Below are 144,179 nucleotides of genomic sequence, written 5' to 3' on the forward strand. Positions count from 1 at the left end.
AAATCCAGATAGATACTTTTTGAAAAACTGGGCCCTTGTGATCCATAGTGTGGCTAACACCTAACTGTCGATGTACTCCTGACTTCAGACTCTGGAATGGCTCTTTGATGATGTTGGCACAACGCGTTGATAATGAAGGGGGCGGTGCTTTTACTGTTTGGCTATCTTCTGTGTCTTTCTCATTCAAACACACCCACACACACAGTCAAACACAGCCCCCGTGTGTTGTTACCTTACATACACAGTTGGATTTTCAACTCCAAACAACGAGAGGTATCAACCCCCGAGGGGAAAAAAAACATTTGAGAGAAGCAATCAAACCCATCGCACAATTTCTGAGTCAATATTGCATTAACAAACAGCGTCCTTTCCACACCAATGTGGTCACAGATCTCCCTGCGCTGTGTGTCACGTGGGTCAAGCTTAAAAAACATATACACACACCATCATCATAATTTCAGGAAAACATGCAGCATGTGATATCTTGTGAAATGCCTGTCACTTCTGCATACTGCAGGTCTCCAAGGCACCAAAGATGAAAAACAAACAAAAACTTTTACAAAACAGAAATGATTGGTACATGAGATTACAATTTCATAGAGTTATGGCTAGGGTTAACCCATTACAGTCTAAACCCTGTCTAAGCCGGGGGAGAAGGGGGTTCTACTAAGCTATGGAATTGTTTAAGAAGGATAATTTTGCTAATTGATTTGGAAGGATAGTTTTTCTATTTGATTTAGAATTTTTAAAACAAGATATAAGAGATATAAGAAAGATCAAGAAACATTTCAAAAACAAAAATCCATGTATTTAACCCCTTATTTTTGGAACTGAACAGTAGCCATACACAGTGCATTCGGAAAGTACCCACTGACTTTTTCCACATTTTGTTACGTTACAGACTTTAAAAAATAGATATTAAATTGTTTTTTCCCCCTTCTCAGTCTGCACACAATACCCCATAATGACAAAGCAAAACCAGGTTTTCAGAAATGTTTGATAATTTATTAAAAATAAAGAACAGAAATATCACATTCACGTAAGTATTCAGACCCTTTACTCAGTACTTTGTTGAAGCCCCTTTGGCAGCGATTACAGCATCGAATGTTCTTTGGTATAACGCTACAAGCTTGGCACACCTGTATTTGGGGAGTTTATCCCATTCTTCTCAGCAGATCCTCTCAAACTCTGTCAGGTTGGATGGGGAGCATTGCAGCACAGCTATTTTCAGGTCTCTTCAGAGATGTTAGATCAGGTTCAAGTCCGGGCTCTGGCTGGGCCACTCAAGGACATTCAGAGACTTGTCCCGAAAACACTCCTGCGTTATCTTGGCTCTGTGCTTAGGGTCATTGTCCTGTTTGAAGGTCCTGAGGTCCTGAACACTCTGGAGCAGGTTTTCATCAAGGATCTCTCTGTACTTTGCTCCGTTCATCTTTGCCTCGATCCTGACTAGTCTCCAAGTCCCTGCCAGTGAAAAACATCCCCAGAGCATGATGCAGAAACCACCATGCTTCACCATAGGGATGGTGCCAGGTTTCCTCCAGACGTGATGCTTGGCATTCAGGCCAAAGAGTTCAATCTTGGTTTCATCAGACCAGAGAATCTTGTTTCTCATGGTCTGAGAGTCTTTAGGTACCTTTTGGCAAACTCCAAGCGGGCTGCCATGTGCCTTTTACAGAGTGGCTTCCGTCTGGCCACTCTACCATAAAGGCCTGATTGGTGGAGTGCTGCAGAGATGGTTGTCCTTCTGGAAGGTGTTTCCGTGTCCTCAGAGGAACTCTAGGACTCTGTCAGAGTGACCATCGGGTTCTTGGTCACCTCCCTGACCAAGGCCCTTCTCCCCAATTGCTCAGATTGGCCGGGCGGCCAGCTCTAGGAAGAGTCTTGGTGTTTCCAAACCTCTTCAATTTAAGAATGATGGAGACCACTGTGTTCTTTGGGACCTTCAATGTTGCAGAAATGTTACGTTACCCTTCCCCAGATCTGTGCCTCGACACAATCCTGTCCCGGAGCTCTAAGGACAATTCCTTCAAACTCATGGCTTTGTTTTTGCTCTGAAATGTGATTTATTTTTTTCTCATGTTTAAGCACCAATGCACACAAATGATACATAGAGTCAGAGTCCTTATTATGATCTTGCATACTTGAATGGACGACTTGGGACATAATGTTACAATGTACTTTGTTAGAACTGTTGCTGCAGTCAGTAGTCACATGGAATGCATTTCAATAAACAGGTGTGCCTTGCTAAAAGTAAATTATATGTAATTTATTTCCTTCTGAATGCGTTTGAGCCAATCAATGGTGTTGTGACAAGGTAGGGGTGGTATACAGAAGATAGCCCTATTTGGTAAAAGACCAAGTCCATATTATGGCAAGAACAGCTCAAATAAGCAAAGAGAAATGGCAGTCCATCATTACTTTAAGACATGAAGGTCAGTCAATACAGAACATTTCAAGAACTTTGAAAGTTCAAGTGCAATCGCAAAAACCATCAAGCGCTATGATGAAACTGGCTCTCATGATGACCGCCACAGGAAAGGAAGACCCAGAAGTTACCCCTGCTGCAGAGGATAAGTTCATTACAGTTATCAGCCTCAGATTGCAGCAAAAATAAATGCAGACACATCTCAACATCAACTGTTCAGAGGAGACTGAGTGAATCAGGCCTTTGTGGTCAAATGACTGCAAAGAAACCACTACTGAAGATCACCATTCAGAATAAGAGACTTGCTTGGGCCAAGAAACCCGAGCAATGGACATTAGACCGGTGGAAATCTGTCCTTTTGTCTGATGAGACCAAATTTTAGATTTTTGGTTCCAACCGTTATGTCTTTGTGAGACGACGAGTAGGTGAATCGATTATCTCCTCATGTGTGGTTCCCACAGTGAAGCATGGAGGAGGAGGTGTGATATGTGGGGGTGCTTTGCTGCTGACACTGTCATTGATTTATTTAGAATTCAAGGCACACTTAACCTGTCTGGCACCGGGGTTCCGCTAGCGGAACTCCTCCCACATTCCACTGAAAAGGCAGAGCGCGAAATTCAAAAAATATTTATGAGAAATATTTAACTTTCACACATTAACAAGTCCAATACAGCAAATGAAAGATAAACATCTTGTGAATCCAGTCAACATGTCCGATTTTTAAAATGTTTTACAGCGAAAACACCACATATATTTATGTTAGCTCACCACCAAATACAAAAAAGGACAGACATTTTTCACAGCACAGGTAGCATGCACAAAGCCAACCTAACTAACCAAGAACCAACCAAACTAACCAAGAAACAACTTCATCAGATGACAGTCTTATAACATGTTATACAATAAATCTATGTTTTGTTCGAAAAATGTGCATATTTGAGGTATAAATCAGTTTTACATTGCAGCTACCATCACAGCTACCGTCAGAAATAGCACCGAAGCAGCCAGAGTAATTACAGACACCAACGTCAAATACCTAAATACTCATCATAAAACATTTCTGAAAAATCGATGGTGTACAGCAAATTAACCTCTAGCAACTATAGGGGGAGCTGTTTCGCATTAGCATAATTTGCTCTCCAGATTAAACTGCCTAGTACTCAATTCTTGCTCGTACAATATGCATATTATTGTTATTATTGGATAGAAAACACTCTCTAGTTTCTATAGCCGTTTGAATTATGTCTCTGAGTGAAACAGAACTCATTCTACAGCACTTTTCCTCCCAGTGTGTGAGATTTCAGACATCTTGGCCTCTGGTTCCAGATCAGTTTTAAACTCCCTGTAAATCCTATGAGGATACAAACACTGCCCACGCCTTCCTCTAGATGTCAGTAAGTGGTGACAATTTGAATGGAGTCGATTGCGCAATCAGTGCCTGTATAAAATGGCAAAGACCGGATGTACCGTCCCTTTGCTCCCTGCGCATTACGCACGATGGACGTTGGACCTCCTGTCTTTCCAGGCTTTGGTTTAGCCACTTATATATCGCCGGTCATGTTTTTACTCGTTAGAGGTGTTAAAAACATCATAAGGTAGTTAATTTAAACCGTTTTATAGCAATTTATATCCGTTTAGTGCGATTTTGAGGCATTTTCTTTGTGGTGCACTTTGAAGCGATGGGCACGTTTCCAGTACCGGTCGAACGTTAGTGGGCATTTCGACGGACAGAGGACATCTTTCGACCAAAAGAAGATTAGACCCAAGAAAGGATACATTGCCCAAGATTCTGATGGAAGATCACCTCATAGTAAGAAATATTTAATATGATAAATCGTTGTTCTGTCGAAAAATTTTAAACGCATATTCCGCCATTTTGTTTGGTATAGCTTCGCTTGGCGAACCCTGTATTGCACAGTAAGGATAATTTTAGAAATGTAATTCAGCGATTGCATTAAGAACTAATTTGTCTTTCGATTCCTGTCAACCCTGTATTTTTTAGTCAAGTATATGATTAGCTATTGATTAAACTAGATCACTCTGAAAGATGGCGACCGACATTTTCAGGCTTGTTTTGCTACTATTTTCATTGTATAACCACGTTTTTTTATGGCTAAATATGCACATTTTCGAACAAACTCTATATGTATGTTGTAATATGATGTTACAGGAGTGTCATCGGAAGAATTCTGAGAAGGTTAGTGAAAAAATTAATATATTTTGGCGATGATAACGATATCGCTCTCTTTGGCTTGAATTCATGCTGGGGTAACGTTTGCATATGTGGTATGCTAATATAACGATTTATTGTGTTTTCGCTGTAAAACACTTAGAACATCTGAAATATTGTCTGAATTCACAAGATCTGTGTCTTTCCATTGCTGTGAGCTGTATATTTTTATGAAATGTTTTATGATGAGTAAATTGGTAAAACACGTTGCTCTCTGTAGTAATTCTAGTCGAGTTGTGATGGTGGGTGCAATTGTAAACTATGATTTATACCTGAAATATGCACATTTTTCTAACAAAACCTATCCTATACAATAAATATGTTATCAGACTGTCATCTGATGAGGTTTTTTCTTGGTTAGTGGCTATCTATCTTTATTTGGCCGAATTGGTGATAGCTAGTGGTGGAGAGAAAAAATGGTGGACAAAGAAAAATGGTGTATTTTGCTAACGTGGTTAGCTAATAGATTTACATATTGTGTCTTCCCTGTAAAACATTTTAAAAAACAGAAATGATGGGTTTATTCACAAGATCTGTATCTTTCATCTGGTGTCTTGGACTTGTGATTTAATGATATTTAGATGCTACTATTTAATTGTGACGCTATGCTAGCGATGCTAATCAGTGTGGGGGGGGGTGGGGGGTGATCCCGGATCCGGGGTTGAGGCTCGTTAGAGGTTAAAGACAAACATCTTGTGAATCCAGCCAAAATTTCTGATTTTTTAATTGTTTTACAGCGAAAACACAATATAGCATTATATTAGCTTACTACAATAGCCTACCACACTACCGCATTCATTCATCAATGCACGTTAGCTATAGCAATAGGCACGTTAGCGATAGCGAATAAACCAGCAAAAGATATTAATTTTCACTAACCTTCATAAACCTTCATCAGATGACAGTCCTATAACATCAGGTTATACATACACTTATGTTTTGTTCGAAAATGTGCATATTTAGAGCTGAAATCAGTGGTTATACATTGTGCTAACGTAGCATCTTTTTCCCAGAATGTGCGGATATTTTTATGACACTCAACTATTCTGACCAAATAACTATTCATAAACGTTACTAGAAAATACATGTTGTATAGGAAATGATAGATACACTAGTTCTTAATACAATCGCCGTGTTAGAATTCTAAAAATAACTTCATTACGACATCCAGCTTAGTTATAGCGAGAGAGTGCCCAAAATCTGGGCGCAAACGACTAGTACAACATGTTCGACAGATATATGAAATAGCATCATAAAATGGGTCCTACTTTTGATGATCTTCCATCAGAATGTTGTACAAGGGGTCCTTTGTCCAGAACAATCGTTGTTTGGTTTTAGAATGTCCTCTTCTCCAGTCAATTAGCACGGAAAGCTAGCAAAGTAGCGCGAAGCTCTCCTTCCTGAACAAAGGCACACAACGCAACACGCCTAACGTCCCGAATAAATTTCAATAATCTAATAAAACTATATTGAAAAAACATACTTTACGATGATATTGTCACATTTATCAAATAAAATCAAAGCCGGAGATATTAGTCGTCTATAACGACAGCTTTTAAGAAGGCAATACCAGGTCCCTTCTCGCGCGCTCCAGAAAACAGGAAACTGGTGACACGTCATGCCAACAGCTTTTATTCGACCCCAGATCAAGTTATACACTCCATTTCTTCTCTCACTGCCTGTCGTTTGCTGCAAAATGAGTTCTGTTTTACTCACAGATATAATTCAAACGGTTTTAGAAACTAGAGAGTGTTTTCTATCCAATAGTAATAATAATATGCATATTGTACGAGCAAGAATTGAGTACGAGGCCGTTTAAATTGGGCACGATTTTCCCCCAAAGTGAAAACAGCGCCCTCTGTCCTCAACAGGTTAACAATCATGTCCACCACAGCATTCTGCATCGATATGCCATCCCATCTGGTTTGTGCTTAGTGGGACTATCAACGACCCAAAACACACCTCCAGGCTGTGTAAGGGCTATTTGACCAAGAAAGCGAGTGATGGAGTGCTGCATCAGATGACCTGGCCTCCACAATCCCCCGACCTCAACCCAACTGAGATAGTTTGGGATGAGTTGGACTGCAGAGTGAAGGAAAATCAGCTAACACATGCTCAGCATATGTGGGAACTCCTTCAAGACTGTTGGAAAAGCATTCCTCATGAAGCTGGTTGAGAGAATGCCAAGTGTGCAAAGCAGGCAAAGGGTGGCTACTTTGTTTAATACTTCTTTGGTTACTACATGATTGCATGTGTTATTTCATAGTTTTGATGTCTTCACTACAATGTAGACAACAATACAAATACAGAAAAATTATTGAATGAGTAGGTGTGTCCAAACGTTTGACTGGTACTGTACCTGTTCATGAGAGTCTCATCTTTCCATAGAGGGGTCATACTAGTTTGTATTAATAATATAGTTTGTACTAATAATAGCCAAACCTTTCAGACGCTATAGACGATTTTGTGAGAAGAACGATTTTTGGGATGTCTCATGGTTTGATAAACACCGCTCTAACTCTGTCACCTTTCACCGAAGGTGCGGAAGTGCGGAAGTGCAACATCGGTGGATGCAGTGGATTGAGACGCACCCAATGAAAAACTAAACAGATATCTCTAGCTTAAACTGACAGGTTTTTATGGGGATTGTTTTTTAATGCAAACTAGATTTCAGCGGGGCTGCCGAAATCGACTCTACGGATACTTTGAGATTTTGGCGATGTTATATATTTCCCCAGAGTCAGATGAACTTGTGGATACCATGTTTATGTCTAGCATGCTGGCAGGTACCCATAAACTTCCAATCATAGCACTAACGCTAGTTACCATTGGCTCGCAAAACTACCTCTAATTTCCTTCATACTGGACACAGACTCTGGGGAAGTAGATAAAAGGCCTCATTGCTAAAATCCCGACGTATTCCTTTAAGATTGAACCGGGATGTGAACATGAAGCTACGGTTGGGATTAGGGTTGAGGTTAGGGTTAGGGTTGGGATTGTTAAATACAGTTGGAAAATGCTCTAACTTAAGCCAATAATATATCAAGTTGTACAAGGCTTATAGTTTTTCATTAAATCAATTGTTGTTGATATTGTCTTGCTAAGTAAATTTAAGTTAAGTGCTGTCTATCTAGGCTGCATTCACACAGGCAGCCCAATTGTGATCTTTTTTCCACTAATTGGTATTTTTCCCAATCACATCAGATCTTTTCACGTAAGATATTTTTCAGAGCTGATCTGATTGGTCTAAAGACCAATTAGTGAAAAAATATAATAATTGGGTTGCTTGTCTAAATGCATCCCTAGTAGCATATGTAATCATTATTGTTTGAACTGTTTAATTGCTCAGAACTTGTGACTGCTGATATATTGACCTTGTTTCAGGCCAATTTGTGTTGTAACCTTGCTAATTTGTGGGCGTGTTGTAGAAGGTGTTTTCTTAACCTCTGCCAGGCAATCAGCAATTATTAATGGGAGGCGTGTCCTTCACCTCTGCTAGGCAATAAGAGTTAGGACTTCAGTCTCCCCTGTTTTTACAGTGGCAGTGTCATTGCCGAAACAAAGACAGTTAAGCGATATTTGAGAAAGAGAGGAAAGCTCCACACTACTCTCTCACTTGAGTATCTCACCTAGTTATTTTCAGATTCACATTTTGCTCTTTTGTAGGTTTGTCAACTTTGTGTGCTCCCCACCCCTTTGCTGCAACCCTTCTAATGTAGTCTAGCCGGAGCACACAACCTGTGTGGAATTTCTCCAGCAGCGTTTGGAACTACCGATCATGTTTGCCTGACGGAGACATGGATTACCCCAGAGAACACTGATACTCAAGCTGATCTCTGGTCAGCTGAATATGTGTTCTCTCATAGTCTGAGAGAATCTGGTCACCGCGGTGGTGGCACAGGGCTACTCATTTATTTTTATTAGAGAGTGTATCTTTTCCCCCTCTCTCTCACCTGTCCATCTCATTTGAATTTCATGATGTAATCTATCGCCCACCAGGTGCCTCAATGAGCTTGACACCTTGATAAGCTCATTTCCTGACGATGCCTCACCACACATCATACTAGGCAACTTCAACCTCCCGACGCCTGCCTTCGGTCTTCCAGCTCCATGGCTGTGTGACTCACTGCGAGCTCACAGAACAGGGCTTTCGGTATCTGAGCGAAAATGGAGGAAAACAAAACTTCCGGAGGACCTTCCTCTGTATCTGCTGCTAAAGCCGCTTTCTATCACTCTAAATTTCAAGCTTCTGTCTCTAACCCTGGGAAATTATGTTCCACTTTCTCCTCCCTCCTTGATCCTCCTCCCTCTCTTCGGACGACTTTGTCAACCACTGAAAATAAGGTTGATGACATCCGTTCCTCATTCACTCAGCCTATTCTCTGTCCTGGCACCACAATGGTGGAACCAGCTTCTCCCTGAAGCTAGGACAGCAAAGTCCATCTTCCGAAAACATCTGAAACCCTACCTCTTCAAAGAGTATCTTAAATAATCTCGCACCCTCTACTCACCCTTTTGTGAAGTAACTATTTTCCCCCTAACTAGCTCTGTTGCTGAAAGCTGCTTTATTGAGGAAAAAATTACTTACTATTACTGTGATATGTGGTTGGCCCACCTATCTATTTTAAGATTAATGCACTAACTGTAAGTCGCTCTGGATAAGAGTTGGATAAAAATGTATACATTTACATTTGAGTCCACTAGTCCCACTCACGCAGAATTACCCTACGCTCTGACCTCTTTCTCTCCAGATGAAATCTTGCGACTAGTGATGTCCAGCTGCCTGTCAAACCTGCCCGTTCGACTCCATCCTCTCCTTACTTCTCCAGACAATCTCTGGAGACCTTCTCCCAATCCCCATCTCCCGCAACTCATCCCTGACCACTGGCTGAGTCCCCTCTGACTTCAAGATGGCCAGAGTCACTCCCCTCCTCAAGAGACCAACACTTGACCCCTCTGATGTCAAACTACAGACCGGTATCACTTCTTTCTATTCTTTCCTATACACTTGAGCGAGCTGTCTATGACCAAGTCTCTTGTTATCTTTGTCAGAATGATCTTCTTGACCCTAACCAGTCAGGCTTCAAGACGGCTCACTCTACTGAGACCACTCTCCTCTGTGTCGCCGATGCTCTTTGCTCTATCAAAGCTGACTCTCTTCACTGTTATCATCCTCCTAGATCTATCCTCTGCATTCGACAATGTGAATCATCAGATGCCCTTCTCAGGGATGGGCGACTCAGCCTCTCCATACCCTCTCTTTTTCTATACACAGTCACTCAGGTCCATCATATCCTCAAATGGCCTCTCCTATCATTGCTATGCAAATGACACTCAGCTACTTTTCTCCGTCCCCTCTGCATGTCTGGAAACGTCTCAGCTTGGATGTCTGCCCACCATCTCAAGCTCAACCTTGACAAGGTGGAGCTGCTCTTCCTTCCAGAATCCTACCTGCTCCAAGACCTCTCCATTAAGGTTGACAACTCCACAGTGTCCCCCTCCCAGAGTACAAAGAACCTTGGCGTGACCCTTGGCGTGACCCTCATGCTCTACAACCCTCAGATTCAACTCTAGACCTCGAAGCCAGTTCCACAGCTCTTTTTAATCACAAACTGATTTAGACCTGGGACACCAGGTGGGTGCAAATAAGTATGAGGTCCAACTGATAACCAGCAAGCTCCGGACCTCGTAGGGTAAGAGTTGAATACCCCTGCTCTACAACATCCGTAGAGTAAAACATTCCCTCACACTGAAAGTGGTACAGGTCCTAATGCAGGCACTTGTCATCTCCCGTCTTGACTACTGCAATTCTCTGGTTGGGCTTCCCACTTGTATCATCAAACCCCTGCAACTTATCCAGAACGCAGCAGCCCACCTGGTGTTCAACCCATGTTCTCCCATGTCACCCCGCTGATCTGCACATTCCACTGGCTTCGAATGTCTACGGCGCAGCAAGGGGAACTTCCCCTCCATACCTTCAGGCTATGCTCAATCCCTACACCCCAAACCGAGCACTCCGTTCTGCCACCTCTTGGCCATCCCACTCCTAGGGGGTCAGCTCCCGCTGAGCCCAGTCAAAGCTCTTCTCTGTCCTGGCACCCCAATGGTGGAATAATACAAATGAATGCTTGACAGGACCTATGGACATGTATACAGTCTATGATTGATGAGCTTCTGTGAGTGACCGCACCTATACAGTAGCTAGGGACAGGAAATTACCTAACAGCGTGGCTGGGTTGAAAAAAAACCATGATAGTTTAGGAAGTTTATTCAACCAGCATATTTAAAACATAGTATTTTGGTATAGGGGTCGAAATTGGTTCAGTTTAAGGCTACGGTTAAGGTTATAGTTGAGGTAAAGTTTGAACCTTGATGTGGACTTAGGGTTATGGTTACTGGCTGCTGTTAGGGTTAGGGCTAGTGATAAGGTTATTACAGACGTTTCATTTCTTCATATTATTTTCTTAGCTTCGCATTAAAGAAACACATCAATCCTCAATTAAAATTCCATCAATGTCAAATTCTCAAATAAGTATTTCCAACCCAAGGGACCACATCCTCCTGGGGAGAGAGAGCAGAAATATTTAGTAGAATTTTGTTAGGATCTCCTACTCTTCCTGGGTTTCCAAACAGGAAACAACAAATAATACATCATATACATAACACTACAAAATACAATAGTAGTGTTGATTGAATTAGATTAGGATGTTAGGTGACTTCTGATGAATTTCCCATCTTGACAATGGTCCATGACTGTGCCCTGCATAAGAATATACTCACTTCTCAACCAACACCTGACAGACAGGACATCAGACATCGGGAACATGACAGTCTTTCAGCCTTAATGAAAATGTATATTACTCACCCTTACATTTTGGGGGGGACTTTCATAAATCATATCTTGAAATTCATAACATACTAAAAGCCTCTGTAGCAAAAATAAGCCTAATTATTTCAGCAACAACCCACTCCGACATCATACATTGTAAGCACGCTAGTTACAGTGCCTTCTAAACACATGATTGACATGGGGGAAAAGAAGGTGGGCTATCGGCTGATTGATGATGATTGATGTAAATCTGCTAGGTCGCGAGCGCAATTTCTTTTACTGACTGTGATTTATCTTCTAATCTTCTAACTCATGATATGTGGGTGGCTGGCTAGTGTCTTTAGTGGATATTTTAGTATATGATGGTTAGCTAGAGTGTAGACTAGCTGTGTTGCTGCTGCCCTGACATACATGTGCAACTCCTGACTTAAGACGGGTTTGTGTTGGGTCGGAGGGTCATTGATGCAGCCACTCAAATCAAATCGTATTAGTCACATGCACCGAATACAACAGGTGTAGACCTTACAGTGAAATGCTTACTTACAAGCCCCAAACTGACAATGCAGTTTAAAAAAATACGGATAAGAATAAGAAATAATAACAAGTAATTAAAGAGCAGCAGTAAAATCACAATAGCGAGACTATATACAGGGGGGGGGGGTACCGGTACAGAGTCAATGTGCGGGGGCACTGGTTAGTTAATGTAATGTATACATGAAGGTAGAGTTATTAAAGTGACTATGCATAGATAATAACAGAGAGTAACAGCGGCGTAAAATAGGGGAGAGGAAAGGGGGGGGGGGCAATGCAAATAGTCTGGGTAGCCACTAGATTTGGTGTTCAGGAGTCTTATGGGTTAGAGGTAGAAGCTGTTTAGAAGCCTCTTGGACCTAAACTTGGCGCTACGGTACCGCTTGCCGTGTGGTAGCAGAGAGAAGTCTATGACTAGGGTGGCTGGAGTCTTTGACAATTTTTAGGGCCTTCCTCTGACACCGCCTGGTATAGAGTTCCTGGATGGTAGGAAGCTTGGCCCCTGTGATGTACTGGGTCGTTCGCACTACCTCTGTAGTACCTTGCGGTCGGAGGCTGATCAGTTGCCATTCCAGGCACTCCTCTCTGTCTGTATGATGGCGCCGACGGAGATGGCAGCATCGCGACTAGCTCCTAAGCAACTCTGCAGTATATTGTTTGTTTTATGTACTATATTTTAAGTTATTAGCTCAGGAATTGTTTTGTGTCATTACATACAGCCGGGAAGAACTATTGGATATTAGAGCGGCGGTACCTCACCAGAACTTCCAGCATTACGACCAGGATTGCGACTTCCCTGGAGATCCTTTCTTTGCGCTCCCCAGAGCAATTTAACCTATTCCAGAGGCTGACCCAAAACAACGCCAATGAAGAAGAGGTACTCGAGGCGGTCTTCTGGTCTGACTTAGGAAGTGTGCACACCTCCCACCGCTCCCAAGTATTTTACTCGCTAATGTCCAATCTCTGGATAATAAAATTGATGAGCTCAAGGCGAGAGTTGCTTTTCAGAGAGACACCAGGAATTGTAACATACTCTGCTTCACGGAAACATGGCTCTCTCAAGATATACTGTCTGACTCTGTAAAGCCAGTTGTGTTCTCAGTACATCGCGCCGACAGGAACAAATATCTCTCCGGAAGCAGAAAGGTGGAGGTATATGTTTTATGATTAACGATTTATGGTGCAACTGTGATAACATACAGGAACTCTAGTCCTTTTGTTCACCTGACCTAGAATAACAGAATCAAATGCCGACCATACTATCTCCCGGAATAATTTTCGTCAATAATAGCCACAGCGGTCTATATTCCGCCCAAGCGGATATCATGACGGCGCTCAAAGAACTTCACTGGACTTTATGCAAACTGGAAACCACATATCCATAAATGAGGCTGCATTTACTGTAGCTGGGGATTTTAACAAAGCAAATATGAAGAAATGCCCCGAAATTCTATCAACATATTGAATGCTGTACTCGCGCTGCTAAAACCCTCGACCATTGCTAAACCTACCCTAACCAGAAACCGTGTATAGATGTGAACGTTCGCACAAAACTGAAAGCGCGAACCACTGCATTTAACCAGGGCAAGAAGACTGGGAATATGAAAGAATACAGTGTAGTTATTCCCTCAGCAAAGCAATCAAGCAGGCTAAATGTCGGTATCGGGACAAAGTTGAGTCCCAGTTCAATGGCTCAGATACGAGACGTTTGTGGCGGGGTCCACAGACAATCACAGATTATAAAAGGAAAACCAGCCACGTCGCGGACACCAACGTCTTGCTTCAGGACAGGCTGAGGATAATACAGTGCCACTGACATGGCCCGCTATCAAGGACTGTGGGCTCTCCTTCTCCGTGGCCGATGTGAGTAAGACATTTAAGCATGTTAACCTTCACAAGGCTGCCGGCCCAGATGGTATCTCTAGCCGCGTCCTCAGAGCATGCGCAGACCCAGCTGGCTGGTGTGTTCACAGATATATTCAATCTCTCCCTATCCCAGTCTGTTGTCCCCACATGCTTCAAGATGGCCACCATTGTCCCTGTACCTAAGAAAGCAAAGGTAGTTGCAATAAATTATTATCGCCCCATTGCACTCACCTCTGTCATCATGAAGTGCTTTGGAGACTAGTCAAGGATCATATCACCTCCACCTTACCTGCCACCCTAGACCCACTTCAATTTGCTTACCCCCCCCAATAGATCCAAAGATGATGCAATAGCCATCACACTGCACACTGCCCTATCCCATCTGGACAAGAGGAACAACTATGTAAGAATGCTGTTTATTGACTATAGCTCAGCATTCAACACCATAGTACCCTCCAAGCTTATCATCAAGCCCGCCCTGTGCATTTGAGTCCTGGACTTCCTGACCGGTTGCCCCCAAGTGGTGAAGGTAGGAAACAACACCTCTTTGCTGATCCTCAACACTGGGGCCTCACAAGGGTGCTTGCTCAGCCCCCTCCTGTACTCCTTGTTCACCCATGACTGCATGGCCAAGCACGCCTCCAACTCAATCATCAAGTTTGCAGACGACACAACAGTAGTAGGCTTGATTACCAACAACGATGAGACAGCCAACAGGGAGAAGGTGAGGGCTCTGGGAGTGCGGTGCCAGGAAAATAGCAATTTACTCAACGTCAACAAAACTAAGGAGATGATCGTGGACTTCAGGAAACAGCAGAGGGAGCACCCCCCTATCCACATCGATGGGACCGCAGTGAAGAAGGTGGAAAGCTTCAAGTTCCTCGGCGTACACATCACTGACAAACTGAAATGGTCCACCCACACAGACAGTGTGGGGAAGAAGGCGCAACAGCGCCTCTTCAACCTCAGGAGGCTCAAGAAATGTGGCTTAACACCTTAAACCCTCACAAACTTTTACATTTGCACAATTGAGAGCATCCTGTCGGGCTGTACCACCGCCTGGTACGAGAACTGCACCACCCACAACCGCAAAGCTCTCCAGAGGGTGGTGCGGTCTGCCCAACACATTACCGGGGGTAAACCTCCTGCCCTCCTGGACACCTAAAGCACCCGATGACACAGGAAGGCCATAAAGATCACCAAGGACAACAACCACCCAAGCCACTGCCTGTTCACCCCACTATCATCCAGAAGGCGAGGTCAGCACAGGTGCATCAAAGCTGGGGCCGAGAGACTGAAAAACAGCTTCTATCTCAAGGCCATCAGATTGCAAAATAGCTATCACTAGCACATCAGAGGCGGCTACCTATAAACATAGATTAGGGATCACTGGCCCCTTTTAGAAATGGATCCCTAGCCACTTTAATAATGTTCCGTATCTAGCATTACCCATCTCATACGTATAAACTGTACTCCACACTATTCTACAGTATCTTAGTCACTTGTAATTGTGTTTACATATTGCATCACCCATTTCATATGTATATACTGTATTGTATTCTATACTACACCACTGACCGTTAAACAGCCATCTCCAGCACATCAGAGGCTGCTGCCTATAGACATAGATTAGGAATCACTGGCCACTTTAAGGAAATTAAACACGAGCCACTTTAATAAGGTCTCCGTATCTTGCATTACTCATCTCATATGTGTAAACTGTACTCCGTACTATTCTACGGTATCTTAGTCACTTTAATTGTCTGTAAATATTGCATCACCCATCTCATATGTATATACTGTACTCTATACTATGCCACTATCTTAGTCCAATGCCGTCCTGACATATATGTATATATACTTATTTTCTTAATCCATTCCTTACTTAGATTTCCGCGTATTTTGTGTATATGTTGTGAAATTGTAAGATATTACTTGTTAGATATTACTGCACTGTCGGAGCCAGAAGCACAAACATTTAGCTACACCAGCAATAACATCTGCTAAACATGTATGAGACCAATAAAATTTGATTTGATTTCTCTGCTGCATGTATCAATCAGCCAACCTGACCGGATACTGATGATGGTGATGATGATGATGTTGGGTTAATTAAATGTTATACTTCTGTGGCAGTACTGTTGATATTTAAACTAGGTACTGTAGCTAGCTACACACACTCTACCGATGACTGCATCTCTCAAGCCATGCATGTTTGGATACCGGGACTGGGAAACAGGCACAACCCGGTGCACGCGAGCTCCGTACAGGGCAGATCAACAGGTGCTATCAACGGAGGGGTGGGGGAGCAAACTTAATGACAAAATACTAATTTTTGGGGAAATTATACCACCACCTAAAAGGGCACTTTGGAGACTGGAAGAGCAAAGGTGCGTCAGGCTAAGTAACAGGTCCAGAACAAATTCAAGGAAACGTACAGTATTATACAGAGCAATGAGTGCATGGAACTCCCTTCCATCTTATATAGCACTAGTGAACAGCAAACCTGGCTTAAAAAGACAAATAAAGCAACACCTCACGGCACAACACCTCTCCCCATGTGACTTACTTGTTGTGTGTATGTACTGACATGTGTAACTGTTCACGTTTTCAGTGTAAAACTGAAAGCGCGAACCACTGCTTTTAATCATGGCAAGGCGACCGGAAACATAAACCGAATACAAACAGTGTAGCTACTCCCTCCGCAAGGCAATCAAACAAGCTAAGCGTCAGTATAGAGACAAAGTAGAGTCGCAATGCAACGGCTCAAACACGAGACGTATATGGCGGGGTCTACAGTCAATCACAGATTACAAAAAGAAAACCAGTCCCGTTGCAGACACCGACATCTTGCTCCCAGACAAATTAAACAACTTCTTTGCTCGCTTTGCGGACAATACAGTGCCACTGACATGGCCCGCTACCAAAACATGTGGGCTCCAGTATTGCCAACTCCTCAGTAAGGAAAGTAGCTATTGACTGTCCTAAAAGTTGCTAAATGACGCCATCACCTAATTTGCATAATTGGCCATGTACATGTAATTGTGATGGACGCTGTAGGAGAGAGGAATAACGTCGTGGGAGAGACAACAAGTGATTAAAAAACACTCTAAATATGTTTAGAACTACAAATGAGCAAGATGCAGAGAGTGGCACACACAGCGAATAAGAACCAGATATTTGAGGCCATACTTCTCCTTCAGCACTTTATGGACTCCATTGTTAATCCCCGTCGTAACAGAGGCATTGTCAGTCCCTATCCCCAGGAGAACACTTCTCGAGGAAAGCCACAACAGCACGGGCAATAGATTTGGCATCTCCTCCCTCAAACTCAACAATCCCCAGAAATGTTGATACAATTGTCTGCTTGGTGTCACTAAAGTACCTTATCACAACCACCAGGTACTTAGAAACACTTACATCCGTGGACTCATCGAGGAGGAGGCTGAAATGCTGGTCACCCACATCTGCGACCAACTTTTTCAGAAAGTATGGTGCTAGAACACCATTAATCATTTCTGTGCACTCTGTCCTGTGCATTTTGTAGTGGGTAGTAGCAGTGGAGTCTGAGAAAGCAGCTCTACATGCTTCTCCAATGTGATCACATGCCAGCATAGAACAGTGTTCAGCGATAGCTAATGCCATGTTGGCCTCAGCCTTTTTTGCAGAGTACATTTTTTTAACCATAAATGGCAGCTTGTTTTGGGTGGAACTGTTATAAGGCTTTGCCTGTTGAGTATGTTTTTGACTTGTCATGTGTTTTTTTACATCACTAAGTACCCACTCCGCTCGTGAACACGTCATCGGAGGAACCGGACCGTGGCTCGTTGCCGGAAGAACCGGACCGTGGGTCGTCACAGAGGAACCGGACCGTAGATCGTCGCCGGGGACTCCAGACTGGGAACCCCCCTGGAGGCTCTGGACTGAGAACCCCCCCTGGAAGCTCCGGACCGCGGACCGTCGCTGGAGTTAGGCGGAGAAATCAGCCTTACAATACAGGCAGTATGCCCGTGTATCAACTCCAATAAACGGCTTCAACCAGCCTTTGAATTCAGGGTTTGATTCCCACTCCTTTCTGTATTTTTGAGTGTACAGTTTAGCCTGAGACATGATGAGCTAGCCAGCTAGGTGTTTAGCTTATGTCACAGAGAGGCACACACACAGTGGACAAGGTGAAAAAGTGATTGAGGCTGTGTGAGTCAAATGCAGTGATTTATTTTAGACAAAGAACATTTTACATTTACATCCCGCCCTGAATGTAAGCCAGGGCGAGATCAGCCAGCGCATGCGTGATTCATTTTCAGTATGGACACGGAGGGGTGAACACAGAGAGTGTGCTGCGCGAGGACTGGGCCACCCGCCTGTGAGTGCTTTGGGACGAGGGTGTGGCCCACGGCAGCACCCGCTGCTCGTTGAGAAGAGTAAGAACGATACGTGCTTTCACGTCAGAGTCCCTAAAAGTCTCCAATAACACCAGAAAAAGTCACTAGATTTGTCGCTAATCGATTTTTTGAAAATGTGTCGCTAGAGGGGTCTGAATACCCGCTAATTATAGCGACAAAGTCGCTAAGTTGGCAACACTGGTGTTAACCCTCGCAAGGCTGCTGGCACAAACGGCAGCCCTAGCCGTGTCCTCAGAGCATGCACAGACCAGCTGGCTGGTGTGTTTACGGACATATTCAATCAATCACTATCCCAGTCTGCTGTTCACTACATGCTTCAAGAGGGCCACCATTGTTCCTGGTACGGCAACTGCTCCGCCCACAAGCGTAAGGCTCTCCAGAGGGTAGTGCGGTCTGCACAACGCATCACCGGGGGCAAACTACGTGCCCTCCAGGACACCTACATCATCCGATGTCACAGGAAGGCCAAAAAGATCATCAAGGACAACAACTACCCGAGCCACTGCCTGTTCACCCCGCTACCTTCCAGAAGGTGAGGTCAGTACAGGTGCATCAAAGCTGGGACCAAGAGACTGAAAAACAGCTTCTATCTCAAGGCCATCAGACTGTTAAACAGCCATCACTAACATTGAGTGGCTGCTGCCAACATACTGACTCAAATCTCTAGCTAATTGGATGTAATAAATGTATCACTAGTCACTTTAAACAATGCCACTTTATACACTGCTCAAAAAAATAAAGGGAACACTAAAATAACACATCCTAGATCTGAATGAATGAAATATTCTTATTAAATACTTTTTTCTTTACATAGTTGAATGTGCTGACAACAAAATCACACAAAAATTATCAATGGAAATCAAATTTATCAACCCATGGAGGTCTGGATTTGGAGTCACACTCAAAATTTAAGTGGAAAACCACACTACAGGCTGATCCAACTTTGATGTAATGTCCTTAAAACAAGTCAAAATGAGGCTCAGTAGTGTGTGTAGCCTCCACGTGCCTGTATGACCTCCCTACAACGCCTGGGCATGCTCCTGATGAGGTGGCGGATGGTCTCCTGAGGGATCTCCTCCCAGACCTGGACTAAAGCATCCGCCAACTCCTGGACAGTCTGTGGTGCAACGTGGCGTTGGTGGATGGAGCGAGACATGATGTCCCAGATGTGCTCAATTGGATTCAGGTCTGGGGAACGGGTGGGCCAGTCCATAGCATCAATGCCTTCCTCTTGCAGGAACTGCTGACACACTCCAGCCACATGAGGTCTAGCATGAGGTCTTGCATTAGGAGGAACCCAGGGCCAACCGCACCAGCATATGGTCTCACAAGGGGTCTGAGGATCTCATCTCGGTACCTAATGGCAGTCAGGCTACCTCTGGCGAGCACATGGAGGGCTGTGCGGCCCCCCAAAGAAATGCCACCCCACACCATGACTGACCCACCGCCAAACCGGTCATGCTGGAGGATGTTGCAGGCAGCAGAACGTTCTCCACGGCGTCTCCAGACTCTGTCACGTCTGTCACGTGCTCAGTGTGAACCTGCTTTCATCTGTGAAGAGCACAGGGCGCCAGTGGCGAATTTGCCAATCTTGGTGTTCTCTGGCAAATGCCAAACGTCCTGCACGGTGTTGGGCTGTAAGCACAACCCCCACCTGTGGACGTTGGGCCCTCATACCACCCTCATGGAGTCTGTTTCTGACCGTTTGAGCAGACACATGCACATTTGTGGCCTGCTGGAGGTCATTTTGCAGGGCTCTGGCAGTGCTCCTCCTTGCACAAAGGCGGAGGTAGCGGTCCTGCTGCTGGGTTGTTGCCCTCCTACGGCCTCCTCCACGTCTCCTGATGTACTGGCCTGTCTCCTGGTAGCGCCTCCATGCTCTGGACACTACGCTGACAGACACAGCAAACCTTCTTGCCACAGCTCGCATTGATGTGCCATCCTGGATGAGCTGCACTACCTGAGCCACTTGTGTGGGTTGTAGACTCCGTCTCATGCTACCACTAGAGTGAAAGCACCGCCAGCATTCAAAAGTGACCAAAACATCAGCCAGGAAGCATAGGAACTGAGAAGTGGTCTGTGGTCACCACCTGCAGAACCACTCCTTTATTGGGGGTGTCTTGCTAATTGCCTATAATTTCCACCTTTTGTCTATTCCATTTGCACAACAGCATGTGAAATTTATTGTCAATCAGTGTTGCTTCCTAAGTGGACAGTTTGATTTCACAGAAGTGTGATTGACTTGGAGTTACATTGTGTTGTTTAAGTGTTCCCTTTATTTTTTTGAGCAGTGTATATTACTGCACTGTCGGAACTAGAAGCACAAGCATTTCGCTACACTCGCATTAACATCTGCTAACCATGTTTATGTGACCGATTTGATTTGAACTGATGCATACACACACACACACACGTTCATGTTTTTAAATGTATGTAAATTGTAAAGTATTTTGTCTGTAATGTCTTTTTTGTTATACTTCGAACCCCAAAAGACCTTCTGTCGCCATTGGCGTCGGCTGTTGGAGTTCCTAATGAATCAAATCAAATGACTGTGCTATTCAATGCATTTCTCTGGGCTATAGTAGTAAAGGCCAAATGCAATATTTTATCAAATAATTTGTAAAAAATTATTGATACCCAAAGGGGTCCTAAAATTCTAAATCAAATAGCTAAATGATTCATAGTATGACCACCTTAAAAAATTCCATATGTCAGCTTAGAACTCCACCTCAAAACGGCTTACACTTTTAAGAATGAACTATAAAACCAACTCTCACTGGACCTTTAAGAAATATGCTGACATGCTGATACTGGTATGCTTATTTCTCCAAACACCTTTTTCGTCCTGCTGATGAAATCAAATATTATCCCTTTAACACAAACAACCCAGTGTTGACTAATGGGTCAAATGTAGTGACATTTCCTCCTGGCTGGAAACGTAACATTGTTTGGTTTCCTTGCAGTTGGTTGATTGCTCCACAAACAGTGACCTGTGAAATGGAGGGCTCAGGGGCAGTGAGGAAAGTTAAAGGTTGAGTTAGAGATTTAATGATTCAGATTTGGTGTTAGCATATCTGGGTGGAGCTGGGTAGCCAGATTTTTTGCACCAGACCATATCCTACAATAGCAACCTAAAAAGCGTGCTAACAATACTGTGAAATATGTGAACTTCGGGCTTGTTAGCCAGACAAGGAACTTGGTGAAGGGAGGATATTTTTCTGGTTGTGTGGCGGCTCGTTGATAATGGCTGTATGTCCAATGCAGGTGGAGTTGGCATTGACAGTTCCGGCCACTTAATCCTTGTCAATAACAGTACATCTAAGGTATAGAGAACTACATCAGCTTCATCTCTAGTTGTTTGCATTTGATTATGACCATTTGCAAAGCATATGAGAAAACTGTATTTTAACAAAGTAATCAAACCACACTCTGGGGAGAAAAGACTTCTGTAGTAAAATTATGAATAGTCCAATCTCTGATTTATTTTTAATTTAAAAAATCTAACTCCCTTTTTCTCCCCAATTTCAATCTTGTCTCATTGCTGCAACTCCCGAACCAGCTCGGGAGGCGAAGGTAGAGCCATGACCCACCAAACCCCGCTTCTTAACATCCGCCGGCTTAACCTGGAAGCCAGCCACAACAATGTGTCGGAGGAAACACTGTTCACCTGACGACCGAGGTCAGCCTGCAGGCTCCCGGCCCGACACAAGGAGTTGCTAGAGCACGATGAGCAAAGTAAGGCCCCCGGCCAAACCCTCCCTTAACCCGGACGACGCTGGGCCAATTGTGCGGTGCCCTATGGGACTCCCGATCACGGCCGGTTGTGATACAGCCCGGGATCAATGGAGTGCCTTAGACTGCTGTGCCACTCGGGAGGCCCCCAGCGTCTGATTTCAACGGAGGAGCACAGGAGAAATAGTATCATCATTAACGTAGAGGTGAAACATATCCATTTATATGTGTTGGTGTGAACAGGACCATCAGGGCTTTTTACCAATATGGTACTAATAGTCCCCTCCATACACACATGCAGGCACGCACACATGCATACACACACACACACACACACACACACACACACACACACACACACACACACACACTCACGGATGGCTAGAGAGAGGGAGTTCCAGGAGATCCACCATCCGCCAGTGTCGCACTTCCGCAACTGCAGTGAAAGGTGGCAGAGCTAGAGCGATGTTTGTCAGACCATGATGAGACATCCCGAAAATCAGTCTTTTCACATAGACGTCTCTAGTGTCCGAACAGTTTAGCCCACAAACTAATATGGAAAGATGAGACTCTCATGAACATGATGGTGTTCTTCATTTTTCTATATGACTCCCACAAGTGTCACGGGACTCGTCTGAAGATAACCGGTACCGTTGTTTTTTAAACTAATGGATGTATGAAGGTAGTTTTGTGCATAACCCAATAAATGCAAAAAAAGGGGTTAAATATATGTTAAAAAAAATATATAGAGTACCAGTCAAAAGTTTTAGAACACCTACTCACTCAAGGGTTTTCTTTATTTTTACAATTTTCTACATTGTAAAATAATAGTGAAGACATCAAAACTATAAAATAACACAAAAAGAAATGTTAAACAAATCAAAATATATTTTATATTTGAGATTCTTCCTTGCCTTGCCTTGATGACAGCTTTGCACACTCTTGGCATTCTCTCAACCAGCTTCACCTGGAATGCTTTTCCAACAGTCTTGAAGGAGTAACCACATATAATGAGCACTTGTTGGCTGCTTTTCCTTCACTCTGCAGTCCAACTCATCTCAAACCATCTAAATTTGGTTGAGGTCGGGGGATTGTGAAGGCCAGGTCGTCTGATGTAGCACTCCATCACTCTCCTTGGTCAAATAGCCCTTACACAGCCTGGGGGTGTGTTTTGGGTCATTGTCCTGTTGAAAAACAAATGATAGTCCCACTAAGCCCAAACCAGATGGGATGGCGAATTGCTGCAGAATACAGTGGGAGCCATGCTGGTTAAGTGTGCTTGAATTCTAAATAATTCACAGTATAGCACCCCCACACCATAACACCTCCTCCATGCTTTATGGTGGGAAATATACATGCGGAGATCATCCGTTCACCCACACCGTGTCTCACAAAGACACAGTGGTTAGAACCAAAAATCTCAAATTTGGACTCCAGACCAAAGCACAGATTTCCACCGTTCTAATGTCCATTGCGCATGTTTCTTGGCTCAAGCAAGTCTCTTCTGTTACTTGAACTCATTTATTTGGACTGCAATTTCTGAGTCTGGTAACTCTAATGGACTTATCCTTTGCAGCAGAGGTAACTTTGGGTCTTCCATTCTTGTGGCGGTTCTCATTAGAGCCAGTTTCATCATAGCGCTTGATGGTTTTTGCGACTGCACTTGAATAAACTATCTTCTGTATACCCCTCTACCTTGTCACAACACAACTGATTGGCTCAAACACATTAAGAAGGAAAGATATTCCACCAATTATCTTTTAAGAAGGCACACCTGTTAATTGAAATGTATTCCAGGTGACTACCTCATGAAGCTGGTTGAGAGAATGCCAAGAGTGTGCAAAGCTGTCATCAAGGCAAAGGGTGGCTACTTTGAATAATCTCCAATATAAAATATTTTGATTTGTTTAACACTTTTTTGGTTACTACATGATTCCATATGTGTTATTTCATAGTTTTGATGTCTTCACTGTTATTCTACAATGTAGAAAAGAGTAAAAATAAAGAAAAACCCTTGAAGGAGTAAGTGTTCTAAAACTTTTGACTGGTAGTGTAATTTCATAGGCTATTTTAGTCAACTTGTCTAGTCAAATGCTAGGCCTGCAGGTTCTCTTCAGTCCAAACATCAGGGGTCTCCAACAGGTCAATTGCAGCCCACCTATGAGTAGCTCGTCATGAAAGTACATGCAGTTTCACCCCAAACTGTCGGAAACAAATCTCACAAGTAGCGTATCAGACACCGCAAGCTCTCAGCTACTATCTAATCAACGCAAAATTGAAATTATCCCACCCCTGGTTAGCCAGTATTGGCTTAAAAGGCAAACCTGACACTATCTGACAATTAATATCCAGCAATACTGCCCGTCTGTCTGTGTGGTGAGCACATTTGTCTATCACTCTGCTGCATCCAGTTGATGTGATAACCATCTTGTGGGTTGACAGAAATACAGTACTTTCCACAAAACCTTCTCAATTAAATGTTCACTGAAAAGTTTGGTTTACCTGGCAGAAGTATATCATGAGTAAGTATATAATTTGTTTCTATTATTTGTAATTTGCAAACTTTGCCATGAAATGAGCAGAATCAGTACAGAACCATCATAAGACCAGCACATTAGATGGCACATCCCTCACTCCCTAGATGCACAATTAAAGGGCCAGAAGCGCAATTAAAGGGGAATTACACTCAAATTAAATCAAATCAAACTTTATTTAAACTGCACTTTTCAGACATGGAATGCAACACAATGTTCTTCACAGGAAAAAAATGTAAACAGTGAAAATAAAAACGAAAATAATTACTACATAACAAACATAAGAGAATAAATAAAACAATAAAACCTGAATGACTAAAAAGCACCCTAAGAAAAAGCAAAGCTAAAAAGGTGTGTTTTAAGACCTCTTTAAAAAATGTCCACAGTTTCGGCCCCCCTCAGGCTATTCCAGAGGCTGGGGGCAAAGTAACTAAAGGATGCCTCTCCATAGTTAAAAAGCCAGTGCCAGAAGACCTGAGGGACCTCACTTAAAAGCATGTCTGACATGTATTGGGGTGCACAATCGTGGATTGATTTAAAAACCAATAGAATAATATTAAAATTAATTCTAAAACTCACAGGCAGCCAGTGCAGAGACCTTTTTCCAAAATACTGTAAAAAAATCAGCTGTTTGAAAACCTATTTCTCCAGAATTTTGCTTAAGAATGGAAGGTTGGAGATTGGCTGAATTTAGATTACTTTTATTCAAAAGTGGTTTCACCATAGCAGTTTTTAGTGCCGTGGGGAAAATGCCTGTGAACAGGGAGTGATTAACAATAGCTTGCACTTCTTCAGATATGCTGATATAGATATAAAAACTGTTTTGAAGAAGGCGGTGGGGATAGGATTGAGAAGGCAGGTAGAAGGCTTAAGTTGTGATATCACTTTCCTGAGCATGTCTGTGTCAACCAGAGAAAATAAATCCATATTGCCTTTGCGTGGTAGGCACAAATCAAACTTCTTATCAGGTCTTGCTTGACTGATATCCAGCCTAATGTTTGTTATCTTATCTCTGAAATATGCTGCAAACGCATCACGTTTAGATGTGGAGGAAAGTTAACATAGGTTTGTGGGGGTAGGATTTATCAGGCCATCAATGGTCGAAAAGAGTAGTCTCAAATTATTCTGATAATTAGTGATCAAGTTCGAAAAATGAGCCCGTCTGGCATTTCTAATTGCCTTGTTATATATGCCAAGTTGCTCTCTCAGAATATCATAACTAACTATCATAACTTTCTCCACTTCTTTCTGCAATTTCTCTTTCATTTATTATTTTCCTCACTCATCCAAGTGGCTCTCCATTTGGATGTGGCCTTTTTCAACTTTACTGGAGCTATGGCATCAATGGTTGCCCTTAATTTGCTATTAAAGTTATCAACTAAATCATCACAAGAGGAAGGCAGAATAGGTGATGGAGTATTGTTCATACACTCAATAAAATCTGTAGCAACTTCAGAGGTAAGATAGTGTTTCTTAATAATGTGTTCAGTATTACCCTGTGCTATGGGCAACAAGGTAGTAAAAAAATACACAGTGGTGATCAGATAAAGCAACATCAACAATAGAGGATATGTCAATAGAAAGGCCCTTTGGTAATAATCAGGTCCAGAGCATGGCCGCGGTTATGGGTGGGCCCAGTTACATGTTGGATAAAGTCCATAGAGCTCAAAAGATTCTGTAATTCAATGGCCTTGGAGTCAGTCTCTTTGTCAACAAGAATATTAAAATCACCCAACACAATGATTTTATCATAGTTCTCAAGGACAATAGACAATAGTTCAGAGAAATCAGTAAAGAAAGTAGGGCAATGGTTTGGCGGCCTACAGAGGGTTATGGCCAGCACTGGTGGCTGACATTTAAACAGTATAGCATGATGCTCAAAAGACCCAAAGTCGCCAAATGAAATGTCCTTACAGCTGATAGAGTATGAAAAGCTGTAGTCCAGGGGGAGTCTTCATTAAGAGTGACACTACAGTCTGAAAACAGCCATGTGTGAGAAACATGCAGTCAACTTTGTGCTCAGTAATTAGGTCATTCACATGAAAGGTTTTACTAGTGATTGGTCTAACATTTAAAAGTGCCATATTCAATGAGTGTGGGCTACTCTGCTCCTGGTGCATCTTTCTTCAGATAACCAATGGTATAACAACCAAATTATTAACGTTACAACCACGTTTATCACATTCTCCAATATATCAGAATGGTAGAAGATGACTGTGTGTTTAAACTCACTAGAAGGAGGAGTTAAAGGAACATAAATTAGGTTACTCACAATACCTATAGTGCCATTTCTATAGGAGTTGATATGATTTCCAAGTCCTCTGCTGCTTATTCTGACAGGGAGAACTGAAGCACTACCAAAACCTGCCTGTCAGTCTCTAAAACAGTTTGCGATGTTGCTGGAAATAATAATGGAACCCCTGCGGTTAGGGTGAATCCCGTTTCTTTTAAAAAAGTGCTGGTTGCTCCCTCAGCAAATCAAAGTTGTCACAAAAAGAGAAATTCCTGTCGTTGCAAATTCCTGTCAAAATTCCTGTCGTTGCAAATTCCTGTCGAAATTCCTGTCGTTGCAAAGTTTCTTCAGATTACTCGTTTAGGGCAAAGAGTCGGCTGAAACGTTACGAACCCCTTTGGTAGCACGGAAGGGGGCCAGAGATAATTATTCTCTTCCCTGTCTTGGTGAGGGTCTTTAAAAAAAATGTGTAGTTCTCCCTCCAAAAAAAAGTGTTCTTCCAGACCCCCAAAAAGTGTCTTCTGATGTGATGTAAGCACTGACATGGACTCAGAACATCCAATTCCGTTGTTATTCAATGAACAATTGTAATTTTAAGAGTGAAAAACAAAGAAAATCTAAAACGAGGAAAAATAAAACTGAGAACATAATTTGGGAAAATATAAAACAGAATTTGAGGGAAAAAAATCACAGATTTTATAGGGCCCTCCCCTTAGAGTTCTTTGTTAACCATTATTTTACCAAGTACGCTACCGTTCAAAAGTTTGGGGTCACTTAGAAATGTCGCCTCATCACTGTTGACATTGAGACTGGTGTTTTGTGGGTACTATTTAATGAAGCTGCCAGTTGAGGACTTGTGAGGCGTCTGTTTCTCAAACTAGATACTCTAATACACTAGTGCACCGGGGCCTCCCACTCCTCTTTCTATTCTGGTTAGAGCCGGTTTGCGCTGTACTGTGAAGGGAGTAGTACACAGCGTTGTATGAGATCTTCAGTTTCTTGGCAATTTCTCACATGGAATAGCCTTCAAGAATAAACTGACGAGTTTAAGAAAAAAGTTATTTGTTTCTGGCCATTTTGATCCTGTAATCGAACCCACAAATGCTGATGCTCCAGATACTCAACTAGTCTACAGAAGGCCAGTTTTATTGCTTCTTTAATCAGGACAACAGTTTTCAGCTGTGCTAACATAATTGCAAAAGGGTTTTCTAATGATCAATTAGACTTTTAAAATGATAAACTTGGATTAGCTAACACAACGTGCCATTGGAACACAGGAGTGATGGTTGCTGATAATGGGCCTCTGTACGCCTATGTAGATATTCCATTAAAAAAATCAGCTGTTTCCAGCTACAATAGTCATTTACAACATTAACAATGTCTACACTGTATTTCTGATCAATTTGTGAAAAAAATTGATTTTCTTTCAAAAACAAGGACATTTCTAAGTGACCCCAAACTTTTGAACGGTAGTGTATATTGACAGAAAACATAGGGCACTACTTTCTCTTGTACTCTAAGGACCCGGGGAAGAGTTGCAGGGGATAGCAGAAGAGAAGAATATGCCTATTTGAAAGCTAAAAAAAATAGAGACCGCTGCTGTACATAACAAATAAATTGGTACAGACAAGAGTAAATGTCTTAAATTAAAGAATGAATGCAGCAATCATCTAGCTGACATCTGTAAAGCTTTCCCTTTCAATGTTGCTTCTCTTGATGGGCCTGGGGAGAAAATGCATTATCTCTAAACAGCGTAGCCTAAATATTCTTCCCTGGCAAACAATTTCAGATTAAAACCACTGAAAACAAAATCCTGTTTCTGATGCATATTTTACGTGGTTGAAATACTGACAGCTGTAAAAGGACCAATCACTGATTAAAAATACCTATATTCGCATTTGCTCAAAATACTGAAAGAAAGAAATCTTACCATATTGCTCCACTCCTTTTCCTGAGACAAAAATAACATTTGGTGTATCATTGTACTGCAAGAAATACATAATTCTGCATGAGTTAATTTCATATTAGGCTACGGGTGAGATGCTATAGGCCTGTCAGTGTCAAGATTTCAGTTTCTATTTCAATCTCATGTTCAAAAGCATAATTTTAGCTGTCTCATTTCAGCTGTCTAATTCCGGCTCTCACATTTGTTGGCAAAGTAAACATTTTATAATACGATATATTAGTTTCTCACAATATCACAATCTTTCACCATAAACAAGTATTTTACAATAATACTCAAAGTAGTCAGTAGTAATAGAGAAATGAGTATTTCAAAGTGTCAAATATTTAAGTAGGCCACTTCCAAATGGAGATCCATAGTAATAATTCAAAGTTTATTTGTTCTGAAGATACGGAATAGTTGGCATAGCACAATTAAATAGTAGCCTTACATACAGTAATGGCGGTGTAGTACAATACAAGGAGTACTTGTACAGTGGTGCAATAGAGGCAACAGCGGTGTGGGTGTAGAGATGTGCAAAGAGTGATCTTGTGACAACAAGGAGAGAATAGATACTTTATTGTCCATTGGTTAGAATGGAAATCTGTCTTCTGTTTTTCCCAACAACCTGCAGTGCAGCACCCCTGAGTGGAGAGTGTGGGGGTGCCTTGCACAAGGGTAAAATGGCAGGAGATGGTACATGGGAGCCTTCCAGCTGCCAGTTCAAATCCATACCCATTTTTGTGTCGTCCTTGGCTTGAACCATTGTAGTCATGGCACCACACTCGTTCAGTGCTCCTGTAGTTGCCTAGCCCGAGAGCACTGTTTCCTGATCCTGATCCTAAGGAACCAAAGTGGTGCACATTTTTGTTTTTGCCTTAGCACTACACATCTGATTCAAACCATCAAAGCTTGATACGTTGATCATTTGAATCAGCTGTGTATTGATCGGACAAATATAAGAATCTGCCCCAGAACCAGAAATGTGCCCCGGTCCGGGCAAGAAAAAAATGGGAATGGAATTGAACTGGCAGCTGGAAGGCTGTTTGTCTTTTTTTCCCCCACCTTTATTTAACCAGGTAGGCAAGTTGAGAACAAGTTCTCATCTTCTGCCATTATGCCCCTGATCATGATCAAGCCACCTAACCCCCCACAATTGCTCTCCATACAGGGGCTCTGCACTGCTGCTGACCCTGTGTCAACTTGTGCATTTGTTGGTGATGGGAAAGAGTGAACACATATTTTCCATTCTAACCAATGGATTATAAAGTTGTATTAAATTCCTATTTAGCTTCATCTATGTCTTTATCCAGCATACTGTCCACCTAAAGAGGGATAGACAGCCCTGACAACACCAGCTGGCTCCCCATGTACTCCACTCCTGTAACGTAGACGCAGGGAGTCAGGAAGCAGGTGCAGTTAGTGAGTTTAATGATAACGAACATGGAACGATACAAAACATGGAAACACAAACAATACTACCCGATGACTGACAAAACAAAGTGCTAGATAAATGTTAAGTAATAATGGTAATAATGAAGTGCAGGTGTGACTGATGATAAGGTACAAGTGTGGGTAATGATGGTTGCCAGGTGTGCATAAAGATCGATTGCTTTGTAAGTGTATGTATGTCCCTTAAGGTCCTTGTGTAATTGTAATGTGATATTGTACCCCCTAGCTCGATTGTCCATTGTATATAATCTATATACACTTGTGTTCCCTCGTGTACTTTCTGTATTGATTTGTTGTTAATAAAATTAAAATAAATAAATAAATAAAAATATGGATTGCTAGGACCGGTGGTTAGTAGATCGGTGACGTCTAGCACCGGAGAGGGAGAGCGGGAGTAGACGTAACAACACCAGGAAATATATGTCTACCATCAAGCATTATTTTCTGAAAAAAAAGGACAACACATTAGACTCCCCTGCACAGCCATTTGTTGAAATATATCAGCTCAATGTTGATGGGACACCTTTCACGTTGATTATAACCCACAGACCCCCAAGATGAGTATTAACCATGCACTATCGCTCACATAGGATAATGAGTTGTCTAAAGCCAAATCTTCCTTTTAGTTACTCTTTCGCATCAATATACATTTTTTTTGTAGTAGACACACTAGGATTATGGGCTGGCATTTGGATAGATATCTAGCCAGCTAGCTAGCTTGCCTAATGTAACGCCTAATAATATAAAATAAGGTAACCAAGTGTAACGGATGTGAAATGGCGGACGTAAAGTTAAACTGTTACACAAGTCCTCTAGCTACTTTAGTTAGTTAGTTAGTTAGCTAGCTAAATTCAGGTTAACTGGGCAAGCCACCCCATCAGCTTTGGGGGTATATAGCTATAGCTGTATCACAATTGCTTGCACAGAGAGCAGCTATGGTAGCTTAACAACAATACATGGATGTAGCTATCATTGTGTTTCACAGAATTAGCTATTCAAGTTAGCTAGCTAACATTCGCTAGTTAGAGTCGAGAGCTAGCTAGTTAGCTACTACCGATGTTACAGCAACCCACAATCAGATGTATATTCCTGTTGCACAAAGTTAGCTTTTTGGGTGGCATAGACAGCTTTTAAAAGACTAGACAGTTTTTGCTAGGTCTTCAGACAGTGAGTGGAACACAGTTAGATTGATAGCTAGGTTGCTTGGTAGCAGATTAGCTAGACTAATAACACATTCATGTTACCTAAAGTGAAATGTAGCCAGACCTTCATAGCAGTCCTGTCTCAATGAATCCCAACAACTCAACCCTTAGCTACCCCTAGTAGCTAAAGCTATCTATCTAGCTAGCTAAATTTCTTCTTGTTGGTTTAGCTTTCTGGCAGACTAGACACTTTGTGGCACCAATTTAGAGGTTCTGCCGTGGAATCCATGCCACTACAAGTATGGTGAGAAATACATACATTCTTTGGTGTTAAGATGGTGTCTTCCCTAAGAATGAGATGGAGAAGCAGGGTCTAAACCCTTGGATAGGGGTTTAGTTGTGGTTTAGAAGTTTTTCCTCAGTCATTTGTCCAGGGTCAAGAGGCCATAGATGTCCCGGTCTATTTCATGCCGCTCCGCAGCACCTGATTGGCTGAGAAGCATGACACTGATGATGAAAGCAATGGCGAAGCACATATCAGGCTCTTGTGTACACACGTCTGCTTGACTTGCTGCGTTGGACTAGCTGCTTGACAGGGAAGGGAGGCAAGAGGATAAGGAAGGTATTTTAGAGGAAAAGAGCTACTGTACATATAACGCAGCTACCTCCGGGCTATGCATTTTCCCACCACGTCAACTTTCCATATCTCTCACATATTACTCCCTCTCAGTTAATCTATATGCCTGTCTCAAAAAACAATTATACACAGTGTATTATAGTGTGTACAAGAAGTCTCTTACGATCTTTATCCACCTGAGACGCATGTTAAACTGTGTATCATACAGTGTGAACTATAAAATGTCTACTGCAAAGTGTGTACTATAAGATCCCTTACTGTCTATATCCACCTGGCAGGCCCCTGTGTTCTATATATGGCTCTCCTCGGTCATGATGATGTTCTAGATGTCCTTCATGGCCAGGTGGTCACAGAACGTACGCACGCACACACAAGCAGGAACGGTTAATGTTATGTTTTTCACCCCAATGGATATGGTTAAGATTTGGGAATGGTAAGTTGATCCTGGACTTTCTATCCTGAGAGAACAACACAACACTGCCCATTGATGCGTGTGACATATTGAATGACTGTCTTGACTTGGGAACATACACTTCCATACACACACTACAACGTGTGTTTGTTTTAGATTGAACACAAAAACACTGCTTAGGCATAGACATTGCCAAGGGAAGCCTGAATCGGTCCTCAAATACTTGGTCATTCCTATTACTGTCAATATGGGAGGGTAATTATCTGGCAAACTGTCTCAGAATTAACACCTGATTACATCTACTTGGATTTCACTTCATTTGATAAGTTGGGTCTAAACCCTTGGATGGGAATGTGGACCGTAGATCATGAAAATGAGCCTCTTTAACGGGGACACATAACCATTCACCTCCAGATCATTCCCGTACGAAAGGTTTTTGCATTGCAACTGCAGTTGGAGTACAGTAAAACTGCAGTTCAACTGCAGTACACTGCAGTTATTCTGCAATTACTGTGTACAAAATATCAAAGTCGAATGCAGTTACTGCATTTTTTAATACGGCAGACTTTTTTGTAAGGGATGGGCCTGCATACACAAGCTTTAACTACGTCACCAAGTCTTCAGACATATCTGCCAAATGGCCAACGACATCAAAACAGCTGGATGCAGAAGTTCGATGTCTTTTAACATTTTGACAAATCATATCAAGAGCATAGCACATGCCACATACTGTAAAGTAACACCTCTCAGTCTATTCCCATGTCTGTTATGTATGAGGGGATGTTCTACTTTGTCTTACAGCAGCCTGACTCCCATCAGAACCTTCAAAGAGACAGATGAAGGTGATATGATGCCTGGGGGATTGGTGATGATACTAGGCTAGAATCCAAAACATCTCAGAGGAGGAACGATGGCAACAGGCATCAGTGTGATCAGCTGGGATTCACATATACAACATGGACTGACTATCAAATGTGTGTGCCCACTAGTGATACTGCAATGTAAGCATCATCAAAGGGACATGCTACCTAAGGTCTTAAACCACATGTGACAGATTGCACACCTGGGACCTAGAGACTCTGGAAAGCCAAGAGGCGACTTGAGATGGGATATAATAGCAATCCATAAATCTACTGAACCCAAGAAAACACATCAGTTTTTAAGTTGAGTTACTATCTGAAATGTCATAATGTCAAACAGTGCTTGTTCATAGAGCTGGTCATCATTCAAAGACAGTGTTATGATTGTAGGTCTTCTGTAATTTTCACTCATCAATAGTTGTGCATTAATATACTTTATTTATGTGAAATACCATCCCACGACAGACAGACATCTGGTGTGATCAATGAACATATGTCACAGGGGGCGGAAAATATACAGTAACATGTTTTTGCAAGATACAGAAACATTAAGTATCAAATTACAATATAATGAATGGAACTAGAACATTCGGTAGACTCAACATTTATACATTACAACACGTTTTGTTTCATCTGTAAAAGAAAATAAATATTTGACTGGTTTCTATTTCTGTACAGCTTTGCTTTGACAATAAACTATGTTTCGTTTACACTTTATTTAAACGTACAATGCCAAAGTGTCTCAGAGGATAAGGCAAAGTAACAGGTCGTGGAACAACCTTCTCCAGACCCTCGGTTTCAAAGGGCAACATATTGTAGTCTCATTAGAATATGTAAAAAATAAAGATATTTAAGCAGTGTAGTCAACTGTCGCACAAACTGAATGTACCAACAACAGATTTACCAGTTAAATGTAACAACAAATTAGGTGGGGTCATCATCTACTCTTCTTTATCATTGCATTCTTTTGATGATATAAGGAAAATGTACAAAACAGTAACTATTCAAAACACAGACAAGTATGTTTTGCGCAGTACTACAAAGTGCTACATTTGTTTACAGTACATTTGTTTAAAGTACATGTAAATTGACAATGTGCAATTGTATTATGTCTTCTTGCGACCTTGATGCTTTTAACAAAATGCTCATGCACATGAGATAATTGTTGTCCTGACTGTTTTTAGACAGGACAGTAATCATTATTCCATCACCTCAGTGGTATGCTACATTAACAATGTCTATACTGTATTTCTGATCAATTTGATGTTATTGTAATGGACAAAAAAAATTGCTTTTCTTTCAAAAACAAGGACATTTCTAAATGACCCCAAACTTTTGAACTGTAATGTATATTTTTTTGTAAAAATCCTTGTTATTTACTTCAATGATTTTCAATTTGAGTGTCATTTTTTCTATTCCGGCTACATTTTCTCGTTCTGAACTTATAACACAGGTGGGAGTTTAAGGACGGGTGTGGTATCAAATCAAAGTGTATTGGTCTCGTACACAGTTTAGCAGACGTTATGGTGGGTACAGCGAAATGCTTTTGTTACTAGCTCCTAACAGTGCTGTAAAATGTCAAATGTGACAATGACGACAAGAGCAGCGGCTCACCAATTTGATAGCTCCAGCACAGTTACACCTCAGGCATCACCTAAACAAAACAATGAAACTGCTGTGCAGTTGTCGGATATCGCTGGCTAGCGCTGGAACTGATTGAATCTAGGCCCAAGTGATGAGCTATTAAATGTTCATTATCTTGTGGTTAGTAAGAGACCTTTAACTACATACAGTGATTTACTTTCATAGCTTTGGTTGACATTTGTATCTTACAGATGTATACAGATTCTCTCAGTATTCATGTACGTCATTCAATGGCAACATTGGCAAACATGCAGAACACTTTAAAGACCACTGGGATAGCGTAAATATTACACGGACATGGAGTAGTGCTTTATTGCAGAGCTTCACGGGCCATGTGATGTTCAGTATAGCTGCGGTATAGTCCCAGAATGAAAGAGGATAGAAACCTGATGTTTCAGCAGTGCCTTAATGGTCATGAACACTCTTAATCAAGTTTTTCATGAAATATCTGAAGGAAACTTTGGTCATCAAACTATGATGACCAAAGTATGAAAAATGACTGTTGCTTCTACATTGACAACATTTTATCATAAAGTTACTGGTCCCCTCCCCCATGTTAAACACTTGGAATCATTATTAAGGGTACACGGTGACATCCCCTTTAACTTTCATTTTATTACACCAATGGTAACATGATGTTATCTTACCTACATATGTTCTGCCTTGTAACCAACATTGAAGAAGATGTGTTTGCAGAGGGGCGTGGTTCATATAGCTACAGTGGGGCAAAAAACTATTTAGTCAGCCACCAATTGTGCAAGTTCTCCCACTTAAAAAGATGAGAGAGGCCTGTAATTTTCATCATAGGTACACTTCAACTATGACAGACAAAATGATAAAAAAAATCCAGAAAATCACATTGTAGGATTTTTTATGAATTTATTTGCAAATTATGGTGGAAAATAAGTATTTGGTTATTATGTTACAAGCAAGATTTCTGGCTCTCACAGACCTGTAACTTCTTCTTTAAGAGGCTCCTCTGTCCTCCACTCGTTACTGTATTAATGGCACCTGTTTGAACTTGTTATCAGTATAAAAGACACCTGTCCACAACCTCAAACAGTCACACTCCAAACTCCACTATGGCCAAGACCAAAGAGCTGTCAAAGGACACCAGAAACAAAATTGTAGACCTGCACCAGGCTGGGAAGACTGAATCTGCAATAGGTAAGCAGCTTGGTTTGAAGAAATCAACTGTGGGAGCAATTATTAGGAAATGGAAGACATACAAGACCACTGATAATCTCCCTCGATCTGGGGCTCCACGCAAGATCTCACCCCGTGGGGTCAAAATGATCACAAGAACGGTGAGCAAAAATCCCAGAACCACACGGGGGGACCTAGTGAATGACCTGCAGAGAGCTGGGACCAAAGTAACAAAGCCTACCATCACTACGCCGCCAGGGACTCAAATCCTGCAGTGCCAGATGTGTCCCCCTGCTTAAGCCAGTACATGTCCAGGCCCGTCTGAAGTATGCTAGAGAGCATTTGGATGATCCAGAAGAAGATTGGGAGAATGTCATATGGTCAGATGAAACCAAAATATAACTTTTTGGTAAAAACTCAACTCGTCGTGTTTGGAGGACAAAGAACGCTGAGTTGCATCCGAAGAACACCATACCTACTGTGAAGCATGGGGGTGGAAACATCATGCTTTGGGGCTGTTTTTCTGCAAAGGGACCAGGACGACTGATCTGTGTAAAGGAAAGAATGAACGGGGCCATGTATCGTGAGATTTTGAGTGAAAACCTCCTTCCATCAGCAAGGGCATTGAAGATGAAACGTGGCTGGGTCTTTCAGCATGACAATGATCCCAAACACATCGCCCGGGCAACGAAGGAGTGGCTTCGTAAGAAGCATTTCAAGGTCCTGGAGTGGCCTAGCCAGTCTCCAGATCTCAACCCCATAGAAAATCTTTGGAGGGAGTTGAAAGTCCGTGTTGCCCAGCAACAGCCCCAAAACATCACTGCTCTAGAGGAGATCTGCATGGAGGAATGGGCCAAAATACCAGCAACAGTGTGTGAAAACCTTGTGAAGACTTACAGAAAACGTTTGACCTCTGTCATTGCCAACAAAGGGTATATAACAAAGTATTGAGATAAACTTTTGTTATTGACCAAATACTTATTTTCCACCATAATTTGCAAATAAATTCATAAAAAATCCTACAATGTGATTTTCTGGATTTTTTTTTCTCATTTTGTCTGTCATAGTTGAAGTGTACCTATGATGAAAATTACAGGCCTCTCTCATCTTTTTAAGTGGGAGAACTTGCACAATTGGTGGCTGACTAAATACTTTTTTGCCCCACTGTAGATAGCTACTCTACTGGTGCTACATTTTGACTGTAGGGTGTTAGTAAATATAATTAAAAGTTTACCCTCTTCATCTATGGCAAAGCTACTTATATGTTTCCCCATTCATCCGTGTCTGGTGTTCGTTACTGGTTAGCTAGGTATTCAGCCAGCATGGAACAAAAGCCAACAAATTCGTCAGTGCTGCTGTAAACCGCATCACAAGAGACATTCCAAACGGGAGATGTATAAAAACGTTGTTTGAGTTGCTTTGTGTATCACCAAATGTGCTTGAAATGATTTTACTGCAACACTGCTCAAAACATCCAAGTTGCTTGACATAGAGCTTTCAAAAAGCTGTCAGTCATGGTGAGCTCATGAATTTAAGCTCCCCGCCCACTTAGCCTGTCTTGTTTAACTTCCTGGTAGTTTCAGATAGACTGTTTAGGTCCTTTAAAGATGATAGTTATTTTTGTTTGGTTCTTTTATCTCATAGTATTGCATCCCAAGGACAACAAGGACCTACCATGGGACAGAAGCAGATTGAAGGTCATTGCTCCTGCTTTGATTCTCCAGTGCAGGGCTGCCCTATAGATGAGCCTAAAGGAGTATATAGATCATGTCTGGCCGGTGATGATGTGATATAACATGTGATATGTATACTCATGATTTATTGCTCAATATAGCCATGTACATAGGACTGACCAAGGAGCACAAAATACATTCCATCATTCATCTTATACAGAGCTAACAACCCTCTTCTTTGTATATTAATTAAAACAAATGTATTCCTTTATTTAACTAGGCATATCAGTTAAGAGCAAATTCTTATTTATAATGACAGCCTACCGGGGAACAGCAGGTTAACTGCCTTGTTCAGGGGCAGAATGACAGATTTGTACATTGTCGGCTCGGGGGTTTGATCCAGCAACCTCTCGGTTACTGGCAAAAAGCTCTAACCACTAAGCTACCTGCACTAGGCTATGCACATATAACACATATCAATAACATACTGTAGGATTTCTCAGTGATATGCTAATACAATCCATCACGTCTGAGCTGTTTTTCATTGTCAGTAAGATCTACTATGATGATCGTCATGGGGTGCTCAGTGAAGTTAATAGTCCACAGTACGTCGATACGAACAGTTCCCCAACAAACTACTTTTACAATACGAGCATGTAGTCCACTAAACAGCCCTTATGTTCATGCAGAACTGTGAAATATTCCTATCATGACATATTATTTGGTACACAGTACAGAAAAACACATTCTCCATTCCCTCCCCTGGCCACTGAACTTTGGTCCTTGACCTCCGAACCCAACTCCATTAACAAAAGTGGTCACAGTTGGTCATACGTGATTTAAAACACACCTATGTTTGTTACACAGTTATATGGATATACACTTATAATAACTTCTACAGAGGTTTCAAGAGACGACTGGTTAAAGCCATGCACTTCATGCACAGATGATGGTCATCCTCCAGGCCCACATAGTAGGGTTTCAATGGGTTCAATTCAGAAAGGAGTTTAAGGAGCAAGTTGGGAAATATGCCCATGAAGTCAATTGGATGAGAGCCATGTATTCTTTTCCTTTCAGTTTATTTTAATGTTGGTTTGATTGTCTGTTGTTGTTTTTGTCGTTGTTGTTGTTGTTGTGGTCATGGTTGTGTTTGTGGTTGTTGTTTAGAAGTTTTTCCTCTGTCATTTGTCCAGGTGTCTTACATTAGACTCTTTCAGAGGGTCAGGAGGCCATAGGTGTCCCCGTCTACTTCATGCCGCTCCGCAGCACCTGATTGGCTGCGATAAGCATGACACTGATGATGAAAGCAATGGCGAAAGCACATATCAGGCTCTTGCGTACACACGTCTGCTTGACTTGCTGCGTTGGACTAGCTGCTTGACAGGGAAGGGAGGCAAGAGGATAAGGAAGGTATTTTAGTGGAAAAGAGCTACTGTACATATAACGCAGCTACCTCCGGGCTATGCATTTTCCCACCACGTCAACTTTCCATATCTCTCACCTGTTACTCCCTCTCAGTTAATCTATATGCCTGTCTCAAAAAAACAATTATACACAGTGTATTATAGTGTGTACAAGAAGTCTCTTACGATCTATATCCACCTGAGACGCCATGTTCTGAGTGAACTATAAAGTGTGAACTATAAAGTGTCTACTACAAAGTGTGTACTATAAGATCCCTTACTGTCTATATCCACCTGACAGGCCCCTGGGTTCTCTATATGGCTCTCCTCGGTCATGATGATGTTCTCGATGTCCTTCATGGTCAGGTGGTCGCAGAACGTATCGTACAGCAGCCTCTTCAGCTCCTCCACCGTCAGCTTCTGCATGTCAGTCTGGACACAAGCACACACACACAGACAATCACGAGCTGTTGTCACTACGGTGGAGATACTGTTTCAAGGATGATTTTATGTTTTTCACCCCAATGAATATGGTTAAGATTTGGGAATGGTAAGTTGATCCTGGACTTTCTAGCCTGAGTGAACAACACAACACTGCCCATTGATGCATGTGACATATTGAATGACTGTCTTGACTTGGGAACATACACTTCCATACACACATTACAATGTGTGTGTTTGTCTTAGATTGAACACAAAAACACTGCTTAGGCATAGACATTGCCAAGGGAAGCCTGAATCAGTCTCTAAATACTTGGTGACTCCTATTACTGTCAATATGGGAGGGTAATTATCTGGGAAACTGTCACAGAATCAATGCCTGATTACATCTACATAGATTTCACTTCACTTGATAATAAGACAAGCGTAGAAAAGGGATGGCACTGTCCTATTAACCGTCCAACCAAATCTGGCAATTACATTTGTCTTTGTTCCAAGTCAAAAAGACTTAGATAAACGCAATAGATAAATAATTTGATAGATAGACGACAGCTATAGCGAAGCATCCTGATCACCCAGAAGCCTTTGCTTCAGCTTGTCAGTGGTAATCAGCAGGAGAGATGCGGGTAATGATTACTTACCTTCCAGAACACGGAGTCAAAGTCGGTTCCGTGGAACTTGTCAGGCATTCCGGCTGCTGTCAGCTTGGGTCCGAGGAGAGTGACAAACTCCTCGAAATCCACCTGACCATCACCTGTTGATGACAGTGGGGCGAAGACATCTGTTATGCTAGTGTGTTTGCGAGCACATATGAATGCGTGTATGCATACCCATGTGGGTGCCTGTGTGTGTGCCTGTGTGCGTGCCCCTGAGTATTTTTGTCGGTGTGTGTGTGCATGTCTCACCGTCCATGTCCAGTCTCTGTATGATGACCTCCAGCTCCACCTCGTTGGGCATGTATCCCAGGGATCTCATGGCCATGCCTAGCTCCTGCTTGGAAATAAAGCCATTCCCATCACGGTCAAACACCTTGAACGCCTCGCGGATCTCTGCAGAGAAGACACATACGAAGGAGTATATTAAACCAGCCTACCTGTTCTGTGCGCCGAAGAAATCAATCAATCAATTAATGTCTGGTTGTGCGTGTGTGTTTGGTGGGTGGATCTTAATTGCACAAGGCCTATTATCTGGCCGGGAATAGTATTTTTATTGATTCTACACATCACTTTGCTCAAGTTGATTCTCTCCAACATACTTGTAAGTTGCAGCAATTTTTGGGGTTGCAAACGGTCTATATCACATCGATATTAGTCAGGAACATTTATTCCAGTGCTCAAATGTATTTAAAAAATGGAAGTAGGATAATTTTGGTCATCGAGTCGTAATGGTATCCAATTAAACTTTGAGTGAGGCGTAGTGCCTTTACAGCCCTCTAGTTGGCCCTCGAAACAAAGCTAATCGAGAATGATGTTCTGTAACCCAACCCACCCTGGAGAGTTGCTTGAAGAGTAATGGATGAGAAAAATACTAGGATTGAAGCAAATGTAAGGAATTATAACTTTATAACAAATCATTTACAGTTAACAGGAATATGTTAGCTGTAGAGACAAATTATAATGCAATTTTTTTTGTCATTAAGTTAATTTTCAAAAATCTGGCTAACATTGGCCAGCTAGCTATGCATTTAGCTTTCTATGTGTGCGGTTCACAGTTATATGAATTGTAATTTGTCCTGTTTAATGTTTTAGGAACTCCTGAGCAAACCAGAAAACAAGGCTGTCATCTTGTGAAACCCAGTGGAAGTAAAGAATTCAGCTAAAGCATTTAACGTTACTGGAAATTGAATGAACAATTTTGTAAACTTGACTTGCTCCTTAAAAAAAAAAAATGCTAAGTCTGACTTGTCATTGTTCTTTATTGAAGTAACGTTAACGTTAGCGATTGAAGATATTTGTCTTGCAATGCAGCTGAAGTAACATAGCTAGCTAACTCTTTTATTGCTTATTGTGTAGTAGAGGATAAAAATACCTGTATTCCTATGGATGGGTAGCTATGTAGCCGATCTATGTAGACCTTAAAACATTTGGTATAAATATTAGTTCAGAATAGGGGTTTTCATTTTTTTTATTGCTTCCACTTGTTAATCCCATAGAAATTGCAAGAAACATGTGAAGGAAATGCGACGGTTACATTTCAAACTGCAAACTGTTGGGATTGAGCCAAAGTCAGTATATTTCAAAACAGTTTTGTGAGATTTGTGTAACTCACGATTTACATGAGGGTTGGGTTTGGATTACAATCATGTCACTTACCCACTAACACGGGATTGTATCACCTAGGGAAAACCTTCATGACGCTGCGCTAATTACGTTCTATCCAATCATAACAGCGAACCTTCAAACAGTGAGACAGACCTAACCATTACACAGCGCCTTGGACTCGGACATGTTTACATAAGACAACGCAATTGATGTGTTTGACAGTGATTACTCAAGTCTGCCACTGTTTTGGTCATATTGACAATTGAGACGATGCACACTTGCATCCACACTGCCACTTGTCAATATTCCAAAATTCAAAACCTATACACGAGCAGTTTGTGTCCCGCGACAACTTGTTTTGTGCTATGATTCGATATAAAATGATATATAACAGATGCACACTCTGGTAAGAGATAGTGAGAAAGCTGTAAATGCGAAACGTCACCAAAACACACACGTCGCCACTCTCCAGTAACTTGATAGCTGATTTAGCTAATATGGCCTGTCTGTACATTGTGCCTGCTAGCTACTATTAGCTAGCTTCATTGACAACAGTGGTGGAGAGTACTTAGGTATAAATACTGTAAGGTACTACTTTAGTTGTTTTTTGGGGTATCTGTACTTTACAATTTATATTTCATTGATAATTTTAACTTCACTACATTCCTAAAGAAAATAATGTACACGGAACTAAAATAGAAACGCAACAGGCAACAATTTTAAAGATTTTACTGAGTTACAGTTTACAGCCCTAATCCATGGATTTCATGACTGGAAATACAGATACCTTAAAAAAAAATGTTAGATGTGGATCAGAAAACCAGTCAGTATCTGGTGTGACCACTATTTGCCTCATGCATTGCAACACATCTCCTTTGCATAGAGTTGACCAGGCTGTTGATTGTGGCCTGTGGAATGTCCCTCTCCTCTTCAATGGCAGTGCGAAGTTGCTGGATATTGGCGGTAACTGGAACACGTTGTCGTACACGTCAATCCAGAGCATCTCGAACATGCTCAATGTGTGACATGTCTGGTGAGTATGCAGGCAATGGAAGAACTGGGACATTTTCAGCCTCCAGCAGTTGTGTACAGATCCCGCCATCCTGGGATGGCGGTGGCTGCATGGCACGACAATGGGCCGCAGGATCTCGACACGGTATCCCTGTACATTCAAATTGCCATAGATAAAATCCAATTGTGTTCATTGTCCGTAGCTTATTCCTGCCCATACCATAACCCCACCGCCACCCTGGGGCACTCTGTTCACAACGTAACATCAGCAAAAGGCTTGCCCAAACGACACCATACAGTCTGCCATCTGCCTGGTACAGTTGAAACCAGGATTCATTCCTGAAGAGTACACTTCTCCAGCATGCCAGTGGCCATCGAAGGTGAGCATTTGTCCACTGAAGTCGGTTATGACGCTGAATTGCAGTCAGGTCAAGACCCTGGTGAGGACGACAAGCACGCAAATGAGCTTCCCTGATACAGTTTCTGAAAGTTTGTACAGAGATTATTCAGCTGGTTCATAGGCTGGCGTGGTTACACGTGTTCTGCGGTTGTGAGGCTGGTTGGACGTACTGCCAAATTCTCTAAAATGACAATGGAGGCAGCTTATGGTAGAGAAATGGACATTAAATTCTCTGGCAACAGAGGATATTGTGGATATTGCTGCAGTCAGCATGCCAATTGCAAACTTTCTCAAAACAGCAGACATCTGTAGCATTTTGTTGTGTGACAAAACTGCACATTTTAGAGTGGCCTTTTACCCTCCCCAGCACAAGGTGCACCTGTGTAATGATCATGCTGTTTAGCTTTTTGATGTGCCACACCTGTCAGGTGGATAAGAAATGCTCACTAACAGGGATGTAAACAAATTTGTGCACACTATTGAGATATCAGCTTTTTGTTGGTATGGAACATTTCTGGAAACTTAACATGTTGCGATTTTCTTTTCAGCTTTTTATTCCATATATTTTCCCTGACACCCAAAAGTACTCGTTACATTTTGAATGCTTAACAGGACAGGAAAATTGTCCAATTCACACACTTATCATGAGAGCATCCCTGGTCATCCGTACTGCCTCTGATCTGGTGGACTCATTAACCTGTCTAGGACTGGGGTTCCGCTACAGCGAAAGCAGCGAAAGCTCCACAAACGATTATATTAGGTCACCACCAAGTCACAGATAAACCCAGCCATTTTTCCCACCAAAGAGAGGAGTCACAAAAAGCACAAATAGAGATAAAATTCATCACTAACCTTTGATGATCTTCATCAGATGACACTCATAGGACTTCATGTTACACAATACACGTATGTTTTGTTCGGTAAAGTTCATATTTATATCCAAAAATCTTATTTTACATTGGCGTGTTAGATTCAGTAGTTCCAAAACATGCAGTGATATTGCAGAGAGCCACATGAATTTACAGAAATACTCATAATAAATGTTGATGAAAATACAGCTTTTATACATGAAACTTGATACACTTCTCCTTAATGCAACCACTGTGTCAGTTTTCAAAAAAACTTTACGGAAAAAGCATAATCTGAGAACGGCGCTCAGAGCCCAAACCAGCCAGAGAAATATATGCCATGTTGGGTAGTCAACATACCATAACTCCACCGTCACCAATGCGGCACTCTGTTGGGTAGTCAACATTATTCATATATAAATATTCCTCCGATTGCTCAGTTTGGCCGGGTGGCCAGCTCTAAGAAGAGTCTTGGTGGTTCCAAACTTCTTCCATTTGAGAATGATGGAGGCCACTGTGTGCTTGAGGACCTTCAATGCTGCAGAAATATTTTGGTACCCTTCCCCAGATCTGTGCCTCCACACAATCCTGTCTCCTTCAACTTCATGGCTTGTTTTTTCTCTGATATGCACTGTCAACTGTGCGACCTTATATAGACAGGGGTGTGTCTGAATACATATGTAAATAAGGTATTTATGGATATTTTTGTTGCAAAAATGTAGGATATTTTTTTTTTTTGCTTTGTCATTATGCGGTTTAGTGTGTAGATTGATTAGGAAAAACATGGAACAATGTGGAAAAAGGTGAAGGGGTCTGAATACTTTCCGAATGCACTGTATATTGTAGCAAAGGCTAAGTTCATAATATGCTTTTGGGAAACCGGACCCTGGTAATCAATCCGCGCCCTTTCAAGAGATTGGCTTGACAGCTGCTGGATCCGGTTTGAGTCCCGGGCAGGGGTACCCCTGAAATCACTACAATATACTTCCATGGTTCGTTTCATTGACTCTCCCATTTAACTGCCCCTAATTAACCCAGTTGTTGCTACATCTTCTGTGTCCGTTAAAACTTCTTTGGGCTGCAAGCCCGAAGCCGGGCACAATATGACAACAGCCACTTCAAGTGCAGGGCGCGAAATTCAAAATATATTTTTTTGAAATATTTAACTTTCACACATTAACAAGTCCAATACAGCATATGAAAGATAAACATCTTGTGAATCCAGCCAACATGTCCGATTTTTAAAATGTTTTACAGCGAAAACACCACATATATTTATGTTAGCTCACCACCAAATACAAAAAAGGACAGACATTTTTCACAGCACAGGTAGCATGCACAAAGCCAACCTAACTAACCAAGAACCAACCAAACTAACCAAGAAACAACTTCATCAGATGACAGTCTTATAACATGTTATACAATAAATCTATGTTTTGTTCGAAAAATGTGCATATTTGAGGTATAAATCAGTTTTACATTGCAGCTACCATCACAGCTACCGTCACAAATAGGACCGAAGCAGCCAGAGTAATTACAGACACCAACGTCAAATACCTAAATACTCATCATAAAACATTTCTGAAAAATACATGGTGTACAGCAAATGAAAGACAGGCATCTTGTGATTCCAGCCAATATTTCCGATTTCTTAAGTGTTTTACAGCGAAAACACAATATAGCATTATATTAGCTTACCACAATAGCCAGAAACACAAGCCATTCCCCAGCAGCAAAAGTTAGCGATCGTAACAAACCAGCAAAAGATATATAATTTTTGACTAACCTTGATAAGCTTCATCAGATGACAGTCCTATAACATCAGGTTATACATACACTTATGTTTTGTTCGAAAATGTGCATATTTAGAGCTGAAATCAGTGGTTATACATTGTGCTAACGTAGCACCTTTTTCCCACAACATCCGGATATTTTTCTGACACCCACATATTCTGACCAAATAACTATTCATAAACATTACTAAAAAATACATGTTGTATAGGAAATGATAGATACACTAGATCTTAATGCAATCGCCGTGTTAGAATTCTAAAAATAACTTCATTACGACATCCAGCTTAGTTATAGCGAGAGAGTGCCCAAACTCTGGGCGCAAATTACTAGTACAACATGTTCGACAGATATATGAAATAGCATCATAAAATGGGTCCTACTTTTGACGATCTTCCATCAGAATGTTGTACAAGGGGTCCTTTGTCCAGAACAATCGTTGTTTGGATTTAGAATGTCCTCTTCTCCAGTCAATTAGCACGGAAAGCTAGCAAAGTGGCGCGAAGCTCTCCTTCCTGAACAAAGGCACACAACGCAACACGCCTAACGTCCCGAATATATTTCAATAATCTAATAAAACTATATTGAAAAAACATACTTTACGATGATATTGTCACATGTATCAAATAAAATCAAAGCCGGAGATATTAGTCGTCTATAACGACAGCTTATCAGAAGGCAAAACCAGGTCCCTTCACGCGCTCTCCAGAAAACAGGAAACTGGTGACACGTCATACAAAGAGCTTTTATTCGACCCCAGATCAAGTTATACACTCCATTTCTTCTCTCACTGCCTGTCGACATCTAGTGGAAGACGTATGAAGTGCATGTATTCTAATAAATATCAAGGACATTTATAGGCAGGCCCTAGAACAGAGCATCGATTTCAGATTTTCCACTTCCTGTCAGGAAGTTTGCTGCAAAATGAGTTCTGTTTTACTCACAGATATAATTCAAACGGTTTTAGAAACTAGAGAGTGTTTTCTATCCAATAGTAATAATAATATGCATATTGTACGAGCAAGAATTGAGTACGAGGCCGTTTGAAATGGGCACCTTTTATCCAGGCTACTCAATACTGCCCCTGCAGCCCAAAGAGGTTAAAGAGGATAATCTTGTGAAAAGTGAGGTGAAGAGTCACTGATCTATAAATAGTATTCCCTGCCAAATAATAGGCTTTGTGCAATTAAGATTAGCAGAGCTACTCCTCCCCTGGCATAGGCGATCCCCCTACCAAACACCCACAACCAGACATTGATTGATTGGAAACAGCTTGTGTAATTTCTTAGGATTACCTCTACCTGCAGTAAACCTAGTGCATAATGCTGGAAATACCGGTAAAAGCAAAATGCCTCAAATAAGTCCAAAAAGCATGGCTTTAGTTAGGCCGTATATAAATGGTTGCTTCGGGACAAAAATATCTGACAGACACATTATTTCATTTATTTAACTAGGCAAGTCATTTAAGAACAAATTCTTATTTACAATGACGGCCTTCCCCGGCCAAACTCTAACTCAGACGATTCTGGGCTGTTGTGTGCCACCCTATGGGACTCCCAATCACAGCCGGTTGTGATACAGCCTGGAATCGAACCAGGGTCTGTAATGATGCCTCTAGCACTGAGATGCAGTGCCCTAGACCGCTGTGCCACTTGTGAGCCCACTTGAGCCCACTTCTACAAACAAATCTAAAGCATACTGAGCAGGTCCAGCTTTAAAATACTTCCCCCACATCTGGAACAAGCTTCAAAGCCCATTTCCTTATTAGTGACTGAATCCCATCATTCATATGTGTTGTAGATCAACGTCCAGTCATATAAAAAATGACAGTGGTCAAGTGATAATGTGAAATGACTGATCATAAAATATGTAGTTTAGGGAATGTATCTCTGTAGATACAGTAGATGACGGCTAGATCTACTGTAGGATAAATCTGCTCTGGTTGCTACTCTTTCTTTCACAGGAGCCAAGATTCAACAGCACATATTTAAAATAATCATGTATAATATTATATTTGTGTTAAGTCAGTGTAAGCTGGGAAATGAAATATAGCTCTGTGTGATTACATCATAGATAACATTTGCAAGTGGGAATTGAAAAGATACAAAACCCGATTTGAATATGAATACATCTAGAATTGAATGCACAAGGGAAATTTTACTTGCTCGTGTTCTCACAGTTATTACAACTTTTTTCTAATCTATTACAAATGCTCAAGCTTTCGTAATTCTGTGTTCACTCTTAAAACTCATTGTTAATGATATGCAGTGTGGTGAATGTGATTTGCTGTTGCATTGATGTAATGGGATTTCAGAATAGGGATGTATAGGCAAGTCTGGACAAAATAAACCGCTGACTCCTTTTTGACAAATATTTTGTGTGAGGAAAACAAAAACAAAATGTGAGAATGAATGATGACATAATGTGTTGGTATTGTGTACATAAGATGTTGCCAAGGCTTTGGGAAATCTTTTTTTTTTTAAGGCGCAAACAAAATGGAAACCCATCCGCTACAGGGACAGGGGTACTTGGCTATCATGGATTACAATGGATTACAATGTGACAAACAATTTATAAGGTGGAGTATAATTACATTTTACTGCAGCTGTTTTTCACGTTTATCCAATGTATTATTGCAGGTATGGGGTTGAGTTATTGAAAGCCTCCAGATACATTTTTCACCTCATGGCTAGCCCGGCTGCTCCCGATCCCATTGTTTATACATCCACCTGAGGTCCCTGGCTCCATCTGTTTGCTGGTGTTAGCTGTGGAAACAGTTAGCTCTGCAGCAGAGCAGACACCTATTCCATTGAAATGCTCAGATGCTGCCTCTCAGGAGGGGCAAGACCTTTAAAGAAGGTGGCAAAACCATTTTAGAAGGTGCTATATCTCTTAATTGGCTTAACTTGCTGATTGATTAAAGACAGAGATTAATAAAACATCTAAAAATTTTGAATACCACGTTACAAATAAACTTTGCCATAGATTAAATGTGCCATTGTTTTTTACCTGAATCAAAATAAATATATTATCCAGTGTTTGTCCAGGCTTGTGTAGAGAAATATGCTCTTTGTCCAGGTCACGTACAACTTATGACGATATACACTGAGTGGAAAAATGCTCACTAACAGGGATGCAAACAAATTTGTGAACAACATTTGCGAGAAATAAGCTTTTTGTGAGTATGGAAAATTTCTGGGATCACTTTACATGTTGCATTTTTATTCTGTTCAGTCTATACACTGAGTGTACAACATATTAGGAACTCTTTCCATGACAGACTGACCAGGTGCTAGCCGATTTATTTGAATCAATTAGTCAAGTTATGTCACATTTACCATCTCTCCTCCAAACCTTGACTGTTATTCATTTCAGTGCATCTCTTTGTCCCTCTATGCTCCGGCATACAAGTATGATTGGTTCATGGACTTGAATCTGAAGTGGGACAGCCTGCCTGCTGTATATAGCATGCTGCTAGAGATGTGGGGGCTGGAATTCACCACCTGTCTCTTCAGTGGCTGGTACATGGGCACAGAGCTGGTAGTCAGGGACTTCTGTGACAGCTCTCGCTACAACATCTTGGAGGTATTATGATAATTTTATAAAGCATTTGTAAGCATTTCTAAACATTTAGAAGCACCCCTTCGGTGGCTGGTACATGGGCACCGAGATTGGTGTCAGGGACTTCTGTGACAGCTCTCATTACAATGGTTAAATGCCACTATTTTGACATTCTAATGAGACCATGACGTATTACAGTGTTATAACAGTTATGCAGAAGGGAATTCTCAAGAGTTGTGAGTGGACTTTTTACTATAATCTTTTACTATGATATTTACTAGAATCTATAATATGCTTTACTGTAATCTGATAGGGCTATTTAAGATATGTCTTCAATACTTACCAGTGTGGTGGATTAATCTGATATCATGACAACATACATACAGAGCTAACATTCATCACCTATACTCTCAACATTCATGCAATAGGTTTCCATAACACATCAAAAATATAAACAACACATTTCCATGTCATGGAAACAACACCTGCTGTTTCCATGACATGGACTGACCAGTTGAATCCAGGTGAAAGCTATGATCCCTTATTTTGTCACCTGTTAAATACACTTCAATCAGTGTAGATGAAGGAAAATACAAATATTTTTAAGCCTTGAGACAATAGAGACATGGATTGTGTATGTGTTCCATTCAGAGGGTGAGTGGGCAAGACAAAATATTTAATATTTAAGTACCTTTGAACAGGGTATGGTAGTAAGTGCCAGGCACATCGGTTTGAGTGTGTCAAGAACTGCAATGCTGCTAGGTTTTCACGCTTTACAGTTTCCCGTGTCGATCAAGAAGGGTCCACCGCCCAAAGAAACAACTGTGGGAAGCATTGGAATTAACATGGGCCAGCATCCCTATGGAATGCATTCGACACCTTGTACAGTCCATGTCCCGACGAATTGAGGCAGTTCTGAGAGCAAAAGGAGATGCAACTCAATATTAGGAAGGTGTTCCTAATGTTTTGTACACTCGGTGTACGTTTACAGTATATTACTAATATCAATGCCATAGCTGTCAGCACAAGACATCTATTAACACACTGTAAACCCAAACAGTACTATTCATTAATTGTATTAAGTTCTGTAAACATAATATATGTGAGAACGTTGTAGTAACACAACTGTTTTAGGTTCCCATAACATACACCTACCTCACTTTTGATTTCGTGAGACTCGTATTTGTTTAATCAGATGAAACGTATCGGAGAGTTCTGGTCTTCTGATATCAGGACTTCTGATGATAGATTGACAGTCAAGTTTGACCTTGATTATGTCTGACGTCATATACAGTACCAGTCAAAAGTTTGGGCACACCTACTCATTCCAGGGTTTTTCTATATTTTTAACACATATTAAAAAAAATATTCCAGGCTGTATCGCAACCGGCCGTGATTGGGAGTCCCATAGAGCGGCACACAATTGGCACAGCGTCGTCGGCGTTTGGCCGGTGTAAGCCGTCATTGTAAATAAGAATTTGTTCTTAACTGACTTGCTTTTATTTAAATAAGCAAGTCCGGACCACGCTGGCCAATTGTGCATCGCCCTATGGGACTCCCCATCATGGCCGGTTGTGATACAACCTGGAATCGAACCAGGGTGTCTGTAGTGACGCCACAACCACTGAGATGAAATGCCTTAGACCGCTGCACCACTCGGGAGCCCATATGGAATCATCTAGTAACTTGATGACAGCTTTGCACACTCTTGGCATTCTCTCAACCAGCTTCATGAGGTAGTCACATGAAAAGAATCACAAAGCCCAAAGATAAAAATAAAAAAACAATGATATAGCGTACACTCCAACTATCCTTCAAAGGGTGCTTGATTCAGCATAATCCTGCAGATTCTGTTTCTCTTTGGGGCCACATGACACACAGCTAAATCCACAAAGAGATAATGTTCTGTCTTAATTGTCCCCAAGAGACATAAAATGCTCTGCTTTTTTCCCATTTTTTCTACTAGTGAGATGCAATCACATTTTCAGAGATATGGGCGGAGAATTGTAACAGTAATATTCACAATTTATTCGTCAATTTAAAGACTGTCAATCTCATATGAATATGATCAACAATTAAATGAGGAGGGGGACCTAAATATCAGAAAAATAATTTAAAAGATTTCTATTCATAATGATAATGGAGAAGCATACCAATTATGAGGATGTTTCCACCACTTTCTGAATCCCAACTTAACTATAGCGCTGAATGTAAATGTGACTGTTTCAAACATTACCTGTCCAAATATCAGTACACCATGTACTAAAGTTGTCTATCTCTACAAGGTACAACCTAGGGCGACGGACAGCATACGGTCATGGACAAAACGGAAGGTATAGTATAGCTCATAGGGGATGGAAAAGATTGACATGCTGTAGAAAACATTCCCCTAAAAACAGATCAAGTAAGCAAGCATTACTTCCTGACCCTGGCCCTATCTCAGATAATGTTTCCTTGCTGCCGCAGATTTCCTGTAACTGATTTTGACCTTCTTTAAACAGATCTGTGTTTGTTCCCCTTTCTTTTTCTTTGTTCCTGTTTGCTTCGGTGAGCTTCAGAGCTGCATCCTCCTCTCTCTGGGAGTGTTTGCCACCATTTTATTTGTACTGAGTGGCATTTGCTTTGATGTAAAAAGGTGCTTGTTGGACTTCAAAGATAGAACGCCATTATTAGGGGTTTGATGGAGGATAAAACACACTAGGTAAGATCTGGAGATCACCGAGTTTTCCAAAACCATTTCAAGTTTAACCCCACAAGAGAAAGGTGTCCTAGTCTTTTTCTCCCCAGAGTACTGTAAATCAATAAAGCACAAAGCCACTAACAGTATCTCGCTGAAGCTCACAACTAAGTTAGTATCTGATCAGACAGAAACTACTTGGGAGCCAGACAGATATCAGTTCAACATGTAAGCTATGTTGGGATAGCAGCAACATTCACAGGAAACTCAAAGGAGACTTTCTATCTGAAACTTATCTGAAGGACTTGGTTTGATCTTACTTTGAGGTGATTTTGGCTCAGATTTCAGACAATGCTAAAGTGGGAGTAGAATTCTGGAGGAGTTTTGTTGATTGAGCCCACATAGGCTGAGAGAACATGTGGGCACAGTCAACAAAACATATAACAGGGTTGGACTAAAAAAGAAAGATCCGGTCGACTACACCAAATGATACCAAATACACCCTGATCAAAACAGGGGTGCTAGAAACTAAATCTACAGAATTATTATTATTATTATTATTATTGAGCAGTTTTGAAGTGCCTTTCAGCCAAGGTGTTTCAGAGGGTGTTATAGAACCCTTTTGTTTGCAAGTAGCTGAGGCTAACCTAGTCCTGTGGTGGCTATAATACACGAATAGTACAATGTGCTATCTTAGTTTGATCACATTGTTGTCGCAGACAGTTTTCCTGCGCTTCAGGAAATGTAAATTGTTTAAAAAAGGCTTATAAAGTTTGTAATTATCATTTAAAAAATTCAGACAAAAAAATAAATGTCAATTATAAAAATAATAATTCACATTTCCTGTTGCTGCAGGATTCATTTCCTGCTGTGAGAAACTGGTCAAGTTACGATACTGCATCTGTAGTTTACAGTCACCCTGACCCATAGACTACTTCCAAGGTAAAACAAATATTGCTGAATACTGAAATAATAAAATTTAACTAAATACAATTTTATTGGTCACATACACATGGTTAGCAGATGTTAATGCGAGTGTAGCGAAATGCTTGTGCTTCTAGTTCCGACCGTGCAGTAATATCTAACAAGTAATCTAAGAATTTCACAACAACTACCTTATACACACAAGTGTAAAGGGATGAATAAGAATATGTACATGTAAATATATGGATGAGCGATGGCCAAACGGCATAGGCAAGATGCAGTAGATGGTATAGAGTACAGTATATGCATATGAGATGAGTAATGTAGGGTACGTAAACATTATATAAAGTGGCATTGTTTAAAGTGACTAGTGATACATTTATTACATCCAATTTTTAATTATTAAAGTGGCTATTGATTTTAGTCAGTATGTTGGCAGCAGTCACTCAATGTTAGTGATGGCTGTTTAACAGTCTGATGGCCTTGAGATAGAAGCTGTTTTTCAGTCTCTCTTTTCAGTCTCTAGATTAACAATCTTCGTACCTGAATGAAAGCACACTTCACGGGACATATCTATTGAGGTTTTTGAGGCATCCATTGCCTACAGTAAAATTATTGCCTTGAGTTTCGTTTTTATCTGCTGTTAAAATTTCCTAATTACTTGCTGCAGTGACTTTGGGAAGTGATGGCTTAGAGAGCTGTGAAGTGGCCTGAGGAGAGGAAATACCCACTCCTACAATCCTGGGATCCACTCCAGACACACACACACACACACACACACACACACACACACACACACACACACACACACACACACTCCTATAATCCTGGGTTTTCTCTCCATGCTTCAGATCCAGAGAAGTACTCCCTCCTCCAGTCAGACCCTGTGTGCGTGTGTGTTGTACTCCTCCAGTCAAGCTCCCATCTGCCAGGACGACTCCCTCACATCAGTAATTGCAGCAGCTCTTCATGTAAGGCCCTTAAAAACCGATGCTTACGATCTTTTAACTGTGTTTGTGTGTGCGTGCGTGTGTGCGTGTGTGTGTGATGTGTGGCTCTGCAGGATATTTTTAAACAGCTAACCCATCTTCTGCTGGAAAGGGGCCTACTTGCACGTCCAACATTTTTTCAATATTGCTGTAACAGGGTCCTAACACGGCTCTGGAGTATTCTAAAGGGGATGCTGTCTGTGTTTCTGGTAAACTCCCAGCTTTGAATGAAAACCCTCTCTAGTGCGACGATTCCCTGATCCACCTCTACGCAGACGACACCATTCTGTATATTTCTGGCCTTTCCTTGGACACTGTGCTATCTAACCTCCAAACGAGCTTCAATGCCATACAACACTCCTTCCGTGGCCTCCAACTGCTCTTAAACGCTAGTAAAACCAAATGCATGCTTTTCAACCGTTCGCTGCCTGCACCCGCCCGCCCGACTAGCATCACCACCCTGGACGGTTCCGACCTAGAATATGTGGACATCTATAAATACCTAGGTGTCTGGCTAGACTGTAAACTCTCCTTCCAGACTCATATTAAACATCTCCAATCCAAAATCAAATCAAGAATCGGCTTTCTATTTCGCAACAAAGCCTCCTTCACTCACGCCGCCAAACTTACCCTAGTAAAACTGACTATCCTACCGATCCTCGACTTCGGCGATGTCATCTACAAAATAGCTTCCAATACTCTACTCAGCAAACTAGATGCAGTTTATCATAGTGCCATCCGTTTTGTTACTAAAACACCTTATACCACCCACCACTGCGACCTGTATGCTCTAGTCGGCTGGCCCTCGCTACATATTCGTCGCCAGACCCACTGGCTCCAGGTCATCTATAAGTCCATGCTAGGTGAAGCTCCGCCTTATCTCAGTTCACTGGTCACGATAACAACGCCCACCCGTAGCACACGTTCCAGCAGGTATATCTCACTGATCATCCCAAAAGCCAACACCTCATTTGGCCGCCTTTCCTTCCAGTTCTCTGATGCCTGTGACTGGAACGAATTGCAAAAATCGCTGAAGTTGGAGACTTTTATTTCCCTCACCAACTTTAAACATCTGCTATCTGAGCAGCTAACCGATCGCTGCAGCTGTACATAGTCCATCTGTAAACAGCCCACCCAATTTACCTACCTCATCCCCTTACTGTTTTTATTTATTTACTTTTCTGCTCTTTTGCACACCAGTATCTCTACTTGCACATGATCATCTGATGATTTATCACTCCAGTGTTAATCTGCTAAATTGTAATTACTCGCTCCTATGGCCTATTTATTGCCTACCTCCTCATGCCTTTTGCACACAATGTATTCTCCTACTGTGTTATTGACTTGTTTATTGTTTACTCCATGTGTAACTCTGTGTTGTTGTCTGTTCACACTGCTATGCTTTATCTTGGCCAGGTCGCAGTTGTAAATGAGAACTTGTTCTCAACTAGCCTACCTGGTTAAATAAAAATAATAAAAAAGTGGTAGCAGATATGTTATGAGGTTTGAAGTAGTGAATTACCCTGCTTAATGTGCAACATAGTCACAGGATTGTGGTCCTATGTTGCTCAGAGCATGGCTCTAGCTACTCTGTCATGGGTTAAATTCCTGCAGGGATCTCAAACCTACTAAATATGTATGTGCTCACTGTACAGTAAGTCAATGTGGATAAAGGCATCTGCTAAGTGGCATATATTACAGTCAGATCCAAAATTATTGGCAGCATGATAAAGATGAGCAAAAAATATGATAATTTATTATCAGTAACATTTAAACTAAATCTGGAATTGTAGCGGACCTCAGTGCCCTCCACTTTCAAAATGGTTCACTGGGTCAACATGTAGAGCATTAGCCTAATTGTCCACGAAGGCCCAGTTTTATCCAGGACCTGCGAACCAAGAATCCCAGGTCCCAAATGGACAACAAGTCCAGCCGTGCACCTTGTCATGGGGTGCGGGGGGGGGGGCTCCAGGGGCCCTCGGGGGTGGGCAGGGGGTCCAACACCCCCCCACCTGGGATCGGCCACAGGGGGGCTCCACTGGTTGTTTTAGGTAATTTTTTAACCATGGACACCTGGGTACCCAATAATAATCAATGAAGGAGCTCTGCTGGGTCCCACGTCTCGCTCATTGCACTTCTCGCTCTACAAACAGGTTACCAGAGGCTGATGGGGAGATGGGGCCTCTAGGCCTACTCTCTCTGCCCTCTCTCTGGGCCTATCACTTCAGATCACTCCCAGCCATGGAACTTTTTTCCTCTCCACAGCCCAAGTCCAGACCTCCAGGCCTCTAGGCCTACTCTCTCTGCCCAGCTTGCCCGCCTGCCTGTCCCTCCCTGGGCCTACCACTTCAGCTCTGTGCACCTGGTAACCTATAACACTTTTCAGACCCCTAGGCCTCCACACCTACTCTTTCTTCCCAGTCCAACACCCCTCTCTCTGGAGATCAACCATGACCGAACACACACACCCACACACACACACAAAGGTGCATTTCAAAGTAATACACTTTTTTAGCAAACAGTGGATAATGGATTTATTTGTGTCTCAGAGATCAGGCCTGGCTGGCGTTATAAGGCGGACGATAGTAACGAGATTGTTTGGTAAGAGAGTGATTCATGTGATCCGCAACAGTTCTGCAGTCTTTAACAGAATCTTGATTAAAGCTAATTGTCGCAATGCTTCGTCGAAGTGTGCCAAACGTTCCATGACTTCCAATGCCAAACTTGTCAAATATCTGTCCCACATAGTCCCCGAGATTATCGTACAAAAACATTGTATAAAATAAACAATACAAATTCTGAGCTAACAAAAATAGGAGATTTTTTTTTAAATGGTAGAGATTTTATTTAACACATAATATTTTTTTCTCAAAAAGATAGGGGTCCAAATTATCAGCACCCCTGTTTTCAATACCCTTTAAATATTATGTATGGAGGAATGGTCTAAAATCTCTCCCAATATGTTCTCCAATCTCATATATATATTTGTTAAAGGTTCATTGTAGTTATCCTTGCAAGGTGGGGTATTGAAAGATATTGAAAACAGGGGTGCCAAGCACTTTGGCCCTTATCTTTTTCGAGAGACAATATATTACTTGTTCAACAAAATCCCCTACTCTGAGCAATTGTATAGGTATATTTCCCCCTTTTTTTGCATACAATATAGCTCAATATTTTAATTATTTATTTTATACAGTCTTTTTTGCTCATCTTTATTAAGGGTGCCAATCATTTCTGACCTGATTATATTACTCACCCAACGTGTTACAAATAGGGGTAAAATGGGCAAGAAGTCAGTAGGGTAGAGTTCCACCAGATGCTAAGAATTATGCAGCTCTGCCACTTTACAAATTCCAATTTGACCCATGGATATAGGATGTTACATAGAGCTGTGAGATGGATCTCTAAGTTGGTGTTCATTCTGTTTCTGTGGGATCAACCTGAGCCTTCACGCTAGAACCATGAGAACACCCAAAAAGGTCAAATGCAAATATCAAATACTACGCATAGAAACAAATCTGTACAAAAGTTTATCCTAAATGTATCCAAGCTATTTACAGGAAATATCCACAATCCATACACTCTATAGAAAAACATTTGCTTTCTAAAAGCTAATAGGATTATTTGGCTGTCCCCTTTGAAGAACCCTTTTTGGTTCAAGGTACAAAGATTTTGGTTCCAGGTATAACTATTTTGGGTTCCATGTTGAACCCTTTCCACAGAATCAAAAAGGGTTATCTTATTGGGATAGTAGAAGAACACTTTTGGAACCCTGTTTTCTAAGTGTGTATCCAACTGATCTTGCATATCAACAAACTTGGAATATTGGTAACTGCACAAATATATTTTCATAACATAAAATATGTGTACAGTATCTTATTCTATATCCAATGAAGATCAAATTACTTTTCATTAGACACAATATCATCCTGGAATACCTTCACGGTGGTTTCTTTGATTGAAAAATGAATAAGCGATTCACCCACAAACTAATCACAGTTAATTTCACAGGTAATAAAGTATTGCTATATCCAGTGATTCTCTGCAATCAATCAAAAGGGAAGTAAATGATTTAACCCTACCCTAGCTCCAATAAATGTACAGATGTCATCTGGCCCACACTGTAATCCATCCGATTAATTTGGAAAACAACAATGTGTCACACCCTGATCTGGTTCACCTGTCCTTGTGATTGTCTCCACCCCCTCCAGGTGTCGCTTATTATCCCCGGTGTATATATCCCTGTGTTTCCTGTCTCTCTGTGCCAGTTTGTCTTGTTTGCCAAGTCAACCAGCATTTTTCCTTGCTCCAATTTTTCCCAGTCTGTTTGTTTCTAGTCCTCCTCGTTTCGAGTCCTCCTCGTTTCGAGTCCTCCTCGTTTCGACCCTTGCCTGTCCTGACTCCGAACCCGCCTGCCTGACCACTCTGCCTGTTCTGACTACCAGCCTGCCTATCCCCTTGTACTGTTTTTGGACTCGGATCTGGTTTCTGGCCTTCAGTGACCTCTGTCACCATTCTGTTCTTTAAGTGTTCAGGTGCAGAGACGCCGAAAGGCAGGCTACTACTACTATTGAAGTAGTAATGTCCGAAAGATGTGATGATGGTTGTTAGCTTAACTGACTCCTCAGCTAGCGGGATATGCCAGAAACCCATGTTTGCGTCAAGCTTCCTGAAGTTTTTCCCCCGGCAAGTGAGCCATGGGTCTGTTTAACAGTGGGAAGCTTGTATTTCTCTACATACTGACTCGTTGAGACTAGTGAAATCAACATATATCCGCACGTCCTCATTCTTCTTTGGAACAACCACCATGCTGACACTCCAGTCCTTGTGCTCCTCCACTATGATGACAACCTTGCACTCTTGTATGCGCTCTAGCTCTTTCTTCACTCTTGGCAGCAATGTCAGAGGAATCAGTTGTGGAGTGTGGAGTGAGTAGGGCTCTGCACTGGGTTTTAGCTTGATGGTATATGCCAAGGCCGCTTTGGATAGCTTTCTTTCAGTGTCTGTAGAATGATCAATGCTGTCAGGTCTAACAACTAGCTAAAGCTTTGTGATGGCTGGTCAGCCTAGTAAAGCTATGTGTACAGTAGATTTCTGATGGCGTGCACGTCCTCCAGTGTCTCCTTTCTTTCCCCTCTCTTTTTTTCATATGAAATCCATTTCTTACTTGTCCATACTCTTGTTGCTCTAGTTAGTTTAGGTTGAACTCAGCACCGGGATTAAAAACAATAATTTAATACATACAGAGGGATCTGTTAGCAGAAAAAGTATTTTTATAACTTCTTCGGGATCGGTGATCCCATCCACGAGGAAGAAAATTTCCCAGGAGAGAGACATATCTGATAATGGCAGAAAGCTTAAATTCTTGTCAACAAAGGGTAAACAAATGTGTTTGCTTTAAATATCTTTTAAATTGTTTGCAGTTTTACAGCTAATTTCCTGCAATTATACAAATTTTTCCATTATTTATGCCATGTTAATATGATATCTGAGTGAGAGTAAATAACAAAATCAGTGGGGGCCCCTAGAGGTCAGGGCCCCTGGGCATGTGCCCTGCATGCCCGGTCGGTAATTCTGCCATGATTACAGAACAGCACAAATTCCCATGTCTCAATCCATGTCTCAATTTTCTCAAGGATTAAAAATCCTTCTTTAACCTGTCTACTCCCCTTCATCTACACTGATTGAAGTGGATTTAACAAGTGACATCAATAAGGGATCATAGCTTTCACCTGGATTCACCTGGTCAGTCTTTGTCATGGAAAGAGCAGGTATTCCTATTTTTTGTACACTCGGTAAATATACTAAACTCAGCAAAAAAAAGAAACAACTGTCCCCCATTTGTTCAGGGACACATTTTACAGTTTCTGTTAGTCACATGTCTGTGGAACTTGTTCAGTTTATGTCTCAGTTGTTGAATCTTATGTTCATACAAATATTTACACATGTTAAGTTAGCTGAAAATAAACGCAGTTGACAGTGAGAGGACGTTTCTTTTTTTGCTGAGTTTATATACACTGCTCAAAAAAATAAAGGGAACACTTAAACAACACAATGTAACTCCAAGTCAATCACACTTCTGTGAAATCAAACTGTCCACTTGGGAAGCAACACTGATTGACAATAAATTTCACATGCTGTTGTGCAAATGGAATAGACAAAAGGTGGAAATTATAGGCAATTAGCAAGACACCCCCAATAAAGGAGTGGTTCTGCAGGTGGTGACCACAGACCACTTCTCAGTTCCTATGCTTCCTGGCTGATGTTTTGGTCACTTTTGAATGCTGGCGGTGCTTTCACTCTAGTGGTAGCATGAGACGGAGTCTACAACCCACACAAGTGGCTCAGGTAGTGCAGCTCATCCAGGATGGCACATCAATGCGAGCTGTGGCAAGAAGGTTTGCTGTGTCTGTCAGCGTAGTGTCCAGAGCATGGAGGCGCTACCAGGAGACAGGCCAGTACATCAGGAGACGTGGAGGAGGCCGTAGGAGGGCAACAACCCAGCAGCAAGACCGCTACCTCCGCCTTTGTGCAAGGAGGAGCAGGTGGAGCACTGCCAGAGCCCTGCAAAATGACCTCCAGCAGGCCACAAATGTGCATGTGTCTGCTCAAACGGTCAGAAACAGACTCCATGAGGGTGGTATGAGGGCCCGACGTCCACAGGTGGGGGTTGTGCTTACAGCCCAACACCGTGCAGGACGTTTGGCATTTGCCAGAGAACACCAAGATTGGCAAATTCGCCACTGGCGCCCTGTGCTCTTCACAGATGAAAGCAGGTTCACACTGAGCACGTGACAGACGTGACAGAGTCTGGAGACGCCGTGGAGAACGTTCTGCTGCCTGCAACATCCTCCAGCATGACCGGTTTGGCGGTGGGTCAGTCATGGTGTGGGGTGGCATTTCTTTGGGGGGCCGCACAGCCCTCCATGTGCTCGCCAGAGGTAGCCTGACTGCCATTAGGTACCGAGATGAGATCCTCAGACCCCTTGTAAGACCATATGCTGGTGCGGTTGGCCCTGGGTTCCTCCTAATGCAAGACAATGCTAGACCTCATGTGGCTGGAGTGTGTCAGCAGTTCCTGCAAGAGGAAGGCATTGATGCTATGGACTGGCCCGCCCGTTCCCCAGACCTGAATCCAATTGAGCACATCTGGGACATCATGTCTCGCTCCATCCACCAACGCCACGTTGCACCACAGACTGTCCAGGAGTTGGCGGATGCTTTAGTCCAGGTCTGGGAGGAGATCCCTCAGGAGACCATCCGCCACCTCATCAGAAGCATGCCCAGGCGTTGTAGGGAGGTCATACAGGCACGTGGAGGCTACACACACTACTGAGCCTCATTTTGACTTGTTTTAAGGACATTACATCAAAGTTGGATCAGCCTGTAGTGTGGTTTTCCACTTTCATTTTGAGTGTGACTCCAAATCCAGACCTCCATGGGTTGATAAATTTGATTTACATTGATCATTTTTGTGTGATTTTGTTGTCAGCACATTCAACTATGTAAAGAAAAAAGTATTAAATAAGAATATTTCATTCATTCAGATCTAGGATGTGTTATTTTAGTGTTCCCTTTATTTTTTTGAGCAGTGTATATACTGAACAAGAATATAAACGCAACATGTAAAGTGTTGCTCCCATGTTTCATGAGCTGAAATCAAAGATCCCATAAATGTCCCATACGCACAAAAAAAATGTATTTCTGTCAAATTTGGTGCACAAATTTGTTTACATCCCGGTTAGTGAGCAGTCCTCCTTTGACGAGATAATCAATCCACCTGACAGGTGTGGCACATCAAGAATCTGATTAAACAACATGACCATTACACAGGTGCACCTTGTGCTGGGGGACAAGAAATGTGCAGTTTTGTCACACAACACAATTCCATAGATGTCTCAAGTTGTGAGGGAGCGTGCAATTGGCATGCTGACTGCAGAAATGTCCACCAGTTCCTGGAAGCTGAAAATATCCCAGTTCTTCCATGGCCTGCATACTCACCAGACATGTCACCCAACAGATGCATATCTGTATTCTGTATCTGTATTATCTTGGCAAAGGAGAAATGCGTACTAACAGGGATTTATTCCAATTTGTCCACCAAATTTGACAGGAATAAGCTTTTTGTGCATATGGAAAATTTCGAGACGAAGACTTTACATTTTGCATTTATATTTTATAGATGTCTCCATCTCAATCTTCTCTATGGATTCTAGGAACTCATTGCATTTACCATATCGAAGTCCCGAGGCGTGGCCCCCCTGTATGGCCCCTCTGTACAATCTTTATCACCAGCATTCTTTTCAAAAGCGGTGACAAATTGAGATATATCCTTCTCTGACATCCTGTCAATGAATCCAGAAATCTCTCCCAGGTAGATATGTAGCTGTCAAATGTAAAGACTTGTGAGAAGGCAACTGTGAAGATTCATGATATGTTGGTGGAGGTTGCAATATTGGATAATGTGGAGGACGCTCTCAGCGGTGAAACAAAAAGATTGCCATGTCAAAGTTCTATTTAATTTTCTCTGTCTGTCTTTTGGTTCTACATTAAAGGGGCAGTGCAGTCAAAAACATGTTTATCATTTTTTCCCCACACTATGAGGTCAAAATAACACTATGAGGTCAAAATTATGATAATGCCTTTATAGTGTAAAATAAAAAATGCCTGGATTATAGCCTGTTCAGGTGGGATGGAGTTTTAGGCCCACAGTATGACATCAAAATCTAATCTGATTATTCTGACCAATGATCATATTTTATTTGCATATAGTTGAAGTCAGAAGTTTACATACACCTTAGCCAAATACATTTAAACTCAGTTTTTCACAATTCCTGACATTTAATCCGAATAAAAATTCCCTGTTTTAGGTCAATTAGGATCACCACTTTATTTTAATAATGTGAAATAATAGAATAATAGAAGAGAGAACGATTTATTTCAGATTTTATTTCTTTCATCACATTCCCAGTGGATCAGAAGTAAACATACACTCAATTAGTATTTGTAGTATTGCCTTTAAATTGTTTAACTTGCACAAGCTTCCCACAATAAGTTGGGTGAATTTTGGCCCATTCCTCCAGACAGAGCTGGTGTAACTGAGTCAGGTTTGTAGGTCTCCTTGCTTGCACACGCTTTTTCAGTTCTGCCCACAAATTTTTCTATAGGATTGAGGTCAGGGCTTTGATGGCCCCTCCAATACCTTGACTTTGTTGTCCTTAAGCCATTTTGCCACAACTTTGGAAGTATGCTTGAGGTCATTGTCCATTTGGAAGACCATTTTCGACCAAGCTTTAACTTCCTGACGGATGTGTTGAGATGTTGCTTCAATATATCCACATAATTTTCCTGCCTCATGATGCCATCTATTTTGTGAAGTGCACTAGTCCCTCCTGCAGCAAAGCACCCCCACAACATGATAATTCCACCCCCGTGCTTCAGGTTTGGGATGGTGTTCTTCGGCTTGCCAGCCTCCCCCTTTTTCCTCCAAACATAACGATGGTCATTATGGCCAAACAGTTCTATTTTTGTTTCATCAGACCAGAGGACATTTGTCCAAGAAGTACGATCTTTGTCCCCATGTGAAGTTGCAAACCATAATCTAGCTTTTTATGGCGGTTTTGGAGCAGTGGCTTCTTCCTTGCTGAGCGGCCTTTCAGGTTAGGTTGATTTAGGACTTGTTTTACTGTGGATATAGATACTTTTGTACCCGTTTCCTCCAGCATCTTCACAAGGTCCTTTGCTGTTGTTCTGGGATTGATTGCACTTTTCGCACCAAAGTACGTTCATCTCTAGGAGACAGAATGCGTCTCCTTCCTGAGCGGTATGACGGCTGTGTGGTCCCATGATGTTCATACTTGCATACTATTGTTTGTACAGATGAACGTGGTACCTTCGGGCGTTTGGAAATTGCTCCCAAGGATGAACAAGACTTGTGGATGTCTACAATTTTTTTTCTGAGGTCTTGGTTGATTTCTTTTGATTTTCCCACTGTCAAGCAAAGAGGCACTGAGTTTGAAGGTAGGCCTTGAAATACATCCACAGATACACCTCCAATTAACTCAATTGATGTCAATTAGCCTATCAGAAGCTCCTAAAGCACTGACATCATTTTCTGGAATTTGTTTAAAGGCACAGTCAACTTGGTGTATGTAAACTTCTGACCCACTGGAATTGTGATACAGTGAATTATATGTGAAATAATCTGTCTATAAACAATTGTTGGAAAAATTACTATGCACAAAGTAGATGTCCTAACCAACTTAATAAAACTATAGTTTGTTAACAAATTTGTGGTGGTTGAAAAATTACTTTAATGACTCCAACCTAAGTGTATGTAAACTTCCGACTTCAACTGTGTGTTTCATCTTACTTTGAAGGGGTAAGCTCTAGTCTAGAGTCTAGATCAGTTTCTCAACTCCAGTCCTCAGGTCCCCCCAATAGCACATATTTTTGTTGTTGCCCCTGACAAACTCACCTGATTCAATTCATTGAGGTCTTGATGATTTGATGATTAGTTGACAAGTGGAATCAGGTGTGCTTGTCCAGGGCTACAAAAAAAGTATGTTCTGTTGGGTGTACTGGAAGACTGGAGTTGGGAAACGTTGGTCTAGATCAGAGTTTCCCAAACTCGGTCCCAGGGCCCCCCTGGGAGCATGGTTTGATTTTTGCCCTAGCATGACACAGTTGATTCAAATAAGCAACTCATCAACAAACTTTGATTATTTGAATCAGCTGTGTAGTGCTAGGGAAAAAAACAAAAACCCAGGAAGCCCTGGTCTAGATGGTCCTATCTGCCAATCAGAACTGTGTATATGTATTTACATTTCTATTAACATGCCCACACAATCAGACTGAGAATTTCAATGGCAATAGGAGGCTCAGGAAAATAAATGATGTTATTGTCATTAAAAATATATATATATTAGACATACAACCTTTATCTCTCTGTTTCAATGGCTGCCTATTATTTTCTCACCTCCATCCATGTTTTAATTTAGATGAATGCATTTCTTCTTCTACTGCTTCTGTCTCATCAATCAGTAGTACTACAAAAAATGAACAAATATTGGTGGGTACCAATGTTGGGGTCAATTTCATTTTAATTCCTGTAAATTCTGTAGGCATAATTGGAATTGGAGTTGGAAGTTCATTATCTTGCAATGTTCTTCAATGAGAAAATGTTGGAATTGGAATTTGGTTTACTTTCTGAACGGGCTGCAATTGAAATGGAATTGACCCCAACCCTGGTGGGTACTACACAATTGATTTACACTTTGTCAAACAAATATGGTGAAACAAAAAACTCTTGTTAAGGAGAGAGAGGGAGTTTAAGTCATCCTTACCATCTTCCATCTGTTCATTACAGTGCAACTTCTCTTGAGCAGCATGGCACTGAAGTCATACATCTCTGATGCTGTGATAGCTGAATAGGCCCGATGGCATATTGTCATCTTGTTCCATGCTAATTACATGATGACAGGACTGTGAGTGCCGTCGATGGCTCATAACGCAACTCCTTGTTAGATGTAGACAATAGAATGCAGGGTTATAGACAGGAATTTACCAGATACACCTCGTATTGTTACATGGCCTTGACAGAAGATGGGAAACGTGATGGCATTGATTAAATAAAACGTAGACCTTATAGAATTTAAAATTCACCCTTTTTTCACATCTTGTGTGGATATTGGCTTAGTTTTGTATGAAATCCTTAAACCCTGATTCCTTATAACTCCATAAACTATTAACATACCGTAAGCCTACCAGCAAGATCAAAAGTAATAATTTGTCATTCATTACACTTGTTAAACAATTAAAACCTTGGGCTAAATAGATTATAGATTCTCAACGATCAGGAGTAACAAGTTGCTCTTTTAGTGTAAGGTACAGTATGTGTATATAGTCCTCCTGCACCCAAAGAACCTGATAACCAGCCAACACATCTTTGCAATGAAGATTGGTCACTGTTACAGTATGTGTTGCTGTCCTTATCACCACGGCAGCATATGTTTTCAATGGACGGGTGATGTTTGACCCCTTGAAAATACACCCTCACAACACCCACAAATTCTGCATAGGCATACATAATGTTCATCATTTCTGCCTAAGCCTAATGAGCATACGCCAGAGTCTTTAAATATCCCCATTTGTATTCACTCAAGTATTTCCACAGAAATGGAAAGAAAACCTTCACCTTGAGGCTATTAGATGTTGTCAGTGTTTCCTCTGCACTTACTAGGGGAGCAACATAAATATCAACATAGCCTTGCAGGCTGTCGGTGTCATTAGAAATACACTGCTGTCATTGTGAAATGGTTTTGAGATCCAAAGTGAGTTTGTCAATCAAAACAATAAACAGTGCATAAAAGCAAATACATTGTACATTCATAGACATGCACTTTTCTCCATGTTACAGTTGTTGCGCTTCTGCTGCGATAACAAAATACAACCTGGTAGAAAATTAGAACATTATGTCTTTCCTACAGCTACTAAGATAAACTGAAAGACAATCTTACAATACAGGCTGAGTAGTATTACTATGTGTCTCAGAGAAGCACATGAAAGAGACTTCTTCTTATTTGTGTTCAAGACTAGTCATTCAACTGAGACTGCTCTTCTCTGTGTCACGGAGGCGCTCCGCACTGCTAAAGCTAACTCTCTCTCCTCTGCTCTCATCCTTCTAGACCTATCGGCTGCCTTTGATACTGTGAACCATCAGATCCTCCTCTCCACCCTCTCCGAGTTGGGCATCTCCGGCGCGGCCCACGCTTGGATTGCGTCCTACCTGACAGGTCGCTCCTACCAGGTGGCGTGGCGAGAATCTGTCTCCGCACCACGTGCTCTCACCACTGGTGTCCCCCAGGGCTCTGTTCTAGGCCCTCTCCTATTCTCGCTATACACCAAGTCACTTGGCTCTGTCATATCCTCACATGGTCTCTCCTATCATTGCTATGCAGACGACACACAATTAATCTTCTCCTTTCCCCCTTCTGATAACCAGGTGGCGAATCGCATCTCTGCATGTCTGGCAGACATATCAGTGTGGATGACGGATCACCACCTCAAGCTGAACCTCGGCAAGACGGAGCTGCTCTTCCTCCCGGGGAAGGACTGCCCGTTCCATGATCTCGCCATCACGGTTGACAACTCCATTGTGTCCTCCTCCCAGAGTGCTAAGAACCTTGGCGTGATCCTGGACAACACCCTGTCGTTCTCAACTAACATCAAGGCGGTGGCCCGTTCCTGTAGGTTCATGCTCTACAACATTCGCAGAGTACGACCCTGCCTCACACAGGAAGCGGCGCAGGTCCTAATCCAGGCACTTGTCATCTCCCGTCTGGATTACTGCAACTCGCTGTTGGCTGGGCTCCCTGCCTGTGCCATTAAACCCCTACAACTCATCCAGAACGCCGCAGCCCGTCTGGTGTTCAACCTTCCCAAGTTCTCTCACGTCACCCCGCTCCTCCGCTCTCTCCACTGGCTTCCAGTTGAAGCTCGCATCCGCTACAAGACCATGGTGCTTGCCTACGGAGCTGTGAGGGGAACGGCACCTCCGTACCTTCAGGCTCTGATCAGGCCCTACACCCAAACAAGGGCACTGTGTTCATCCACCTCTGGCCTGCTCGCCTCCCTACCTCTGAGGAAGTACAGTTCCCGCTCAGCCCAGTCAAAACTGTTCGCTGCTCTGGCACCCCAATGGTGGAACAAACTCCCCCACGACGCCAGGTCAGCGGAGTCAATCACCACCTTCCGGAGACACCTGAAACCCCACCTCTTTAAGGAATACCTAGGATAGGATAAAGTAATCCTTCTAACCCCCCCCCCCCCTTTAAAGATTTAGATGCACTATTGTAAAGTGGTTGTTCCACTGGATATCATAAGGTGAATGCACCAATTTGTAAGTCGCTCTGGATAAGAGCGTCTGCTAAATGACTTAAATGTAAATGTAAATGTGTTCTATTATTGAAGTCACTTCCTGTTAGATTTGCCTCAGCTTCCTGTCTCTGGAGGACGACAGCCAATAGTATCTCAATCCTAGATGACAGCCATTTGGTTTTCCTAATGAATCAAGGTGGAAGCCCATCACAGCTCCTGAGGCACGGTGATGGAGAGATGTGACTGTTAATTTGGTTGATTTAGATGATTCCTGACACTACTTTGGATGAGTCAGTAAAACAGTTTATGAGTCTTTAAAACAGTTTATCCCAAAGGGGTACACTAGCGCACTCGCTATATAAACAGTTGCATTTGTTAGTTAACCTGACAGTGATCAAGAGAGAGCTTTTGGCATGCCTACCTATGAATATGACTCAAGGAGTGTGGACAAGTGTTTGCTTGGGAGAGTTTTAAAAGGTGGGCAACCTAAATCAGTTGTAGGCGAGCTAGCAAGCATTTATCGGACAACTGGTGGTTATGAGGCAGCATGCCACTGTAGGCAAGCTGATATTGGACCCATGTCTACCACCAATGCCACTAGCATCGCAACACCGTCCATGGTTAACCAAGTCAATATGACGCTATTGAAGTGTCGGCCCACTGCAAAGTCAATGAGCTGTATGCACATTGGGCCGCTGCCTTTGCCGATTGTGGGCTGCTCATGGGCCACTGTAAGCTTGCTAAAGCGAAAGTGGATCAGTGCTAGGGTGCAATCATATTCACCTCAGACATCATTGAGGATGATTTACATAGATGCTATCCCGGTAATCTCTGTGTACTGTCTCCCTCCCATACATCTGGCTCTCATCATATTTGAAGATGATGGGAATCTGTTTTGAATATTATCAACCCTCATTCCTCCCCAGTAGTGTAGGAGAAAATGTTGAGATCACATCACCTTAATCCTAATCTTCTTGTACATTTGCAATATGTTATCCCACATACACTTAAGCCTCCAGAGCAACAACAAATGGCATTCTATTCTGATCCAATTATAGCTTTTGACAACCCCTCTCTTGTGTTGGGAGAGCGATGCTGGTTGCCTCATCCTCCTGAGTGTTCAAGCTGGTAATTGAAAATCTAGTTTTTGGCTGTGTGTATCATTAGTAGGCCATACCCTCTCACACACCAATTTGACCCCTCCCTGCCTCCTCAATCGCCTGGCTGATGCTGAAGCATTTTACATCTCTGACAACCAGAGACAATTCTCACCCTCCCCCAACAGACTCAGAAGCCAAATAGGGATTGTACATTAAAGAGTTTATTTACTATTGGACGTAAATTCTGTGCAATCTCCTCCCACCCCAACTTTGCTCCTACATTTTGATTAAAATCTTGAATGGTAAGTATTCAAAATGTTCAAAATAAGCACCCTTGTGATTATTGTGATTCAAACAGCTGCTTAAAAGGATGTGTCTTTTTATGAAACAGTTTTTATAATTTTGTCTGTCTGAAACACTACCCACCATGGCCTAGCCGTCTGGCACAGATTTGTGTGTTAAGCCTTAGCGGCTTAGCTCATTTTGAAAGAGGCTGGTTGCAGTGAGCCAGAACCTTTCATTTTGTCTCATATCATTAGACAAATTCAAAATGAAACGGTGTCTGTTCAAAGAGCCTGAGGCTATTGTAGACTACAAATAAAAGGGTTGTTTCATGAAATGAGTGCCTTTTATATCCTTTTGATATTTTAAGTAAAAATTGTGCACATAAATTGCATTTTTAAAGCCTGTTAGAATAAATGAAGTGCCATTTAATATAGACCACATGGAGAATTCAATCAATCAATCTGATTGTTAAAATGAATATAGACTTGCTAAAGAAATTCTGCATTTGTGACTCTGTGACTTCTATGGGGATTTTAACCCACTTAATCCCAACATTTCTCCAAGTATTCATCATCATGATAAAGGCTAGTTATTTTTGTTGCTTTGACAGTCATTTCTGAAGATTATTATTTATTTAATGTGATTAGTGATTATCCCTTCATTTTAAGGTCAACCCTGTTTTAATATGGTGAAACTATTCCTTAAAATTAAAAAAAAATAATAATCAAACATTGAACATCTAACAGACAAATCATAGTATAAAAGAAGATGAGCTGGTTCTACTCTTTTTTGCCATTTGCTGATGTTTTGTTGTGGGAAACTGAATGGGTCAAGCATAACACACCAGCATAATACATTATTACTTTTTTATTGTGACGCTTGCATTAAATTGCCACAACCTGTTGCACACAGCAATATTCTATTCCCCCTGTCAAATGGAGATTTATGGCTGCTAGACAGCTAGAAATTGAGATTCATTTGAACTACATAAATCAAAAATCCTCACTAAGAAAACCCTAACATTTTGTACCACTAAAAATGTTTGATTCAGTCTTGTCTTCTCTCATACCACAACATGCAATTGGTGCGCAAACACAATTCTATGTTTTTTCTTTGAAAGTCATGTTTGCTCTGAAGAAATTTGACACCGTCTAATGTCGCTGATGTGGGAGTGACAGGGTAGACTAAAGGAGTGAATGATATAATCATGCAAATGACACTGCAAAGAACAATGTTACCACTGACATGCTGCTCCTATGACATACATCTCCTAGCAACCAATTCCATGAGCAGCAGCCCTTAAGAAGTGCTCCTCCTTAAATGTACATTTTTTGTCAAATTATTTTTATTATATCTGAAAAGTTTAATTATTTTAGTGCATTGCTATGTTCTGCACATCTAGAGGATACGGAAGATACTTTTATTTTATGGAGATAGTTTGATTTGGAGAGATTGATCGACTTGGTTCCGGCAAGCAGTAGCGGATTTAGGTATGGGCGATCAGTTTTCTATTGATCATTTGCACGTCACGTCAATGATATCATGTCAACGTGTGGGACTGTTTGTCAATTAACCTTGTCGGATTGGGTGCCCTGATTCTAGTTTTTGAGCTTGGCAGGCTACAGCCTGGGAAGGTCCCCCACTCAGAAGTACGAGATGGGGAGGGGGGCAGGGGTAGGTTGACCTCAGGTCTCCCCACTGGAAGCCCGAGGTAGTGGGAGCGGGGGAATCTATCAAATAGTGCACCTCTAACTTTGTACAGTACTAATGCAATAGTAAAATCATTCACACTACGAAATGCTACCAAATAAATCACAATTCATTCATAATACTGTGAATATATAGTTTCACAGACATATTGTTGCATTTTTTTCTGGTTTGTGTGAAATTGTTAATAATATAAAACCAGTCCGCACACCAACAAGGTGAATTGGTTTAGTCTTGACTCTTGGTTGACAGTGTTGGGGGATGGGTAATGTATTGATGCTCAAGCGCCAAATCAACACAAATGGATAAGAAAAGGTCTAAGCCATCAGGTGCCCAGTTTAGGAAAATAGAAAAGAAGAAGAGGAGAAACGCGCTAAAGATAAAGGTATGCAGCTACATTTGAAGTCGGAAGTTTAAATACACCTTAACCAAATACATTTAAATTCAGTTTTTCACAATTCCTGACATTTAATCCTAGTAAAAATTCCCTGTCTTAGGTCAGTTAGGATCACCACTTTATTTTAAGAATGTGAAATGTCAGAATAATAGTAGAGAGAATTATTTATGTCAGCTTTTATTTCTTTCATCACATTCCCGGTGGGTCAGAAGTTTACATACACTCAATTAGTATTTGGCAGCATTGCCTTCAAATTTCTTATCTTGGGTCAAACGTTTCGATTGTAGCCTTCCACAATCTTCCCACAATAAGGTGGTTGAATTTTGGCCCATTCCTCCTGACAGAGCTGGTGTAACTGAGTCAGGTTTGTAGGCCTCCTTGCTCGCACACACTTTTTCAGTTCTGCACACACATTTTCTATAGGATTGAGGTCAGGGCTTTGTGATGGCCACTCCAATACCTTGACTTCGTTGTCCTTAAGCCATTTTGCCACAACTTTGGAAGTATGCTTGGGGTCATTGTCCATTTGGAAGACCCATTTGCCACCAAGCTTTAACTTCCTGACTGATGTCTTGAGATGTTGCTTCAATATATCCACATAATTTTCCTGCCTCATGATGCCATCTATTTTGTGAAGTGCACCAGTCCCTCCTGCAGCAGCTTACCCCCACAACATGATGCTGCCACCCCCGTGCTTCGCGGTTGGGATGGTGTTCTTCGGCTTGCAAGCATCCCCCTTTTTCCTCCAAACATAACAATGGTCATTATGGCCAAACAATTCTATTTTTGTTTCATCAGACCAGAGGATATTTCTCCAAAAAGTACGATCTTTGTTCCCATGTGCAGTTGCAAAGCGTAGTCTGGCTTTTTTTATGGCGGTTTTGGAGCAGTGGCTTCTTCCTTGTTGAGTGGCCTTTCAGGTTAGGTTGATATAGGACTTGTTTTACCGTGGATATAGATACTTTTGTACCTGTTTCCTCCAGCATCTTCACAAGGTCCTTTGCTGTTGTTCTGGGATTGATTTGCGCTTTTCACATCAAGGTGCGTTCATCTCTAGGAGACAGAATGCGGTATGACGGCTGCGTGGTCCCATGGTGTTTATACTTGAGTACTATTGTTTGTAAAGATGAACGTGGTACCTTCAGGCGTTTGGAAATTGCTCCCAAGGATGAACCAGACTTGTGGAGGTCTACAATTTTTTTTCTGAGGTCTTGGCTGATTTCTTTTGATTTTCCCATGATGTCAAGCAAAGAGGAACTGAGTTTGAAGGTAGGCCTTGAAATACATCCACAGGTACACCTCCAACTGACTCAATTGATGTCAATTAGCCTATCAGAAGCTTCTAAAGCCATGACATCATTTTCTTGAATTTTCCAAGCAGTTTAAAGGCACAGTCAACTTAGTGTATGTAAACTTCTGACTCACTGGAATTATAAGTGAAATAATCTGTCTGTAAACAATTGTTGGAAAAATGACTTGTGTCATGCACAAAGTATATGTCCTAACCGACTTGTCAAAACTATAGTTTGTTTACAAAAAAATGGTGGAGTGGTTGAAAAAGGAGTTTTAATGACTCCAACCTAAGTATGTCATCTTCCGACTTCAACTTTATGTCATCTCTTTATGAGTATAATATTATGCATGTAATGAAATAGGCTAGTATAACACTTATGTTTGTTAGCCTACGTTGCTATATTGCTTGCTATGCTATTACACATAGGGCGACAATATTCCGTTTTCTCTCCTACTTGCTTTTATAACAGTGGATATAATTTCACACAGTTTCATCATGATAATGTATGTAGCCTGCAGCAAAACGATTACAACCTAACTAGCACATTATTAATTTGGTTAACTTTCATTGAGGTGACATCAAGATTTTCTGTGATTGTATTGACTAGGTCCTGAGCTCAGTAAGGGGAATTTCCAATGCTGTAGGCTAACTTAAAAGACATCTATATTATGCTGACATTTTGTATCTTTTGTGGAATATTGAGTCTTTTGGGGTGTCTTATGCCTAGAATTAGCCAAGGAGGTTGTATGGTTCATTTAGTTCCTATTCTGAAAGTTTGATAAATTGTGCATAATGACATGTGTATTTAATTGTGCAACAAATGTATTTAGGTTGTCAGACTCATATACTGTCCTTCAATGCAAATTCAGGAGGCACTTCTGAAATATTTTGGAGCACCCTCTGGCACTGGCCAGGATGAGGAGTCATCTACCTCCTCAGCCACACAGGCCTCTTCAAAAATTATCTCGGAGCCTCAGGATAAGGAGCCATCCACCTCCTCAGCCACACAGGTGTCTTCGCAAATGTTGTCTGAGCCTGAGGATGAGGATGAAGACCCATTTGCTTCCACTTCTCCCCAGCAGGATTCTTCAGGTGTGTTTGTGCGCACGCGCACATGTGTACGTGTGGGTACACGCACATGTGTTTATGTGTGCATCCCTGCATAACATATACAAAATAAATATTTTCCCTTTTGCAAAGTTTTAAGTTTCCATATTATAGGTAACATTGATGATTTTATGATTACTGGGTATGTATGTGGGATGTTCCACCTGTCACGTTCCTGACCTGTTTTCTGTTGTTTTGTATGTGTTTAGTTGGTCAGGACGTGAGCTGGGTGGGAATTCTATGTTGTGTGTCTAGTTTGTCTGTTTCTATGTCAGCCTAGTGTGGGTTCTCAATCAGAGACAGATGGTAGTCGTTGTCTCTGATTGAGACTCATATATAGGAGGCTTGTTTTGTGTTGGGATTTTGTGGGTGTTTGTTTCCAGTCTCTGTGTTTGTGTTCTGCACCAGATAGGACTGTCTCGACTTTCACATTTGTTGTTTTTGTATTGTTGTAAGTGTTCACCGTTTATGTTCAAATTAAACATGTTGAACACTAACCGCGCTGCATTTTGGTCCTCTCCTTCATCTCAGGAAGAAAGTCGTTACAGAAACACCCACCAAACCCGGACCAAGCAGCGTGGCAACGGGCAGCAGCAACAGCAGCAGCAGTACAAGGAGGAATGGACATGGGAGGAGATTCTGGACGGAGAAGGACCCTGGGCAGAGCCAGAGGAGTGTCGTCGTCCCAAAGCGGAGCTGGAGGCATCAAAAGCAGAGAGGCGGCATTATGAGGCGCTTGCAAGGCAGAGTGGCTGGAAACCCGAGAGGCTCACCCAAAAATTTCTTGGGGGGGGGGGGGGCTAAAGGGGAGTGTGGCGAAGCCAGGTTGGATACCTGAGCCAACTCCCCGGGCTTACCGTGGAGTGAGAGGGCGTCGTACTGGTCAGACACCGTGTTATGCGGTAAAGCGCACGGTGTCCCCAGTACGCGTGCTTAGCCCAGTGCGGGCTATTCCACCTTGCCGCACTGGGAGGGCTAGGTTGGGCATCGAGCTGGATGTCATGAAGCCGGCCCAACGTATCTGGCCTCCAGTACGTCTCCTCGGGCCGGCGTACATGGCACCAGCCTTACAGGTGGTGTCCCCGGTTCGCCTGCATAGCCCAGTGCGGGTTGTTCCACCTCGCCGCACTGGCAGGGCTACGGGGACCATTCAACCTGGTAAGGTTGGAGAGGCTCGGTGCTCAAGAGCGCGTGTCCTCCTTCACGGTCCGGTATATCCGGCGCCACCTTCCCGCCCCAGCCCAGTACCACCAGTGCCTACACCACGCACCAGGCTTCCAGTGCATCGCCAGAGCCCTGTTCCTCCTCCCCGCACTCGCCCTGAGGTGCGTGCCCTCAGCCCGGTACCTCCAGTTCCGGCACCACGCATCAGGCCTATAGTGCGTCTCAGCCGGCCAGAGTCTGCCGTCTGCCCAGCGGTGCCTGAACTGCCCGTCTGCCCAGCGGCGCCTGAACTGTCCGTCTGCCCAACGCCGTCTGAACTGCCCGTCTGCCCAACGCCGTCTGAACCGTCCGTCTGCCCAGCGCCGTCTGAGCCATCCGTCTGCCCAGCGCCGTCTGAGCCATCCGTCTGCCCAGCGCCGTCTGAGCCATCCGTCTGCCCAGCGCCGTCTGAGCCATCCGTCTGCCCAGCGCCGTCTGAGCCATCCGTCTGCCCAGCGCCGTCTGAGCCGTCCGTCTGCCCAGCGCCGTCTGAGTCGTCCGTCTGCCACGAGCCATTAGAGCCGCCCGTCTGTCCCGAGCCATTAGAGCCGCCCGTCTGTCCCGAGCCATTAGAGCCGTCCGTCAGTCAGGAGCCGCTAGAGCCGCCAGCCAGTCAGGAGCTGCCAGAGACGCCAGCCAGTCAGGAGCTGCCAGAGACGCCAGCCAGTCAGGAGCTGCCAGAGACGCCAGCCAGTCAGGAGCTGCCAGAGACGCCAGCCAGTCATGAGCTGCCCTCCAGTCATGAGCTGCCCTCCAGTCATGAGCTGCCCTTCAGTCATGAGCTGCCCTTCAGTCATGAGCTGCCCTTCAGTCATGAGCTGCCCTTCAGTCATGAGCTGCCCTCCAGTCATGAGCTGCCCTTCAGTCATGAGCTGCCCTTCAGTCATGAGCTGCCCTCCAGTCATGAGCTGCCCTCCAGTCATGAGCTGCCCTCCAGTCATGAGCTGCCCTCCAGTCATGAGCTGCCCTCCAGTCATGAGCTGCCACTAGTCCGGAGTTGTCCCTCTGTCCTGAGCTACCTCTCTGTCCTGGGCTACCTCTCTGTCCTGAGCTACCTCTTTGTCCTGAACTACCTCTCTGTCCTGAGTTGTCTCCTCTATTGTAGAGGGGAGTTGGTGAAGGTTCCTGGACCATGGTCGGGGGCGAGGGTCGCCACTCAAGGGACGCTAAGGAGGTGGACAAAGACAAGGGTGGAGTGGTGCCCTCGTCCACCGCCGGAGCCGCCACCGCGGACAGATGCCCACCCAGACCCTCCCCTTGAGTTTTAGGGGTGCGCCCGGAGTTCGCACCTTGAGGGGGGGGTTCTGTCACGTTCCTGACCTGTTTTCTGTTGTTTTGTATGTGTTTAGTTGGTCAGGACGTGAGCTGGGTGGGAATTCTATGTTGTGTGTCTAGTTTGTCTGTTTCTATGTCAGCCTAGTGTGGGTTCTCAATCAGAGACAGATGGTAGTCGTTGTCTCTGATTGAGACTCATATATAGGAGGCTTGTTTTGTGTTGGGATTTTGTGGGTGTTTGTTTCCAGTCTCTGTGTTTGTGTTCTGCACCAGATATGACTGTCTCGACTTTCACATTTGTTGTTTTTGTATTGTTGTAAGTGTTCACCATTTATGTTCAAATTAAACATGTTGAACACTAACCGCGCTGCATTTTGGTCCTCTCCTTCATCTCAGGAAGAAAGTCGTTACACCACCTCTAGAAATGCTGTGAATAACGTATGTTAACTAATGCCTTTGGGCTCTCCATTAGAAATGCCTGTAGCAGCATCCCCACCAAATCCTGCTGCTGAGGATGAACCACTGTCTACAGACCCTGCTGACTGGCCCTCAGTTCTGACTGACAGCATTCAGACACAACTAGTTTGCAGAGGACCAAGTGAGGTACCACCTAACTTTGTTTTCCCAAGGAATGAGAGTGATGGAAGAAGTTGCCACCACCAGTATTTCAGGAAGACCTTGGTGAGTGGTGAAAAAATCCCTAGAAGTTGGTTGGTGTATTCTGAAAGAAACAACAGCCTCTTCTGCTTCTGCAGCAAACTCTTTTCTAAGAAGAAAATTCATTTAGCAAACTCAGGACTGACAGACTGGAAACATGCAAGCCTACGCAACGTTTATAAATGAGGCCCCTGAACACCAAAACTGCATGAAAACATGGAAAGAACTGGCAATGAGGATCAAAAAATGGGAAACAATTGATAAGCATGAGATGGCACTTATGGGGGCTGAGAGGATAAGACGGAGAGAGGTGTTGACACGTCTGACAGCTATTGTGCAGTCTCTGGCAATTATAAATCTGGCACTAAGGGGGACACACAGAAACACTCTACTCTCCTTCAAATGGCAATTTTCTCAAAGAGGTTGAACTGATGGCACAATTTGATCCAGTCACGAAAGAGCACCTTAACCCATCCAAAAAGGGACCTCGAGTCACACTACCAGCTACCTTGGCCACCAAATACAGAATGAACTCATTGATTTGTTGAGCAGCGAGGTCATTTCAATAATGGTGAGTGGCGTCAAAATAAAAAATATATTCTCTATCATTCTAGATATGACTGCTCCCACTCCTGACTTCCTCCACAGGCCTTAGAAGAAGCCTGACATTGTTTTGATGATCTGCAATGGAAAATTCACTCATTAAATAGTGTGTTGGCAAAGTTGTGGTGCCCTACATCTGAGAAAGCCATGGAGCTCCTGACCGTGGCCCAGCTTTGGTTCACAAAGCCCTATAATTGTACATACTGGAACCAATGACCTGCATACTTAACAGGAGAGGGTGACCACATCACTTGGGAGGGTAATGAAGAAGAACTCTACCACCTTCCCAGATGTGAGGATTGTAATGTCCACCCCGTTACAGAGGAGAGATGTTCACCCTGCCACCATCGGAGAGGATAAATGTCAGCCTATCCCGGGACTGTGCTAAATTGGGTGGCCAGTCCACCTCCCCCCACAGGAGCAGCAGATCAGCCACCAACTCCAAATCAGACGCACCTTTAGACCTGCATCCGGTGGTGCCTCACAGAGACTCAAGAACAGCTAGCAACACTTCCCCCCCACACCACCCTCTTCTCTCCCAGAAACTGCATACCCTGAGCTATTCCCAAGCCGTACACAGTCACAGAGGCCCCACACAGAGTTTGGAGCATCGCTGGCCACAATGCTCTGCACACCACCCTCTTCAACTCCACCAGAACCTCCCTCCCATGTTACCAGACCAAGCCCACCTCAGCACAACTCAAACAGACACGGCACATCACAGCACAGCTCAACCAGACCAGGCCCACCTCAACTCAGCCCAGCTCTACACAGCACCTACCACTTCCCCAGGGTCTGGCAAAACACTGTCGAGTGTAGTGCACCAAATAGTGCTGTTCACACCATGTATCATTCACATCATCAGTCCTCATATGCTGAGAGTTGGAGCTTTGCCAGCTACACTGCTCCTGTAGTGGACTGGCAATCTTTCAGACAACTGAGAAACAGATGTACTATCTTGATTAAGAATGCTAAATCAAGCACATTTTTAAGGTCTATCTTTGACTCTGCTGGTGATCTTTCGAAATTTTGGAAAACAGTAAATGGACTGAAACGTACAAATTCCTCTTTTTACATGCCTAAGCAGGTTCTGTCTGACTATGGCATATTAACTGAGAAGAATGAGATAAGTGATGTTTTTAATCGTCATTTTACCTCAGCAGGCTTTTTATTTTAGATAAACTGTGGTTTAATTGACCCTAGTCAGTCAATCAACTGCTCTTCCCTCTGCCAGCCTCTAGCTGAATCGACGGTTAACCCGGCAACTTCTAGTGAATATTTGTTTTCATTTCAACAATTTACTACCTGTGATGTGCTAGATGCCTTGCTTAAGATTGATGTAAAAAAAAAATTTTAAAACGGGCTGATATGGCACTCACGTCTGTAGCCATGAAATGCTTTGAAAGGCTGGTCATGGCTCACATCAACATCATTATCCCAGAAACCCTAGACCCACTCCAGTTTGCATACCGCACCAACAGATTCACAGATAATAGAATCTCTATTGCACTCCACACTGTTCACTCATGACTGCACGGTCAGGCACAACTCCAACACCATCATTAAGTTGCTGATGTTGCTGATGACACAACAGTGGTAGGCCTGATCACCGACAACAATAAGACAGCCTATAGGGAGGAGGTCAGAGACCTGACGATGTGGTGTAAGGACAACAACCTCTCCCTCAACATGATTAAGACAAAGGAGATGATTGTGGACTACAGGAAAACGAGGTCCGAGCACGCCCTCATTCTCATCGACGGAGCTGTAGTGGAGCAGGTTGAGAGCTTCAAGTTCCTTGGCGTCCACATCAACAACAAACTAACATGTTCCAAGCACAAGACAGTCGTGAAGAGGGCACGACAAAACCTATTCCTCCTCAGGAGACTGAAAAGATTTGGCATGGGTCCTCAGATCCTCAAAAGGTTTTACAGCTGCACCATCAAGAGCATCCTGACGGGTTGCATCACTGCCTGGTATGGAAACTACTCAGCCTCCGACCGCAAGGCATTAAAGAGAGTAGTGCGTACGGCACAGTATATCACCGGGGCCAAGCTTCCTGCCATCCAGGACCTCTATACCAGGCATTGTCAGAGGAAGGCCCTGAAAATCGTCAAAGACTCCAGCCACCCTAGTCATAGTCTGATCTCTCTGCTACCGCACGGCAAGAGGTACCGGAGCGCCAAGTCTAGGTCCAAGAGGCTTCTAAACAGCTTCTACCCCTAAGCCATAAGACTCCTGAACAGCTAATCAAATGGCTACCCAGACTATTTGCATTGCCCCCCCCCCCCCCCCCCCCCCAGACCTCCCCCTCTTTTACACCGCTGCTACTCTCTGTTGTTATCATCTATGCATAGTCACTTTAATAACTCTACCTACATATACATATTACCTCAACTGACCGGTGCCCCCACACATTGACTCTGTACCAGTACCCCCCTGTATATAGTCTCGCTATTGTTATTTTACTGCTGCTCTTCAATTACTTGTTACTTTTATTTCTTATCTGTATTTTTTAAACTGCATTGTTGATTAGGGGCTCGTAAATAAGAATTTCACACTAAGGTCTACACCTGTTGTATTCGGTGCATGTGACAAATAACATTTTATTTGATATGCTTGATGTCACGGCCGTTGGAAAAAGAGGACCAAGGTGCTGCGTGGTGAGCGTACATACTTTTAATAGTAGACGTCGCCAACAAAACAATAAACAATGGTGGTTCTCAATTAGAGAAAACGATAGACAGCTGCCTCTGATTGAGAACCACACCTGGCCAAACACAAAGAAATAGAAAACATAGAAATAAAGAAACTAGAATGCCCACTCTAGTCACACCCTGGCCTAACCAAAATAGAGAATAAAAACCTCTCTTTGGCCAGGGCGTGACACTTGATCCATTTTTTCTTCAAACTCTGCCCTCCTGATTGCTGAAATATTAATCCATATTTTTTACCTGACGATAATATCTGCTACTATCCCCAAGGTTTGGAAGGCAACCCATGTACTCCCTCTTCACAAAGTTGGTGACCCTTGTAACCTAAATTATTAATCACCCTATTTCAAAACTTTCTTGCCTAGCTAAAATATTAGAATCCTTGATTACTTCTCAGCTAAGATCTTTCTTATTTTTTTTTATGTATTCTAAATGTACATCAGTCAGGTTTAATATCAGGTCATCGCACTTTCTTTGCTGCATCCCTATTTATAAATGATTTGGTTAATTGTATGAATAAAAAGCAACATTGTGCTGCCCTCTTCAATGACCTGGCAAAGGCCTTCGATGCTGTTGATCACTCATTGCTAATTCAGAGGCTTTCCTCAATTGGCCTAGACTTGGCTGCATGTAACTGGTTCAGAAATTACTTAACAGATAGACCTCAATGTGTATCTACTGATGGTGTTAAATACAGTTTTCTGGACATCACGAAAGGTGTCCCACAGGGATCAATTCTGGGTCCTGTACCTTTTACTGTTTACATAAAAATATTGACAATTGTAACCTGCACTTGAATGCAGATGATACTATTGTTTATGCTATTACACCCATGGTTGATCAGGCTCTATCTGAACTACAGTCTGCCTTCATTGTATTAGAGAAAAACTATATTGACCTGAAATTACACTGAACAAAAATGTAAAATGCCAAACCAAAATTTCCATGAATTTACTTAGTTACAGCTCACATGAGAAAATCAATCAATTGAAATAAATAAATTGGATTTCACAGGACTGGGAATACAGATATGCATCTGTTGGTCACAGATACCTTTAAAAAAAAGTAGGGACATGGAACAGAAAACCAGACAGTATCTGGTGTGACCACCATTTGCCTCATGCAGCGCAACACATCTCCTGGAAACTGGAACACACTGTCGTACACGTCAATCTCGAGCATCCTATTCCTGCTCAATGGGTGACATGTCTGGTGAATATGCAGACCATGGAAGAACTGAGACATTTTCAGCTTCCAGGAATTGTGTACAGATCCTTGCGACATGGGGCTGTGCGTTATCATGCTCAAACATGAGGTGATGACGGCGGATGAATGTCAGGACAATGGGCCTCGGGATCTCATCACGGTATCTCTGTGCATTCAAATTGCCATAGATAAAATGCAATTGTGTTGTTGTCCATAGCGTATGCCTGCCCATACCCCCACCGCCACCACGGGGCACTCGGTTCACCAAGCTGACATTAACAAACCGCTCGCCCACACGACGCCATACACGCTGTCTGCCATCTGCCAATACAGTTGAAACCGGGATTCATCCATGAAGAGCACACTTCTCCGGTGTGCCAGTGGGCATCGAAGGTGAACATTTGCCCACTAAAGTTGGTTACGATGCCGAACTCCAGTCAGTTCAAGACCCTGGTGAGGACGACGAGCACGCAGATAAGCTTCCCTTAGGCTTAGACGGTTTCAGCAGAAATTCTTCGGTTGTGCAAACCCACAGTTTTATCAGCTGTCTGGGTGGCTGGTCTCAGACGATCCCGCAGGTTGAAAAGCCGGGTGGGCTGGCGTGGTTACACATGGTTTGCTGTTGTGAGGCTGGTTAGACGTACTGCCAAATTCTTTAAAACTACGTTGGAGGCAGCTTATGGTAGACAAATTAATATTCAATTATCTGGCAATAGCTCTGGTGGAAATTGCTGCAGTCATCATGCCAATTGCACGCTCCCTCAAAACTTGCACGTTCCCTCTGTGGCATTGTGTTGTATGACAAAACTGCACATTTTAGAGTGGCCTATATTGTCCCCTGCACAAGGTGCACCTGTGTAATGATCATGTTGTTTAATTAGCTTATCGATATGCCACAACTGTCAGATGGATGGATTATCTTGGCAAAGAAGAAATGCTCACTAACAGGGATGTAAACAAATTTGTGGACATCATTTGAGAGAAATACATTTTTTTGCATATGGAAGATTTCTGGGATCTTTTATTTCAGCTCATGAAACATGGGACCAACACTTTACATGTTGTGTTTATATTTTTGTTCAGTGTAGTACTGAATGCAGGGAAAAGTAAGTACATGTTGTTCTCTAGAGTGCATAAAAATAACTAATATAAATAAAATAATGATTTAAGCATACTGTATGTACTTTGGATGGTGTCCATATTGATCATGTCTCTGCTATCTTGGCATTTGGAAAGATGAAAATATGTCATTTAAAAGCATATTGATGAGTTAGTTAAGAAGCTGAGAACAAAAATGGGCTTGTTCTCTAGAAATAGGTAATGCCTCTCGCTAAATAGTAGAAAGCAGACTATTCATTCGACGTTCCTATTGGTCCTAGACTTCAACCTCATTAAAGCCGTTACATGCAGTTTATCATTAAATGCAGTTTATGCTTTATTTTTTAGTACTCATCACTGAATTCTCTACCAGAAAGTTGGTTTGCCCTCTTTGATGTCACATACGTTGATACATTATTATGTTTTCATTTTATAGCGCCCTTTTACAAAAACTCCACCTGTACCAACGTCATTACTAAACTTTAGGCTTATGAGTTACCACACCCGAGTAAATCCGCTTTTAGTTTTCTTGCACCTTATTTGTGGAACAATCTTCAAAATGTTCTTGAACTTGATGTTTTGGTGCCTCTAGGTCAATTCAGAAAGCTAATTGAGGAAATTATTACTGATGAATATGTTTGTTTTTTATGACCGTGTTTTTCTTTCTGCTTATTTATATTTTGATGTGTGTATTTTTTGTCATTTCTGTAATTCAGGGCTCATCCCTTAAATATACTTTGGTCTCAGTATTAATCCCTGATAAAAACCAAGGTTAATTAAAAATACCTTATTCAATAAGTCTGTTGACAAAAGAAGCAACTAGGCAGTGTATTTCATCTTATATTTTTCTCTATGTTTGCTAGTAAAGCGAGAGAGAGAGAGAGAGAGAGAGAGAGAAATACATATTCTGAAACTACTCACTGTCTGAACAACCCTGTTGGCATCCACGAGGAGTGTTGATTTATCACATGCTCAGTCTATAGAGAGTTGAAACTCATCCATACAAAATGTAATCATTTTGTTATTCACATTTTTCAGCCAGCTTTTCTAATTGTAACCAGTCACAGCACAGAATGGGTTTACTGTGCTGTGCCAAGCCAAAAGTGTGTGTGTGTGTGTGTGTGTGTGTGTGTGTGTGTGTGTGTGTGTGTGTGTGTGTGTGTGTGTGTGTGTGTGTGTGTGTGTGTGTATGCGTGCACGTACTTGCTCGCATCTTGTGTGTGTGTATGCATGAGTGTGTTTGTGTGTGCGTGTGAGTGAGTGCCTGTGTGCATGTCAAATCAAATCAAATTGTATCAGTCACATGCACCGAGTACAACAGGTGTAGACCTTACAGTGAAATGCTTTCTTCCGAGCCCCTAACCAACAATGCAGTTTAAAAAATACGGATAAGAAATAAAAGTAACAAGTTATTAAAGAGCAGCAGTAAAATAACAATAGCGAGACTATATACAGGGCGGTACCGGTACAGAGTCAATGTGTGGGGGCACCGGTTAGTTGAGGTAATATGTATATGTAGGTAGAGTTATTAAAGTGACTATGCATAGATGATAACAACAGAGAGTAGCAATGGTGTAAAAGAGGGGGTGGTGTGGGGGGGCAATGTAAATAGTCTGGGTAGCCATTTGATTAGATGTTCAGGAGTCTTATGGCTTGGGGGTAGAAGCTGTTTAGAAGCCTCTTGGTCTTAGACTTGGCGCTCTGGTACCTCTTGCCGTGCGGTAGTGGAGAGAACAGTCTATGACTAGGGTGACTGGAGTCTGACAATTTTCAGGGCCTTCCTCTGACACGGCCTGGTATAGAGGTCCTGGATGGCAGGAAGCTTGGCCCCGGTGATGTACTGGGCCGTTTGCACTACCCTCTGTAGTGCCTTGCGGTCGGAGGCCGAGCAGTTGCCATACCAGGCAGTGATGCAACCCGTCAGGATGCTCTCGATGGTGCAGCTGTAGAACTGTTTGAGGATCTGAGGACCCATGCCAAATCTTTTCAGTCTCCTGAGGGGGAATAGGTTTTGTCGTGCCCTCTTCACGACTGTCTTGGTGTGCTTGGACCAGAAATTTTCCAAGATGGCGTAGCAGTCGGACGTGTGTTTTGTCTTGTCCCGTCCTGTCCCGTGTAAATATTGTTTTCCTAAAATGTTTTTGTATATATTTCGTATATATTTTAATCTGACTTTACATCTACGGACTGAATATACTCTCCTACAACCTGCCTCAATCAATGTGGTACGGATCTGCTATTTTTATACTTTAGAACTGGAACCCCCATCAAAGGCTAGCCAGCTAACTAGCTACTAGCTAGTAGTCAGTTAGCCACTGCTAGCGGTCTTCACCATTAACTCGGACACCAGCCAGCCTCAGCTCGGTCAATACCTGCCAGTCTACACAGCGCGATATCCACCCAGAGCATATAGGACTGCTTTTTCTCTACCACATCTCCTGATTCCTACTGCAAGCTCTGAACCTTTACACCGGAGCATCGCAGCTAGCTAGCTGCAATCCAAGTGGCTACTCCTGGCTAACGTCTCTGTCCCGAAGCAAGCACCAGTTATCCTTGAGCTAGCTTTGAGCTAGGCCCATCTCCCAGCTAGCCGAAGAGGTCCACCAGCTAATTTCTTGGGCTACAATACTTCTTTTGCCAATTGGCCTGCACCCTTTACTGCCAACACGGAGCCCCGCCGATCTATCACGACTGGTCTGCCGACGTAATCGTCCGAGGTGGTCTCAACAGGCTCTTCCGTTGCGACGTCGCCGAAGGCCTTTCTGCTAGCCCCGGCATGCTAGCTGTCTGAATCGCCGTGTCTCCAGCTCGCCTAGCGTAGTAGCGACTACTGAATTGGCCCCCTGACTCACCTATTGCTACTCATTGGACCCTATGGTCACTCGGCTACACATGCCTCCCCCTAATGTCAATATGTCTTGTCTATTGCTGTTTTGGTTAGTGATAACTGTCTTATTTCACTGTAGAGCCCCCAGCCCTGCCCAATATGCCTTAGACAGCCCTTTTCTCCACCCCCCACACATGCTGTGACCTCACCTGGCTTAACTGGTGCCTCCAGAGACAAAACCTCTCTCATCGTCACTCAATGCCTAGGTTTACCTCCACTGTACTCACATCCTACCATACTCTTGTCTGTACATTATGTCTTGAATCTATTCTTTCATGCCCAGAAATCTGCTCCTTTTACTCTCTGTTCCAAACGCAATAGACGACCAGTTCTAAAGGTATAGCCTTTAGCTGTAGCCTTATCCTACTCTGTTCCTCTGGTGATGTAGCGGTTAACCCAGGCCCTGCAGTCCCCAGCACCTCTGCCATTCCCCAGGCGCTCTCATTTGTTGACTTCTGTAACCGTAAAAGCCTTGGTTTCATGCATGTTAACATTAGAAGCCTCCTCCCTAAGTTTGCTTTATTCACTGCTTTAGCACACTCCGCCAACCCTGATGTCCAAGCCGTGTCTGAATCATGGCTTAGGAAGACCACCAAAAATCCTGAAATGTCCATCCCCAACTACAACATTTTCCAACAAGATAGAACTGCCAAAGGGGGCGGAGTTGCAATCTACTGCAGAGATAGCCTGCAGAGTTCTGTCATACTATCCTGGTCTGTGCCCAAACAATTTGAACTTTTACACATCCACCTTTCCAGAAACAAGTTTCTCACCATTGCCGCTTGTTACAGACCCCCCTTAGCCCCCAGCTGTGCCCTAGACACCAAATGTGAATTGATTGCCCCCAATCTATCTTGGGATATGCTTAACACCCTGGCAGTCCTACAATCTAAGCCAGATGCCCTCAATCTCACACAAATTATCAAGGAACCTACCAGGTACAACCCTAACCCGTAACCATGGGCACCCTCTTAGATATCATCCTGACCAACATGCCCTCTAAATACACCTCTGCTATCTTCAACCAGGATCTCAGCGATCACTGCCTCATTGCCTGCGTCCGTAATGGGTCCGCGGTCAAACGATCACCCCTCATCACTGTCAAACGCTCCCTAAAACACTTCAGCGAGCAGGCCTTTCTAATCGATCTGGCCCGGGTATCCTGGAAGGATATTGACCTCATCCCGTCAGTAGAGGATGCCTGGTTGCTCTTTAAAAGTGCTTTCCTCGCCTTCTTAAATAAGCATGCCCCATTCAAAAAATGTAGAACTTAGAACAGATATAGCCCTTGGTTCACCCCAGACTTGACTGCCCTTGAACAGCACAAAAACATCCTGTGGCGTTCTGCATTAGCATCAAATAGCCCCCACAATATGCAACTTTTCAGGGAACCAATATACACTGTCAGTTAGGAAAGCTAAGGCTAGCTTTTTCAAAACGAAATTTGCATCCTGTAGCACTAATTCCCCCCAAAATTGGGACACTGTAAAGTTCATGGAGAATAAGAGCACCTCCTCCCTGCTGCCCACTGCACTGGGGCTAGGAAACACTGTCACCACCGATAAATCTACGCTAATCGATCATTTCAATAAGCATTTTTCTATGGCTGGCCATGCTTTCCACCTGGCTACCGCTACCCCGGCCAACTGCTCTGCACCTCCTGCAGCAACTTGCCCAAGCCCCCTCCCCCCCAGCCCCCAACCCCGCTTCTCCTTCATCCAAATCCAGACACCTGATGTTCTGAAAGAGCTGCAAAATCTGGATCCATACAAATCAGCTGGGCTAGATAATCTGGACCCTGTCTTTCCAAAATGATCAGTCATCCCCCTCTTCAAAGGGGGAGACACTCTAGACCCAAACTGTTATAGACCTATATCCTATTTCTAAAATCTTCGAAAGCCAAGCTAACGAACAGATCATCGACCATTTCGAATCCCACCGTACCTTCTCCAATATGCAATCTGGTTTCCAGGCTGGTCATGGGTGCACCTTGCTCAAGGTCCTAAATGATATCATATCCGCCATCGATAAAAGACAGTACTGTGCAGCCATCTTCATCGACCTGGCCAAGGCTTTCGACTCTGTCAATCACCACATTCTTATCGGCAGATTCAATAGCCTTGGTTTCTCAAATGACTGCCTCGCCTGGTTCACCAACTACTTCTCAGATAGAGCTCAGTGTGTCAAATCGGAAGGCCTGTTGTCCGGACCTCTGGCAGTCTCTATGGGGGTGCCACAGGGTTCAATTCTCGTGTCGACTCTTTTCTCTGTATATATCAATGATGTCGCTCTTGCTGCTAATGATTCTCTGATCCACCTCTACGCAGACGACACCATTCTGTATACTTCTGGCCCTTCTTTGGACAATGTGTTAACGAACCTCCAAACGAGCTTCAATGCCATACAACACTCCTTCCGTGGCCTCCAACTGCTTTTCAAAGCTAGTAAAACTAAATGCATGCTCTTCAACCGATTGCTGCCCGCACCTGCCTGCCCGACTAGCATCACTATTCGGAACAGTTCTGACTTAGAATATGTGGACAACTACAAATACCTAGGTGTCTGGTTAGACTGTAAAATCTCCTTCCAGACTCACATGAAGCATCTCCAATCTAAAATTAAATCTAGAATCGGCTTCCTATTTCGCAACAAAGCCTTCTTCACTCATACTGCCAAACATACCCTAGTAAAACTGACTATTCTACTAATCCTTGACTTCGGCGATGTCATTTACAAAATAGCCTCCAACACTCTACTCAGCAAACTGGATGTAGTCTATCACAGTGCCATCCGTTTTGTCACCAAACCCCATATACTACCCACCACTGCGACCTGTATGCTCTCGTTGGCTGGCCCTCGCTACATATTTGTCCCCAAACCCACTGGCTCCAGGTCATCTATATGTCTTTGCTAGATAAAGCCCCACATTATCTCAGCTCACTGGTCACCATAGCAACACCCACCCATAGGCGCTCCAGCAGGTATATTTCATTGGTCATCCCCAAAGCCAACACTAATTTTGGCCGCCTTTCCTTCCAGTTCTCTGCTGCCAATGACTGGAACAAATTGCAAAAATCACTGAAGCTGGAGACTTATATCTCCCTCTCAGAGTAGCTTACCGTACCTGTTAACAGCCAATCTGTAAATAGCACACCCAACTACCTCATCCCCATACTGTTATTTATCTTCTTGCTCTTTTGCACCCCAGTATCTCTACTTGCACATCATCATCTGCACATCTATCACTCAGTGTTAATGCTTAATTGTAATTCTTTCGCCTCTATGGCCTTTTTATTGCCTTACCTCCCTAATCTTCTACATTTGCACACACTGTACATTGATTTTTCTGTTGTGTTATTGACTGTTCGTTTGTTTATGTGTAACTGTGTTGTTGATTTTGTCGCACTGCTTTGCTTAGTCTTGGCCAGGTAGCAGTTGTAAATGAGAACTTGTTCTAAACTGGACTACCTAGTTAAATAAAGGGGACATTTTTTTTTTTTTATTAAATAAAAATATTAGTTTGTTGGTGATGTGGACACCAAGGAACATGAAGGTCTCAACCTGCTCCACTACTGCCCCATTGATAAGAATGTTGAGGGAGAGGTTGTTGTCCTAGCATCACACGGCCAGGTCTCTGACCTCCTCCTTACAGGCTGTCTCGTGTTGTCGGTGATCAGGCCTACCACTGTTATGTCATCGGCAAACTTAATGATGGTGTTGGAGTCGTACCTGGCCGTGCAGTCATGAGTGAACAGGGAGTACAGCAGGGGAATGAGCATGCACCCCTGAGGGGCTCCTGTGTTGAGGTTCAGCGTGGCAGATGTGTTGTTACCTACCCTTAACACCTGGGGGCAGCCAGTCAGGAAGTCCAGGATCCAGTTGCAGAGGGAGGTGTTTAGTCCCAGGGTCCTTAGCTTAGTGATGATCTTTGAGGGCACTATGGTGTTGAACGCTGAGCTGTAGTCAATTAATAGCATTCTCACATTAGTGTTCCTTTTGTCCAGGTGGGAAAGGGCAGTGCAGAGTGCAATAGAGATTGCATCATTTGTGGATCTGTTGGGGCGGTATGCAAACTGGAGTGGGTCTAGGGTTTCTGGGATAACGGTGTTGATGTGAGCCATGACCAGCCTTTCAAAGCACTTCATGGCTAAAGACGTGAGTGCCACGGATCGGTAGTCATTTAGGCAGGTTACCTTACTGTCTTGGGCACAGGGACAATGGGGTTCTGCCTAAAACATGTTGGTATTACAGACTCAGACAGGGAGAGGTTGAAAATGTCAGTGAAGACAGTTGCCAGTTGGTCAGCACATGCTCACAGTACACGTCGTGGTACTCCGCCTGGCCCTGCGGCCTTGTGAATGTTGACCTGGGGATGATGTCATCAATGCACTTATTGATGAAGCCAATGACTGATGTGGTGTACTCCTCAATGCCATTGGAGGAATCCCGGAACATATTCCAGTCTGTGATAGCAAAACAGTCCTGTAGCTTAGCATCTGCTTCATCTGACCACTTTTTTATTGATCGAGTCACTGGTGCTTCCTGCTTTTAATTTTTGCCTGTAAGCAGGAATCAGGAGGATAGAATTATGGTCAGATTTGCCAAATTGAGGGTGAGGGAGAGCTTTGTATGTGTAACGATGTGCGCTGAGAGTCGGGAAGCAAGTTCAGGGAGTGAGTGTTTTAATAAATTAACAGAACATAAAATAAAACAAGAAACATGAACAAACCACAGACTTAACACTAGAACAGAAACAATAAGGCCTAGGGAAGGAACCAAAGGGAGTGACATATATAGGGAAGGTAATCAGGGAAGTGATGGAGTCCAGGTGAGTCTGATGACGCGCAGGTGCTCGTGACAATGGTGACAGGTGTGCGCCATAACGAGGAACCTGGGGACCTAGAAATTTGGTAAAACGGATTTAAGTTTCCCTGCATTAAAGTCCCCGGCTAATAAGAGCGCCGCCTCTGGGTGATCGTTTTCTTGTTTGTTTATGGTGGAATAAGGCTCATTCATTGTGGTCTTAGTGCCAGCCTCAGTCTGTGGTGGTATGTAAACAGCTACGAAAAATACAGACAAACTCTCTAGGTGGATAGTGTGGCCAACAGCTTATCATCAGATACTCTACCTCAGACGAGCAATAGCTCGAGACTTCCTTAGATATTGTGCACCAGCTGTTATTTACAAAAATACATAGTTCGCCGCCCCTTGTCTTGACAGACGCCGTTGTTCTATCCTGCCGGTGCAGCTTATAACCAGCCAGCTGTATGTTGATAGTGTCGTCGTTCAGCCACGACTCCGTGAAGCATAAGATATTACAGTTTTGAAAGTCCCGTTGGTAGTATAATCTTCCGCGTAGGTCATCTATTTTATTTTCCAAAGATTGGTCGTTTGCTAGCAGAATGGAAGGAAGTGGGGGTTTATTCGATCACATACGAATTCTCCGAAGGCAGCCCGCCCTTTGGCCACCTCCTTCTCTTCACGCAAATCACGGGGATCTGGGCCTGTTCCCAGGAGAGCAGTATATCATTCACGTTGAGCTCGTCAGACTCGTTAAAGGAAAAAAAGGATTCTGCCAGTCCATGGTGAGTAATCGCAGTCCTGATGTCCAGAAGTTATTTTCGGTCATAAGAGACGGTAGCGGCAACATTATGTACAAAATAAGTTAAAAAATAAGTTACAAACGATGTAAAGAAACAAACAAAAAAAACACAATTGGTTGGGGACACGTAAAACGTCAGCCTTCTTCTCCGGTGCCATCTATACCGTGCGAGTATGAGTGAGTGCGCGTGCGTGTGTGCACGTGTGAGCCTGTGCGTGTGTGTGCATGCATATGTGACTCCAGGTTCAATTAGCTATTCATCTATTTTTTTGTCCCAGGGAATTTCCTCATCAGTAACCACTACACAGTGAGGTCTCTCACAAGACCTGACCTGCAAGACATAATCAGATGCTGTCATTCACACTTATGCATGCATTCTGTCATGGTCAGATAAGCCAAAATGTGAGGCATTTGAATTGTTTGTACATTGATATACATCTTCTCACACCGAAAAGCAACACAATATACCAACAGTTTCAGTCAATCTGTCAAAGCTCAACCATGCAGCCAAATGCTGTCTGTCTCAAACTGGGTTGAGTGCCTTGAGCCTTTCTTCCTCTCTCTATCTGAACTCAACACAACAGTATAATTGTGTTCCCTTTAAATACAAGCTATAAATATACTGTAGCTGATCCATAAACCTCAATCAGGTGACAAGGGTAAGCCAGCCAGACAACACAACACTGAGTGAAGCCCTACAATAGGAGATTTCTGTCACAATGTGAGCATTTCTCTATCGTTGAGATTATTAATCCACTGGGTTTCTTTACACTCTTAAAAATAAAAAGTGCAAGTTGGAACCAAATAAGGTTATTGAGAGCGATACCATAGGGGAAACATTTTAGGAACCATACATAAATACAAAACCAGACGTGTTTTGGACCTCCAGGACCGGAATTGAATAGCCCTGCTGTAGGGTTTTAAGCATTATTTGCACATTTCCCAAGGTGCCTATCGAGTGAATTTGAGTGACAAAGACATGGTTGTTGCATTTATTCATTTTAAGTCCTGTGGTCTTCACCAAGAGAGATCCTAAGTAAATATGTTGTCATTAAAATTCAATTAAGATAATACAATACGTATTTCATAAGGCCTTTTGAGTGCCTAGTTTTACCCTAATACAGTTCCCTGAAATGTATAGTCTTACAGGCCACATCAGGCCTGCAAGTCATATTATGCTGGCTTGAAAAGTGATGTGAAATTCATATTGGAATCCAGCCAGAGCGGGGATATTCAATATTTGCGTGCAGAATGACTGCCAGGGTTGAGAAGACTACGATATGAGACTACCTTAAATATCTCAATTGGAACAACAATTTCAGTAATGGGTGCAATAAGTCCAAGTAAAAGATGAGTTTAGAAGAATATATGTTATTTATATTTGAGTAGCATAAGATGAATGAATGAAGCAATGTACATGCAAAAACCTAGATATTGAAACAAACAATTCTTAAAATTAACCTGCAATAGAGCATGTTGGGAAAATATGATAATGAAGGGTGTGGTTATGTATCAACTCTGGTTATTAACACCAACACTGGGGTTATTTTACCCCACTGAGTGTTAACAAGAAAATTGTGGAGTGGTTGAAAAACGAGTTTTAATGACTCCAACCTAAGTGTATGTAAACTTCCAACTTCAACTGTATATATTTTTTTGCTGATACAGAATAATTAAATCAAATTATATGGTCAGATGATAAGTTGACTTCATTCAGAGTGACACATTTTTTTTCCAAAAGCAATGAGGACTTGGTATGCTATGGTTCTTTACCATCTTATATGGACAGCGGCTTTACTCCTGCTGTGTATTCACTCGTGTGTTCTTCTCTTGACGTCACTTTTCTGAATGGTTTTCCTTCATGACTTATTCAAAAAAAATGTATATATCTATATATTTTTTCTCGCAATAAACAAAAAACATACATAGACAAAAACAATAGGCAACATAACATTTACATACATACTGTCACGCCCTGACCTTAGAGAGCCTTTTTATGTCTCTATTTGGTTTGGTCAGGGTGTGATTTGGGGTGGGCATTCTATGTTTTGTTTTCTATGATTTTGTGTTTCTATGTTTTGGCCGGGTATGGTTCTCAATCAGGGACAGCTGTCTATCGTTGTCTCTGATTGGGAACCATACTTAGGTAGCCCTTTTTCCCTCCTTTCGTTGTGGGAAGTGAAATTTGTTTGTGGCACTTAGCCCTGTAAGCTTCACAGTTGTTTTGTATTGTTTATTGTTTTTGTCGGCGTCATCACCTAAATTAAAGGAATATGTACGCTCACAACGCTGTGCTTTGGTCTAGTTCTTTCGACGGCCGTGACACATACATTCATCAGTGTTAATTAGTGTCGATTTTTCAGTGTAACATTTTTAGTGATCATTCAAGAGTTAAATTAAAAGTCTAAATAGTTAAATGAACAAACTATAGTTTTGACAAGTCGGGTAGGACATCTACTTTGTGCATGACACAAGTAACTTTTCTAAGAATTGTTTACAGATTATTAAACTTATAATTCACTGTATCACAATTCCAGTGGGTCAGAAGTTTACATACACTAAGTTGACTGTGCTTTTAAACAGCTTGGAAAATTCCATAAAATTATGTAATGGATTTAGAAGCTTCTGATAAGCTAATTGACATCATTTGAGTCAATTGGAGGTGTGCCTGTGGATGTATTTCAAGGCCTACCTTCAAACTCAGTGCCTCTTTGCTTGACATCATGAGAAAATCAAAAGAAATCAGCCAAGACCTCAGAAAGAAATTGTAGACCTCCACAAGTCTGGTTCGTCCTTGGATGCAATTTCCAAATGTCTGAAGGTACCACGTTCATCTGTACAAACAATAGTACGCAAGTATAAATACATGGGACCACGCAGCCGTCATACCGCTCAGTAAGGAGACGCGTTCTGTCTCCTAGAGATTAACGTAATTTGGTGTGAAGTGCAAATCAATTCCAGAATAACAGCAAAGGACCTTGTGAAGATGCTGGAGGAAACAGGTACAAACTATTTATATCCACAGTAACATGAGTCTGATTTTGACATAACCTGAAAGGCTGCTCAGCAAGGAAGAAGCCACTGCTCCAAAACTGCCATAAAAAAAGCCAGACTACGGTTTGCAACTGCACATGGTGACAAAGATTGTACTTTTTGGAGAAATGTCCTCTGGTCTGATGAAACAAAATAGAACTGTTTGGCAATAATGACCATCATTATGTTTGGAGGAAAAAGGGGGACGCTTGCAAGCTGAAGAACACCATCCCAACCGTGAAGCATGGGGTGGCAGCATGATGTTGTGGGGGTGCTTGCTGCAGGAGGGACTGGTGCACTTCACAAAATAGAGGGCATCATGGGGCAGGAAATGTATGTGGATATATTGAAGCAACATCTCAAGACATCAGTCAGGAAGTTAAAGCTTGGTCACCAAAGAGTCTTCCAAATGGACATTGACCCCAAGCATACTTCCAAAGTTGTGGCAAAATGGCTTCAGGACAACGAAGTCAAGGTATTGGAGTGGCCATCACAAAGCCCTGACATCAATCCCATAGAAACATTTGTGGGCGGAACTGAAAAAGTGTGTGCGAGCAAGGAGGCCTACAAACCTGACTCAGTTACACCAGCTCTGTCAGGAGGAATGGGCCAAAATTCACCCAACTTATTGTGGGAAGCTTGTGGAAGGCTACCTGAAACATTTGACCCAAGTTAAATTGACCCAGCAATCCTACCAAATACTAATTGAGTGTATGTAAACTTCTGACCCACTGGGAATGTAATGAAAGAAATAAAAGCTGAAATAAATCATTCTCTCTACTATTATTCTTACATTTCATATTCTTAAAATAAAGTGGTGATCCTAACTGACCGATAACAGGGAATTTTTATTTGTATTAAATGTCAGGAATTGTGAAAAACTGAGTTTAAATGTATTTGGATAAGGTGTATGTAAACTTCCGACTTCAACTGTATCACTTATACAACGCGCAGACTTTTAGCATAGACACTTTTACACCTCTACTGGCTTGCCCCTACTAGCTAACCACTAGCAACCTTGAAATAAATCACTTATTAACAGTTCAGCACATCAGCATTTCTCATACTGTTACACAAAATCAAGATAAACCTTTACCATCATAGTATTCATTAAATGTAAATATAAGAAAATTGTCTAAAATGCACTCGTTGGGCAATGTTAGCTATAGCTAGCCACATGCTAACCTGAGTGCTAACGTTACTAACGTTACTAGCAACAGTAACAGTAAATCCAGGTATAATGGCTACCACAAACATTGGCTACCATGATATCCTGCAAGTTCTATCGGCTAATAACGATCAGGGAGCAAAACTAAATACATACTGTACCTTGAAATAAAAAATGACTGTACTCTTTCACTGTACTTGTGCACTTGACATAAAAAAAATTGAAACTTCATACAATAGGGGATTTCCGCCACTACAGTGTGAGATTTCAGTCACAATGTAAGCATGAGTGTTCTGTCTCATTGACAGGATTCCTCTACAGGGTTTCTATGTAATACAGATTATGTTTCTACCAGGGGTTTACATTTCAAGTGCTGTTTATATGGATACATACATTATTGCTATTGGGCAACGTGTGCCGGGCTGCAGAAATACATACATTAACACACATCTCTAACCCTTTTGTTCGAGAGACAGTATCAATGCTAGTTTTCATTTTAGAGTACTGCCTTCTTACCAGAACAAGTACTGGTCAGTCACTGATAAGCAAGTCCACAATAAGGCACTATTACACACCAATAAACAAAATATGTGGACTCAGTGGACAGGCTTGTAGCACTGTCTTTTGAATATGTGGACATCCCACTACTCTCACAATTCCCACTCCTCTCACAATTCCCCTTTCACCTGCAAACAGGTGAAGCTCTAACCACACACAAGTATACCACTGATTGATGATTAAATCAATTGATTAATTGATGGCTTCATAATTTATTAAATTATAAAGTTGAGGTAGAAAAGCAACGAAACATCTGTGAATGACAATCTACAGTGGTTGGGTGGTCTAAACGGAGTCACACATTGTTATCACCGTGAGGCGAGGGACTGCTTGAAATGCAGACGCTTTGAGTGGCGCTGTCCATGGTGCCTAATCTGATAACGCTGACAGCGACTCCGTCTGAATGAATTCAAACCGCTCGCTGAGAGCGACACCAATTAGCCTATAGTGAATGCAACTGCCTTAACCTGACACTTTTTCACACATTGAAAGAGCCATGAATATATATTGACTAGGCAACAGAATACCATCAGAGCTGGTAACCGAAACAGAGCTGATTATATAACAGGTAAAGTCTCATCCTCACCTTCAACCTCGTCCTCGGGCAGGTTGACCGGGGCTCGGTAGGCGAGCATGTCCGGGATAGTGCAGATGCCCCGGTACATCAAATTGGAGGTGATTGGATGCATGATAGGCATGGCTGCGGTGACGGTCTGGGGCTGCCACCTGTGACCTGGTCTTCATATGAGTGGTTCTTCAGAGAGTCGTTCACAACTTTACTTTCAAAGAGGGTGCGGGAGTCAAGTCCATGGATAGGAAGGAACCGCTGTGGCCACAGGATCGAGAGGCAGGAGAGAGGAGAAGATCCGTGAATTCCTCCCCCGTTCTTTGGTAAATGAACACTAAGAAGACTAATATATTATTTGTATTTTTTTATAAACGTGACGTTGTCACAATATATCCTTTCTATTTATCTGGATACTTGACAGTTATGTTTACAGACATTGCGAGATGGATCTAGCCTAGGTTGAGGGAATTCATTGGCAACTTTTGAAACATGTCTATATTGCCACACTTATAATTGCTATTAGCTGAACAAAACTAGAAACACATCACGGCGACTCCATCTGCTGAGACACACTGCCAGTGAGCTTTCAGCGCAACATGCAAATAAAAAAGACCAGCGGTTTATCTCACTGCGGTAGAAGAGAGGCAGACAAAGACAATTAGACAATTCAACGATGCTTAATCCGTTGTTTTTGTCCAGCCGTTCATGCAGATAAATAATATTAATTCAGCCACTTGTTGGATCTCTTGGATGCAAGTTATTTTCTTGGTGCGCACGCTGTCCCTTTATCTTCCATTGAGCACTCAGTGTTAAAAATCCAGGTGAAAAATACAAATTAAAGACTGACAGAGTAGGAATTAAGAGTCCAAATGTACCTTCACTCAAAACTGTCTCCGGAATCGTTAGAACATTCACTAAAATAGCCTATGCTTTCAGCCTAAGCACTCGCTCGCCCTTATGTTGGTCATTGGCACGGGGGCGCCTTTTCATCTCCAATTCACTATTTGTTCCGCACAGGTAATGGACTCTTGTGAACGGCAGCCCTGGACCCCAGCTCTCTCACACACCCGTTCACATACACTCCGTACCCTGACCCAACTGTGTGTGCATCTTTCTCTACGCGTTCAGTCTGTAGTCCACAGAGCGCGCAACTAAATCCCGTAGCGACACACGTGCTCCACTGGTATCACATAAACAACGAGAGCTGTGATTAATGACAACGAGGCACAATAACATACCGATGATTTATCCCCTGGCGTCTCTCCTCTCAAATTAATACATTTTACCGTTTATATCTGAAACCTTAAATTGCACACCAAATGTTAAACACTGAACAGCCATGTGTGCCATTGAGGTTGTTGACCAGAAACCACTGAATGTGATGCCAACAAATACACAACATGACCAAAAGTATGTGAACACCTGGTTGTCGAACATCTCATTCCAAAATCACGATATATATGCATTACGCGCTTCAGCCCTTGGTGGTCCCATTTTGTGAGCTTGTGTAGCCTACCACTTTGTGGCTGAGCCGTTGTTGCTCCTAAAGGTTTCCAATAACAACACTTACAGTTGACCGGGGCAGCTCTAGCAGGGCAGAAATTTTACGAACTGACTTGTTGGAAAGGTGGCATCCTATTTCGGTGCCATGTTGAAAGTCACTGCGCTCTTCAGTACAGGCCATTCTATTGTCAATGTTTTCCTATGGAGATTGCATGGCTGTGTGCTTGATTTTCTACACCTGTCAGCAACGGGTGTGGCTGAAATAGCCGAATCCACTAATTTGAAGGGGAGTCCACATACTTTGTAATAATAGGGCAGGCATTTGCATTTAAAGTAATTGAAGTCACAAGTGTCTTTCATGAAGTTCTAAAAAAGGGATAGTTCACCCAAATTCCAAAATAAAATGTTGGTTTCCTTACCCTATAAGCAGTCTAGGGACAGCAATACAGGATTTGGTTTAGTTGTCATGGCCTTGTTTCCAAATTTGTCGCCACTAACCATTTGGACATGATGTGTGAAAAATGCTAATATCAATACCATGGCTAGAATGAAATTTGTTAGCATTTGGAAACAGTGTCAGGGAAATAAAACCAAAGCATGGATTGCTGTCATACCTTGTACATAGCTTGCTTGCCGAAGATTATAGGCTTGAGGTGGCTTCCTTGATCACGCAGGTCGCCAGCCTACATAAGAAACTGGGGAAATAAGCGGATACAAACAACGAATAGTTTCGCCGTCCTGGAGCCTGATCTTCCTGCACCTTCGTCGCTGGGGGTACCTGTGTCTTCGGCCGCAGTGTCTACTCCTATGATTTCGAAGTCGACTTTGGCAGCCTTCCATCCCTGCTCTGGATCGAGCCGGGCTTCTCGCTCTGTCGGAGGCCTGCACCAGGTGCCTCTCACCCATCCATTAAGGGTTCTCCGAATCCTGTGACGTGTGGGAGTGGGTGGATTTCCTCGTCTTTCTCACCAGCCGTGATTTTGGGCAGCTCCATGCTAAGAAATGTGACCGTTCCTGGTGCAAAAACAATGTCCTATCCTGGAGTTTGAGAAAATCACATTACTAAGCTGCTCCCGAATTTACTACTTCAGGACATGGAAATCGATTCTATCATAGTCCATGTGGGTTTTAATGACATTATAAAGGGCAGCTCTGAACAGTTGAAACTGGATTTTAAAGAGCTGATTGACACTGCTAGAAAGTAATAAAAAAACATATATGGCCCTGTGCCCTCTCTAAATTGTGGCATTAAACGTTTTGGCAGGATTCTTTCACCTCACAACTGGCTACGTGATTATTGCAGCTCAATGTGTGCAACTTTTGTTGAGAATTTCAATACCTTTTGGAAAAAAAACACGTTTTATAAGGAGGATGGGATCCACCCAAATCAATGGTGGAGGTGTTGCTGTTCATATTCAGAACCACATTCCTGTAAAGCTTAGAGATGATCTCATGTTAAATACTGTTGAAGTAATATGGCTACAGGTTCATCTGCCTTACCTAAATCCCATTCTGGTGGAAAGCTGCTATAGACAACCAAGTGCTAACAGTCAGTATCTGGATAACATGTGTGAAATGCTTGATAATGTATTTGATATCAACAGAGAGTTACATTTTCTGGGTGATTTAAATATTTACTGGCTTTCATCAAGCTGCCCACTCAAGAAAAAACTTCAAATTGTAACCAGTGCCTGCAACCTGGTTCAGGTTATCAGTCAACCTACCAGGTTAGTTACAAACAGCACAGGAATTAAATTGTCATGTATTGATCACATCTTTACAAATGCTGCAGAAATGTTCTTGAAAGACACTGTGCTATCTAACCTCCAAACGAGCTTCAATGCCATACAACACTCCTTCCGTGGCCTCCAACTGCTCTTAAACGCTAGTAAAACCAAATGCATGCTTTTCAACCATTCGCTGCCTGCACCCGCACGCCCGACTAGCATCACCACCCTGGACGGTTCCGACCTAGAATATGTGGACATCTATAAATACCTAGGTGTCTGGCTAGACTGCAAACTCTCCTTCCAGACTCATATCAAACATCTCCAATCCAAAATCAAATCTAGAGTCGGCTTTCTATTTCGCAACAAAGCCTCCTTCACTCACGCCGCCAAACTTACCCTAGTAAAACTGACTATCCTACCGATCCTCGACTTCGGCGATGTCATCTACAAAATAGCTTCCAATACTCTACTCAGCAAACTGGATGCAGTTTATCACAGTGCCATCCGTTTTGTTACTAAAGCACCTTATACGACCCACCACTGCGACCTGTATGCCCTAGTCGGCTGGCCCTCGCTACATGTTCGTCGTCAGACCCACTGGCTCCAAGTCATCTACAAGGCTATGCTAGGTAAAGTGCCGCCTTATCTCAGTTCACTGGTCACGATGGCTACACCCACCCGTAGCACGCGCTCCAGCAGGTGTATCTCACTGATCATCCCTAAAGCCAAAACCTCATTTGGACGCCTTTCCTTCCAGTTCTCTGCTGCCTGCGACTGGAACGAATTGCAAAAATCTCTGAAGTTGGAGACTTTTATCTCCCTCAACAACTTTAAACATCTGCTATCCGAGCAGCTAACCGATCGCTGCAGCTGTACATAGTCCATCGGTATATAGCCCACCCAATTTACCTACCTCACCCCCCATACTGCTTTTATTTATTTACTTTTCTGCTCTTTTGCACACCAGTATCTCTACTTGCACATGATCATCTGATGATTTATCACTCCAGTGTTAATCTGCTAAATTGTAATTATTCGATTTATTGCCTACCTCCTCATGCCTTTTGCACACATTGTATATAGATTCTCTTTTTTTCTACCATGTTATTGACTTGTTTATTGTTTACTCCATGTGTAACTCTGTGTTGTTGTCTGTTCACACTGCTATGCTTTATCTTGGCCAGGTCGCAGTTGCAAATGAGAACTTGTTCTCAACTAGCCTACCTGGTTAAATAAAGGTGAAATAAAAAAATAAAAAATAAAAAGCAGTATCCAGTACTCAGCTCCACCATTCTTTGAATCAGATGGCTCATTCATCATATAACCGAATGATATTGCCAACTACTTTAATGATTTTTTTGGCAAGATTAGCAAACATAGGCATGACATGCCAGCAACAAACGCTGACACTACACATCCAAGTATATCTGACCAAATTAAGGAAGACAAGCATTGACATTTTCAATTCCGTAAAGTGAGTGTGGAAGAGGTGAAAAAATTATTGTTGTCTATTAATAACTTCTCTAGGATAGGGGGCAGCATTTTCACTTTTGGATAAATAGCATGCCCAATTTCAACTTCCTTCTACTCATCCCCAGAATATAATATATGCATATTATTTGTAGATTTGGATAGAAAACACTCTGAAGTTTCTAAAACTGTTTGGATCATGTCTGTGAGTATAACAGAACTTATGTAGCAGGCAAAACCCCGAGGACAAACCATTCAGATTTTTTTTTTGAGGTCACTGTCTGTTCAATGAATTTTCATTGGGATAGTAGATTTCTAAGTGACTTGTTTGCAGTTCTTACCGCTTCCACTGGATGTCATCAGTCTTTGGAAATTGGTTGAGGTTATTCCTTTGTGTAATGAAGAAGTACGGCCATCTTGAAGGAGTGTCACTTGAAGTGTGTAACGATCGTCCTCCTCCTCTTCAGACGAAGAGGAGGAGTAGGGATTTGACCAAAACGCAGCGTTGTGATACGACATGAATATTTATTAAACAAGACGAAAACTAAACATACTTGAGAATTTACAAAATAATAAACGAAGTCAAACAGACCCGAACAAACGAACTTACATAACACGAAGAACGCATGAACTGGTACAGACGACACAAACGAACGAACAAACGAAACAGTCCCGTGTGGTGCACAGACACAGACACGGAAGACAATCACCCCCAAACAAACAGTGTGAACAGCCTACCTATATATGGTTCTCAATCAGAGGAAACGTCAAACACCTGTCCCTGATTGAGAACCATATAAGGCTAATTACACCTGACCTAAACATAGAAACACAAAACATAGAATGCCCACCCCAACTCACGCCCTGACCAACTAAACACATACAAAAATAACAGAAAACAGGTCAGGAACGTGACAAAGTGTACTTTTTGAGAGAAGCCCATGACTCGAAAAGTAGCGTCAGTTTGTTGTCTTCCTGTATTGAACACAGATAGTCCCGTCTTCAATTTGATCGATTATTAACGTTTAAAAATACCTACAGTTGTATTACAAAAGTAGTTTGAAATGTTTTGGCAAAGTTTACACGTAACTATTGAGATATTTTGTAGTGACGTTGCGCAAATTGGAAGCTGTTTTTTTCTGGATCAAACGTGCTAAATAAATTGACATTTTGGATATATATGGACGGAATTAATTGAACAAAAGGACCATTTGTGATGTTTATGGGACATATTGGAGTGCCAACAAAAGAAGCTCGTCAAAGGTAAGGCATGATTTATATTTTATTTCTGCGTTTTGTGTTGTGCCTGCAGGGTTGAAATATGCTACACTCTCTTTGTTTACTGTTGTGCTATCATCAGATAATAGCATCTTATGCTTTCGCCGAAAAGCCTTTTTGAAATCTGACATGTTGGCTGGATTCACAACGAGTGTAGCTTTAATTTGGTATCTTACATGTGTGATTTAATGAAAGTTTGATTTTTATAGTATTATTTTTTAATTTGGCGCTCTGCATTTTCCCTGGCTATTGGCCAAGTGGGACGCAAGCGTCCCGCCTATCCCAGAGAGGTTTTAACAATGACAAGCCACCGGGGTCTGACAACGGATGGAAAATTACTAAGGATAATAGCGGACGATATTGCCACTCCTATTTGCCATATGTGACTCACCACCTGGATTCGGTCTTACGTAGCAAAATATGAAATTGTGTTTTTTACATTGGATAAAAGTAGATACTCAGAGCTACAAAATGGTATATCATACACTGCATTTGAGGAACAATGGGAAAGTATTTCTGCTTTGAAAGTTGATCAACTTGTAAACTCACTTTTGAGAAAATCGCCTTTGAATGTTTTGGTATCTAGTGAAAAGCTCTTCTTTGTCTACACCCATTCAGCATCGTTCACACCCTCTTAAGCTTTATCCCCACCCATCTCGTTTCGCTCTCGGAGCGCACACTTGACGCTCTGGCCGGTGATTTGTTTACCTCTGGATAACATGGAAACAGCCTAACCAGCTCTGCTGGCAACAATTTCATTACGCTTTTTGCAGACGTTTACTGACACCGGCCATATTCAACGGGTGTTGTACACACTTAACATAACATTAGCTAACGTTAGCTAGTTAAACAACAATGAACAAAGTACCAACAATGCCTAACATTAGGCTCTAACTAGAAAACTAACAGCTCTGTGAAACAAATAATAACGTTCGCTAGGGAGCCAGCCAACTATCGTTAGCCAGCTAGATAACAGTGCACTTTAGCTTAAGACATATAGCTAGCTAACTAGGTAAACAATGAACCTTCTAGGTAAACAACATTTAAGATCACACACGTCACATAACGTTAGCTAATGAGCCAGCCAGCTAACGTTAGTTTGTTAAACAACAATGAACAACGTGCCAACAATGCCACAGTGCTGGGAGCTAACCAACCAGGTCCAATGTTAGCTAGCTAACATTAGGCTCTAATTAGAAAAGCAAACGGCTCTAGGAAACAAATAATAACGTCAGCTAGGGAGCCAGCTAGCTAACAGTACCCTTTAGCTTGAAATGAAACCACTTCCTATCAAAATTAGAAACGTGTAATATCTGAAAATGTAGCTGCTAACGCTAGACTATCTTACCTGTATACATCATCATGCATGATGGATGCGTCTCCCTGTCAGGAATGCCATACCACGGTTGCCCTTAGTTTGAAGATGTAATCCGGAGACAGGTGTTTTCTCCATCTCTTTAGCTATCATACTCTAATTCTACTGATTTCAAAACTTGATACTCCAGAAAGTGGAGAGCAACACTTATGCAGCTCCACTACACAATACATTAAAAAAAGCAGTGTTTGACAGGATTACCAACACATACTGACAAGCTCAAATAGACAGAAGCCTTGAATGTGGCAGACCAATCCGAATGCATCTCTCGGGATGTCCAGCCAACTCATTATCGCAGCCAATCATGGCTGGTGGGAAGGCTGCTCACTTTTTCTGTGGCTTAACCCACCAGGCTCATAATTTAATTAACAATTGTATTCGTATTTACAAATGGCATAAAAGTTTGTTATTAAGGCACATGAAAGTTCACATGTTTGAGAAGGCATTTCTGCCCAAAAACGCATTTTGATAAAAATACATTTTGGTGACTTGCTTCTAGTTTCCTGAATCGGGTTACATATTTTCTGGCTCACATAGCCAATCAGCCTGTTACCTACCCTTAGTAAACTTTTGGAAAAAATTGTGTTTGTGTCACGCCTGCTCCCGCTCCCCCTCCCTGGCGCTCGAGGGCACCAGGCTGCCCATCATTACGCACAGTTGTCTCCATCAATACGTGCACCAGCCCTTGTTAGGACTCACCTGGACACAATTACTTTGTTGATTGCCCCTCCTATATCTGTCTGTTCCTCAGTTTGATCCCCGTGTCAGCATTATTGTCGTTATGTTTCCCCTGTCCAGACGCTGTCCTTGTCTGTTTCATGTCGGTTATTTATTAAATGTTCACTCCCTGTACTTGCTTCTCGTTTCCCAGTGTCTGTCCTTACAGAATGCTGACACACAATTTGAAGCACCAGGGAGTGTTTTGTTTCTGTTGGTGACGTCGGGTCCGGGTGCCGCTGCCGAAAGGAACCGGGGGTGCCTCAGCTGGCTCATCGGGATTCCACGCCTTAGCTGGCTCGAGAGGTTTCCTTGCCTCAGTAGGCTCACAGGCTCCCACCCCACGTCACACCTCAGCCGGCTCATCCGGCTCCCGCGTCTCAGCCAGCTCGTCAGGCTCCCACGCCTCAGCGGAATTGTCAGGCTCCCACGCCTCAGCGGAATTGTCAGGCTCTCACGCCTCAGCCGGCTCGTCGGGCTCCCACACCTCAGCCGGCTCGTCGGGCTTCCACGCCTTAGCTGGCTCGAGAGGTTTCCTTGCCTCGGTTTGATCACAGGCTCCCACCCCACGTTATGCCTCAGACGGCTTGTCAGGCTCCCACGACTCAGCCAGCTCACCAGGCTTCCACGCCTCAGCCGGCTCGTCGGGCTCCCACATCTCCGCCGGCTCGTCTGGCTCCCACGCCTCAGCCACCTTGTCCGACTCCCATGTCTCGGCCGGGCCGTCAGGCTCGTCCAGGTGGGACGTTGGGTGGCGCCCCTAGAGGGGGGGGGGGGGGGGGGTACTGTCACGCTTGCTCCCGCTCCCTGGTGCTCAAGGGTGCCAGGCTGCCCATCATTATGCACACCTGTCACCATCGTTATGTGCACCAGTGCTTCTTTGGACTCATCTGGACTCCATTACTTTGTTGATTGCCCCTCCTATATCTGTCTGTTCCTCAGGTTGATCCCCGTGTCCGCATTATTGTCGTTATGTTTCCCCTGTCCAGATGTTGTCCTTGTTTGTTTCATGTCGATAATTTATTAAATGTTCACTCCCTGTACTTGCTTCTCATCTCCCAGCGTCTGTCCTTACAGTTTGACCAGATACAATGCTATTTTACAGTACACAAATTGATAACAGACATTCAGCATGCTTATAGGGAATGGCATTCAACAAGCACAGCACTTACACAAATGACTGATGGTTGGCTAAGATAAATTGATGATAAAAAATGTGGGGGCTGTTTTCTTGGACTTTAGTGCAGCTTTTGACATTATCGATCATAGTTTGCTGCTGGAAAAATGTATGTGTTACGGCTTTACACGCCCTGTTATATTGTGGATAAAGAGTTACCTGTCTAACAGAACCCAGAGGGTGTTCTTTAATGGAAGCCTCTCCAACATAATCCAGGTAAAATCAGGAATTCCTCAAAATTGTAATTGGCCCTTGTATGTACACAGAGAGCTAATATTAATAATATGCATGTCAATCTCTCCTGGCTCAAAGTGGAGAAGAGATTGACTTCATCACTACTTGTATTTATGAGAGGTATTGACATGTTGAAAATACACCTTATGGAACAGCGGGGACTGTGAAGCAACACAAACATAGGCACAGACACATGCATACACACACACAATAACATACGCACTATACACACACGTTCACATGAATTTTGTATTGTAGATATGTGGTAGTGGTGGAGTAGGGGCCTGAGGGCACACAGTGTGTTGTGAAATCTGTGAATGTGTTGTAATGTTTTAAAAATTGTATAACTGCCTTTATTTTGCTGGAACCCAGGAAGAGTAGCTGCTGCCTTGGTAGCAGCTAATGGGGATCTATAGTAAATACAAATACAGAGTAAGTAAACCAATGTTTCATTTTATAATTTGGGCTAACTATCCGTTTATGTAACTTTTTGGTCAACGTCACCAAATTCACATAGACATATGAGTTATAGATCTGTCATTCTCATCGAATGCAAGTCTAAAAGAAGCAGGAGATCTATTCTATGTGCACTATTTTTATGCTTCCCATTCTTAAGTTTCGTTTTTGTGTCTTTTACTTTCGGTTTGGTACACCAACTTCAAACAGCTGAAAATAAAATATTTGTTGTTATTAAAAATATTTCACAGCGATTCTTAACCCTAAATATAGCTTGTTTTGTCAGATAAACTGAAATTAGGTGAAACATTATAATTTTCGCAAACAGGAAATGGCAGAGCATTTTCTGCATATTGCACCTTTAAGTATGAAAAATGTTTCTGGATTTTCAGACAGTGGCTCTTCACTGTCTTTTTGTTCTGTGATTAATAAACTATTGAGTGTTTTAAAAGATAATTCAAGTCACATAGCCTTTGTTCCCAAGTGTTGCTTCTGAGGCTCAGGGATTTGCATAACAATGGACAAGGGCATATATATATATATATATATGCCCTTGTACCATATATATATATATATGGTACAGTACAGTAGGCTTGCTATTGGGAACTTTTATAATCTCGCATCATTAGCCCTTATCACCACTGCTTTCCCGCTGGGCACAGATGTCAGTTAAACATCTAGTTTTGATTGATGAGCTGTCAACTGAGGTGAATTCATTGTGAAATCAACAAAAATGGTCAGCATGTCATTGGATTTAGATTTAAAATTGGGTGAAAAAAAGACTAAATGCCCTTTTTACAAATTCAATACATTTTTCATGTTGATTCAACATCATCACATAGATTTTTTGTTGTTGAAATGACGTGGAAACAACATTGATTCAGCCAGTTTTGCCTAGTGGGCTGTGTGTGTGTCAATCCTCTGTTGACGACTTGGGAGGGCAGTGTTGGGGTCACTTCCATCTCCCATAATTTATATGTAATTACAGTCCATCAGAGACATCATGAATATAGTGTTGAGAGTAAACACAGCCACACACACACACACAGCCACACACACACACACACAGTGCCTTCAGAAAGTATTCATACCCCTTGACTTATTTCACATTTTGTTGTGTTACAGCCTGAATTCAACAATTATTAAATATGTTTTTTTTTCAAATGTATTGAAAATGAAATAAAGATATCTCATTACGTATTCACACCCATGAGTCAATACTTTGTAGAAGCACTTTTGGCAGCGATTACAGGTGTGAGTCTTTCTAGGTAAGTCTCTAAGAGCTTTCTACACCTGGATTGTGTAACATTTGCACATTGTTCTTTTCAAAATTCTTCCCAAAATTCTCTGTCAAATTAGTTGTTGTTAATTGCCAGACAACCATTTTCAGGTCTTGCCATAGATTTTCAAATAGATTTTAGTCGAAACTGTAACTGGCCACTCAGCAAAATTCAATGTCTTCTTCTTAAGTAAGCAACTCTACTCAATGTAGATTTGGCCTTGTGTTTTAGGTTATTGTCCTGCTGAAAGGTGAATTAATCTCCCAGTTTCTGGTGGAAAGCAGACTGAATCGGGTTTTCCTCTAGGATGTTGCCTGTGCTTAGCTCCATTCCGTTTATTTTTTATCCTGAAAAACTCCCCCGTCCTCAATGATTACAACCATACTCATAACATGATGCAGCCACCACAATGCTGGTACTCAGTAATGTGTTATATTGGATTTTCCCCAAACATAACACTTTGTATTCAGGAGGAAAAGTTATTTGCTTTGCCAAATGTTTTGTAGTTTTACTTTAGTTCCTTGTTGCAAACAGGATGCATGTTTTGGAATATTTGTATTCTGTATAGGTTTCCTTATTTTTACTCTGTCAGTTACGTTCGTATTGTGGAGTAACTACAATGTTGTTGATCCATCCTCAGTTTTCTTCTATCACAGACATTAAACTTTGTAACTGTTTTAAAGTCACCATTGGTCTCATGGTGAAATCCCTGAGCGGTTTCCTTCTGTAAGAGGTACGTACTGGTGGGAGAGAAGTCAGGCGCAGGAGAGCAAAAACTGTGTTACAACGACGTAGTTTAATAATAAAAATCACCGTAAACAGAACAATCAATACAATGGGTACAAAACCCGTCGCACACCAGAAATAACATGCAGAAGCACTTACAATAAACAATTCCGGACAAGGACATGGGGGGAACAGAGGGTTAAATACACAACATGTAATGATGGAATTGAAACCAGGTGTGTGGGAAGACAAGACAAAACAAATGGAAAATGAAAAATGGATCAATGATGGCTAGAAGACCGGTGACGCCGACCGCCGAACGCTGCCCGAACAAGGAGAGGAACCAACTTCGGCGGAAGTCGTGACAGTACCCCCCCCCCCCCCCCCCTTGACGCGGGCTCCAGCAGTGCGCCGACACCGGCCTCGGGGACGACCCGGAGGGCGAGGCGCAGATGAAGACGGTGGAACTCCTGCAGCGTTGAAGGGTCTAACACGTCCTCGACCGGAACCCAGCACCTTTCCTCCGGACCGTACCCCTCCCACTCCACGAGATACTGAAGGCCCCTCGCCCGACGCCTCGAATCCAGTATGGAACGAACGGAGTACGCCGGGGCCCCCTCGATGTCCAGAGGGGGCGGAGGAACCTCCCGCACCTCAGATTCCTGGAGCGGGACAGCCACCACCGGCCTGAGGAGAGACACATGGAACGAGGGGTTAATACGGTAATTGGGGGGAAGCTGTAACCTATAACAAACCTCGTTCACTCTCCTCAGGACTATAAATGGCCCCACAAACTGCGGACCCAGCTTCCGGCAGGCCAGGCGGAGGGGCAGGTTTCGGGTCGAGAGCCAGACCCGGTCTCCGCCTCACTGCAGTTACGGTCTGCGTTCTCTTTTTGCCGCAGCACGGCCCGCTGAAGGTGAACACGGGCAGCTTCCCATGACTCCTCCGCGCGCCTGAACCAGTCGTCCACCGCAGGAGTCTCGGTCTGACTCTGATGCCAAGGCGCCAGAACCGGCTGGTATCCCAGGACACACTGGAAGGGAGAGAGGTTAGTGGAGGAGTGGCGAAGCGAGTTCTGTGCCATCTCGGCCCAGGGCACGAACGCCGCCCCCTCCACCAGCCAGTCCTGGCAATAAGACCGCAGAAACCTGCCTACATCCTGGTTTACTCTCTCCACCTGCACATTACTCTCGGGGTGAAACCCCGAAGTAAGGCTGATCGAGACCCCCAGACGTTCCATGAACGCCTTCCAGACCCTAGATGTGAACTGGGGACCTCGATCAGACACTATATCCTCAGGCACCCCGTAGTGCCGGAAGACATGCGTAAACAAGGCCTCCGCAGTCTGTAGGGCCGTAGGGACTCCGGGCAGAGGGAGGAGACGACAGATTTAGAAAACCAATCCACAACGACCAGGATCGCGGTGTTACCCTGTGAGGGGGAGAGATCGGTAAGAAAATCCACCGACAGGTGCGACCAAGGTCGTTGTGGAACAGGTAAGGGGTGTAGCTTCCCTCTGGGCAGGTGCCTAGGCGCCTTGCACTGGGCGCACACCGAGCAGGAGGAAACATAAACCCTCACGTCCTTAGCCAACGTAGGCCACCAGTACCTCCCGCTCAAACAGCGCACTGTCCAACCGATCCCAGGATGACCAGAGGAGGGTGACGTGTGGGCCCAATAGATCAACCGGTCACAAACAGCAGACGGGATGTACAGACGCCCAGCAGGACACTGGACGGGAGCGGGCTCTGCACGTAACGCCTGCTCAATGTTCGTGTCCAGCTCCCACACTACCGGAGCCACCAGGCAGGAGGCGGGGAGTGGGATCCATGGGCCGCTCCTCTGTGTCATACAGCCGGGACAATGCGATTGCCTTCACGTTCTGGGAGCCTGGTCTGTAGGAAAGGGTGAACACAAAATGGGTGAAAAATATGGCCCACCTTGCCTGGCAAGAGTTCAGTCTCCTCGCTGCCCGGATGTACTCCAGATTGGTGGTCAGTCCAGATGAGAAAAGGGTGTTTAGCCCCCTCAAGACAATGTCTCCAAGCCTTCAAGGCCTTGACGATAGTCAACAGCTCCCGGTCCCCCACCTCATAGTTTCGCTCCCCCGGGCTGAGCATCTTCGAGAAGAAGGCACAGGGGCGGAGCTTCGGTGGCGTACCCGAACGCTGAGAGAGCACAGCTCCTATCCCAGCCTCGGACGCATCCACCTCCACTATGAACGCCAAAGAGGGATCCGGATGGGCCAGCACGGAAGCCGAGGTAAACAGAGCCCTCAGGTGAACAAAAGCCCTGTCCGCCTCAGCCGACCACTGCAAACATACCGGGCCCCCCTTCAGCAATGAGGTAATGGGGGCTGCTATCTGACCAAAACCCTGGATAAACCTCCAGTAGTAGTTGGCAAACCCTAAGAACCGCTGCACCTCCTTTACCATGGTGGGAGTCGGCCAATTACGCACGGCTTGAAATGCTCCATCTCCATCTCCACCCCTGAGGTGGAAATGCGGTACCCTAGGAAGGAGACGGACTGCTGGAAGAGCAGGCATTTCTCAGCCTTGACATACAGGTCATGCTCCAACAGGCGACCAAGCACCCTGCGCACCAGGGACACATGCTCGGCGCGTGTAGCAGAGTATATCAGAATGTCATCAATATACACCACTACACCCTGCCCGTGCAGGTCCCTGAAAATCTCATCTACAAAGGCTTGGAAGACTGATGGCGCATTCATCAACCCATACAGCATGATGAGGTACTCATAGTGCCCTGAAGTGGTACTGAAAGCCGTCTTCCACTCGTCTCTCTCCCGGATACGCTCCAGGTTGTAAGCACTCCTGAGATGTAGTTTGGTGAAGAAGCGCGCCCTATGCATTGACTCAATCACTGTGGCTATGAGCGGTAGCGGGTAACTATACCTCACAGTGATCTGGTTCAGACCTCGATAGTCAATACACGGGCGCAGACCTCACTCCTTCTTCTCCACAAAAAAGAAACTCGAGGAGGCGGGTGAAGTGGAGGACCGAATGTACCCCTGACGCAAGGATTCGGAGACATATGTTTCCATAGCTGCCGTCTCCACCTGTGAGAGGGGATACACGTGACTCCTGGGAAGTGCAGCGTCTACCAGGAGATCTATCGCACAATAGCCCCGTCGATCGGGTGGTAATTGAGTTGCCTTCTTTTTGGAGAAGGCGAGAGCCAAATCGGCATATTCAGGGGGAATGCGCACATTCAGGGGGAATGCGCACGGTGGAGACCTGGTCTGGACTTTCCACCGTAGTAGCACCAACGGAAATCCCTAAACACCTCCCCGAGCACCCTCGCGACCACCCCGTGAGAGACCTCTGTTACCAAGAAACAGTGGGGTCATGACAAGCTAACCAGGGTAGGCCTAGCACCGCGGGAAACGGAGGAGAGTCAATAAGGAAGAGACTAATTCTCTCCTTGTGACCTCCCTGCGTCACCATGCCCAGAGGAGCGGTGGCCTCCCTAATCAACCCTGACCCTAATGGTCGACTATCTAAGGCGTGAACGGGGAAAGGCACAGCCACGGGAACAATGGGGATCCCTAAACTATGGGCGAACGATCTATCTATAAAATTTCCAGCCGCGCATGAATCGACGAGCGCCTTATGCTGTGAATGCGGGGAAAACTCAGGAAAAGTGACATACAAAAACATATGTGCAACAGAGGGCTCTGGGTGAGAATGGTGCCGAACCAACCCGGCACCGACCGGTAATGTGACCTCTGCGGCCACAGATGGTGCACGAGCTGGAACCCCCTCCGGTCTCCCTGCGCACCGCCCCACCCAGCTCCATGGGTATCGGAGAGGGGGTGCGGGGGGATGGAACCAACAGACTCCGATCTGAACGTCCGCAGGTAGCCAGCAGCTTATCCAGCCGGATGGACAGGTCCACCAGCTGGTCGAATGTGAGCCTGTTGTATCTGCATACCAACTACCGACGGACGTCCTCGCGCAGACTGCAGCGATAATGGTCGATCAGGGTCCGGAATTCTGTAAGGAGTGCGTACTGGCGGCAGAGAAGTCAGACACAGGAGAGCACAAACTGTGTTACAACGGCGCAGTTTAATAATAAAAATCACCGTAAACAGAACAATCAATACAATGAGTACAAAACCCGTCGCACACCAGAAAATAACATGCACAAGCACTTACAATAAACAATTCCGGACAAGGACATGGGGGGAACAGAGGGTTAAATACACAACATGTAATGATGGAATTGAAACCAGGTGTGTGGGAAGACAAGACAAAACAAATGGAAAATGAAAAATGGATCAATGATGGCTAGAAGACCGGTGACGCCGACCGCCGAATGCCGCCCGAAAAAGGAGAGGAACCTTCGGCGGAAGTCGTGACACCTTCCTCTCCGGCAACTGAGTTAGGAAGGATTTCTGTATATTTGTAGTGACTGGGTGTATTGATACACCATACAGTGTAATTAATAACTTCACCATGCTCAGTGTCTAATTTTTATTTGTTTTACCCATCTACCAATAGGTGCCCTACTTTGTGAGACACTGAAAAACCTCCCTGCTCTTTGTAGTTTAATCTGTGCTTCAAATTCACTGCTCGACTGAGGGACCTTACAGATATTTGTATGTGTGGGGTACAGAGATGAGGTAGTCATTCAAAAAATCATGTTAAGCACTATTATTGCACACAAAGTGAGTCCATGCAACTTATTATGTGACTTGTTAAGCACATTTTTACTCCTGAACTTATTTATGCTTGCCATAACAAAAGGGTTGAATACTTATTGAATCAAGACATATAAGCTTTTAATTTTTTATTAATTTGTATAAAGAAATACAACATTCATTCCACTTTGACATTATGGGGTATTGTGTGTACGGTAGGCCAGTTGCAATTCTTTAAAATGGAATTAATTAAATATTTAGGCTGTAACACAACAAAATGTGGAAAAAGTCAAGGGGTGTGAATACTCTGAAGGCACTTTACGTGTGAGACACATCTGATATCCTGTACACCTCAATTTTCTTAATCCCGCCTCTACATTGATGTCACTCTCTATCTCTCTATATATATATTTCTCTCTCTCTGGCTCTCTCGCTCTCTCTCTGCCTGCTTGCGTTTATTCATCCCTCCATCCCATCCCTGTGTTAAATCCGAAGGCCCGGTAAAAACACCTCTCCACATCATTGCCTGCACCAACCAACCCAGGCCATTGACTCACAATCCTCTCTTAGAAGAAGCATTCAAAGCTTCTCTGGCATCCAGTGATGTTCTTCCAAGTTACTTTTCAACTGTTCATCGATCCCGATGCAACCAGCTCCCCTTGACGACTGGGCTGTAAACAAAAAGCTTGAAGTTCTCTGTGGCTATACCACCTCCTCCATCTTCTCCAACATAAACCTGGAGTGTTCACAAAGCAGCCTACCTACATTAGAGTGCACTCATTGAAGAGGCATTGAGAAGGTCAGACTGCTTTGTTCTTCCAATAGACACTCAATTAGCCTGACGTTTAGGCCCCGATGCAGTCAGCGGCTTCCTTTGTTACCACAGGCATCTAATGATTTCCCTCTCCCGTGCTGGAGCATGTGTGTTAGTATCTCCTACTGTTGTTTTCTGGCTCAACTCTATGTCAGTGGTGTGGTGAGTCTGTCGGTCTCAGGGCTAGCACTAGATGGCAGTGCTCCTACCCTCACTACCCACACAACCCTCAGTGCATAAGCTCTCTCATCTATCTGAATTCCAAATCGAGAACTAGATTTTGTACCCGCAAGGCAGTTGCGTAGATGTTAGACAGGGTTACAGTAGGTGGTAGAGGATCAATTCGGAATTCATTGTATGTTGTCTAGTAACGTTTCTCATAACCAAAAATGAGCTGACCCTGTGTCAGTGCTTAGGTACATCTCCTTCCCACTCATTGCCACTCATGGGCAATTGTGTGCTACGAGCTAGCATATGCCATACCATGGTGGCATGGAACTGGGCTGAGCTGAACTAGGGGGACTAGGGGAACAGGGGTGGGTAGCTGAGCTAGGGGGGCTCTGGTGATGCCCATCAGGGCTCTGATGACAGCTTGCCGCCACAGATTTAAACCTCCTCATACCGAGCCCAGCTCCTCAGCTCCCTGGCAGTTATTCACCAAAGACAAGAAGGTGGCTCACAGGAGGCTGACAGCCTCTTCCTCCGACTCTTTTTTCTATTGCCAAAATCTCTTCTTCAGGTGGAAAAGTAGAATTATTGGCAAGTCTGCAACAAGGATGTGGAGGAGAGAGACTGAGGTTTTTGGAAAGAAGCCTGATTGCATTGTTAGAGATGAAAAAAGGTGAAAGATTAATAAAGAGGGAAAGAGAGAGGGGTACACTACCGGTCAAAGGTTTTAGAACACCTACTCATTCAAGGGTTTTTCTTTATTTTTACTATTTTCTACATTGTAGAATAATAGTGAAGACATCAACACTATGAAATAACACATGTGGAATCATGTAGTAACCAAAAGAGTGTTAAATAAATCAAAATATTTTTTATATTTGAGATTCTTCAAAGTAGCGACCCTTTGCCTTGACGACAGCTTGTGCACTCTTGGCATTCTCTCAACCAGCTTCACCTGGAATGCTTTTCCAACAGTCTTGAAGGAGTTCCCACATACAATGAGCACCGTTCATCTGATGCATAACTCCATAACTCTCCTTCTTGGTCAAATAGCCCTTACACAGCCTGGAGGTGTGTTCGGTCATTGTCCTGTTGAAAAACAAATGATAGTCCCGCTAAGCCCAAACCAGATGGGATCGCGTATTGCTGCAGAATGCTGTGGAATCCATGCTGGTTAAGTGTGCCTTGAATTCAAAATAAATCACAGACAGTGTCACCAGCAAAGCACCCACACACCATAACATCTCTTCCTCCATGCTTTACGGTGGGAAATACACATGCGGAGAGATCATCCATTCACCCACACCACGTCTCAGAAAGACACGGTGGTTGGAACCAAAAATCTCAAATTTGGACTCCAGACCAAAGGACATGTTTCCACCGGTCTAATGTCCATTGCTTGTGTTTCTTGGCCCAAGGAAGTCTCTTCTTCTTGTAGGTGTCCTTTAGTAGTGGTTTCTTTGAAGCAATTCAACCATGGAGGCCTGATTCACGCAGTCTCCTCTGAACAGTTGATGTTGAGATGTGTCTGTTACTTGAACTCTGTGAAGCATTTACTTGGGCTGCAATTTCTGAGGCTGGTAACTCCAATGAACGTATCCTATGCAGCAAAGCTAACTCTGGGTCTTCCACTCCTGTGGCGGTTCTCATCAGGTGCCAGTTTCATCATAACGCTTGATGGTTTTTGTGACTGCACTTGAAGAAACTTTCAGTTCTTGACATTTTTCAAATTGACTGACCTTTGTGTCTTAAAGTAATGATGGACTGTTGTTTCGCTTTGCTTATTTGAGCTGTTCTCACTCTATATACACTCTAAAAATTAACAATAGGCTAGACAGCATCTTCTACTGGAGAGTTGATCTACAGTCATTTTGATCTCCAATCCAGGGTTTTAACCAAGCCCAGCCCTGCTTAGTTTTTATCTTTGTCTCTGACTACTACCAATGTGCTATTGTGAGAATAATTATTGAGAGACCTCTTAATAACTAAATATATTATTCACTGTTGCTATCGAAGTCATTCCAAAGGATAGTTTTAACAGAGCAAATTAAATGTAACCATACTTTATGAGTCATATATCATCAATGATACTATTTAGGATTATATAGTATTTGCGAAGTCATCAACAAATATTTTTTCAATTCAACCCAGGGTTCAACAAAGAATAGACAATTCATATAGGCGTAGGGTTTCATGCTTTGGTTTCATTTCTTATGTACTCTTCAAGTTAATCATTAATACATTTTTTTCTCGTCTCCATCTCAACCAAAAATCTAAGTTAAAGAATAGGACTAAATCCAATCAAACTTTATTTGAAGTGCATATAAAGTTTGATTAGATGTATTATTATTTTTAGTTAACCTTTATTTAACTAGGCAAGTCAGTTAAGAACAAATTCTTATTTACAATGACGGCCTACCCCGGCAAAGTTGGGCCAATTGTACGCCTCCCTATGGGACTCCCAATCACAGCCGGTTGTAATGCAGCCTGGAATCGAACCAGGGTCTGTAGTGATGCCTCTAGCACTGAGATGCAGTGCGTTAGACTGCTGCGCCACTCGGGAGAAAATTTGAGTGATTAGATTTCGTTATATTGTTAAACTTAGTGCACCAGTGGCTCAGATGAAACTTTCTAAGCATTAGATATCCTTTAAATGTTGATATTTGGTTGCGTTGTCAACCAAACACAATTCAATAATATTTTTGCAATAAAGTAAATAGCCTAAAGTTAAGGCTATTGTACAAACTAATGTAACAGTGGTTATTCAACCTTAATATTATTAACACATCCATGGCCACATTTTGAGGTTAGCCTATTGTAACTATGAATGTATTCTGATGTAATCATCGAAAATGTGCATGTTCAAGATAGCATGCAAAGGTCACAGGTCTGTGGAGATATTGAAAATTGCTATAATAATCTCCACAGGAACTTGAACAGCATTGATCACTTGCATTATATACTTTTAATGTAATCTCAACTGCAATGCTGGTCATTTGGTTGTGCTATTAGATGAACAACAGTGATAACACATTAAGTTGTATAAATATAAAATATCTGATATTGTTTATCCATTGGAATTTGGTTGTGCTTTTAAATGGTTGAAAGCATAGCGATAATAAACAAAAATGTATATGAAAACAAGACGGAATGTGACTGACCTGCACAGATAGGAAAGTGTCCAGATGACTGTGTGGTGATTGACCAGTAGGCTAGGTGTGAATGTTCTGAAAGATGAATTCTGATCAATCATCTGAACACTTTAAGAGCCCCCATCGACACCTGAGTGGCAATCAGCGGGACAATTAGTCAATATCCCTAAATTGATGTTGGTCATCTGCTATTGTCTGCTTGATTTAAAGCAGTGTGTCGGAAGATAAAGCAAGGATATTTTGAACAGGATTCATTTTTCCAAACTGCCCCCTGTAGGGTAATATGGGGTAAGACACCACCCCCAAGATTAACGTCTAATTGCTGGAAAAAAAGCATTGTAGGTGGATGATGGCCATACTTAGGGTAACAAACTATGAAGGAAAATACATGGCTACATTTGACAGATTTATTTGTTATTTAATCAAATGTATTCATTTTTTTAAATCTTGCCCCCAACATACTAACCTAGCATATTACTACTCCAAAACCATCAACATTTTCCTCTATAAACAAGTGGATGATTTATTTTAAGGCTTCCCTACATGTATATAAAAACTAAATTATGTATCTAACTTTATTGGATTATATCTACCACTTTTTCTAAATAACAAAAAATATGACCAATTTACCTCAAAATCGTTCTGATGGAATTACTTCAAAAGTGTTGATGAAACAGAGGAAATTTGTAGTTGATCAAAACTAGCGTCTCGCACCCTAGTACCCTTATTTTTCTTTCTTTCAATTGAATCTCATGACGGAAGCATGGAGGTTTTTATTCTAGGCATGAAGATATTTAATCATCATGTCTAGACAATAATATCTGTCTACACTGATATCTTGTCCTTGGCTGCCAAATGTATAGGTTTCCACATAATATTTCAATTGAGGAGGTGCACCGTAATCATTATTTTAGCGATCCACGGTAGACGTCCAATGATGTCACGCATATGGTAATATGGTCAAACATTTGCTAGCTAGCTAACCAATAACTGTAACAATGTATGTGAGAGACAACAAGCGCTCATTGTGCAACTTTATTTATGTTTTCAATAGCGGTGTGGGAGCCTGACGAGCCGGCTGAGGCATGATGTGGGATGGGAGCCTGATGAGCCAGCTGAGGCGTGGGAGCCCGACGAGCCGGCTGAGTCATAACGTGGTATGGGAGCCTGCCGAGCCAATCGAGGCAAGAAAATATCTCGAGCCAGCTAAGGCATGGAAGCCCGACGAGCCAGCTGAGGCACCCCCGGTTCCTTCGGCAGTGGCACCCGGACCCGACGTCACCAATCCCCCCTCAAAAAAAAAACTCCCTGATGCTTCCAATATTTGTGTCTGCATTCTGTGAGGACAGACGCTGGGAGACGAGAAGCAAGTACAGGAAGTGAAGATTTAATGGATAAACGGACATATAGCAAAACAAGAACAGCGTCTGGACAGGGGGAACAAAACAACATTAAGACATTAATGCAGACACGGGGAAGAAACTGAGGAAGTGACAGATATAGGGGAGGCAATCAATAAAGTAAGAGAGTCCAGGTGAGTCCCATGAAGCGCTGATGTGCGTAACGACAGGTGTGCGTAATGATGGGCCGTCTGGCACCCGCGAGCGCCAGAGAGGGGGAGCCGGAGCAGGCGTGACACAGATTTTTTCTTCATAAATTTAAATGAGCAGATTGAGCTTTTAAAGAAAAAACGAATACAGCAGCAAATCCTCCACCAGACAGACTGACATAAAAATTCTAAAGTAAAATTGGTGGAACATTGTGTGTGTCATTCCAGGACCCCCTATTGAAGAATTTCCAGATTCTACTACCATATCCATCCACTCCCCCAGACACCATCTAGGGATGAGGAAATCTGTTTTTCTGCCTGTCAATCTGGGGGGCTAGTACCCTTCCCTTTCTGTCATATGTGCCCCTGAACCAATCATTCTCTCCATTCAGACCTTGTTGCTGGCAATACAGAGCGAGCTGCAGGGCAGGCGGAAAACTACACGGAGTGAATAACGGCCCACATTGCATCCTATTCAGCTACAGACGGATTAGGTCACAATTTTCCCTAATAAATAGGGAATAGGGTGCCATTTAGGACATTTAAACTGCAGACTGGAGCCACAGGGACCTGCGGGCTGAAAAAGAAGGAAGTGGGAGAGGGAAAAGGGTGATTTCTCTCTATTTGGGACCGAAGGACACAGACGTTATGGTCATTGGGATAAAGCGCAATACACAAATGCATCTTCATGACCGGCTAGCCACTTCAGAATATTGCTTTGGGAAAATTGCATTAGTCTAGTTTTGTTTAGTGATGTATGTTTGTGTAAGCACTGATGTTGTGTGATGCAGTACTCAGACTCAGACCCAGACAGAGCTTTGTTCCAATTGAATATCCCATTTCAAACATTCCCATTTGGTAAACAGTGGCACAGCCAGCCCCGGTTCCGATTCTCTTTAACTCTCATACCCACTGTGTGTGAATGCTCACTGTAGCCATGTCTGGGTTTTGGTTGAGTTACAGTTAAATCTGAAGTCTATAAAAAAAACAAGAGAGCTGCCAGCGAAAGAGGAGCAGAACTGAGATGAATTGTTCTCTCTGAATGCTGCAGCAGCAGAAATAGCATATACTACATTAATCAGAAAGGGTTCATTCAGTGATATGGTTTCCAACTCTCTGAGATTGAGAACTCTTTTTTTCTCTGGCCTTCTGTTGTAGCCACATTCAACCAGCCTGATCTTGCGAGTTCACACTCTGTTTTACTTGGCTTGCGAGATCAGACTGGTTGAACAAGGCTACTTATATGGTTGTGCTGGTGTTCATAGCCCCGTTTGGCTCAGTTGGTAGAGTATGGCACTTGCAATGCCAGGGTTGTGGGTTTGATTCCCATGGGGGACCAGTATGGAAATGTATGCTCTCATGCTGTAAGTTGCTCTGGATATGATTGCCTGTTAAGATGTAATTCATATTCTCTTCCTGGGACTTTGTGCTTATCTCCAATTGTTCCTCTCATCTCCCCTATGCCTCCATGGGCAGTCCTGAGATGGGTGGACCATGCTGAAGATTTTTGGACGACGCGCCTGTTTGAAGCTCCTCTTTGAAGTTCTGTTCCATTATTTGGGGAGCTTCCGCCTTGGATGAGGAAGTGGGGAGAAAATATGGGTAGAGGTTGGTTGTATAGACTTGGATGTGTGGAAAGGAGCTGAGCAAACCTTTTCTTTTAGAAAAGAAAAGAAAAATCCTGGTGACTGATCAAAACCTTAAATTACAGAGCGATAAAGAGGCCACATTCACCTACGAGTCCCTCTGAGGGATATTATAACAATCTGTTTAAAACACAGTGCTACTGTACATTTGATTGGAGAGAGACTCTTGATCTGATGCCTCTAAACAAATCAAGGCCTTGCAGGAGTTCTCAAACACCATGAAGATATTCAAGGCAATACTGGAAGTAGAAGAGAGCTCCGCGTAGTGTGCATTTGCAGAGACATAGAGGTGTGTGTTTGGTTTTGATTGTCTGAGTGGGGTAATGGATACAGGTGTAAGGCCCTGCCACAAACTTACGTGCTCTCTGGCACCTGGGGCTGCATGGTGAATTGCCCCAAAACACAAAGGACAAGGATTTAAGGGCCAGTACACCCCCCCCCCCCCCCCCCCCCCCCTCTGAGGGGCCAAAATGTATCTCTCTATTACGGTATCCAGATAATTGACTACTTAAATGTGTGTTAGAATAACACTGTTGCATCCATGCCTGGTATCTGGTGACTTTTTCCACATTTTGTTACGTTACATCCTTATTCTAAAAATCCTCATCAATCTATAAACAATACCACATAATAAAGCGAAAACAGGTTTTTAGACATTTTTGCAAATGTATAAAATAAAAAAATTAAAATAAAATTTACATAAGTATTCAAACCCTTTGCTATGAGACTCAAAATTGAGCTCAGGTGCAAGAATGTTTCCATTGATCATCCTTGAGATGTTTCTACAACTTTATTGGAGTTAACCTGTGGTAAATTCAATTGATTGGACATGATTTGGAAAGGCACACGCCTGTCTATATAAGGTCCCACAGTTGACAGTACATGTCAGAGCAAAAACCAAGACATGAGGTCGAAGGAATTATCCGAGACAGGATTGTGTCATGGCACAAATGAGAAACAAGATTTTCTGGTCTGATGAAACCAAGATTGAACTCTTTACCTTGAATGCCAAGTGCCACGTCTGGAGGAAACCTGGCACCATCCCTACGGTGAAGCACGGTGGTGGCAGCATCATGCTGTGTGCATGCTTTTCAGCTCAGGGACTGGGAGACTAGTCAGGATCGAGGGACAGATGAACAGAGCAAAGTACAGAGAGATCCTTGATGAAAACCTGACCCAGAGCGCTCAGGACTTCAGACTGGGGTGAAGGTTCACCTTCCAACAGGACAATGACCCTAAGCACACAGCCAAAACAACACAGAGAGGCTTCGGAACAAGTCTCTCAATGTCCTTGAGTGGTCCAGCTAGAGTTCGGACTTCAACCCGATCAAACATCTCTGGAGAGACCTGAAAATAGCTGTGCAGCAATGCTCCCCATCCAACCTGACAGAGAATGAGAGGATCTGCATAGAAAAATGAAAGAAACTCCCAAATACAGGTGTGTCAAGCTTGTAGCGCCATACCCAAGGCTGTAATCGCTGCCAAAGGTGCTTCAACAAAGTACTAAGTAAAGGGTCTGAAAACTTTTGTAAATGTGATATTTCAGTTTTTTATTTTATAATACATTTGCTAAAATAAAAAATAAAAAATGTTTTTGCTTTGTCATTATGGGGAAACAAACAATTTAATCCACCTTAGAATAAGGCTGTAACGTAACAAAATGTGGAAAAAGTCAAGGTGTCTGAATACTTTCCGAATGCACTGTATCAGAGACTTGTTCTCTGAAGAGAACTTTGATGCCATCTATATGAATGTATGATCTCTGTGGTAACTTTTATCTGTACAGAGTGAACTCTGGAAGGATCACTTTGTCCTCTTTGTAATTATTTGCATTGGTCTCATCCCCCACACAAACCTTTACATGCTATGACATCCCATGAAGATTGGGCCTGTGTGATCAGGTTACTGTAACTTGGTATTGTTTGATTGGTCAATGGTGGTTGGTTTTGGTTTGAAAAAGTCACACCTCCAGATGTTGGACAGTGACACATTTTTTGTTGTTTTGGCTCTGAAATTATACAATGACAATGAAGTTAAAGTGCAGACTGTCAGCTTACATTTTTTACATTTTCATACAAATCGGGTGAACCATTTAGAAATTACAGCACTTTTTGTACATAGTCTCTTCATTTTAGGGGACCAAGTTATTGGGAAAAAATCACTTATATGTGTATTGAAGTAGTAAAAAAAGTATTTGGTCCCATATTCATAGCACACAATGACTACATCAATGTTGTGACTACAAATTTGTTGGATGCATTTGCTGTTTGTTTTGGTTGTGTTTCAGATAATTTTGTGCCCAATATAAATGAATGGTAAATAATGTATTCTGTCATTTTGGAGTCACTTTTATTTTACAGGCTGGAATGCGGTTTCAGGATTCGGGATTTCAGGACTTCAAAATGGCACAATACATTATTCACCATTAATTTCTATTGCACACAAAATTATCTGAAACACAACCAAAACAAACAGCAAATGTATCCAACAAGTTTGTAAAGTCACAAGCTTGATGTAATCATTGCGTGCTATGAATATGAGACTATATACTAAACCTTTGACTACTTTAAAACACATATTAAGTTAATTTGTCCCAATAGTTTTGGTCCCTTAAAATGGGGGGACTATGTACAAAAAATACTGTAATTTCTAAACGGTTCACCCTGTCGTGACGTTGCTACAATTAATGCGATGACGGCTATTCATCGAATGATTACATACCACATTCAATTATTATGCGATTAAATGAATCATACAACAATTAATTAAGTAGTAATCTGGGGCACGACGGGAAAAGTTTATTTAATTAACGAGTTACTGTTTCCCGATTGAACCCAATATCAGAATATCTCTATATCCTATCCGTCATCCATCAATCATTTGCTCCTATTTCAGTCTCATTCTGAACGTCATAATATCCTATAAATCTGTACATACCCTAGTCTACATGATGAATCTTAATTATTTATTTACTAACTAATGAAATAATCACACAGAAATACATAAACACACACACAGGATAGATTACACATTGATTACTGACAATTCAATGAAAAGTCCCTAGTGGACGAACCCGATATGACGACTTGGTACACAATGAAAAGGGGTGGGGAAAGAAAGAGCGGGAGGAGAGATAAAGGAATTCAACTATCGTACATAGAGTTGAATAATATGCTCATTGTAAATGTGGATATTTAGCACCCTAACAACCGCTCATTCGGATTTGGAAATGCAAAGTATATATTTACGCTTGTATGTCTTTGTCGTCTCTCTCTGGTGAAATCGCCCGATCAGTCTGTGGAGAGTAGTTCATCAGAATGTCTCTGGTTGTGTAACTCTCTGGTTGTCCACCAGAGGTCACCATGTCCTTAGTAGTCGTAGATTCTTGGTCTCGGAGTGTCTGTTAGAATGGATCTTCCAGAGGCGTAACTCGCGGTGTAGCGGGCCTTGTCCTTCACTCTGTTTATTTAGAATAGATCCCCTAGAGATACCTATAGTGGTGAAAGGGAATTGTTCTTTGTCGCTCGTCTTTGGTTGAGTTTCCTAGGCTAACAGTGCAAAAACAGCTGTAGACTGAATGTTCCTGTGTAGTCTTCTTTGAGAGTTTCAGAGGGTCTTACCATTTTCTGGTATTGTAGTCTTTAAACCCCTTCATAACGTATTCAGCTCGTGCTGCACGTATACCGGTCTTTAGTTTTAAACCATTTCTCAGCCGTGTAGCCACTGCTCCACGCTGTCTGGTCTAATATGTTAATTCTTCAGCGAATCCTTTTAAGCACTCACCTTGGACAGCGGTTCCATCCCGTTGCCACAATGTCTGTGCTTACGTGGGCATGGTTACTAACTATGCACAAGTCTATATGAAAAAGCATTATCACATTTCATCTTCTCACAAATAGTTTCATATTTAATCACGTAAGTTCCACAACATTTAAATGTAAATCTGATAACTGGGACGTATACATTTGTAGAGTTACCGTTATTTGGTTATACTGTCCTTAATAATATCACAAAACAACAACTTATTTGATATGATTATTGTTTAAGTCCCGTCAAGCATTTCCCACATTATTTACGTTAGAAATATTGTTTCAATGTCCAACCTTTCGATGTTACAGTACTGCAAAATCTCTCTCTTTTGTAACAAAGGGATTTTTAACTTCCATTTCTACAGAGTGGGAGAGAGAGTTCCTGCAAGGTATTTACGACCGTCATAAAACTGGTTTGCTCTGTTTTTTTATAAATTCTTTCCAATGTGTCTTTTAATAATGATCTTTTTATTTTCTCATGATTTGGTTGGGGGATAATTGTGTTGCTGTCCTAGGGCACTGTGGGGTCTGTTTGTGAACAGAGCCCCAGGACCAGCTTGCTTAGAGGGCTCTTCTCCAAGTTTATTTATCTGTAGGTGTTGGCTGTGTTATGAAAGGTTTGGGCATTGCTTCCTTTTCGGAGGTTGTAGAATTGAACAGCTCTTTTCTGGATTTTGATAATTACCGGGTATCTGTCTAATTGTGTTCTGCATGCATTCTTTGATGTTTTACCACTGTACACTGAGGATATTTTTGCAGAATTCTGAGTGCAGAGTCTCAATTTGGTGTTTGTCCCATTTTATGAATTCTTGGTTGGTGAGAGGACCCCAGACCTCACACCCATAAAGGGCAATGGGTTCTATAACTGATTCAAGGATTTTTTGCCAGATCCTAATTGGTATGTTGAATTTTATGTTCCTTTTGATAGCATAGAAGGCCCTTCTTGCCTTGTCTCTCAGATCGTTCACAGCTTTGTTTTACTGCTGATGTTTAGGCTGAGGTATGTATAGTTTTTTGTGTGCTCTAGGGCAACGGTGTCTAGATGGAATTTGTATTCGTGGTCCTGGGAACTGGACCTTCTTTGGAACACCATTATTTTTGTCTTACGGACTGAATGGCAGCTCCGGACTGAATGGCAGCTCCGGACTGAATGGCAGCTCCGGACTGGAGGGCAGCTCATGACTGGAGGGCAGCTCATGACTGGAGGGCAGCTCATGACTGGAGGGCAGCTCATGACTGGAAGGCAGCTCATGACTGGAGGGCAGCTCATGACTGGAGGGCAGCTCATGACTGGAGGGCAGCTCATGACTGGAGGGCAGCTCATGACTGGCTGGCGGCTCTGGCAGCTCCTGACTGGCTGGCGGCTCTGGCAGCTCCTGACTGGCGGGCGGCTCTGGCAGCTCCTGACTGGCTGGCAGCTCTGGCAGCTCCTGACTGGCTGGCGGCTCTAGCGGCTCCTGACTGACGGACGGCTCTAATGGCTCGGGACAGACGGGCGGCTCTGACGGCTCGGGACAGACGGGCGGCTCTAACAGTGCTGGGCAGACGGATGGCTCAGATGGCGCTGGGCAGACGGATGGCTCAGATGGCGCTGGGCAGGCAGGCAGCTCAGATGGCGCTGGGCAGGCAGGCAGCTCAGACGGCGCTGGGCAGGCAGGCAGCTCAGACGGCGCTGGGCAGGCAGGCAGCTCAGACCTGCTGAGGCGCACAGTAGACCTGGTGCGTGTTGCCGGAACTGGTGGTACCGGTTTGTAGACACGCACCTCAAGGCTAGTGCGGGGAGAAGCAACAGGGCGCACAGGGCTCTGGAGACGCACAGGAGGCTTGGTGCGTGGTGCCGGAACTGGTGGTACCGGGCTGGAGACACGCACCACAGGGTGAGTGCGTGGAGGAGGAACAGGGCTCTGGAGATGCACTGGAAGCTTGGTGCGTGGTGCCGGAACTGGTGGTACCGGGCTGGAGACACGCACCACAGGGCGAGTGCGTGGAGGAGGAACAGGGCTCTGGAGACACACTGGAAGCCTGGTGCGTGGTGTTGGCACTGGTGGTACTGGGCTGGGGCGGGGAGGTGGCGCCGGATATACCGGACCGTGCAGGCATACTGGCTCCCTTGAGCACCGAGCCTGCTCAACCTTACCTGGTTGAATGCTCCCCGTAGCCCGACCAGTGCGGGGAGGTGGCACTGGACTGGGCTGTGTTGGCGAACCGGGGACACAATGCGTAAGGCTGGTGCCATGTATGCCGGCCCGAGGAGACGCACTGGAGACCAGACGCGTTGAGCCGGCTTCATGGCACCTGGCTCAATGCTCAATCTAGCCCGGCCGATAGGAGCTGGAATGTACCGCACCGGGCTAAGCACACGTACCGGAGACACCGTGCGCTTTACCGCATAACACGGTGTCTGCCCGTACTTTCGCTCTCCACGGTAAGCTCGAGGAGTTGGCGCAGGTTTCCTACCTGACTTCGCCACACTCCCTTGTAGACACCACCCCCCCCCCCAAGAAATCTCTCGGGCTTCCTACCGCGTCGTCGTGCTGCCTCCATTCGCCGGTATCCCTCCTCACACTGCTCCAGAGAATCCCAGGCGGGCTCCGGCATTCTCCCTGGGTCGATCGCCCACCTGTCGATCTCCTCCCACGTAGTGTAGTCCAGACTCTGCTCCCATGTCCATTCCTCCTTGCGCTGCTCCTGCTGCCGCTGCCTGTTACCACGCTGCTTGGTCCGGTTTTGGTGGGTGATTCTGTAACGTTCGTCTTCCTCCTCGACCGGGGGGGGGGGGCAAGGATCGGACCAATATGCAGCGTGGTATGTATCCATATTTTATTTCTTTAAGCGACGTAATGAAGAACACTTAAACAAAATACAAAATAACAAAACGACGTGAACAGACCTGAACTTGAGAACATATAAAACATGAACGCACGAACAGGAACAAACGAACGAAACAGTACCGTGTGGCGTACAAACACAGACACAGCAACAATGAATGCCCACCCAGCTCACGTCCTGACCAACACTAAAACAAGCAAAACACACAAGAACTATGGTCAGAACGTGACACTACTATTGACTATGTACAGTGGGCTCCAAAATTACTGGCACCCCTGACTGGCAATGCACAAACAATGCTTAAACAAATATAAACAATATAATTATAGAGATAAACTCAAAATACCAACATGTGAGAAATACTGTACTTTATTAATGTTTCAATGGAACCAACCAAAATAATTTATTGATTTAATTAAAAATCAATGTCCTCCAAATCAAGGTTTCACAATTAATGGCACCCTTAAAGATTATTGTAAATAACATCTACCAAAATTAAACCTCAAATTAAATTCCACTTATTTAAGTTTATCTTAGTCTTAAGGAACTATATTAAGCCATTACATCACTTCCTGTTTCCTGTAACACACATGCAATATCCTGCTGTCATCCAACACCATGAAGAAAACAAAGAACTGGCAGTTCAAAAGAGACAGATAAATCTGGTAATGGCTAGAAGAAGATCCACAAACGATTGAATATACCACTGAGCACTGTCATTGCAATTATTTAAAAATTCAAAAAATATGGAACAGTTGAAAACCTCACGGGTAGAGGACGCAAATGCATTTTTCCCCCCAGGATAGGGAGGAGGATGGTGAGAGAAGCAACAAAATCCCCAAGAATCACTGTGAAAGAATTGCAGGCCTTGGGGTCACCAGGTTTCAAAAAGCACCATCAGACGCCACCTCCACAACCACAGGCTCTTTGGAAGGGTTTCCAGAAGAAAGCCCTTTCTGACCCCAAGACACAGACGCAAGCGCTTGAAGTTTGCCAAACATTATTTAAATTATGACTGGAAGAAGGTGCTCTGGTCAGATGAGACCAAAATTGAACGTTTTGGTCAGATACAGCATCGGCATGTTTGACGTCGAAACAGAGATGCATACAAGGAGAGGAACCTCATACCCACGGTGAAATATGGAAGGGGGTTAGTGATGTTTTGGGGCTCTTTTAACCCTTTCATGCGTGAGTTCCAAATATCTCTAACGGTCGCCCCAGCGTGAGTTGTTTTATGCACGTGATGGTAGAACGTTCTCTCCAATTCCAGAATGTGATTGTTATGTAACAGTACATTTAATCTGCGCTGCCCTCAAACCAAAGCACGCCGCCTGTTTTATTTGTCAATTTTAAATTATTTTCTAAACAGTTTTTTATTTTAGAATAACAGTTTGAAATGAGGTGTGTTCCGCCTCATTCATTCACATAAAAGTAGTCATTTTTACTTTTGCGGACCAATTAATTGTTTTGACATTTCTGACCCGGACAAAATTCCCCAAACACTTCTCAATTGTTTGTGCAGTTCAAGTCTGCAGACATTTACTCATCTGCCGTCCTGCATACACGTGTTCATATTTTCCACCTGTCGCCTGCATCACAATCAAAGTTGTTTTCGTTACCAATAATAACTTTGGAAATGAGTGCGTTTCTATCAAAGTGCCTTATTACGTTATAATAGTTTCTGCATGTCGTGTTATGTCGTTTCTACTGTAGCATCATGTTTTTGTGTATATTCCTTATAACCGCGGACACGCGATGTAACGTTACTCATTTCATAACATGTATGGTGTTATACTCAATGCTTAGGTATCTAGCTACAGTCTTATTAGCTCTGGAAAACAATGCTAATTGCGTCACGGATGTATTAGCATGTGTTGTATGTTGAAGCTACCCTGGCCTTTTGACTCCCAAGTGGCACAGCGTCTCAGTGCTAGAGGCGTCACTACAGACACCCATCTTCAAATCCAGACTGCGTTTCTATCAAAGTAAGTGCCTAATTACGTTATAATAGTTTCTGTGTCGTGTTATACCGTTTCTACTGTAGCTCACTGTGTGTATGGAGCATAATATATTTGTGTATATTCCTTATAACCGCGGACACGCTAGGTAACGTTACTCATGTTACTCACCTTTTATGGTGTTATATTCAATCGTGCTTATGTAGCTAGTTACATTATTCTATTAGCTCTGTAAAACAATGCTAAATGCGTCAGAAGTATTGGCATGTTGTATTTTGACGCTACCCTGGAAAAATATCTTATACCACTTGGTCGTTTTCTGAGTTCATTCCACAAAGCTGTTTATCATGTCGGCCTTATCCACTGCCCCCATTTTGAGGTAATAGTCAAGCACGCAGTCTGGTTTGATGTTTCTCTGTCTGGTTTGTTTCTCTCTCCCGTCAGGTGGTTCACCTTCCCTGTGGCCGACATGGTTGCTGTATGGACAGTGGAGAGGACATGGACGTCTCGTTTGTCATGGCACTTTACTGCCAGCTGTTGACATCTCTTGTTTTGTATACCGGGTCATTTAGGATGGCAGTAGCGTTGATGATGAAATGCAGTCATAGCAGCAGAACTAGAAAGCAGTCTTGGGAAAAGAGGGTGGCAAAGAAGGGAGTTGCAAACATAGGATCTCTGCTCCAGTATTCTCTTAGGGAGTTCTTCTTTACTGTCACCAGGAATGTATACATTTCACTAATTGTGGTTGTCCCCCCACTCCTGGTGTAACAGTATAACTTTACGTCCGTCCCCTCGCCCATACCCGGGCGCGAACCAGGGACCCTCTGCACACATCAACAACAGTCACCCACGAAGCATTGTTACCCATCGCTCCACAAAAGCCGCGGCCCTTGCTGAGCAAGGGGAACCACTACTTCAAGGTTTCAGAGCAAGTGACGTAACTGATTGAAACGCTATTAGCGCGTACCCGCTAACTAGCTAGCCATTTCACATCCGTTACACTGGCTCTCTCTTATCCTGTAGCTCCAAGGCATAGCGATTGGTCTCTACTATGTCTCCCACCAGCTCCTCTGTCAGAAACAACTTGAAGCACTCTGCCTCAGATGGAAATGGCAAGGGGCGTTGCACTCCAGACTGGGACTCATCAACACAATCAGCATGGCCAGGAGGGGTGAAATGGCTGGCAGCCTTCCAGCTACCACAGAACTCCTGTACTTCATCCACTGTCAGTCTGCCACCATCACCACCAGCATCTTCTAATGGAACTGGGACTTTGTCAGTGGACAAGGGGTCCTCAGATTCAGGGTTCTCAATGGCTACAAGGTTGGGGGGCAGCTCCTCACTGTCAGAATCTGATTCCTGATTTTCATACTCAGACTCAAAATCTCCAGAATTTCCACATTTGTGAGTTGTCTCCTTTTGAAAGTTATTGCTAATGCTACAGCTTAGCTCACTATCTACATACATAAACAACAACACTGAATGGTTTAGAGTGAGAGGGTACGTGGTTGACTGCCGGCACGCGCCACTTGTCTCAATAAATCACTATCAGAAAATGTTTTGTGTGGCAATTATTTGTGTATTTACTGTTTTATTCACATGTTTTCAATTCTATGTGACAAATCATGCATTCCGATTCTTGCACAGATTGTAATGGGCACATATGTGTGTAAAATACTTTTTTGAAGGTTGTACTGATGAGCTAAGCTAATTCCAGCTGTGTTGACATACAATGCATTCTGGGTTTCACGTAATCGTCTGTTTGACCAAAGATGTTATAACAAAATGAGGTGAGTAAGAGTTCACTCATTTTTTGAGGACTTCCGGAAATGAAGGGTGGGATGTGAACGACAGTGATTGACACACCCCTTCAACATGCATACTATAAACAGACCAAACTCATCTTGTCTTCTCTTATTATCTTCGGTTTCTGTGAGGAACAAATGCATGGCTGCGCGCTGATACTAATCGTCGGATTACTTTCGATTTCAAAAGTGTTTTACCTAATTATTTCGATCAATGGTGAGCTCACCCGTGATGTGATTAATTATACATAATAATTGCTATTAGCTAATTCATATTGTAGTTTATGTCAGCCGAGAGTTAGAAAATATTACTGCTTGTGTTGGGTCAATCTTTCCTCAGTTAGCGCTTGGACAACTTGCCTACATTTTTCCGGTTAGGATGATTGTGTTATGCTATATATACTTCTGTGAATATCTGAACATTGCATCCCAAAATAAACTGCTCACATTCTGGACATAACTTTGTAAGGACTGTGTTTGTGTAAATAGTTTCTGAAAAAAGTGTGGCCAGCTCAAATGCTGATTGTTGCGTAATTCGAAACTGGCCGTTCTAAACGAGCGTTCTAAATGAGTGTTCTAATCACACGGGTGTGATCGTACGCTTCAGGGACCACTGTAGAACGATCACACCCGTGTGATGGTACGTGTGAAAGGGTTAATTCCAGAGGTCCAGGGGCACTGACTAAGATTGATAGCATAATGAATTCCACCAAGTATCAGGCAATTTTGCCTGACAATCTGGTTGCCTCTGCTAGAAGGCTGGGACTTGGCCATAGGTGGACTTTCCAACAAGACAATGACCTGAAACATACCTCAAGATCCACACAGAAATGGTTCTCTGACAACAAAATCAATGTTCTGCCATGGCCATCTCAGTCGCCGGACCTCAATCCAATCGAAAACCTGTGGGCTGAGTGGAAGAGGGCAGTTGATAAGCGCAAACCCAAGAATGTGAAAGATCTTGAAAGGATCTGCATAAAGGAATGGTCCAAAATCTCTCCAAATGTGTTCCTTAACCTTGTCAAACATTACAGGAAAAGACTCCATGCTGTTATCGTTGCCAGAGGTGGTTGCATTAAGTACTAAATGAGGAGTGCCAATAATTGTGAAACCTTGATTTTGGTTACATTTATTTTGTATTAAATAATTGTATGATTTTGGTTAGTTCCATTGAAACATTAATAAAGTACAGTATTTCTCACATGTTGGTATTTTGAGTTTATCTCTATAATTATATTGTTTATATTTTTAATACCCAGCGTCCAACAGAGCTGCAGGAGTTGTGATCCGTTTTTGTTGGTTATGTTGTCGTAGTTGTGTCGAGGGGGGCACATGGGAGAGGGAATGCTACCAGGTAGGTGTTTGTCCCCCTGTGTGCTGAGGGTGTCAGGTTCTTGTCCAGTTCTGGCATTTGGGTCACCACAGACTAGTACATTTCCTTGGGCCTGGAAATTGTTGATCGCCCCCTCTAGGATGGAGAAGCTGTCATCGTTAAAGTATGGGGATTCTATTGGGGGGATATAGGTAGCACACATGAGGAAATGTTTCTCTGTTGAGATAATGTCCTTATTAATTTCTAGCCAGATGTAAAATGTTCCTGTTTTGACTCATTTAATAGAGTGGGTTAGGTCTGCACTATACCAAATTAGCATATCCCCCGAGTCTCTTCCCTGTTTCACACCTGGTAGTTTGGTGGATGGGACTACCATCTCTCTGTAACCTAGAGGGCAACCAGTGGGTCTGTCTCCTTTATACCATGTTTCTTGTAGGATGATTATGTCTGTATTCCAATTTCAAGGATGAAGTCTGGGTTCCAGCTCTTAGGCCAAAGGCAGATGACCTCAGACTTAGGCCTGGACCATTACAGTAGGTGTGAGCAGAGCATGTTGAGTCTCTCTCTCTCTCTCTCTCTCTCTCTCTCTCTCTCTCTCTCTCTCTCTCTCTCTCTCTCTCTCTCTCTCTCTCTCCCCCTCTCTCTCTCCCTCTCTCTCTCTCTCTACACCGACTGACACATACGTAACCCTCAGCCAAAGAAAAGTTCAAGTCTTGACTTTCTTCAGCTTCTTAGGGACAGGCCCATTTTTTTCTCCACTTCCTGTCTGAATGACGTGCCCAAAGTAAACTGCCTGTAGCTTAGGCCCTGAAGCCAGGATATGCATATAATTTGTACCATTGGAAAGAAAACACTTTGAAGTGTGTAGAAATGTTAAAATAATGTAGAATAATATAACACAATAGATATGGTAGGAGAAAATCCAAAGAAAAACCCACCCAAATGTTTTGGGGGAGAGAGACCATCCTATTAGAAATGCAAGAGAAAGGTCATATTGAAAATTAGCTCCCTGGATGCAATTCCTATGGTTTCCACTGGGTGTCAGCAGTCTATGTTCGAGGTTTCAGGCATGTTCAAGGTTTCTAGAATGACCCAGCCTTCGGAATTCGTGTTTGAAGACATTATGCACCTGCTAAAATCGGTTTCCTATTGAATATACTTCTTTCCTAAAAAATATTATAGTTTGATTACATTTTAGGGTATCTGAGGAGTAAATAGAAATGTATTTTGACTTGTTGAAACAAAGTTTAGTGGTAGATTTTCAGATTCCTTTCTCTGCAAATTGAATGAGTGGATTACTCAAACCGATTGCGCCAACTAAACTGACTTTTTGGGATATAAAGTAGGATTTTATCTAACAAAACGACACTACATGTTATAGCTGTGACCCTTTGGATGACAAATCAGAGGAAGATTTTCAAAAAGTAATTGAATATTTAATCATTATATGTGAATGTATGAAACCTGTGAGGGTGGAAAAATATTTTGATGTGGGGCGCCGTCCTCAAACAATCGCATGGCATGTTTTCGCTGTAATAGCTACTGTAAATCGGACAGTGCAGTTAGATTAACAAGAATTTAAGCTTTCAGCCGATATAAGACACTTATATGTACCTAAATGTTTAAAATCCATAATATTTATGATTATTTATTTGAATTGCGCCCTCCAGTTTCACCGGAAGTTGTCTCGCTAGCGGGACACCGATCCTCAAGAAGTTTTCAGATTGTGATTTTGGGCATTATAAGAAAGGCAAAACAACCACCCACTGGGCAAAAATGTCATAAAAATCTTTGTGATGAAGTTGAATCAATGTGGAGAACTGATATATAAAACTAGACGTTGACATATGTGCCCAGTAGGTAGACACAGACTCCAAATACCTAACTAGACCTCAGGATTCGAGGCCAAAGAAAAGTGTTCCTGATGGAGCTTATTTACCCTTAATCTCTGCAGAGTTTTTGGGCATGTTGTGGAAATTCTTACACTGGGACACTCAAAGTCAATCTTATATGAATCATTCTTTATTGACCGCAAGCTGGAGAGGTCACAGTCAAACTTATATGCATGAAGTAACGGTCTGAAGTGAGCTCTAACAGGGCAGTCCCGTTAGTTCCCTTATATACTGACAAGTTACATTTGCATGATTTAGCTTATTCATAATTAATGTTTTCTTCATTCATGTGACGACAAATACTGGGTCATGCATGTGACAGACCAATACCTCATGAGGCTTCTTCTCTCTGAGACCTTGAAACTGAAATATCCCTTTAGGCATACTGTCAAATTGCAGATACTGATAGTGACGATTCGTTCAATCAGTCACTTGCATGAACACAGAAATTGGTTGATAGAAAAGCACAAACAGAACACAAAAATTGGTATCACAAGGCATCTTAAAAAGAAGTACTCGGCAAGGCTCCTTCCAGAATTTGCATTGTTTCTATCAGTCTGACTTCAAAGTTCTGGAAACCAGGGCAAGATGGCTCTGTCATCTTTCCCCTCCCATCAGTGAACTGCAGTTTGTTTACACAAACCTTTAGAGGGGAGCCCTGACACATCAGAACATCTGAGTCTGCAGGCTGTGAAGCCCAGAAACGCAACAATATCAATGGGGAAACTATCCCCTTTGAAAAGTTCAGCAAGACATGTGATGTGAGTTTAAATCAAGCCACAACTATACTGAAATTCACTCTTTGGTTGTCATTGAGATAATTCAACACTTTTCCATGTCTTGCTTTCACTGTCAATATAAAAATTCCCTTCACGTAAAATTGACTTTCCAGAACTTTTCCAAAGTGTCACAGTCTCTTACACATTATTGGTGAGTCAAGTCCTCACTATGTACAGTCGTGGCCAAAAGTTTTGAGAATGACACAAATATTAATTTCCACAAAGTTTGCTGCTTCAGCGTCTTTAGATATTTTTGTCAGATGTTACTATGGAATACTGAAGTATAATTACAAGCATTTCATACGTGTCAAATGCTTTTATTGACAATTACATGAAGTTGATGCAAAGAGTCAATATTTGAAGCTTCCAGTCTGTTATTCGAACTCAATCAGCATGAAAGAGTGATCTCCAGCCTTGTCCTCGTCAACACTCAGCTAGTCCTTGGCACAACTACACTTCTCTGTGAGAGAAACTTTGTGGGATTCTCATATCTGCTGTTCCAGACTGAGTGTTGAGGAGGACAAGGTGTGTGTGTGTGTGTGTCTGTGTGCACATTCATTTGTGTGTGTGTGAGCACAAGTGTGTGTTTGTGAGAGTGTGTGTGCATGCTTGTGTGCGTTTGTGTATGCGTTTGCCTCCATTTGGGTGTGTCTGTGCGTGCATCCTTGCATGTCCATCTGTACTACACCATCCTCTATTTCTCCTATCTTGGCGCTTGCTTTACATTTACATTTACATTTAAGTCATTTAGCAGACGCTCTTATCCAGAGCGACTTACAAATTGGTGCATTCACCTTATGATATGCTTTCATGCTTCTTCTTGGCATAGAAGTTGTCCACTACTTTTAAACTATTTGCATACCCCTAATCTCCTGCCAGTGGTGAAAATAAAAAGTTGAAGGCCACATTAATGTGGATAATCCTGAATTAATCATGAGTAACGAGTGAGAAAGCTAAAGACGTGCAAATATTAAAATAGCAAATAATATATTTTTGGGGGGGGGTGATATTTGTGAATCTGTAACTTTCTCACTCATCATTATTCACATAATCATGGTAGCATCCACATTAATGTAGAAGTGTTTTGAAACATATTGTATTCTTATTTACATTAAAAGTGACTCCAAAATGACACAATACATTATTTACCATTCATTTCCATTGGGCACAAAATTATCAAATACTAAACTTCTGACTACTTTAATCCAATAGTTTTGGTCCCTTGAAATGTGTGAACTATGTACACAAAGTGTGATTTCTAAACGGTTCACCCGATATAGAGGAAAATACCCTCAAATCACAGGAGGTTGGTGGCACCTTAATTGGGGAGAACGAGCTTGTAGTAATGACTGGAGCGGAATCAGTGGAATGGTTTCAAATATATCAAACAAATGGTTTTCAGGTGTTTGATGCCATTCCATTTACTCCTTTCCGGCCATTATAATGAGCCGTTCTCAGCAGCCTCCACTGCCTCAATTTAATGCTGACAGTCTGCACTTTAACCTCATAGTCATTGTATCACTTCAAATCCAAAGTGCTGGAGTACAGAGGCAAAACAACAACAAATGTGTCACTTTCCCATTTATTTTGGAGCTCACTGTAAAAGGTGTGAAAGCCACATGCTAAAGTTAGTAAATAGTCTAAATAGTCTGTCTACAGACTGCTCTCCACTCAGCCATATAGGACCACCACCTGGATACAAAGCATATGGCTTGCTCTAAGCTTCAGTGTGTGCGTGTGCGTGTGCATGCGTGTGTGCGTTTGTGCGTGCGTGTGTGTGCAATAGACATTAAAACCAGTAGATAGTGATAGCGCTGATGTCACCCGCATATTCCTATGGAAAATTCCTGATGGCGCATGAAGCCGGAAGTATTTGAATTTGAAAGGCGCCATATTGCTGAAGGTGACTAAATGTCATAGAAAAATCGCTAAGGATTATGGTGAATGTGGCCTTAACTAGCAAAGGATCATGGTTGATGTAGTAGTTTTCATCCTGCCTGAGAGCGCTTCCACAACTTGCCGGCCCATGATTGGTCTGTGTCAGCAAGTGGTACTGTGTGACGACAAATGTAGTTGTCAGAATGGATCGCTATTTAATTAAATATCTCAATTTGTAGCGAACTTTATTAAAATAATTCACAGCGCGAATCGAACTTGATAATAATAAACAAATTTTAGAGCCCAAAACGGACGTCTAACTAAATTATTTTGGCCGTTCTGGCGATCGTAATTTACCTAGGCTTTCGAGGGCAGACCAGGGCTTTTGGCACTGCTAGGTTGCTACGCAGTAGCCAACCAGCAGAGCTCGTGACTTCACGCTCCAGACTGGACACTGAGGGCCTGGTGTGTGCGTGTGTTCATGTTTGCTTAGCTTTCTCTGTGATTTAATGCTACATTAGCATGTAAAGTGACTTAGAAATGTATGTGGAAGCCCAGGAGGCTGTTAGAAGCTGGTGGTTCTGGCAGCTCATGTCTGAATGAAGTCTCCCTGAGTCATACAGCTGCTGCTACAACGACACTCATCTAGTTAGGTAGCACCTATTGATCACAATAGAGTTATAGACTGTATAATTTAATAACTTCATTGGATTATCCTACAGACTGCAGGGAACTTTTAATTCGATTCAACAATTTGTCAGTAGTTTTTGTTTTTTGGGGGTCCTGCAATAAATAGGCAGACATATTCAGTGTCTGAGCTTGTCCTGCTCATAATGAGACACACAGTGACATAATCCGATGCAGCAAAGTGGCAGAGCTGATCTTTAAAGTGACTAACCCACTCATGTATGAATCTACTGCAATTACACATTTTGCATAGTAATGACAAGGGCAACCACTACTACTACTAATTGCTACAAATGGTCTAATTTTGTATTCCCAACGTATTCAAGCCTGAAGCTTGCATTTTTTTATTATATTCTCTCTCGCTCTCCCACACACACAAAACAACCCTCTTAAACAGAGGAAAGTGAAAGACCTCTGATTTCAAAGACGCCCTATGCATTCATCCCAACAGGGAGAGGCTGTCTGAGGTGTATTCAGGGGAAGAGTGGGCGCCAGTCTGGTTTATCTAATACCCGTGAAGGGTACCCAGGTGCCCTTGTTTGTGAGCGGAATCACTGGCTAAGGCCAGACTGGAGGCGATGCCAGCAGGTGGACCAGACAGACAGATGAGAGTGGTGTTCATTCGCTTGCTCATTTGTTTCTTCGGCACCCTCTCAGTCCTGCACCCTTGGTATTTTTTCAGGCGCTCACAGTGAGGCGCCCCCCAATAATAAGCACCCTGATGAATCTTCATTTGTCTGTCTACTGTTGTTAATTTTCCACACCGGGTGTCCACTTTGTCCTCTAAAACTTTTTCTTAGTAGATTTCTTAGAAATACCTTGAGCATTTGATTGAGTCTATCACTGTAAACCCCAAACATTTTTAACTCAAATACTTCTGGTTGTCTAACTCAAAGTCAATGAAAAGTAATTATTACTTCAAATGTTTGTGTGGTAATGGCTCAAAACTAAATGAGAAGTCACATCAACTCTATTTTTTAAGTTATGATAAAAAATAACAAGCAAAACTTTTTACCCAAAATGCAGGTAGATTTTTTGGAATTGTTTTTAATATCTCTGCTTTTGCATGTACATTGAGTGATTGATTGATTAATCTTATGCTACACAAAGATAAATAACATACATTTTTGTAAACTAATCCAATCACTTAGTTAGTTTTTTGCACCCGTTACTGAAATGGTTATTTCCGTTTAAAATGCTTAGGTAGTCTCCTCACGCTGTTCCTAACCCTGACTGAGGTGTGACGATAAGGTCGATGAAATCAGGGAGAGAAATCAGGGATTGTAACATACTCCATTTCACGAAAACATGGCTAGGTGGAGACACGCTGTTGGAGTACGTACAGCCAACGGGATTGTCAGTGCATTGCGCCGACAGGAATAAACATCTCTCCGGTAAAAAGAAGGGCCGGGGTGTATGTTTCATGATTAAACGACTCATGGTGTAATTGTAACAACATACAAGAACTCAAGTCCTTTTGTTCACCTGACCTAGAATTCCTCACAATCAAATGCCAACCATAATATCTCCCAAGAGAACACTCCTCAGTTATCGTCACAGCCGTGTATATCCCCCCACAAGCGGATACTAAGACGGACATCAAGGAACTTCCCTGGACTTTATGCAAACTGGAAACCATATATCCTGAGGCTGCATTTATTGTAGCTGGGGATTTTAACAAAGCTAATTTGAGAACAAGGCTACCTAAATTCTATTAGCATATCGATTGCAGTACACGAGCGAGTAACACACTCAACCATTGCTACTCTAACAACCTCAATGCACACAAGGCCCCTAACCCGCCCTCTATTTGGCAAATCTGACCATGACTCCATCTTGTTGCTCCCCTCCTATAGGTAGACACTAAAACAGGAAGCGCCCGTGCTTAGGTCTATCCAATGCTAATCTGACCAATCGGATTCCATGCTTCAAGATTGCTTCGATCACGTGGACTGGGATATGTTCCGGGTAGCCTCAGAGAATAACATTGACGTATAAGCTGACTCGGTGAGCGAGTTTATAAGGAAATGTATATGAGGTGTTGTACCCACTGTGACTATTAAAACCTTCGCTAACCAGAAACCATGGATTGATAGCAGCATTTGCACAAAACTGAAATCAGGTATCACCGCAATTAATCACGGCAAGGCGACTGGAAACATGTACAAACAGTGTAGTTATTCCCTCTGTAAGGCAATCAAACAAGCAAAGCGTCAGTATAGAGACAAAGTGGAGTCGGCTCAAACACGAGACGTAATGTGGCAGGGTCTACAGGCAATAACGAATTACAAAAAGAAAACCAGCCCCGTCGTGGACATCGACGTCTTGTTTCCAGACAAATTAAACAACTTCTTTGTGCACTTTGAGGACAATACAGTGCCACCGACGCGGCCCGCTACCAAAGACTGTGGGCTGTCCTTCTCCATGGCTGGCGTGAGTAAAACATTTAAACATGTTAATCCTCGCAAGGCTGCTGGCAAAGACGGCATCCCAGCTGCATCCTCAGAGTATGCGCAGACCAACTGTCTGGTGTGTTTACGGACATTTTCAATCAATCCCTAACCCAGTCTGCTGTTCCCACATGCTTCAAGATGGCCACCATTGTTCCTGTTCCCAATTGAACTAAATGACTATCACCCGTAAAACTCATTTCTGTCATCATGAAGTGCTTTAAGAGACGAGTTAACCTCCCACCTCTTCAACAGCCAGTGAAACTGCTGAGCGCCAAATTCAAATACAGAAATACTCATTATAAAAATGCAGAAAACAAAACATATTTTACATAGGTTAATAGATTAACTTCTTGTGAATCCAACCACGGTGTCAGATTTAAAAAATGCTTTACGGCGAAAGCATACCTTACGATTATTTGAGAACATAGCCCACTAGACAAATCATTACAAACAGTAACCAGCCAAGTAGAACAGTTACACAAGTCAGAAATAGAGATAAAATTAATCCCTTACCTTTGATCTTCATATGGTTGCACTCAGCAGACATTCATTTACTCAATAAATGTTCCTTTTGTTCGATAAAGTCTCTTAATATCCAAAAACCTCCGTTTTGTTTGCGCGTTTTCTTCAATAATCCACAGGCTCAAACGCAGTCAAAACAGGAAGACAAAAAAATCAAAATTGTATCCGTAAAGTTCATAGAAACATGTCAAAAGATGTTTATATTCAATCTTCAGGTTGTTTTTAGCCTAAATAATCTATAATATTTCAACCGGAAAATAACGTTGTCAATTTAAAAGGTAAACAAGAAACGCACTCTCTCCGTCTCGCGCATGAAAAAGCTCTGTGACACTTTAGGGTCCACTCATTCAGACTGCTCTTACTTCCTCCTTTTTCAGGATACAAGCATGAAACAATTTCTAAAGACTGTTGACATCTAGTGGAAGGCATAGAAACTGCAATTTGAGTCCTAAGTCAATGGATACTGTAATGACATTGAATAGAAAACTACAAAAAAAAAAAAAAACTACTTCCTGAATGGATTTTTCTCAGGTTTTTGCCTGCCAAATCAGTTCTGTTATACTCACAGACACTATTTTAACAGTTTTGGAAACTTTAGAGTGTTCTCTATCCAAATCTACCAGTTATATGCATATCATATCTTCTGGGCCCGAGAAGCAGGCAGTTTAATTTGGGCATGCATTTCATCCAAAATTCCGAATGCTGCTCCCTACCCTAGAGAAGTTGTTTAAGGATCATATCACCTCCACCCTACCTGTCACCCGAGACCCACTCCAATTTGCTTACTGCCACAATAGGTCCACAGACAATGCAATCGCCATTACACTGCACACTGCCCTATCCCATCTGGACAAGAGGAATACCTATGTAAGAATGCTGTTCATTAACTACAGCTCAGCATTCAACACCATAGTACCCTCCAAACTCATCAATAAGCTTGAGACCCTGGGTCTCGACCCGCCCTGTGCAACTGGGTCCTGGACTTCCTAACGGGCCGCCCCCAGGTGGTGAAGGTAGGAAACAACATCTCCACTCCACTGATCCTCAACACTGGGGCCCCACAAGGGTGTGTTCTCAGCCCCCTCCTGTACTCCCTGTTCACCCACGACTGCGTGGCCATGCACAACTCCAACTCAATCATCAAATTTGCAGACGACACAACAGTGGTAGGCTTGATTATCAACAACGACGAGACAGCCTACAGGGAGGGGGTGAGGGCCCTTGGAGTATGGTGTCAGGAAAATAACCTCTCACTCAATGTCAGCAAAACAAAATAGATGATCATGGACTTCAGGAAACATCAAAGGGAGCACCCCCTTATCAACATCGACGGGACAGCAGTGGAGAAGGTGGAATGTTTTAAGTTCATCGGTGTACATATAACCGACAAAATGAAATGGTCCACGCACACAGACAGTCTGGTGAAGAAGGCGCAACAGCGCCCCTTCAACCTCAGGAGGCTGAAAAAATGTGGCTTGTCACCGAAAACACTCCCAAACTTTTACTGGTGCACAATCTAGAGCATCCTGTCCGGCTGTATCACAGCCTGGTACGGCAACTGCACCGCCCACAACCGCAGGGCTCTCCAGAGGGCGGTGTGGTCTGCACAATGAATCACCGGGGGCAAACTACCTGCCCTCCAGGACACCTACAGCACCCGATGTCACATGAAGGCAAAAAAGATCATCAAGGACAATAACCACCCGAGCCACTGCCTGTTCATCCCGCTTCCATCCAGAAGGCGAGGTCAATACATATGCATCAAAGCTGAGACAGAGAGATTGAAAAACAGCTTCTATCGCAAGGCCATCAGATTGTTAAACAGCCATCACTAGCACAGAGAGGCGGCTGCCTACCTACAGACTTGATATCATTGGCCATTTCAATAAATGGAACACTAGACACTTGAATTATGCCACTTTAAGAATTTTTACCTACCTCAAATTACTCATCTCATATGTACAGTGGGGAGAACAAGTATTTGATACACTGACGATTTTGCAGGTTTTCCTACTTACAAAGCATGTAGAGGTCTGTAATTGTTATCATAGGTACATTTCAACTGTGAGAGACTGTGAGAGACAAAAATCCAGAAAATCACATTGTATGATTTTTAAGTAATTAATTTGCATTTTATTGCATGACATAAGTATTTGATACATCAGAAAAGCAGAACTTAATATTTGGTACAGAAACCTTTGTTTGCAATTACAGAGATCATACGTTTCCTGTAGTTCTTTTTTTTTTTTTTTTTTTTTTTTATTCCCTTTTCTCCCCAATTTTCGTGGTATCCAATCGCTAGTAATTACTATCTTGTCTCATCGCTACAACTCCCGTACGGGCTCGGGAGAGACGAAGGTCGAAAGCCATGCGTCCTCCGAAGCACAACCCAACCAAGCCGCACTGCTTCTTTAACACAGCGCGCCTCCAACCCGGAAGCCAGCCGCACCAATGTGTCGGAGGAAACACCGTGCACCTGGCCCCCTTGGTTAGCGCGCACTGCGCCCGGCCCGCCACAGGAGTCGCTGGAGCGCGATGAGACAAGGATATCCCTACCGGCCAAACCCACCCTAACCCGGACGACGCTAGCCCAATTGTGCGTCGCCCCACGGACCTCCCGGTCGCGGCCGGCTGCGACAGAGCCTGGGCGCGAACCCAGAGACTCTGGTGGCGCAGTTAGCACTGCGATGCAGTGCCCTAGACCACTGCGCCACCCGGGAGGCCTTCCTGTAGTTCTTGACCAGGTTTGCACAGACTGCAGCAGGGATTTTGGCCCACTCCTGCATACAGACCTTCTCCAGATCCTTCAGGTTTCGGGGCTGTCGCTGGGAAATACGCACTTTCAGCTCCCTCCAAAGATTTTCTATTGGGTTCAGGTCTGGAGACTGGCTAGGCCACTCCAGGACCTTGAGATGCTTCTTACGGAGCCACTCCTTAGTTGCCCTGGCTGTGTGTTTCGGGTCGTTGTCATGCTGGAAGACCCAGCCACGACCCATCTTCAATGCTCTTACTGAGGGAAGGAGGTTGTTGGCCAAGATCTCGCGATACATGGCCCTATCCATCCTCCCCTCAATACGGTGCAGTCGTCCTGTCCCCTTTGCAGAAAAGCATCCCCAAAGAATGATGTTTCCACCTCAATGCTTCACGGTTGGGATGGTGTTCTTGGGGTTGTACTCATCCTTCTTCTTCCTCCAAACACGGCGAGTGGAGTTTAGACCAAAAAGCTCTATTTTTGTCTCATCAGACCACATGACCTTCTCCCATTCCTCCTCTGGATCATCCAGATGGTCATTGGCAAACTTCAGACGGGCCTGGACATGCGCTGGCTTGAGCAGGGGGACCTTGCGTGCACTGCAGGATTTTAATCCATGACGGCGTAGTGTGTTACTAATGGTTTTCTTTGAGACTGTGGTCCCAGCTCTCTTCAGGTCATTGACCAGGTCCTGCCGTGTAGTTCTGGGCTGATCCCTCACCTTCCTCATGCTCATTGATGCCCCACGAGGTGAGAACTTGCATGGAGCCCCAGACCGAGGGTGATTGACCGTCATCTTGAACTTCTTCCATTTTCTAATAATTGCGCCAACAGTTGTTGCCTTCTCACCAAGCTGCTGCCTATTGTCCTGTAGCCCATCCCAGCCTTGTGCAGGTCTACAATTTTATCCCTGATGTCCTTACATAGCTCTCTGGTCTTGGCCATTGTGGAGAGGTTGGAGTCTGTTTGATTGAGTGTGTGGACAGGTGTCTTTTATACAGGTAACGAGTTCAAACAGGGGCAGTTAATACAGGTAATGAGTAGAGAACAGGAGGGCTTCTTAAAGAAAAACTAACAGGTCTGTGAGAGCCGGAATTCTTACTGGTTGGTAGGTGATGTAATAAATACCATTTAAAATAACACAAGCATATTGCTATTACGTTGTTATAACTAACTTCTTTCAAAACAGGGTTTCTCACAA

The 144,179-nt window shown here is 42.9% G+C and overlaps 1 protein-coding gene across 1 annotated transcript; it reads right to left on the reverse strand.

Annotated features, from left to right (window-relative positions):
- Positions 1–38,939: 38,939 nt before the first annotated feature.
- On the reverse strand, positions 38,940–96,470 carry LOC120055279 (calcium-binding protein 7-like). The gene is made up of 5 exons (XM_039003165.1): positions 96,359–96,470; positions 40,444–40,587; positions 40,180–40,292; positions 39,379–39,529; positions 38,940–39,067 (listed from the first exon to the last, which is right to left on the reverse strand). Exons 1-5 carry the CDS (start codon positions 96,468–96,470, stop codon positions 38,940–38,942), a joined length of 648 nt encoding a protein of 215 aa, XP_038859093.1.
- Positions 96,471–144,179: the final 47,709 nt, after the last annotated feature.

This window comes from Salvelinus namaycush, chromosome 1 (assembly GCF_016432855.1).
Source record: "Salvelinus namaycush isolate Seneca chromosome 1, SaNama_1.0, whole genome shotgun sequence".
Taxonomy (NCBI): Eukaryota; Metazoa; Chordata; class Actinopteri; order Salmoniformes; family Salmonidae; genus Salvelinus; species Salvelinus namaycush.

Bases quoted from the DNA above. Each gene is read 5' to 3' on its own strand.
- LOC120055279 (XM_039003165.1), bottom strand. From the start codon at position 96,470: ATGCCTATCATGCATCCAATCACCTCCAATTTGATGTACCGGGGCATC. The intron at 40,588-96,358 runs GTGAGGATGAGA...TCTTCTCTGCAG, and splicing joins GCCCGAGGACGAGGTTGAAG to AGATCCGCGAGGCGTTCAAG. The intron at 39,530-40,179 runs GTAAGTAATCAT...GCTTGTGTCCAG, and splicing joins TTGACTCCGTGTTCTGGAAG to ACTGACATGCAGAAGCTGAC.